General features: G+C 36.7%; 1 protein-coding gene across 4 annotated transcripts; it reads left to right on the top strand.

The window, feature by feature from the left end:
• Positions 1-56054: 56054 nt before the first annotated feature.
• Positions 56055-143601, top strand: CLVS2 (clavesin 2). Of its 4 annotated transcripts, none has more exons than XM_059177683.1 (7): positions 56055-56169; positions 56650-57573; positions 67912-68086; positions 110655-110765; positions 117266-117486; positions 124745-124869; positions 141434-143598. In XM_059177683.1, the coding sequence occupies exons 2-6, from the start codon at positions 57185-57187 to the stop codon at positions 124830-124832; spliced, it is 984 nt and encodes a 327-aa protein (XP_059033666.1). In that variant the 5' UTR covers positions 56055-56169; positions 56650-57184; the 3' UTR covers positions 124833-124869; positions 141434-143598. The 4 variants fall into 4 exon arrangements, with proteins under 4 accessions (XP_059033666.1, XP_059033668.1, XP_059033669.1 ...); XM_059177685.1 differs by lacking the exon at positions 141434-143598 and adding an exon at positions 130356-138547; XM_059177686.1 differs by lacking the exon at positions 124745-124869 and having other exon boundaries at positions 141434-143601.
• The last annotated feature ends 578 nt before the right edge of the window (positions 143602-144179 follow it).

The raw sequence follows: 144179 nt of genomic DNA, 5'->3' as shown, positions 1-144179 counted from the left end.
TATGCCAACTCACTTAGGGACAGAAACATCTGTAGTAAATTGTAGCCTTAAGTAATAATTGACCACCTTTTCCTCATCATCATTAAAATACTGTTTGCTAAATTACATTTCTTTTTGCTAAACATAAGCTCATAAATGCTACAGTGGGAAGAGGCTTTTGATATCACATAGTCTGAGGTCTTTTTTATAGACCAGTCGTTCTGGACTTGGTTGCACATTGAAATCATCTGGAAATTTTAACAATTACCAATGCCTGGGCATACCCCCAGATATTTAGATTAAATTAGTTTGGGTACAGTTTGGTCATTAAAATTTTTTTCTTTTAAGTTCCTAGGTGATTGTAGTGTTCTCCCAGGTTGAGAATCACTATTACAGATGCAGAAAAAGAAATCTGCACAAGGCCAAATTATTAGCGAGGGACAGAACTGGATTTAAATTCAACTTGATATTTAAGACTGAGTTCTATCATTTATTGTGTTATCTTGGATAAGTTTCTTTTTTTTTTTTTTTTAAGATTTTATTTACTTGTCAGAGTGTGAGAGAGAGAGAGAGAGAGAGAGAGAGAGTGCACAAACAGGGAGAGGGGCAGGCAGAGGAGAGAGAGAAGCAAGCTGAGCAAGGAGCGTGACACGGGACTAGATCCCAGGATGCTGGGATCAGGGCCCAAGCCACAGGCAGCAGCTTAATGGACTGATCCACTCAGGTGTCCCTTGGGTAAGTTTCTTAACAGTCTTCTGACTCAATATGTACACCACTTGTACTCTGGGTTTGGAGTTCAAAGTGGTGGGTGCTAACGTGGTAGAAACTATGGAGATACGTACAAGGACCAAAAAAGTCCCAGTTTTTATTGCTGTGTAATGAAATTACCAAATCAGTGGCTTAAAACAGCAGCCACTTGGGGCACCTGGGTGGGCTCAGTGGGTTAAGCCTCTGCCTTTAGCTCAGGTCATGATCCCAGGACTCTGGGATCGAGCCCTACATCGGGCTCTCTGCTTAGCAGGGAGCCTGTTTCCCCCTTCTCTCTGCTTGCCTCTCTGCCTACTTGTGATCTCTCTCTCTGTCAATCAAATAAATAAAATCTTAAAAAACAACAAACAAACAAACAAACAAAAAACAGCAGCCACTTATAACTCACAGTTTTGTAGTCTGCCAGGGCATGCTGGATCCCCCACTCAGGTTATCACAAGGCTGAAACCACAATGATGACCATATAGAAGTCTCACCTGAAGGTTCTGGGTAAAAGTCTTCTAAGGTCATTCTTAACCATTGGTAAAATTCAGTTCCGTTTAGCTATAGGACTCAGATTCTCATTTCCATGCTGGCTGTCGGCCAGGGACTGCTCTGAGCTCCTAAATGTCACCTACGTTCCTTGCTACATGGTCCCTTCAGTCTTCAAGCCAGTGACGATATGCTGGTCAATTCTGTCTTATGCTTTGAAGTTTTGTCTTCTTCTTTGCCACTTGTCAGGGAAAATGCCTTGTTTTTTTAAAAGGGCTCATGTGATTTGATAAGGCCCATTTGATAATCACCTTATCTTAAGGTTGACTGACTTGGGATCTTAATTACATCTACAAAATCCCTTCACATCAATACCTAGATTAATGCTTGATTGAAAAAGTGTGTGTACAACAGGGGTTAAGGATCTTGGGGGCATCTTAAAATTCTGTCACCACATCCTATTTAAGGTTCACACTCGATTTGGAAGCTTTTTATTCCATATTCCATCCTCAATTCTGAGAGCAGCATTGCATCTTTTCAAAGACTTTCATGATACACTGAATAAAGAGCAAATCTGTCAAATAAAATAAACTAACCAATTTAATTCTTAAAATATAAGAAATAATTGACCTTCATCTCTGACAAATGTTACCGTAAGGAATTGTTTTCTTTTTACCAAAAATTTCTTATGGATAGGGATGGGAAGAGTGTGGAGGCCGAGAAAAATTAAGGCCATCCTACCTCAGGTTTAGCCTTAGCAGAAGTACAGCCGTCTTAGCTCTGGCAGCCATCTCAGACTCTTGTGCCCAAGGGCTGAACTTTCCCCTACTTTACTTAAGTTCTAAGAACCCCCACCCTGCTTTGGTTCCAGAGATCCCCACCCTACTTTTGTAACAGGAATCCCCACCCTGCTTTAGTAACGGGAACCCATAAATACCCCTGCCTTAACTAAGCTCGGGGTCCAAGTCCCTACTCCGCTGTGTCGGGTATACTTGGGCCCAAGCTTAAGCTTGTCAAATAAACCCTCGTGTGATTGCATCAGTGTTGGCTTCTTGGTGGTCTCTTGGACGCAAAAACTCGGGTACAACAAAGAACATTCTGGAGACAGAGGAAACAACACACAAGAAGGCACAGAGGGTGAAACCAATTGCTGCTTTCTGGGAACTTGAAGTAGAGATATTACGTTATTGAGTGACTTGAGCAGATTTGTATTTTAAAAATATCACCCTGAGGCCAGAGAATGGGCTGGTTTAGGGGGGAACTTTGGCAGCTGGAAGGTTTGTCAGGAGGTTTCCAAATGGGAAATGATGAGGGCTGTCTGTGGTCGCAGGGGAGGGGACAGTATTAAGGATGAGAAATAAACAGGATTTACTGATAGATCAAAATTGTGAGTGAGAGAGGATGAGATTAGAACGCTCTCGTTTTCGTGGCAGCTTTCATTTGGCTGTCTCCAGAAGGGTTGTAAGGGGCCATTGGAAGTCTTGGTTGCTATGTTCTGGGGTAGGGGAAGTACAGGGGAAATAAGAAGGGAAAATGAACCTTAGACCAACCACTTGGAGGAATGAACACTTGCTTGCATTTCTACAAGACTGGAGCGAACTCTGAATGGGCCTAGGTAGGCCACGGTAGAAAGGTGGCTTGCTTTGGCATCAGGCTTGGTTTGGAGGGCTTCACTTACTTTCAAACACAAACTTTTTTTCCTTTCTTTTTTCTGCCTTCACTCATCTGCACACCTCAGCCACTTCCTTTTCTTGCGCTTAGAGGAACAGCACCTAATGAAAATTGGTTACTTATATTTTTACTCTATGAGGACATATTTAGTGCTACATGCACTTAAACAAAGTATGTTGTTATTTTTGTCTGGTCTCTGGAGTTGGGAGTCTTTCACTATTGTTCTAAGAAGAGGCTAGTAGAAGAAACCAGAAACAATAGGGCTGATCTATGGGAAATTCCAAGTTTCCTTGTGCTTCCTTCTATCTCTTCCTCATTCAGCAGGGTCCCTGAGGCCTCTCTGCTCAGGACACTGAGCTATCCTGGACTTCCCTCCAGGGTGCCACCCTCACATGAGCCCTAAGCTCTCCCAAGTACTGCTCCCTAAGTGACCTATGCATTAATCTCCCAATTCTCTTTACTTTCAATCAAAAGCAAGCTGATATATATATAATTAACAGCAAGGACAAATCCATACTTCTCACACATAAGGAGAATATGGTCTATTTTTTTAAAGTAGATTTTCCCCATGTTGACTTTATAATTACTATCACAATATTATTTGTAAAATCTATAAACATATTACCCAGTATAAATTTTTTATACTTACTGGTTTTAATACAACTATAAATTATAACCATAAAACATTTATAAATAAAATACAAAGCCAGAAAATTCAAATAACATTAATATTATATAATGAATGATCTTTGGCTGAAATTAAATAATTGATGTTGGGTTTAATAGTAGAAAAATGTTATCAATGTATTTTTTTATTTCACTTGTTATTAGCTCAATCCTTCAGATTTTTGAAGATGAGACCATTAATTCTGTCACTTATATTTTTATTAGTTTTCTTTTCCAAAAGGAACTAATTTTTTTTCTTAACCGTCAATCATTATTCTGAAGAGCCAATTCACTTAACAGTGTATCTCAAAATAAAACCCTGAAAAATATTTTTATGTTTTAGTGGTAATCAGCGGTTATTAGTTAACTTATTAATGGGCTATCCAAAGTTAGTACTTACAACAACAGAGTCTGCATGGTACATCTATTCTTCTTGGGAAGGAGGAAGGGCTGCTGTGAGGGAAGTTCTTTGGAATTTGATCATTCCATCCCACTATGAGTTATGCAATGACTCCATTCTCCCATCAGCTTTATTCTACTTGAGCAGTAGAGAAAGTCAGTTCAAATCCTTGTAGGGATTCCCATTTCACTCAGTAATTGTCAAGTACTTACAAGTATCCATGAGGCCATTCACAATTTACTCCCCTTCCTCCATGTGTTACCCTTCTGATCCTAAGTCCCAATTTTTTTTGAAGGCCTCTATCTTTCTTTTTTTCACTGTAGAATTTTATTGTCAGTCTTCTGCTATACTATGAGCTGCACAAAATCATGGATCATTGTCCATTTTGTTCACTGATATATTACAATAGAGTAGTGCCTGTAATATATGGATACTCACTTTGACCCAACCATTTACTTAATGATAGAATTTCCCCTACTTACAGTATTTCCTGGTGGATGACCTCCTCACCTCCGTATGAATACTTCTAATGAATAATTTTCTTGTAAATCACCTCATTCCACCACTAAAGGGCACTGTGTGAAAGTCTTCTCTAATATAAAACTAGATCTATTCCATCATAAGTTCTAATGATTAATTCTCGCAAATTCTCCTAGAGCTACTTCTAATAATTTGAAGACAGCTCACATTCCGAGATACAGAAGAGAAAATACCAGGAAATGAAACAAGAAGCTACCTTATATTAATGACTGGAAGGAAACAAAGGTACAGATTGACAGAACAATGAAAGGAAAGGAATGAGACTCAGAGCAAGACCAAAGGCATGAGATAATCTGATGAACTGGAACCAAAGAACATGTGGGAGTCCCGGAATTCACAGAATGACACTTTACCTTTAGGGGGTAAAGCTGAGTGGAGCTCTGCAGAGCTTTATTGGGATGTCTAAGGGGAAGCAGAATCAATCAGGTGGTTAGTGAGTAGAGTGACCATAGAAAGGGTGAGCTGATGCTTTGGTGACACAAGGTAGATTTGTCCAACAAAAAGAGATGTTCTGTGATGGTTATGGCACCCCACGGTCAAGGCAACTATATCATCACCTAGTGAGATTATCCAGAAATGTTTCTTCCTCTTCTTTAAGCAGGCATATGGGAAGAGAAAGTGTCCTTATATAAGTAAAGATAATGCATTTATATTAGGACTATAATATCCTATATTGATATTCTTGGCTATCAAATACACACACACACACACACACACACACACACACACACACACAGACAACCAACAGACTGAATAGAGTTTTCTTTACCAAGAACGTGTGGGCAAGCATATTTTGATGATGTACACTCTTTGAGTCATAACTGAGCGAGGCAGGCAATGACGCAGATCACACCACTATACGTCTGTATGTGTGGCTGTTTTCTCCTAAAGGTCTCTTCTCAAGAACACCTTCTGTTTCCTTGAATTTGGCAGCCAGCATCTTACAACCACTTGAGTATTCTTAATCCCTAGAAGTAGGCTGAAGGCTGGAGGACACTGAAGACTTCTAATATAAAAGGCTTCTAATATAAAGAAGATCAGAAGTCCCTCAAGGACCTGGGATTATTTAATTTAGGTTATACTTAGTAATAGGTGGTCTAGGTGTTTATGATAAACACTGGCTCCTGAGAAAGATCCACATCCTAATCCCTGAAACCTGTAAATGTTACTCTAGATGGCAAAAAGAACTTTGCTAATATGATTAAGAATTTTGAGATTGGGAGAGTATTCTGGATCATCATGATGGGCCCTAAACGTTAATTATTCCTTGTAAGAGTAATGCAGAAGATCAGGGCCAATACTAGAAAATGTAAAGAAGGAAGCAAGAAATTCAAATTGTGTGGCCAAAGGACAAGGAACGCAGGCAGCCTATAGAAGTTGGAAGTGTCACGAAACAGGTTTTCCCCTGGACACTGAAGGAGAAACAAGCCTTTTCAACACCTTGATTTTAGCCTTGAAAGACTTATTTTGGATTTCTGTCCTCTAGAACTATGAGAAAATAAATTAAAATTTTTTAAATCTCTAAGTTAATGGTAACTCGTTACAACAGCACTAAAGATAAATACCAACACAATATTTCATATGTTTTCTATGGACTTAACTTCTTTCTATGATTCTAGTAGAAGAGCATTTGTTTCTACATCAGATGTTCCCAGGGTGCTGTGAGAGGAAGTAGTTTGGAGGACTATGCATTCAATCATACAACAGTGCATGAAACTAAATTGTATCAGTCAAGGTCCATTAGCTGTAAAGGATCACAAAGCGAATCTGACAGATTTAAGCAGAAAATGAATTTACTGAGAGGATATTGGGAACATTATTGACTGTAGGATTTGAAAAATAAAAAGAACAAGGAATCCAGGCATCAACTAACACCTGAAAGTTTCCATTAGGCTTTTATTTTATTCATTTGCTTTCTGAACTCTATCTAACACACTTGGTTTTGAGATAGTGTTTATTTAAAATTTTAGCTTGGGTATTGAGACAATTACAATGATACAGTGAGATCAAATTACACTTGCACATTTAGGTGGAGGGTGGGGAGGGTGCTGCAAAGTCACTTAGTGAATTCCATGACTCTCGTCTAATGAATTAAATTGCCATTGAAGACTTTAGTACTTAAGAATATTTATAGTAGGTAAGGTATAACTCATTCTTTGCCCTTCCTCCTTTCTCCTATATTCTTTGTCAAAAAAAGCCAGGCTATGCTGGTTTTATTTCTTCAACTTGCTGTACCCTCCCAGCACATCTCTGAAAGTTCCTCAGACCTTGGGGTCTCAAGCTTCTGTGTGTGTGTGTGTGTGTGTGTGTGTGTGTGTACTGGGGGGAGAGTTTGAAATTTCTTTTTTTTTTTTAAACTTTGTAATTGGAAAATATAGCATACATGAACAATAGCATTGCTAAATATCTGTACCCTTATGACATAATCATCTCCCAAAGTCCCCACCTTCAAATACCATCACATTGAGGTTAGTATTTTAACATATAAATTTCATGAGAGCGGGACACAGACATTTAGGCTATAGCATACACACCCAGTTCATCAACAAAATATACTCAGCATCTACCCATTTCTCATCATTCCTGCTTTTACAACCCTGTAACTAACCACCGTTATCTTGTCTCTGGATTGATAGAATCATCTCCTAATTGGCTTCATTCATTCCCCATTCCTTCTTTATACAACACAGTATAGCCAGAGGATCTCATTAGAAAAAAATTCAAACCAATCCTTCATTGAAAACACTACAACAGTTCCCATCTCATGGAGGGTAAATGCCAAAGTCCTTGCTGTAGTCTAGGAGGTCCTATTCAGCATGCTACTCTATCTTTGACTTCATTTCTTGTTATCTTTTCTTTGTATTGCACCAGCCATCTTGGACTCTCTGTTGTTCCGTGAACAGGCCCTAAGTGCTCCCACCATAGGACTTTGTTATTGGAATTCTTGTCCTTAAGGCAGCCTCATAATCCATCTTCTCAACTCTTTTGGGTCTTTACACATTCCATCTTTCCAATGAGATTCTTTCTGGACTCCCTACTTAAAATTGTACCTCCGTTTCCTACTAGTCTCAAATTGTATTTACCAAACCTTCCTATAATCTTAATAAAATGTATGAACTCTTCTCCCCAAGTAACCACTTTTTGAAAAAAAAAAGCTATCATTTATATAGTCAGTAAACATCTACTGAATGCATACCATGTATTATGTACTATGTTAGGTTCTAGATAAACTGAATGTATAAAACTTACTTCTTATCCTCCATCTTCTGGCATCACAATTTTTGGCTCAAACATTAGCAATATTATCACTATCATTTCATGGATGAGAAATTAAAACTTGGAGATTTTAAGTAATATTTACCCAGATTCCCATGGTTATAAATACAGATGCAAGATTCAAATTCAGGCCTGAATCCTCAGCATCTACATCAAATTTTTATGGAAATCTTCAATGGTGTTACATTTCCTGCTTTTCTGCCCAGTGGAGAATTAGGTTCAATGGAGGATACTAAAACTTGTTTGTCTCCAAAAGTGATAAGAAATATTTTATCAGATTGGTATGTCTGACAATCACAATGTAAATGTAAAGTTATGGGTATTTTTTGTCTCAGATCTTGTATATAGGCAATTGAAAAAGAAGTTTCAAATATATATTGAGTACTGACAGCCTCCCTGGAATGAATATGTATATTATAGTTTTCCAAGGTGAAGTTTTCTTAGAAAAATAGCTTTCAATAATATGTGCAAGTTCTTTGGTTTCAAAAAGATATCTTATTACTATTTAGTTTTTAAAGGGGGGGGAGGAGAGGGGCAGAGGGAGGGGCAAGAGACAATCTAACACAGATTTCACACCCGGCATGGAGCGCAAAGTCTGTGGCCCAGTCTGTGGCTCAATCTCATGACATCATAAGCCAAAATCAAGAGTGAAGCTTAGTCAACTTAACCACCCAGATGCCCCAGAAAAGGTATCTTATTTTCTCACCATTAGTCCAGGAAGGATTTTAAGAAGAAATAACTGAACTCTATTATTCATCATTACCAACTTAGGCCAATTAGTTTATCATATTAATTTCTGTTACTTAGACAACCCAAGGAGAATGAAAGGACAGCAAGCTTTCAAACACTAAGCAAAAGACATTCTGAAATATAATAGATCTACCATAATTTTGACATAAATGTGTGTTTGTGTAATTGGGTAGTAAAAAGATTAGGATCTATAGCATCTCAAAAGATTTTTTTCTCAATATTTTGATTTGGGCTTTGGATTAGCCTTCTTGAGACTGTAGTGTTTTTAACAGAAAGAAAATGTGCTCTTTCTTTGTGCTTTTTTTCTTTTTAACACATAACATTTATTTATCTTCATTGTTTGCTCACCATGTCATTCTTAAGGTGGTTTTCTGTCCCTTCATATCTTTCTGGATCATCATTTCAAATATAATAAATAAGTGTCCCTTCATTCTTGTTCAGAAGCACAGACAAATACCATCTGTTCCTTGAACTGTTCCAGGTACAGTGACCACCTATTGGTCTCCATCTGTCAGTTGTACGTTTATCTATGGCATCTGTGCTCTTTGTTTGTTCTACACTTGAAGACACTAACAATAGTTTTCTGCATTTCATTTTATGTTTGGTAAAGTGCAGAATTTTCCTTTACAAATAAAATATGAAACTATAGGACAATGAATACAGTTTCCTAAGTTTCCTGGAAGGACAGTACAAAGGAGGATTTCCAAAAATGATGACAACCCAAGTGGCATATGTGTTTAGCATTTCAGAGTGAATTGTTTGGATGGTGACACTCACTGGATGTTTACTGTTCAGTAAGCCAAGCTTTAAAACAGTAAATCTTTCTGTTTTATTATCACTACTCATAGAAGTAAAAGATTTTTTTTTTTTTAATTTATTTGTCAGAGAGAGAGCGAGCGAGAGCAAGCATAGGCAGACAGAGTGGAAGGCAGAGTCAGAGGGAGAAGCAGGCTCCCTGCGGAGCAAGGAGCCCGATGTGGGACTCGATCCCAGGACGCTGGGATCATGACCTGAGCTGAAGGCAGTTGCTTAACCAACTGAGCCACCCAGGCGTCCCAGAAGTAAATACTATAATAGTAACTATATTAGACAAACTTAAATAAAGGTAAGCATTTAATAAACAAAAATTTAGGATTGTTCCCTCCCAATTTTAAGTAGCTCTTATTGTAACATTAAAACTGCTATTGAAGCAAAATTCAAATTTAAAATTTTGCCTCAAAATTTAAGTTAAATGAAGCTAAGGGTGAGTACAAATCATAGGGCAATTGACTACAGTGTTTAGGCTTTTAACAATCTATTAAATAACTCTATTTGTCCTTATAGTTGAATAAGTTAGAGATCTTTAAAAAGTTATAAAATGTATCTTTACAGAAGGAGTTCATGAAAAAAAGGGTCCCACAAAAATGGCAGAACACAAAGTCCCAGGCTTCATTGTCCACAGAAACACAATTTAACAATATTTATGAACCAAATAACTTTACAAGAAGCCCAGAATCCAGTTTAAAAGATTGCCATAATTCAGATGAGTACAAAACTGAGAACAGCTATGTTAAAATGAGTAAGAGTGATCATACTTTTCCTGCATCAGCCCCTCCCCAAGATGGCACATCTCTATACTTGGGATGGAGAGAAAGGAACATGCCTCCAAAAGCCCAGTCTGTGGTGCAATACCCTAGGGTCCAGTTTCTGTCTCATTTCACCTGGAGAACTGATGGAATTAACCTAGTACAGATGCCTCCATTCAGTTAATAACAAAGAAAAAAGAGCAAGTAGCTTTAATGGCTGGCACATATCTGTGAGTTTAAGAGAAGACATAGAACCTGGGGCGTCTTTCCCAAGAGGGAGTGTCTGGAGCACTTCCCCACTAAACTTAACCTTTCAGGGTTTTGCCTGAGGGCCTGGGTTTTTCCTGAGGGCCTGGTTTCTGTCTCATCTCACCCAGAGCTGGACAGAACCTGCACAGTTTGGTGGGAGCAGCTAGGAACAAAGGAAAAGAACCAGGGGACTTGTTGCACCCACCACAGCTGGGAGAAGGCACAGAACTTGAGGCTTCTCTCCACAGGGAAGGAAGGAGAGGAGTAGAGTAAGTATGCCTCCCACATCTCAGCCTAGCAGAGTGGTTAGACACTAGAGGGAACAAGAGATTATGGACTCCTGAGGAGGAAAAACAAAAAGGAACCCAGTAAAACCTTTAATTGGGAATCTACATACATAAGAGCCAAGAAGACAGTATCTATAGAAAAGATATGAGAATCCCAGAGTCTCTGGATTGGCTGATTGGTGAAAGTAATTTTCTGTAGAGACTAGTTCATAAAAACCAGGAGAGGTGACTGTGCTTCAAAATGCAGGCACTAAAAATAAATAAATAAATAAATAAAATAAAAATAAAAAAAAATGCAGGCACTAATGCCAAGCTATAGGGAATCAAAAGAAAATCAGAAAAACATAACAAAATCAAAAGAACAGAATACATCTCCAGTAAATGACCCCAGAGATTGAAGAGCTATTCATTGCCTGTCAATGAAAAATAATTGTCTTAAGGAAACTCAGTGAAATTATTAGAGAAAACCAGTAGGCCACAAAATGAAATCGGGAAAATGATACATGAACAAAAGAAGAATACCAACAAATATTTAAACTATAAAAAAGGAAACATACAGAAATTCTGGAGGTGAAAATGTAATAATTGAACTACAAAATAAACTAGAGGGCTTCAGTATTAAACTAGATTATTAGAAGAAAGAATTAGTAAACTCAAAAGTCATTTGATATCCAGCCAGAGAAGCAAAAAGAAAAAGAATGAAAAATGGTGAAGAAAGCATACAGAACTTTGAGATACCATCCAAAGAAACTGTATGTGCATTATAGAAGTCTCAGAAAGAAGAGAGAGAGAAAAGGGGGCAGAAAGCTTATTTGAAGAAATAATGGCAAAAAACTTCCCAAATCTTGGAAGGGAAATGGATATCCAGATATGTGAAGTCCCCCAGAAAAAACCTGGAACAGGATGATTTTAAATAAATATACCTAGATACAAATTATAATCAAACTGTTGAAAGTCAAAGATGAAGATTTTGAAAGCAACAAAAGAAAAGTGACTTATTACATAAAAGTGAGCTCCCATAAGACTCAGTGGATTCTCAGAAGAAACTTTGCATGCAAGAAGGCAGTGGGATGCTATATTCAAAGTGTGATAAGAAAAAAAAATACTGACAAGCAAGAATATTATATCTGGGAAAACCGACTTTGAAAAATAAAGGAAAGGTAAGTTTTACTGAGACAAACAAAAGCTGAAAAAATTTTTTACTACCAGAACTGTCATTCAAGAAATGCTAAAGAGAGCTCTTTAAGTTGAAACAGCAACGAAAATGTATATGAAAGTCTCTACCTCACTGATAAAGGTAGATGGAATGACAAATACAGAATACTAGGTGCACTGGAAAACTCTAAAGGTGGTATATAAATTACTTTTAATCTAGTATAAAAGTTAGAAGACAGAAGTATTAAGAATAACTATACACAAACTCATTAATAATTACACGATATAAAAAGATGTAAATGGTAACATCAAGAACAAAGTATTGGCTGAGAGAATTAAAAGTGTAGTTTTGGTATGCAATTGAAGTTAAATTGCTTCAGCTTAAAGCAGACTATTATAACTACAAAATATATTATGTAAACCATGATAATGACAAAAACATACTTATAAAAGATACACACAAAAATATAAAGGCATCAAAGGACATTATTTTAAAAAAAAAGTCAGTGAATCACAAAGGAAGACAGAAGAGGGGCAAAGAACAAAAGAACTACCAAACAGACAAAAAATATGAAAAAATAGCGATAGTAAGTCTTTAATCATGTCAAAAGTAAATAGATTAAACTCCCTAATAACAGCCATAGAGTGGCTGACTAGATTAAAAAAAAAGAGAGAAAAGGAAAAAAGATCCAACTAAATGTTGTCTACAAGAGACTCACCTAATTTAATTTTTTGAAGATATTATTTATTTATTTGAGAGAGGGAGAGAGAGACTGAGCATGAGTAGAGGGGAGGTGCACAAGGAGAGGGAGAAGCAGACTCTCCGCGGAGCAGGCAGCCTGCCTCCCATGGGCTCAGTCTCAGGACCCCAGGGCCATGAGCTGAGCCAAAATCAGAAGCTTAATTGACTGAGCCACCCTAGCATCTCTATAAGAGACTCCTTTAGATTTAAGGACACATACAGCCTGGAAAAAAGTGAATATATACATACATATATCAGACAAAATTACTCATAACTGTCAAAGGAGATAAAGAAGGTTATTACATGACAGAGTCAATGCCCGGGAAGATAAAGCATTATAAACATATATGCACCCAACATCAAAGCACCCAAATATATGAAGCAAACTTTGGCAACAGCTGAAGGGAGAAACAGACAACAATACAACAATAATAGGTTTCAATACCCAACTTTTAATAATAGGCAGAACATCCAGCTAGATCAGTCAGGACCCAGAGGACTTGAAGTCTACAGACCAAAGGAGCCAGTCTTTGACTGTTTTAATTTTATGGCTCTTTGTCTTAGATATGCCCTTAGTTTTGTTTCCTTTTCTCTAGTCTTTGTGAAGAAGAGGAAACCAATGTATAATTTATTCCAATTCATATATCAATTGGCACACACCAATTATGCCAATGCATAGATACATTTGAGAAAATGTTACTTACAAGAAGGGTGAAATAGTACTTACTTCATCATGTTGCTGGAAATAAAAGTTCCTAAAGCAGGGTTCTAAAAGGAATGAACTACTTTGTGTAGATTTTGCTGTCATTTTTGAAAGCTTAAATGATCTCATTTGTTTCTCCTTCATTTACTTTCATGTTCTACACTGCTCTCCATCTTTTACTGAAGAACTTGATTCACACTCATGGTGGAAGTAAAGGGTATTATTAGGCATGTCAACTCTGAGATACACAGTTCACCAGGGATTTTTGTTCCAAAGTCATTTACTCTATCAGAGTCAAATCAGAGAATTTACACCAAATGCTTCAATGTTTGGGCTTAAATTATTTGATAGGAAAGTCTGCTGACCACACAACAGCAGGTGTAACAACATAAAAGACATCAGGAGTAAATAGACAGTCAGATGGCACTGAGATATGTCTTAAGTCTGCCTGTGTTATGGAATTAAAAGGAAATTCTTTCTTTAATATTTTTTAGACCTATGAATACATTAGAACCCCAAGGTATTTATATTTGGTTTCAGTATCCTTCAAAAATTATCATTTTTTTAATTAAAAGTGTATTTTTTCTTCAGGCTTTCTTTATCTTTAATCAGTAAGTGAATCCTTGTTACTTCTCCCAGAAATATTAAGCTCAAATGAAAACACCTTTTTATTATGAAATCAGCAACAACCAAAAAACCCCTCATTATGAAAAGGTAAGAACATTGGCATACTTATAAATAAATGTCTTTTTCTTTAAATTTCCTGTTTTCTATAATAAATTTAAAGTCTAGATCAAGCTCTGAGTTGGCTGTGAAAGAGTAGGTCAACATGGCAGTAGATGAATCTGTTTCAGATTTATATTCTTAAGCCCTTGGAAAAAGTATTTCAAGGCAGAAAATACCAGTGAGGCATTCCCTGAAGGATAAGAATTCATCCAGTTATTGTATTTATTGTGTAAGAAATGAAATTGTGGCACCGTATTCCCCAGTTTATGATCTTTAATCTCAACATTAAAGAAGACAAGTTTAAGTGGTTAAAAAAGTGGATTGAGGGTAGTAAATGTCATCACAAAGAAAACACAGAAAATTGTAAATATAGTCTCAAAAACTATGTATAAAAAATCCATATTTGACTATTAATAATGCCTTGTTAAAAGGCAACTTAATGACTTTTAAGTCTTTGAACTGTTTCCTCTATGATTGTTTTTAATGTCTAAGGAATATCCAACTATTGATATGTTGTATGTTATCAATCTTGGGCCTCATATTCTGATTTCTTGCTATGTTGGCTTATTTACACCATTTCATCCCCCTCCTTCATTTATTCATTCAGGAAATATTCACTGAGGCATACTATGACCCAGGTTGTGGGGATACAACTAATGAGACACATCGGTTTCCTTCTCTGAAAGAGCGTATGGTCCAGTGAGGAGAGAAATTAACATGTAAGTGAATTAATGAGAAAATTCAGATGTTAGTGAGCGAAATGAAGACAACACAGCATGGTAATGTTCGGGGAAAAAAGTGGTTGAAACCACAGTACAGCTTTACATAGGCATGTCACTGAAGGCTTTCGTGGGAAGAGCTCTTGGGCTAGGGCCTGAGTGGAGACGGATTCCCCTTACAGAAGTCTGGACAGCACATTACAGACTGTAGGGGCAGCAATGGCAAAGACTCTGCGATGGGAATTTTCTATCAAGATTATAATTACCTAGTCCATAGATTTTAGTATATTTCTATACTTACTTTTTTTGGTACCAATTAAAGATAGCATATCTTCATTGCTCAGTATCTAGGGTAAGGATTTCAGTGTTTCCAAATTTCTTTTCCATCTTTTTCATTTAACGGTTTGTCATCTAAACTTTTAAATTGTTAGTAACAACTCTGGTATGCTCTGTAATCAAAATTAAGTCATTCAGTTCTTCCATGAGTTAATTCCAAGAATTCAAAAAGAAAAGCAGTGCTTACATTATTGTGAATCATAAGATCTTGTTCTTTACAGAACCAGGTGTTTTCCATGAGATGTTTTTCTTGCGTGTATAGTCTGCTTTCCAGCAAGTTTCTCTTGCCTTTTTCCCTTCATACCATTTGGTTTCTCATATTTTTATTTAATTTAACTTATTTATTTTGTTAAAGATATTTTGTTTATTTGAGAGAGAGAGAGAAAGAAAGAGAGAGAGAACGGACAGGAGGGGCAGAAGGAGAGAGAGAATCTCAAACAGACTCAAGGCTGAGCATGGAGCCTGACCTGGGGTTCCATCCCAAGACCCTGAGAGCATGACCTGAGGTAAACCAAGAATCAGATGTTTAACTGACTGCTCCACTCAGGTGCCCCTATTTTTTTTTTTTTTTAATTTCATTACCAAGTGCTTTTTTCTTCTATTTTAGTTTTCTTTTTTAATGTATTTAAATTCTAATTACCTAAAATACAATGTAGTATTAGCTTTAGGTGTACAATAGAGTGATTCAACACTTATGTGCATCACCCAGTGCTCATCACAAGTGCCCTCCTTAATTCTCATCACCTATTTAACACCCTTCCCCGCTCCCTTCTGGTAATCATCGGTTCGTTCTCTGTAGGTAAGAATCTGTTTCTGGTATTTTTATTTTTTGATCTCCCTAACAATCAAGAATTCTATTAACATCCCCTTTTCTGAATGCTTGCTGTCCTTGTTTGCTATCTAGACCTATTGCATAACTATCATTTTGAGATTTTCTTTATCTTCCATCTTTTATTTCACAGTTGCCTGAATCCCATACCTTTATCTTGTGTCAGTAGAATAATGTGAACAAGTAACAGGAAAACATACCCAGGTGACTTAAGTGATTACGGAAATAATCAGTTCACACAAAAGGAGGCCTGAGATTTGGTAATTCCAGGGTTGTCTACTTAAGCAACAAAATGAAACTAAGATCACAATTTTCTTTCCATCTTCCTGCTCTGCCGTCCTCAGCACATCATCTTTGTCCAACTCTTTTATTGGTGTCCATGTGAAAACCTGGTTGCCATAGTTCTAAGTATCACATGTAGGCCATGGACATACCCAGAGTTTCTCTTTTTATTCTCTATTTCAGGATTAACAAAACCTTCCCTAGAAGCCATTGTGCAGACTTCTGCTCATCTCGCTCCTAAGCCAATTATTGGCAAAGAAAATGGAATTGTTATGGTAGTTTAAATAATCAAAATCTACCCACAAGGTAGGAGCTAGAATCACCATTCCAAGATTATCTGGAAGAGAGAGAGAGAGAGAGCCTTCTGGTGACCTACCCCAACCCCACCCCGCCAAAAGCAGGGATAATAGAAAGATTGGCTTTTGAAATGTGACTGCTGCACTTTTCTGTAGCTGAGATCTTTGTTGATTGGACCACATTGCCTTAAATAACATCCTAAAGAAAAGTGTGTGGATGTGAAGTTTTTGCATTTCTGCATTTGTGAAAATGTCTCAATTTTATCACTAAAAGGATTGATAATTGTCTAATTTTGGACTCCTAGAATTAAGAAGTGTTTCCTCAGAACTTTGAAGGGATTGCTCTATGTCTACCATGCTCTAGTGATGAGAATTTACATACAGAACTTCGCAAGTGATCAACTTCATCCTCAGGAAGCTTTTATGAAGTGTTCTTTTTTCTTGGTGTGGTATGGTTTCATAATGAGGTGTCATGTTTTGTTTTTCTTTTCAGTGCTGTCCATCTTTGAATCTAGAGTCTTTTATCCTACTTCTACTCTGAGATATTTGTTTTTTATTGTTTAAATGATAACTTCCTCCCCCTTTTTTCTTCATTGTTTCTTTCTAGAATTTCTAATGACTGCATGTTTGTATACGAATTGATCTTTCTCATTTTTTTATCTTTCCACTCACATTTTCACTTTTTTCTAATTGTTCTGATTTCTGGGAGATAATCTCTGTTATCATTTAATTCCTAGTTGAATTTTTATTTCAGTCATCATATTTGTAATTTTTATGATCATTTTTAAAAATTTACTCTCATTTTTCCCTTTCTCATTGTACACAAAATTTATTCTAGTTATAGACACAGAATCTCCTCTAGTCTAAACTAGCCTAAAATGTATATTAAAGTCAACCCCTCTCATTATTTACTACTAACATACAGAGAGTCTGAAAGGAGACTTTAATGGCTCTCTTTCTATACAGAGATATTGCCTTTATAAAGCTAGTACTCCTTGGCAGATAAGACTAATTCAGGCAGAGTGAAGAATGTTGTATATGGGGATCAACGGTATATGCCGGATTTGTGCTGAGAGTTCTTTTGGTTCTCTTTTCCATTCTGTATTGGCATTTCCCCAATTTTCTTCTCAAACTGGTTACTGCTGTCAAATTGTTTACTCTGAGACCCAACATAGGCCTTTCTTTCCCCAAAGTCCACCTAGCTTATTATTCTATTCTTCTTTTATTAAATCTGCCAGTCTGTAGCAAGAAACATATCAAAATTAACTTATTAATTCATGCATAGATGTGAATGATTGATGGTCTAAAGAGAAGACTTGAAAACTTCATAATCTTTAATTGACATAACTGAGAAGGAAGAATATTTTTGAGAACCTTTCCAGAACCTCTTTTTTTTTTTTTTCTAGGCAGACTCTCAAAAGCTCTGTCCCAGACACATTAAAATAGTACTCAGCAACTTAATGTATTAATTCTGAAAGAGGTTTATATTATCACACGTGGTGTGTAAATTCATTCAGCTGCTGTAAATCCGTATATACATTAAATAGACAATCATAATCATCCTTTATTTTAAGTCAAAATAGTATATTTGCCTTTGCAAGTTTTTCAAGATCCAGGTAGAATTATAGCTGATCTTTATACAATAAAGTATGCAGAGAGAAAGAGTTAACAAGAAATTGTTATACCTGGTATCTTTCCTTCCCAAAAGTATTTAACACCAGGGCACCCGGGTGGTGTAGTCAGTTGGGTCTCCGACTCTTGGTTTCAGTTTGGGTCCTGGTCTCCAGGTGGGGGATGGAGCCCCCTGCATTGGCTCTGCTCTCAGTCAGAGTCGGCTTGGGATTTTCTCTCCTTCTGCCCCTCTCCCCTGCACACACTCTCTCTAAAAGTAAATAAATAAATCTTAAAAACAAAAATCTAACATCATTTTGATTACAACTTGCTGTCCTCTCTAATACTGAATAAAGGAATCGACTAGCTAGATGATAAATGGGAGTGCTGTACTTTGTCACGTACTGATTACTGACCTAGGAGTGCATTTGGAAACATAAACCTTGTTCAGTCTGTTTATTATAAACAACTTGCAATATAGGAACCACAGCTGCACTGATGAATAAATGTTAGTTATATAACCAGAACAGAGTTACATGAGTAACATGAAACTAAGGGGTTTCCTTTAGTTGAACTTGTCCTCAATTAACTAATTATCCTGGAACTTCAATATTTCACAGTGTGGGAAATGGACTCAGGAATCTGGATCCGACAGTTGGAAGCCTCTGTTATATTGATGCTGGACATGGTGCTTTAGTTGTCATATCTTTTGCTAATCGTCAGTGAAGCCTGGTTGCTGGTTAAGACTTAAGTTTTGGAACAGTCTATCTGATGTTCTCAGCCCTTGTGATTACACAGTCTGTGTATGTGCAGACATCTGCTATTTATGGTGTCTTTAGAAGAAAAATGTATTCAGGCAAATGCATACATCCCCAACTGTTTTTGAATATAAGCACAAAAGAGAGGAATTGTATAATTTAAAGAATAAGAACTTTGTAATTGGACTTAGGCTTGAAAATCACTTTTGTAATTAATGAGTGTGTACATTTTAGCAAGCCACTTACCTCTCTGGATGTCAGTTTCCTCATTAGCAAGAAGAGGACAAACTAGTAATCTTATGGCAATTAAACAGGATAATTTATTGATGGTACTTCAGTCTCATCAGATAGTAGATTCTTAAAATGCCTAATTTTCTCCTCTTTATTCCTCACAGGTTACACTTGGAAACCAGGCTTTTCTGGTATTGCTGTTATGCTGTTGCAGACTGGTATACATAAATACACCGAATTAGGCATATTCTGACATAAATGTATGCACTTATATTTATTGGAAGCATTTGATGACCGGCCATAAATAACGATAACAAAATAGGTAGAAAGCAAAGAAAAATTTCTTTAAAATACAAGGATCAATGATGTGCAGTAGACTCAATTGTCAAAAGCTGAATATTAAGTGAAGAATCAAGCTTTTCCATTACAATGCAGCTGTCACCAGATAAGAAATTTGAAAAGATAGATCTAGGTTTTCAGTTTGGAATTATTTTTAACCATGCACTCTATTCATTTCTATACCAACCCATTTGTAGTTCATATGCTCATGTCATGCCTCTGCCTATCACTGCATAACCTGGGACAACACAGGGCCTAGAATGGCCTTTTTGGTTCCTGTCATACAACTAGAGTGGGAAGTTTTAAAATGCAGAAATCTGTTGGTTGCTAGATAATTAGGAATTATTATAATTAGGAAGTGTCAGCAAAAGATAGATTATTTGTCATTGTGATTACTGAAAGAATATTAGTGTTATTGAGGGTTTTTGGAAGAGTTGACTTTTTGTTTCCCTTTCTCCAAATTTTCATTTAAATTCCAGTTATTTAACATACACTGTGGTATTAGTTTCAGGTGTACAAGATGGTGATTCAGCAATTCCATACAACACCTTGTGCTCATCCAGATAAGTGCTCTCCTTAATCCCCATCACCCATTTAACCCTTTCTCCTCCTGCTCCCCTCCTCTCTGGTAACCATCAGTTTGTTCTTTATAATTAAGAGTCTGTTTCTTGGTTTGCGTCTCTTTCCCTTCCTGACCTTGTTCATTTGCTTTGTTTCTTAAATTCCACACGCAAGTTTAATCATATGGTTTAAGCTATTTCTAAGTTATTTCACTTAGCATAATATTTCCTAGACCATCCACATCGTTGCAAATGATAAGAATTTCATTCTTTGAAAGTTTTGTCTTGACATCACTTCCAGAAAGATATAAACCTAAAAATCATAATTATATGGGGTATATAGTCTAGTGGTACAGGATACTTACAATTTCACATGAGTACATATTTTTAAATGCTTAATTGTTTCCAATTATAATTTTAGCTATAGTGTGCATTGAACTATTTCTGGTAACTCCTTTGCTAAGAAAACAAAACAACAGTTTACATAACTTGAGGTACTGATTTTGACTGATACAGTGGGAATTCCCACTTGAGTTCAAACTATATTCTTATCTGGGAATCAGACATATATGGACATTTCTGGAAAACTGGTGGAACAATCATATGAAAGTCCATTTTTAAAAAACTGTAATTCATTCTAAGAAGGGGAAACAATGCACAAAAGAATTGACTTAGTAAAAAAGCTTAAAGTAAGAGTGAATTTTTTTCTATGAAACATCAGATTCCTATGGAACTTTGGCATTTTGAAGACAGCAGTGGAGCTCCTTTGTGGAGAAAAAGTGAAGATTAGATATTTTGAGACTACAGGAAAGAATTTTTGGAGATCATGTCAACTTGGAAGCACTTGCAAAACAAAGACCTGTGTGGAACCCAGTGAGCACAGTCTGGAGAGCAAAGCTATGAATAATTCAGACCTTAAAGTGAATTTTAATTCGTTCTGTATGTGGAGGGAACTCAAGAGGGTACTGCTAGAAAGCAGAGGCTTTCCCCAACACATCCACTCAAACACACTCTCCAGGATCAATCTTTCCTATCACTTTTCAGCATTTGGAAATGATTTTACAGCTTTTCACTCATTTTCAGATACTAAAAAATAAAATTGAGTGTAAATCAAAATTCCAACCTTAGCTGCTATTTAATGTTTATCTCCTTTCCTTCGTTCAAGCCTACCCCAAGGCTTAAGAAAAAGGATAGGAAAGAGGTTGAGAAAGAGCGAGAGAGAGATTGAGAGAGAACATGTAGGCTGGTGCTTAAGGTGAGGTTACTATTTAAGAAAGAACCACACATGGATGCAGAAAACTTCCCTTTAGTACGGCAACAGAGTGGCATTTATAACACAGTTTGAAAAAAAAAAAAAATCTAGACATTTCTGCTTAGATCATTAAAATGTAACAACTGAAATCTGTTTTATTCATTCTCAAGCCATTTCTCCAGTGGCATTGTGCAAAATGATTTAAATGAGTGATAATGAGAGCAGAAGGTTTTCATAGTATCCCAAATGTTTAGAGTGTATATGTGAAAACATAAATAATACACCCTCATCCCTACAAAATTGAAGTGTGGAAAATGAAAGCCTGAAGTTGGTGGGTGGTGATATAGATTGAGGTTACCCTGGAGGGAAATAAGACAAGCTAATAAATATTTATGTTCTCAATAAATATGTGAAGAATTTCTACTATGGGTGTATGGTTAAAATTCCTATACTGAGCTAAAGTTAGAGGCAACAAGAAACAGAAACATTCGAATGTGAATGATATTCAATTGGCAATAGATATTTTACAAACATCTAATGAGCATTCCTTCCAGAAAATAAAAATTAATGTTAATGTCATGATGCATACATATTTAAGTTTTTTGCTTTCCCTATAAATGTTTGAATTAAGGTTATTTTTTCTGGTCTTAAAAATTATATGTAATAATGCCCATTATTTACAATTAGGAAAAAAAAATTTAACAAAAAATTTAGGGACACCTGAGTGGCTCGGTCAGTTGAGCAACAGACTCTCGATTTTGGTGCAGGTCACTATCTCAGGGTCATGGGATCCAGCCTCGTGTGGGGCTCCATGCTCTGCACAGAGTCAGCTTGGCCTTCTCCCTCTGCTCTTCCCCCAACTTCTCTCTCTCAAAAAAGAAAAAAAAAAAGAAATAAAATCTTCCAAAAAATTTAAAAATTAACATCACCTGGATTCTACCTTTGAGAAATAACAAATTTATAAATAGTGCTACAGTAAAAACTCTTGCACATAAATCTTGGGTGCTACTGCGGTCTGAATATTTGTATCCCTCCCTCTCTCAGTTCATGTGTTGAAATCCAGCACACCCAATGTGATAGTATAAGGAGCTGGCACCTTTGACTGGGACTTAGTCATGAAAGTGGATCCTCATGAATAGGATTAATATCCTTATAAAAATACTCTACAGCCCTTCCTACCTCCATCTGCCATCTGAAAATACACAGGAAGCCTTCAGCCTGGAAGAGGGCCTTTATCCAGCCATGTCGGGACCCTGATCTCAGACTTCCAGCCTCTGGACTGTGAGAAATAAATATTTGTTGTTTATAAGCCACCCAGTCTGTGGCATTTTTTATAGTAGCCTGTATAGACTTAAGACAGGTACATATGAGTTCATCATTGTTATATTTTTTGATGGAGTTGTACTTTTATTTTGATGTATCTTTTTATTTCTTCTAAGGGATTTTGTCTTAACTTTTATTTTGTTTAAAATCAACATGCTACTGGGGCACCTGGGTGGCTCAGTTAGTTAAGCGGCTGCCTTTGGCTCAGATCAGGATCCCAGGGTCTTGGGATCGAGCCTCATATTGGGCTCCCAGCTCAATGGAGAGCCTGCTTCTCCCTCTCCCTTTGCCTGCCACTCTGCCTGCTTGTGCTCTCTCTCTCTCTAAAAAAAAATAAATAAAATCTTAAAAAAAATTAACATGCTACTTTGACTTTCTTTTGGTTAGTTTTTGCAAAATATGTTTCCCCCATCATTTTATATTCCATTTTATATTCCATTTATATGTATACATGTATAGGTATACATGTATGTATATGTATATGTATATGTATGTATGTGTGTGAGTGTTCTGGATGTTTCTTTTGTCAGTAGCACAGAGGTGGATTTCTTTAAAAAAATCTAATCCAACAATCTGTTTTTGTTTTTGTTTTCCAACAGGTGGATTTAAGCCAATAGTATGTTTTGGAGCTAAAGATTATAATTACTGCCTAATTATATGGATTTAATTTTTGCAACTTATTTTGTATTTTCTGCTTTTTGTATTTTCTTTTTTTCCCCTGCTTCCCTGCTTTCTGTTGGTTATTTCTTTTTAATCCTCTATTATTTTAGAAATTTCATTCAGTTCAATATTAATTTGACATTTTATGTGTGTTACACTAACTATATATTAACTAATCATTTCAAAGAGCTCCATAAGTATATACTATTGGTATGCTCATTTTATGGTTAAGGGAACATGAGTTTTAAAGAGATTAAATAATTAGACTAAAGTCATGCAGTCAGTGGTAAAAGAACCAGAATTCAACTCAGACATTTTTGCTCCAGAATCTATCTATGCCCTTCCTAACCACCAAGATAAATAAATCAGTGTCATGGAGCGAAATACAAGGTTTTGGACAAGGTTGTGGGAAGGTCTCAATATCACATACCATAGTAGTAAATAACATGGTAAGAAAGGCCTGACTCAGAAGGTCTTATTTGAGCATAGATTTGAAGGAGGTGAGGAAGCAAGTCATAGAGATATCTGGGGAAATAGAAGTCTGGGTAGAAACAAGTACTAAACCTTGTGGTATAGCCACAAACAAGGGGTCTTGATGTTGGTGAGCAAGCAAGAATCCAATGATGATAGCGGGCAAATAGAGGCTAGGTCAGAGAGCCTTGTCGGTTACAGGAAAAACTTTAGTTGGAACACAGCCACGCCCATTCATTTGTGTACTGTAGATCTAAACAGAGACTATAGGGTCTCTTCAGACCTTAAAATATGTACTATCTGGCTCTTTACAGAAAAAAAAAAGGTCAACCTGTTTTCTTCTCCACAAATGGTTGTTGGGTGACTGAGTAAAACAACTAGATTTTGGTGCCTTATCACATATTATTATAGACGATAAATGTATATTACATAATAAATGTATATTAAATGTAAATAAGCAACATATACATATATACATACAGATATATATGTAACTATATACTACTTGTATATTAGACACATCAAAGTATGTTATATAATATATAAATAATATATAATTATGTAATGATATGTTACATAATTATCTATAACTATACAGTAATATATAATTATAGCTCTATAAAACTCTCTGTATAAAATATATACACATACACATATATATCCAAAAATTTTATCCTCCTTTCTCAACTAAATTCTAAAGGAAGACCTATGCCTTATAATTTATTACTGTCTTCCCAATTTAGTCTGGAGATACAGTATTTCTTTCTTTTTTTCTCTCTCTCTTTCTTTCTTAGATTTTATTTATTTCTTTGAGAGAGAAAGAAAGAGAAAGCACGTATGCACACAAGCAGGGGGAAGGGGCAGAGGGAGAAGCACACTCCCCATCGAGCGTGGAGCTCGATGCGGGGCTCAGTCCCAGGACCCTGAGATCATGACCTGAGCAGAAGGCAGAGGTTTAACCAACTGAGCCACCCAGGACCCTGGTGCTACAGAATTTAATAAATAGCTCAGTTGACATGAAATTGTTTAAGCTATATTAATTCTTAACCTATCGACCTATTATACCTTTTGCTCCTAAATTGAAGGCATCTACCAGAGATCTGGAAGACAGGTATGAACAACTATTTATGTGCAGGATAAGTACAAGATCCTTTGTAAATCATGAGTAAGCAGTCTCAGATTAATAAACTTAAAATGCCTTATTCGCAACAGTTATACATGAGGAGGATCCAGTTGATAGGCTCTGTCAGACCTTTCTAGGTTAGGTTTATATGCTTCCTTTCCACAGAGGTTTCGGTCCATTTTAAAAGGTGTGGACACTGATGGATTAAAAGATAATATGATCAATATTTGAAAGCATGCAGTCTCCAACTAGATGTTACATTAAAGCTGCTTAAGGAAGTGTAGCTCTTGTTTAAAAAGAAAATGTAGGTAGGAGAAATAAAAACAACTTTGTAGGAAGCTAAATCTGTAAGTGAAGGGCAGTGATGTGCATTAAGTTGGAAAAAAAATATCTTTGATAATGCGTTCTGAGAGCAAAAATCTATAGCAGAGTTATAGTAGAGCTAGCTGTCTCTTCAATTACAATTTGTCACTAGCTGTGTGGAAGTTTTAAAGTATCATAAACACAGCCTGACAACACACAAAATTAAGAATCTTCTCTATGTTACACAATGGGCACCATTTGTATCAATATCATTTATCCAATGACTCCACAAACCATATAAACGATACAGTTCATAAAGGCACTAATCTTTCATGAGGAGGCATGAAATATTAAACTTTAATTACATCAGCTTAAATCTGTTCTAGCTTATTACCTGGCATAGTGTCCATCTATTGTTGATGTTCCAAGGTCTCTATGAAAAAAGGTGAGAGTTTATATCAGGGTGAAAGTTACAGAACCAATTGATCCCTCATACTATAAATGGGAATCTGCAGGACCTCAAATCTCCCACTACTTTTGCATTTTTTGCTTTCTTGTGCATTATGCATATTTGGTTGTTAAAACCCAGGGTCTAGTCCAGTGTCTACCATCTTAGTACTTTTTCTTTTTTGCTCTTATGTAAAAACTACTGCCTAAATAGAATCTGTCGGGTTTGCTGGGAGAACATTCTTTCTTCCCTTAGACTTGGAACACAAACTGTCACCTTAGATGCTACACCCCAATTTTTATAACATAATGAACAACAATTCTTTTGCACATAGAGACTTAAAATCTTGTTAAAAAAAAAAAAAAAGAGTGAGTCTGAGGCATAGGGGTGGGAATTGACAAGGGATTTATACTAATCTTGTTCCTGGGAACAAAAGAGAAAAAAATATATACATTTTTTTCTGTCAGAGAAATTGTACTCCTTCCTTTTGGGAACCATGTGAGATTTGTTTTTTGTTTTTTGTTTTTTTTAAGACTTTATTTATTTGACAGAGAGAGATCACAAGTAGACAGAGAGGCAGGCAGAGAGAGAGAGAGGAGGAAGCAGGCTCCCTGCTGAGCAGAGATCCCAATGTGGGACTTGATCCCAGGACCCTGAGATCATGACCTGAGCCGAAGACAGCAGTTTAACCCACTGAGCCACCCAGGTGCCCCGTGAGATTTGTTTTTATCTTAGCAAACAAGAAACAGAAAGCACTTCCTTTGATAAGTCTAAAAGTATGTGGAGAAAGAAATACTGAGTTTCATTATACAAAAAAGAAGAGTGTACTAATACTTAATGAGAATTGAATGTGTGACACTGATAGAATCTTTGCAAATATTATCCCATTTAATCATGACAAGGACCTTACAGATCAGAGAACTGAGCTCTAGAGATATTGACATTCTCTGATTCATCCCATGCATATGCTTTGGTCTGCAGCAATCCGAATAGATGACTCAAACTTATACAAGAAGGTTCCACACTCCATGAAATCCAAAGCTAAGTGTGGGCTTTCGTGTTGATGGATTCAATAACTAAATATGTTATCAAGAACTCTGGTCCCTTGGTTTGTCTGTACAGTGATACACAGTTTGAGTTTTGACCCAAGTCCAGTTCTTTCATGGCCCCAAGATGCTTGCCAGTAGACACTGAGCTTTATGCTTCTTCATTCACACTCAGGAGGAGTGAGAGAGAGCATCACTTCTGGAGGCTCTCTCAGAAGTAGGCTGACTATCCTAGAACTTTCCAACAATAGTAGCCTTTTGTTTGAAATTCATTGGCCTAACCCAACTAACCTTATCACAGGCAAAAGAGATGAGATGACTCCTTTAGGAGTCAGATCCACTCCTGAGGATGGTGGGTGAAGTCTGTTCTCTTGAGAGTTGGGGACTGAATGGGTGGAATTGAAAAGTGAATAAAATTGAGTTCTGTTAGAGCAAGATGGTAGAATAGGAGGCCCCAAACCTACCTTCTCCTGCAGAGAGACTGAAAACCACAAAGACCAATTTCCTTTGTGAGAAATCTATAAACGAGTTAAGAAACTCCTGTGCTCCCGACAAGTATGGAAACTGCTGCATGGAAGCTGGTGCTCACTCACCATACTCCCACCTCCCTGGTACAGTGCAACATGATTGGGAGAGCACTCCCAGCTTCTGGCTTCTCCCTGGGGAGAAGCTGACAGGATCTGGCACACTCTAAAAGCCTTGGGGCCACTGAGAACACAAGAGGGTGGCTTGTGGTAGCTTTAGAGAACCTATAGTACTATATGCAGATAACAGAAGAAACAAGAGATTATAAACTGCTAAGAAAAATGGAAAATCCCTATAATTGGGAATTTACATACCCAAGTCCAGAGACAACACATCAACAGGAAAGGTTTTAGAAGCCCCTAAAATCTATAGTTGGACTGATTGATGAAAATATTTTCCTGTATGAAGCTAGTTTTTAAAGACTAGGAGACCTGGGTGTTTTTTCAAATGTATAAATTCCAACACAAAGGAGAAAAAAAAAAACTTTGAAAACTGACCCTAAAGGTATGGAGGCGTATGAATTACCTGACAGAGAATAACTATCATAAAGTTGCTAAACAAGCTCGAGATAATGATGTCTGCACCAAATGAAAATGTCGACCAAGAAAAAGAAAACATAACATGGAACAAAGCAGAAATTTTGGAGCTGAAGAATACGATAACTTCACTGAAAAATAAAAGAAAAAGCATGAAGACAGCCTATGGGACTTAATGAAATATCATCCAGTGAATCAATATATACTTTATAGGCATCCAGGAAGGAAAAGAGAGAGAAGAAAGGCAGAAAGATTATTTGAGGAAATAATGTTGAAAATCTCCAAATCTGGCAGAAGGAAATGGACATCCAGATTAAATAAGCTGAACAGATTCTAACTGGAATGATTCAAAGGTGTCTGTACTGAGGTACATTATAATCAAGTTGTCAAAAGTCAAAAACAAAGGTCTAATCTTAAAGGCAGCAAGAAAGGGGATTTGCCAAGTATAGGTAAACCCCCATAAGACTATCAGATTTCTCAAAAGAAACCTTGCTGGTCAGAAGGGACAGAAATGATATATTGAAAACTCTGAAGATAAAAGCTGCCAACTAAGAATATTATATCCACTAAAACTGTCCTTCAAAAATGGATAAATAAAGCCTTTCCCAGATACACAAAAGTAGATGGAATTCATTATCACTAGACCTGCCTTCTAAAAAGTGCTAAGGAGAGTCTTCAAGTTGAAATGAAAGGATACTAGGCAGCAACACAAAAATATGAAAGTATAAAGTTTTCTGATAAAGATACATATGTAGAAAAATACAGAATACTGTAATGCTATAGATGACATAAGTTATATAATGTATTTTTGAGACACATTTTGCTTAATATATCCTGTAAGAAGTACTAGCCATCAGGGAGATTCAAATTAAAACCACATTGAGATATCACCTTACACCAATTAGAATGGCCAAAATTAACAAGACAGGAAACAACATGTGTTGGAGGGGATGTGGAGAAAGGGGAACCCTCTTACACTGTTGGTGGGAATGCAAGTTGGTGCAGCCTCTTTGGAGAACAGTGTGGAGATTCCTCAAGAAATTAAAAATAGAACTTCCCTATGACCCTGCAATTGCACTCCTGGATATTTACCCCAAAGATACAGATGTAGTGAAAAGAAGGGCCATCTGTACCCCAATGTTTATAGCAGCAATGGCTCTTGTCGCCAAACTGTGGAAAGAACCAAGATGCCCTTCAACGGACAAATGGATAAGGAAGATGTGGTCCATATACACTATGGAGTATTATGCCTCCATCAGAAAGGATGAATACCCAACTTTTGTAGCAACATGGACGGGACTGGAAGAGATTATGCTGAATGAAATAAGCAGAGAGAGTCAATTATCATATGGTTTCACTTATTTGTGGAGTATAACAAATAGCATGGAGGACATGGGGAATTAGAGAGGAGAAGGGAGTTGGGGGAAGTTGGAAGGGAAGGTGAATCATGAGAGACTTTGGACTCTAAAAAACAGTCTGAATGGGTTTGAATTGACGGGTGGGTGGGAGGTTGGGGTACCAGGTGGTGGGTATTATAGGGGGCACGGATTGCATGGAGCACTGGGTGTGGTGAAAAAATAATGAATACTGTTATGCCGAAAATAAATAAAAAATAAATTAAAAAAAAGAATTATGTGTAAGCATTAAGGAATGGCCATGTTTTCAGTCACATGCTTATACATAATTTTTGAAGAACACTTCTTACAAGATGTATCTAAGCTGCATTTGAAAGACAAATTAAGATACATTAAGTGCAGTGTTATTGCATTGCGTTAAATACAAGGTATGGAATTTGAAATTCTAAAGTATAAAAAATAAATATAACTCAAAATATGTTAATGGATACAAAATTTTAAAAATGATATTTGTGATATCATTGAAACAAAATGTGTGATAAGGGAGTTAGAAGTAAAAGAGTAGAGTTTTTGTATGTGAATCAAACTGTTATCAGCTAAAAATGGATGATTATAAGATGCTTTATGTAAGCTCCATGATTATGCAAGAAAAGTTACTGTAAAAGATGTACAAAAGAAAATGAGAAAGAATTCAAAGCATGTCGCTATAAAGTATCACCAAATACTAAAAGAAAAGAATTGCATAGGAAAAAAAGAACAACAAATCTACAGGACAGAAAGACAATTAATAAAATGGCAAGAGTAAGTCCTTCCTTTTCTGTATTTTAAACATAAACAGATTAAACTCTCCAATCAAAAGACATGGAGTGGCTAAATGGATTTAAAAAAAAAAAGAGAGATCTAACTATATGTTATCTAGAAGATACTCACTTTGGATTTAAGGAGATACATAGGCTGAAAGTGAAGGGATAGAAAAGATATTCCAAGCTAATAATCACCAAATGAGAGTAAGAATTGCTGTATTTGTAACAGACAAAAAAAAAAAAAGTCAGAAACTATTGCAAGAAACAAAGAAGAATATTATGTGATGATAAATGGGTCAAGTCAACAGGAAAATATAACAGCAATAAATAAATATGCACCCAACATCAGAGCACCCAAAATATGAAGCAGTCATTGCCAGACCTACAGGCAGAGATAGACAGCAACATAAGAATAGAAGATTTTAATACTCAATTTTCAGTAATAGATAGAGCACCAGAGAGATCAAGAAGAAAATGAAGGACTTGAAAAACACTAGAGATTAAATGAATCTGACAGATATATACAAAATGTTCCACCTAACAGCAGAAGAATATACATTTTTCTTAAGTACACATGGATATTCTCCAGGGTAGATCACATATTCAGTAACGAAACAAATCTTGACAAATTAATGAAGATGGAAACTCATACTAAGTATCTTTCTGATGATACATGAATGAAACCAGAAATCGATAGCTAGAGGAAAAACAGAAGACATACAAATGTTTGGAATTTAGATAATACATCCTTGATCAACAAATAGATGAAATAAAAAAACTAAAAGGAAATTAAAAAATATTTTGAGACAAATGAAAATGAAAACATAAAATCTCAAAACTTATGGGATGTGGCAAAAATAGTACTAAGAGAAAAGCATATAGCAGAAAATGCCTCTTCAGTAAGAAGAAAGATTTTAAATAAACTAAATTTATATGGCAAGAAACTTCAAAAGAACAATAATCTAAGCCCAGAGTTAGCAGAACAGAAGACACAATAAAGATCAAAATGGAAATAAATGAAATGAAGAATAGAAAAACAATTGAAAAAATAAATGAAACTGAGTGGTATTAAAAAAAAAAAAAGAAAAACAACAAAGCTGACAAATCTTTAGCTAGATTTTTAAAAAAGAGAGAGAAAACCCAAGTAAATGAAATAAAAAATGAAAGAGGATCCATTACAGTAAATACCACAGAAATAAAAAAGCATTATACAAACTTCAATGAATAATTATAAATCAACATATTGGATAACCTAGAAGAAATGAATAAATATGACCTACAAATGCTGAATTATGAAGAAATAGAAAATTTAACAGAACTTTAACTACTAAAAGGATTGAATCAGTAATCAGAAACTTTCAACAAAAAAAAAGAGAAACTTTTTTTTTTTTAAGATTTTGTTTATTTATTTGACAGAGACAGATTAAGCAAGCACAAGCAGGGAGAGATGCAGTGGGAGAAAGAGAAGCAGGCTTCCCGCTGAGCAGGGAGCCCAAAGCGGGGCTACATCTCAGGACCCTGGGATCATGACTTGAGCCAAAGGCAGATGCTTAACCCACTGAGCCACCTAGGTACCCCCAAAGAAAGAAACTTTAAGTAAAGAGAAGCCCAAGACCAGATGGCTTCATTGGCAAATTCTACCAAAACCTTAAGGAAAAGTTAACCCCAGTTCTCCTCAAGCTCTTAAAAAAAAAAAAAAAAAAAAAAAAAATGGCAGAGGAGGCAACACTTCTCATTCTATGAGACCAACATTTCCCTGATATCAAAGCCAGACAAAAGTACTTCAAGAAAATAAAACTAAAGCCAACAACCCCACTGAATATAGATACAAAAATCCTCAGCAAAATACTAGCAAATGAAATTCAGCTGCATATTAAAAGGATCATAAACCATGACTTTTTGGGATTTATCCCTGGGAAGTAAGCATAGTCAAACCTATGAAAATGAATCAGTGTGATACACTACATTAACGGAACAAAGGATAAAAATCACATTATCAGTAGATGCCGAAAAAGTATTTGACAAAATTCAAACATGATTTCGTGATAAAAACACCCAAGAATCTAAGAATAGAAGGATATATGTCAGTTTTTAACACACACACACACACACACACACACACACACACACAACTAACTTTATCTCAGGTTAGAGATAAAGAGTTCATAGCTAGCATCATTTCAGTGGCAAAACCTGGAAACTTTTCTTTTAACATCAGGAATAAGGCAGTGATGCTCACTGTTAGAACTTCTACTCAACATAGTAAATAAAAATCCTAGTTAGAACACTTAAGCAAGAAAAAGAAATGAAAGTTATCAAAATTGGAAAGTAAGGGGACTTCTGGATGACTCAGTTGGTTAAGGATCTGCCTTCTGCTCAGGTTGTTGTCTCAGCATCCTAGGATTGAGCCCCATGTCAGGCTCCCTCCTAAGACGGGAGTCTGCTTCCTTCCTCTCTCTCTACACCTGCTCCTCTGCTTGTGCTCCCTCTCTCCTTCCTCTCGCTCAAATAAACTAACTAACTAAATAAAATCTTTTTAAAAATTGGAAAATAAGAAGAAAATTTCTTTCTGTCCACAAATGACATTATCTTTTATGTAGAAAACCCTAAAGACTAATAAAAAACCTGTTAAACTTAATAAATGCAGGCAAGTTTACAGTTACAGAATCAGTATATAAAAATCATTTGTGCTTCTATACAATGAAATGAATAATAATAATAATAATAATAATATCCTAAGAGGAAATTAAGGAAACAATCCCATTTACAATAACATCTAAAAGAATAAAGTAGGTAAGAATAAACTTAATTAAGAAGGTGAAATACTTGTACACTGAAAACTTTAAAACATTGCAAAAGAAATTAGACAAATAAATGGAACGACATTTATTTTCATGGATTAGAGGAGTTAGTATTGTTAAAATATCTACACAAGTGTGCCACGACTACACAATGGGGAAAAGGTCATCTTTTTAACAAATGGTGTTGGGAAAGCTGGATTTCTGCATATCTTTTGCATAGTATCCAAATGTGAAAGAATGAAATTGAACACTTATATCACATGTTAAAATCAACTCAAAATGAATTAAAGACCTAAAAACTAGTCCTGAAACTATACAACTCCTAGAAGAAAACATATGGGCCATGCTCATAACGTTACCTTGGCAATGATTTCTTGGACATTACACCAAAAACACAGTTAACTAAAGCAAAAAAACAAAAACTCGAAACCCCAAATAGGATTACTTCAAACAAAGTTTTGCATGGCAAAGGAAGTAATCAACAGGGTGATAACGCAGTCCATTGAGTGGGAGAAAGTATTTGCAAACTATATACCTGATAAGAGGTTAGTATCAAAAAAAAAAATTGGGACTTCCTACAACTCAATAATACAAAAACTAAGAAACCAATTAAAAAGTGGGCTAAGGACCTGGATAGACATTTCTCCAAAGAGGACATGCAAATGACCAAAATTTGTATTTAAAAAATGCTCAATAACACTAACCATCAGGGAAACGCAAATCAAAACCTCCTGCCATCTATTAGGATGGCCATTATAAATAAAAGGAAAATAACAAGCCAGTGTGAAGAAATTGGAACTTTTGTGTGCTATTAGTAGGAATGTAAAATGGTTGTAGCCACTATGGGAAACAGTAATAAGTTTCCTCAAAGAATTATGATCCAGTCATCCCATTTCTGGATATATATTCAAAAAAATTGAAAACAGGATCTAAAAGAAGTATTTGCCTTCCCATGTTCATTGCAGCATTATTCACAATGGCCATGATGTAGAAACAACCTAAACTTCCATCAATAGATGAAAATATTTTAAAAAGTGGTATGTATGTGTGTGTGTATGTGTACACACACATACATACACAATGGAATATTACTGATCTTTAAAAAAGGAGAAAAATTTGTCTTATGCTACAAAATAGACAAATCTTGAGGACAGTATGTGAAACAATGGGTCACAGAGGATCAATACTGTTATCCTTCTTATGAGAGGTATGTAAAGTAGGCCAACTTATAGAAGCAGGAAGTAGAATGGTGGTTGCTGTTGGAGGGAAGGGAAACGGAGAGCTGCATGTTAGCGGGAATAGTTTTAGTCATACCAGATGACAAAGTTGTAGAGATTTGCTGTACAACAATGTACATATAGCTAACAGTACTGTACTACATACATAAAAATTTAAACCAAAAAAAATTGAAAACAAAAAACAGCTGTTAGGAAGAATGAAGAGACTTTGGATAGATTCTAGGTAAGTAAACAATGATGTTGATTATACTCAATTAAAATAGGATCTTTGATTCCTGGAGAATCAAGACTGTATGTCAGCATTAGCAGTGAGATGTGTTGGTCTGTGACTAACCAGTTTTCATTTAAAATAGAAAGAAAACTTAATTTAGAAAAAAGGAATTCATGAGCTATTGAACAGAATATTAAGTACTACTGACTAAATACCAGCTTTGTGTCAAACTCTTTAGTAAGCTCTTTACTTGTGTTACCTAATTTAACCCTCCCAAAATGCCTATAAAAGTAGATACAATTATGTCCATTTTACCTGTACAAATATTAAGATCAGAGAGTTTAAGCAACATGCTCCCACTAAGTAAGGTGTGGAAGACTTCAATCCAGAGCAACACAACTGCAGAGTCCACTCCCTTAAAACACTAAAGAAGACTCTATTAGGAGAAAATCTACATTAGAGTTAGCCTACCTTAAATGACTGGCAAAATCACCGTAACAGCTTAAAAACAACAGAAATATTAACACTGATTCTCAGCATCTTGTGTGATCACTTGAAGGTAAAGGGGAGAACTAGGAACAATCCTAATGTTCATACTTTGTCTCTCCTAATGTCGCTCTAACTTGTATTCTCTTCTTCAGTGTTCAAGTATAGTATGCTCCTGACTTCCTGAAAAAAACTGAATTCTATTCGCCTTAGTTAATGCAGAAAAAATTAGAAACTATTAATGTTTCTATTTTCCTCTCTTAACTTCTGCCGAATTTGATAGACGTTGACTGCAGTTAGACGCTCAGTGTGGTGGCCATGAATCATCGAAGGTAGTTTAGCTGCTCTCCATAGAAAGTCTGTGTGTTTTCAGAAGAAATTAGAAAAATTGTCTTTTTCCCAGAGGATGTGTAATCTCTTGTGCCAAGTGTTACTCTTGGGTCACAATGGATGGGGACAGGCTTGATGTTTCACACCTCCATTTTTATTTTTCAATTCTTGCTTTACATTTCTTTCCCTTCATAGGTGGCATGCTGAGGGCTATCTTGCCTACTCTGTGGGATAACCATAAAGAATCCCTAGCCATTTTCCTGTATCATCCTTTCCTATGTTGCCATATAAGGGTCTCAGAATATTTGTCTGACATCATGATTTTCAAGGGCAAATTTTTCATTTTTCTTAATATATATTATATGTGCACATGTTCTTGGTTTTATTGTCAATCATTTAAAATATTCTTTAAGTTCTGTTAAAAAATCTTAGTGTGTCAAACAATAGTATATAGAATTTTAAAATGACATAGCCAAATGTTATTTTTTTAAGATTTTATTTATTTATTTGACAGGGAGAGATCACAAGTAGGCAGAGAGGCAGGCAGAGAGAGAGAGGGAAGCAGGCTCTCCACTGAGCAGAGAGCCCAATGAGGGACTCCACCCAGGACCCTGAGATCATGACCCAAGCCGAAAGCAGAGGCCCAACCCAATGAGCCACCCAGGCACACCAAGAGAAGGAATTTTAATATTTGTTTTTAATGCCTAATTTTACCTTGGACTGTTTGGTTAGATCACAGAATAATTTGAACACTTTGGAAAGTGAAAGCTTTATTTATTGAAAGGGAATGAATTTCACCAGAATATCCTGGTCTAAAATTCTAAGAGGTATAATCTTGGACCTTCTCCAAACTTAGTCTCCTGTCAGCATCAGAAAGAAACTTCTACTTGAATAATTTACCAAGTATGCTCTCAAGTGGCTGTTTCAAGATCCTCTTTATTTTCTTTAACTTTTTGTTATGGGGATTTTCAAACATGAACAACAATTGAGCATAACAAGAGTCACAAATATCCATAAACCAGCTTCAACAATTATCAACCTTTTTTCCATTGCTTTTAAAATATCCACGACTCTCAGTTTTTTCCCCAGCATATTTCAAAGTAAATCCCAGACATCATGTCATTTTACCTGTCAATAATTTTATCTGCATAGAGTCCTTGTTAAAAGGTAAGAATTATGCAAGAGAATATTCAAATGAATATGACAATCACAGTTATTCCTTTAGATATGCTCATGTCCTAGAGAGTAGAAAGGAGACTTTGCAAGCTTTTGGTTCCCTTGAGTGACCAGTCCTAACTCAGGCACATACTAACAATGGAGTTTCAGTCATGCACCTTGACCTCTGTGTCCTCAGTTCTCATTTGGAATGTGACAATTTAAAAATATCTTTTACCTCAGAGTCAAATACTGGGTTGTTACAAGGATGCAACATGTAAAGAATGCAAATTGGCTTTGTAAACCTCAAATACAAAGTCATGTTTTATCAAGGCTTGAGCGTGTAAGCACCAAATAAATATGTGTTAAATGGAAGAAAGAGCATGTAAAAAATGAATTAAAGACATAATCTGTACAAGGTTGTATGAAAAGTATAAAGTGAGTCACTTCAACTGACATCAAGTAGGTAGCTATTTAGAAATAGCAATTGAATATATGGTATATATAAAATATACCTTTTAGACCATTTGACATTTTAGTCCTTTGTCAGTAAAACACCATATAATTGGCAGACATTTTCATTTTTCACTTAGATGCTTATTATAACATAGTAATAGCAAGAAAAATGCCATGTTTTGGGCATTGCTGCTTACATTAAAACATCAGATTTTTACATTTAATTTACAAACTGTGTATTTTAGGTGCATTGCTGCCTAACATGGTGACTAAATGAATCTTCTCACAAGGACTCTTAAGAGATCACTGGGTGTTCATGGTGAATACAGTGTTTGACTGTTTGTAAGAAATAATGCTTTTTCCTAAATGATTTTTAAAAAGGAAGATTATTTTAGACTGGTTAAAGTACCTTTTTTTGTGTGTGTGGTTGTAAGGGATGAAAAAAGTTCTTAAAGGCAGTGCCCTTTAAGAGCTTGCAATCCTGTCATAGAGAAAAACATTTAAAAAAAAATGTTCTGCTGCTAGACAGAATAAAACGTGTACTTTAAGGAGGTACAGATACGTTCGGACAAAGTAAGGAACAATTAAATCCAGAGGAAGAGAAGAGTGTGAAAGAAAACTAATGGGTTGCCATTTGTATCCAGAACCTGAGAAAATAAAATATAAGGTAATATAATTTCTTGCCTTGCGAGACCATTAAAAAAAATAGTGTGAAGCAAGTGTGAGGTCTGAAGAAATATACATAGATTTTTTCTTTCTTCTTTTTATCCACAAATTGAAAGGTAATAGAAAACTTTTTTTTTTTAAACATTTTATTTATTTATTTGACAGATAGAGATCACAAGTAGGCAGAGAGGCAGGCAGAGAGAGAAGAGGAAGCAGGCTCCCTACAGAGCAGAGAGCCCGACATGGGACTCGATCCCAGGACGCTGGGATCATGACCCGAGCTGAAGACAGAGGCTTTTTTTAACCACTGAGCCACCCAGGTGCCCGAAAACTTTTTTTTTTAAAATAAAAATAAGAGAAGAGAGGATTGTAATCAGTAGTTTTTCTAAACATCCTATATAACATCGTATAATTAAACAGTTTCTGTGGGGGGGAAATGGCATAGAATTACAGTAAGCTTTTTAGTCAAAGCAGCTACTGTCTGGATTTTGCGTCAGGCTTCCTGAGGTCACAAGGCCCAGAGAGCTTTCGCAGGCACCGCGGCGCTCGCCCCTGTTTTCTCATACTGTGATACTCAATTGTCTATGTAAACCATGATAGGCTGAGAACATCTAATAAACGGAGTTGATGAGATTTAAAGCTCTTGTTTTTGCCATTCTGGTGCTATGGAGACCTCAAACTATGGAGACCTGAGAAATTTTTTTTTTAATGTTTTAATATTTTAATTTTTAAATAAATAATTTTTTTAATTTTTAATTTTTTATAAACATGTATTTTTATTCCCAGGGGTACAGGTCTGTGAATCACCAGGTTTACACACTTCACAGCACTCACCAAAGCACATACCCTCCCCAATGTCCATAATCCCACCCCCTTCTCCCAAACCCCCTCCCCCCCAGCAACCCTCAGTTTGTTTTGTGAGATTAAGAGTCACTTATGGTTTGTCTCCCTCCCAATCCCATCTTGTTTCATTTATTCTTCTCGAATTTTTTTTTTTCCATTTAAAAAATACATTTGGGCAAACTTTGAGTGACCGGTAGCAGCATTAGGAGGATGTGTTGCGCAGTCCTCATCGCTGCGAGGGATACCTCAATAGCCAACATTTCAGAAAGCATGTATTTCATGCTTTTGCCCTGAGGAGTGCACAGCACCTGGCTAAAATGGGAGACGGAGCCTCTTTTGCCCCTCACCCAAATGCTCCCTCCCTAGTGCCGTCTTCTTGCATGGAGAACATGGAGAAGCTGGGTGTCTCCCTGGGGGCCACCACAGCACGGAGTTCCCTCTACCATTCCCTCTTCAGACCAGCTGGCCCCTAAGTGGAGTGGAGCATGTATGCTGGCCTGTGTCTATTTTTAACTTGCCCACACATTCTTTGGACTGTCTTCGGCTTTCCCGAACTTCAGTACAGTGCTGCGTGACATACAGAGAACCTCTCCTTCCCTCAGCCATCTTCATAGCTCCATTCTCCTAGACAGTGAGGGGAGGATCAAGCTTATTATATGGATAGAGTCAATTGATTTCCATTCAGTGTGAGTCATGTTTGCTTTAATTGGTACATAATCAATGTCCATTCTACTAAAGCAGTCAGTATGCTCTCTTGATGAATTGCTTTTAATTTTGCTCTGACAGTTTGTGGATAGATTCTCAAAGGTGATATTACCTTGTTCATCTAAAACTGAAAGTTCTACATCTATAAGCCATATGGCAACGTTCTGACATTAAATCATACTCATTTGAAGAAGTATAATACTAACATCTTGAATTCCCCATGCCAGCTTCTGTATCGCTCTAATCAAAGAAGGTAATGCATGAAAAGGTACTAATAAAACACACAGCCAGACAACAGGTCATTCAATTGATAAGTAAATTTCTATCTAAAGTTGAATCATAGTTATTAGAATTGAATTAGAAGTGTAGATTTAAAAGTAGGTTTCAAGTCACCATTTATAGTTGAGACAAACTGTGCTCCACTTCAATTTTATTTCAAAATTACATTTTTCCATTCAGTAGCAAAAACACAAGACACAAAGCAATGTATAAAGAGAGTATGAAAGATATTTAGTCAAACCGTGATGACTTATAAAGATAAATATTTTTTCCATTACTCCCACTTTACACAACTGAATAGAAGTAAATAAAACATATTGTTAGTTAAGCAGTTTGGTAAGCATTTGTACTTAACATATTCTACTTACATTTTATGTTATTATCTGAGTAAAGTATTCTAAGTTTGAAAGAAATGTTAGAAATCATTTAACTGAACACTCTTACTTTACAAGTGAAGAAAAAGTGGTTAAGTGATCTTAAATAACATAGCCTAATAGCATAGCAAGTAAGAGAGACATAACTAATATCTGGTCTCTTGACTCTTACTAATAAAATTTCTACCATATAATTTAAAAAGCTATTTCTCATCTGTTTTAAATCACTGTTATTATATTTTATTTGATATACTTATTTGAGCTTTTGTATCCCCTGAGAAACATGGGATATTCCCTAAACCAGAAAACCAAATGATGTTATTCATTCATTCAATGTGCATTTATCATAACCCTACAAGACAAAGCCCTCGCTTTACAGAACTTACACGCACTAGAGAACAAGATAAAAAAGGAGAGGGGCACCTGGGTGGCTCAGTGGGTTAAAGCCTCTGCCTTCGGCTCAGGTCATGATCTCAGGGTGCTGGAATCAAGTCCCGCATTGGGCTCTCTGCTTAGCAGGGAGCCTGCTTCCCTTCTCTCTGTGCCTGCCTCTCTGCCTACTTGTGATCTCCCTCTGTGTGTGTGTGTGTCAAATAAATAAATAAAATCTTTTAAAAAAAAACCCAAGGAGAAAGTAGGCAATTGCACTACAACATGATAGGTGATACGAGTTTATCATACAGTGTTACGAGTACAGAACAGGAAGACAGATCAATCTTGGATAAAAGTGGGTAGGTCTTATAATGAGGTTGCTTTCAAGTTGAGTCCTGAATGATCAGTAGTTGTTACCATGACAGTGAAGAAGGGTGCAGGAAGTGTGTTCCAGGATTGGAGCGCAGACTGTGGACCAGAGTGTGCAAAGACTCAGGGGCAAGCAAGACTGTGCCATACTCTTGCTTTACTCTTGCTAGGAGATTGATTTTGTTGAAGCTGAGTCAATGACAAGAGAAATGAGCAGAGAAGTAAGTCAGGATCAGATAACAGCTGGACTTTAAGCTGAGGGAAATAGAGAACTATCGAAGGGTCTTCAAGAGGAGATAGAAAGTTCACTCTAATTGAAGGGCAGGGACTGGCACCGAGCAGCCAGTGCAACCATCTTACTATGTGACTTTCCTGCTTTCAATCATGCAGTGGCTCCCAGCCTCCACAGGACAGAGTCCAACTAATCTCCTCACAGGGATCTGCCTCTGTTTCTCTCACCCTCAGGCCAAATATTGGCCATACTGCAAAAGGGTGTTTCATGCTAAGACCAGATTCTGGGATATTGAAAATGGTGCTTCCTACTTGGAACATTTCTCACCTTCCTCTTTGTCCAGGCAGCACCTACTCATACTTTAGGCTTCAACTCAAGTGTCACTTCTTCCAGGAAACCCTCCCTGAAATCTCCCAGTACCATTTTAGCTGGTTTTTATCTACTCTATACTATATTATCCTTCTATATTATCACTGCCATATCACTGTCATGCTATAATATGATTGTGTTAAGATCCTTGTGTTCTTAAAAATATATAATGTGAATAATGTATATGTGATATTAAAATAATAAAGCTGACACTGATGGAAACAGAAGTTATAACTACAAATTTACTTATTTTTCTCCCCACTGGCTATAACCTAGGGTCTGTAAATGCTTGTTGAACAAATGAATTGGCATAAAGCTGAGACAATGAAACCAGTACAAGGTGGTTACAGATGTGATGGAGGGCCCGAGAAAGAGAATGGAAATGAGGTTGGTTGAAAGTGGAGGAGCTCTATAGCTGTGAAGGAGACAAAAGGAAGACCAGACTGACCAGAGATCAGTTGTGAAGGATGGTGGAGGAACAGTGGTTGATCTTCAGGTTTCTGGCTTGTGCAATGGCTTGACAATAGTACTTGTTCCTGAAGTAGGGGACCCAGAGGCAGAGTACTTATGGAGGCCAAGATGAAGACATTTATTTTATGAATGTTGCATTTTTAGCCCTGAAAGATCTACATACAGAAATATACTTAAGAGTCTGGTAAGGGAGTCTGGAACTTCTTAGGGTAATTTGGCTAGAAAGGTGTTAGTCTTTGGCATAGGAGTGGCAGGGTACGTGCATAGAGTAAGAAGGAAGGAGCTGACAATGCAACCTTAAGAAATCTAAACATTTTAGGATTGGAGGAAGAATACTACTACAAAGATTCAGTGAGTTAACAATGATAGTTTAAATTTGTCTTGGGCTTTCCGTAGACCATAGTGCTAAGCACTTTATCATTTAATCAATCTGACAACAATGATGTCTATTATATCCCTATTTCTCATTTTCTCTTCCATATTATATAGCTATCAAAGTAATGCATGCTTTCACAAAGTTCACAATGATATAAATACATAATTTAGAAGGTTCTTCTATATTCCATTCCATAAAAAAACTTTTGGTAAAGTTTAGTGCATATCCTTCTAAATTTTCCTATACTTTGCACATTTTTTTAATTATTGATCATTCTTTTAAAGGACTGTCTTCCTTTTGTGCAACTTAATTTAACCAGATGATTGCAGTTGATTTGTTTTATATTTTAAAATAGCTACTTGGTGTTCTATTGTATGGATACAATGAACAGTCCAAGTAATGCTACAGTGATCTTTACAGTGAAGAAAATATCACTTCACTGTAATCTTTGCAGTGAAGAAAAAAAACTTAGGGTAAAACCGTCAAGGGAAAATGGCTAATAAATGGTGGAAACAGGATTCAACAGAAAGAAGCTAAATAAATATGAGATCTGAGAAATCTAAAGAAGACTGTGAATATGAAAAGAAAGATGGGGGTATTAACAGTGCAAAAGCTATAAAGATTAAGTAATATTTAGCAAGAATTTGTTAGTGACAACCACTAATTCCTGGTGAATACATTTTTTTAGAGCAGGTCAGAGAGCATGGTCAAGGGCAGCTGGAAGATGACTAGGATGAGATGAGGACTTAAGCAGCTTTTCCAAAATGTTTAAAGAAGAGGAGAGGAAAAGGGGTAGGGGTTAGAGGGATTTGTGAGGTTGAAGAACTCTATCAGTGAGGCCAATTGTTAAAATCCAAGGCCATTTTGATAACTCATCAAAATGTTTTCTTTTGATTTGTAACTGGATGAACATAAAAACATAATAGAGGATGTGTGAAACAACAAAAGACACAATATTAAATAAAATACTAAATACTGTACAAAATACTAAATACTAAATAAATGTGTGTCACATACCTTGACTTATATATAAAGGTCACTGAAGTACGTGTATGATTATAGCAACTCTGATGGCTCCTTACTTAAAAGCTTATTGTTAAATATTTAAAACACAGAAATAGAAAAAAAAATACCATGAGGAAATCCTTACACCACTAACATATTAAGAAAATAAAATACTGCCAAATTATTTAAATGGTATCCCCTCTTTGATCTTATCTCTCTGTTTCTCTGTTTTCATCTGAACAGTTACTAGTATTATGAATTTGGTGATTTCTCTGCAGAAGGTAAAATTTTTTGTAAGAATACATTTTCATTATGTCATTTTCATGGAAGTATGATGACGGCTGATAGGTATTAGCATAATATTGATCTATTATTTGACATTATAAGAAATGGCCCATTTTGAAAAAGTTTAAAATGTATTTTTACATAAGTAGTAGAATGAACTTTAGATGGTGATGTAAACCACACCAGCTAAGTTAATTTTTTATGTAACCCAGACCATCTGGGCATTATAGTAAAAGATAAGGCTTATGAAATAAGCTAAATCTTTTGCTTTAACTGATGCTCCTAATTGTATTCCATTTTCTTATTCTCATAGTGCCTCACATAATATTTTATGCTCAAAATAATTTTGCTTCCAGGTTGAGCCTCTGGGGCTGAAGCACCGGTCTTCCTTGTGTATTTTGCAGTTCATTTAGTGGAAAGCACATTTCAAAGGCTGAGATCACACTCAAATACACATTTAGCTCATTCACTGCGTTTCTTTGAACTTCTTTCCAGTTCTCAGTTTCCTTTGCAGGAGATGGAGGCATGTCTTGGACTCTGCCCTGCTTCTGAGAGTCAAGGCATTCATGTAAGTTGGACCAGACAAATCAAGTAAGTGGTTTCCCAGGCTGCAGACACCTTATTGACTTTCTATACAAAGTTCCTCTCCAATCCACTGCTCATACTCTCCATCACACTCTTAGTCCTACAGACATTTGCTTACCTGACCACTGAGTGCAGGGTCATCTCCATGATCTTGCCCACCAGCTTCTTCCCCCATTTCTTCCCTGTTTCCATTTCCATTTCTTTTTTTTTTAAAAAATATTTTATTTATTTATTTGTCAGAGAGAGAGGGAGAGAGAGCAAGCACAGGCAGACAGAATGGCAGGCAGAGACAGAGGGAGAGGCAGGCTCCCTGCCGAGCAAGGAGCCCGATGTGGGACTCGATCCCAGGATGCTGGGATCATGACCTGAGCCGAAGGCAGCTGCTTAACCAACTGAGCCACCCAGGCGTCCCATCCATTTCCATTTCTTATATTGGTAAAATAGCCCCTAATTTTTTTAGTCTTAGAGTGTCTTTCTACAGTCAACAGATTTCTCAACTAGGTCTGCCAAATAAAAGATAGGATATTCAGTTAGATTTGAATTTAATTAAAAAATTTTTTGTATAAGTATGCCTCAAGTATTTCATGGGACATATTTATGCTAAAAAAAAAAAAAAACGTTTTATTTGCTGTTTATCTGCAATTTAAATTTATCTGAGCATCTTTTTCCCCCCTCTAAAATAAGCAACTCTGCTTTCAACTGGCATTAGTTAGATAGCCCAGACCCCAGGTGACCATCTCACCTTTGGCCCCTAGCTGTTACTCAAGCTCTAGCAAGTTTGCAGCTCCCTCTGCAGAATACATTCTGAAGCCAGAATACATCTGGCTGTAGCACCATTCTGAAGTAGGAAGCAGGGAGCAGGGGGTAAATGGGTTGTCCCAGGAGAAAGCATGTAATGCTTATAGGGGGTAATGAACAAATCCATATGTATGAAGCAAGGGCTATTTTGAAGAGTTGAGCTGAAAGGGGTATTCTGAAGAGTTGAGCTGCCTTCCCCCTCCTCAGTTCTTTTATATTTTGAGAGTTTTTATAGCCTTACAGACTTACTTATTCTTTGATTAATTTGAAATTGTGACATCAGTTTTTTATTTCTTCTGCTTCATAGTGGATATCCATCGAACTCTTCTGATATTCCCTAGTAACTTGGATCCCAGAAAACTTACATCTATCTTTGAAGCTCTGTTTTTGCAGCTTCTAGAGCATTACAGGATCAGAAGATAAAAGTAGGATATTATTTTCAGTGGTTAGTGTTCTGATTATACAGTTTGAAAACTCTAGCTGGATAAAATTGCTATTAACAGTTCTTTTCTTATTATGATATTATCGTCTTACTATGTTTTGCCTCAATGGGAAAGCTGTTCAAATGTTTTTCCATAGTAACATACTGCAACTTCACTGAGGTATGGGAAACATAAATATAAATATGTCTCTTAACCCTTGTAACCAAATAGTGTGAAAAAGAACAGCTAACAGTTTGAGCTCATTGCCACATTAAGGCTTATTCTGGGCTACTCAAGGTATATTCTCCCTTGAACTACAATTTTGATGGATTCCCAGTACAATGTTGGTTGAGTAAAGAAAGGAAGATGGAGCCCCCAAAATCTACTCTTTGAGATGTTACTGAGCCTCCAGCGCTTTTCTGGAGGATCTGTTATCTCCCACACAGTGTTGGAAGAGAAATAGGCTTTTTGACCATGATTCCAGAAGCAGTGGGTTCTGGGACTTAAGGTGTAGCCTGCAGTCTTTAGGTCGGAGAACATTCAGAAGTCAGAGAGTTCATGGTCACCTTCTGGAGACATGGCCTATTGATGGCTGGTGCCTGGTATCAGATAAAAGTCAATATTCTAACCACAAGAAGAGCAAACAGAATAAGCAAAGCCAGGACACCAGACAGCCAGTGAATACATAATGGTCTGTGACGTACTTCATGGCTCTCATTCCTGTGGACTGGGTCCAGGAGTGGATCAAATACAAGGCAGTTCTGAGGTCTGTGACCTGGGGAATACACAGATACTGGCTAAGGCCAGGTTCTGGCATCACATGACCCTGGGAGGTGAGTCACTAAAGCAACGGAGGTAGTGGAGGGAGGACAGTGAGCAGCACAACTTGAGTATGCAGAAGGTAGAGTGGTCGGAAACCTTAGGTCGGAAGTGCCATAGAGGAGGAGCTTGGGCAGAAAAATATTAGTTAATGTCAAAGGTTGCAAATGGGCAACTTGTTCTGGTGGCCCACATGGTGTGAAAAGAAATCAGTATGCTCTGAATTGGGCCATTTACCTACAGGCTCCGTGGCCCTACCCAACTGCTTCCCATTTTCAGATATCCTGCTGCTGCGTCCCTCATGCCATTTGAAATTGGAATGTCCTGTTGGCAACTTACTTTGGTTTTAATTGATCTGGGAAGCTGAAAAGAGCCAGAGTCTTCAGAAGCACCCTGTTGGGATTTGTGGCTGTGAGGAGCTGGGTCAAACAGAGGCAGAAACACCAAGGTAGCAGCTGATGTAACTAAAAACTGTCATCAGCAGTACTATTATCAAACAAAGATATCTAACCATTCAGACACAAAAACTAAGTACATTTCACTTCACGTGATGAGGCCAAGGCTAGCAGATCTTAGTTACAGAGAGCCAACAGACACATTTGGCAAAGATCAGGTGTGAGGTGTATCACATCTCATGGTTGCCAAGAAGACTTAGAGAACTGACATTTGGAAATTATTTCTCTTCACACATATAAACGGAGAGGAGAATTTTGGGTTGGGTTGTTATAACTCCATTTTCCTTTTGGACATACTATTTTTGAGAGGAAGAATACTGGATAAGACAAACTTTCCAGGGATTGCACAAAACCCAAAGGCCTATCTTATCTACGAGTTTGTGGGATGATATCTAAAACAGGCCAAGAAAACCTGTATGGAATGGCTATGACAAGTTGAGCTGCTTTTAAAGGATGCTAAAAGGGGAACTTTCTGGTTATATTGTCAATTTGAAAGACTAGAATATCACTGATAGGGTCATTATCCTGAAGGATTCTATTTAAATTTATAGAACTATGCCTATCTTAAACCAGAAAACATGATCTTAGCTATATGACCCTCAAAATGAGGCTTTGACAAAATAAGCCTCTAATAGTTCAAATAATTTATATGTAATATATCCTACCAAGCTGAAAATGAAGCAGAGTTGCCTCGCACAAGGCATACATCATAACTGGTTCTCAATAAATATTTGGTGAAAGAATAAATGAGTTAGTAAGGGACTGAAGATCCATTTGCATCTTTAAACAACCTTTTATTTCGAACTTCATGGGAGGATCATTCCATGACTTCCTAGAATGATTTTTTAAAGCATTCTTTGTATCACTAAGAATGTCATTTTAATAAGCCATCAACACATAACTGGCTAGACAGTTTCAAGGCTTTCTCCTACAGTATAATCCTCTTTAGTAAGCTAAAAGATAAAGAGTTTGGGAAAAGCACGTGGATGTCTGTACCTGCAGCTTGAGAGGAAGTGAGCCACTGAAAATCTAAGAGAAACACTTTCAAAGGATGATTTAAGTGAACTGCAAAAAAAGAAATCATAGAAAAATCCATTTATAACACATGGAGTCAAATGTCAAAGACAACTGCTTTTAAGAATCTAAAATGTGTTCCTTGTATATTTTGAGGACTACTTCCACTTAAAAAAATGACCTCCAGATGAAGCACGTAGGGATTTTTTTTTTTAAATTTTAACTTTACAAGTTTCATTTTTCTTCCACTTGTCATTAGTGGCCTTTTGAGTTTTAATGTGTGTTAAGCATTGGGGTTGTAAGGCAGGGCAAACATACATATGGTTTCTATGTGCTTGTTGTAGAAAACTTACTTCCAATGCTTGTGAAATTTAGCTGATTATATTCCATTAAAACAAACCTCAGTCTTATCAGATGATTATTAGTAGATTTGACACAGTCACAGATTATTAATATTTTTTAAAGATTATTTATTTTAGACAGAGAGAGAGAGTGTGTATGTGTGCAAGCAGAGGTGCATGCGAGAGTTGGAGGGAGAAAGAGATGCTCAGGTGGACTCAGCACTCAGCACTGAGCCTGGAGCCTGATTTTCGCTTCAATCTCAGAACCCTGAGATCATGACCTGAGCCAAAACCAAGAGCCCCCACTTAACCAAATGAGCCACCCACTTGCCCCAGACTGTCAATATTTTTAAGAACAAAATCATTCCTGAGAAAATGAAAGAGATTTAAGTTTGAACAGTTGGTATGAAAATGTGTTACAACTGAAATAATATGCCTCAAAACAAGAGCAATGAGGCAGAACTGAATTTGTTCTTATCTACTGACGAGACATCACCAAAAGGGTGACATTTAGTCGCTGGCATGTTCACTACGTCGACAAGCTTGGATACAACCGCATTCATTTAAGAAATGACAACTCTGGGAAAGCCAGCAAAATAGTAGTTTTCCACATATTTATCTTTTACAGTATCTTCACCCTGACAGACTCTTTAGTATCATAAATCGGGGAACTCATTTTAGAGGAGTTAGTATTGTTGATCCCAAACTGCTTCTCTGTGCTCCCAGAGAATGAGCACATTTCTGCTTATTATGATAAAAATAGCTGAGGCTTATATATATCCATTCAGAACTTCATTGCTCTTTTTAACCTGTGCACACACACACACACACACACACACCCATACACACACAGACACCTCTTAATCTTTTATAGAGTGTTTTTCCTTGAGGTGGTCCTTAATGATTATTGTAATCTAGTTTCACCTGGGCTATTATATTGGAACAATTGACAAATGGAGTTAAGTGACCTGGGCAAAGTATATCCATTTAGAAATATTTATTGAAATTAAAGAGAAAATTTGCAAAATAAAATCAAATAACTAAAAGATTAATTTAATACAGATCTATGATATGAAATGATATTAAAATAGCCATGTATATTATTTATTTTAATTTTTAATTAAACTTGTCAGATTAAGAAGATTTAATAGAATCATGTCCTTAACTACATTTACTTCTCAGAAATAAAGAAGAGCGATACAATCACCTCCATTGCATCTAATAGGGTTTCTAGGAAGCATTTGTATCATCAGGGGAATAGCTGGATCAATTTCCTATTACTGGTTTCTGTGAAGGTGTGATATCATTGCTAACACAACACTAGGAAATGAGAATTTGCCAACTACATCTGCAACACCTAGTCAATGTAATGCTTTTTAGAGGTAATACCTTTGTTTTAATTTTTAACTTACCTGTAGTATTACATAGATATGAGAAAATGTAGAAAAATAAAAATAAACCTCTGGAAAAAAGAATTTTGCTGTTAACTACCACAATGGAGATTGTGTACTATAATTGTGACAATGGAAATTGTCAAGATAGTACTTCAAAGTTCTCTTAATGCTCTCTTGTGCTAGGGAGACTACTAGTTATGAATCCTCTAATTGTGGAAGGAAGAAAATTCTAAAATCTTAGTACATTTAGATATATTAGGGACATGGCTTTTGGGGTCTGGGAGTTAAGCAGAGCTTATAGAAGTGGGTTGTGGCTATAAAAGGCTAAGAGAAGGGATCCTCATGGTGACTGAAATGTCTGTCTGTTGACTGTTATCAATGTCAGTATCCTGATTGTGATGTGTTACCATCGGGAGAAACTGTACTAAGGGTGCATGAGATCTAATGTTTAAATAAATTTTTATTCTTTTCATGAACATGTGAGCTCTTAGGAGTGATTTAATAATGCAGGCATTGTTCCTGCAGGTAAAATAGACTCATATATCTCTTAATTATACATTATTGATGTAGGTATAAAATTATGGTCTCCAACATTAAAAAAAGAGTCAGTATTAAGGAAATTTGGAAACTGGTTTAAATTATCCTACAGTGTTAAGAAAAAAGACTCTGGGTATTTTGGAGATTGATAGGAGTGCTAAGGACATCTAAAAATGACAATCAACAAAAATAAAACCTGCTTAAAGATATGAGAAAAACTGTAATAGGGGATCGGGGGAAGTAAGAGCAGGGATGTCCAGTATTGGGGGCTACTTTGTCTTGAGAGGCAGTTTATGATTAAAGAGAGAGCTTGAGAAGCTAAACAGTACTTCTGACAGCTTCAAAAGTCTGGAAGATAGGTGTTAGATTCCATGGTTCACCACAAGGAAGTAAAGTAGAAATGCACTTGCCCTTATAGAGCCTGCAGCTTAGTTGCAGATAATTTCATTCCCTGAAATAGGGTTAGGTTGATCTGTAGTTCTAGTGCCCAATTGTTCACATGTATGGACTTAAGGGCCCTGATAAAAGCCAGAGTAACAACTCTTTGGACTAATATAACATCATTCTAGATCTTAATTTATTACTATAAATACTTTGGTTAGTTCAGTGACCAGGATGTAATTTTTTAAAATAGGCAGAAACTCAAGGAGGTAATACAATAAAAAATGAAAACCAGCAGAAACAATGGAAAAAATAATTAATAATAGAGCAGATCCACCAGAAACCCAGATATTGGAGTTAACAAAAAATGTAAAATCACTATGTCTATTATATCTACAGAGATAAAAATTGAGATTGCTAGTTCCAACATAATTGACATACATCTGTGTATCTAAGTAATCTTAGAACTAGAAATACAGAATTAAGAACTAAATAAGAGACAGCTAAGACATAAAATGACAGACTAACAGGAGTTGAAGTAAACTGAAATCAGTTTGGACAGAAAATATCCAAAAGGAAAGACGAGGAGAAAATTGATGGAAAATGCAGAGATATATAAGGATATGCAGAGGAAACAGTAAAGAGATATAATAAATGTATAATTGGAATTCCAAAAGCGGAGGAGAAAGAAAATGGAATAGAAGCAACATATGAGGATATTATGACTTAGATCACTCCAAAAACACATAAAAGCCATCAAGATAGCATCAGGAAGTTCTCTAAATCTCAAGAAGGGTTTTTTAAGTGTATAAAGTAATACAAAAATAAAATAGTAGTAAAAGAGCAAAGTGGTCAAAAGAAACTGCTAAAAATGAAAGACAAGAAGAAAAAATAAAATCAGCTAGAGAAAAATAGAGACTGCTTTCAAAAGAATATTGAGAAGAGTGAGGGCTAACTTTGCAACAAAAATAATACAAGCCAGAAAAAATGGATTGCAATATTTAAAGTGCTGAAAGAACACAGCTGCAAATTCAGGCTCTCATACCTAGCAAAAATATTTTTCGACAGGGAAAGCAAGAGAAACTGGCTTTCAGGCAAACAAAACAAGTAATTTTTGGCACTCAGATCTGTACTGAGAGACATAGTAAAAGGTATGCTTCAGGTAAAAGAATAACATTTCTTTATGGAAACAGAGGTACAAAAAGGAAGAAAGAACAATAGAAAGGATAAATATATATATATATGTATATCTAGGGCAATGATTCTCAAACAATGAAAATTAGAGTCATGTGAAAAGTTGGCCAGCAACATCATGAAATCCCATACTGGGATTTTTGATTCGGGATGTCAGAGGTGGGAATTTACATTCTTAACAAGTTCCCAGGTGATGCTAATACTGCTGGCCTGAAGCTCACTCTTTGAGAACCACTGAGGAACACTAGTTTATAGAACAGTGACGTCTTGTGGGACTTAAAATTTACATTGAATTAAATCTATACTTATATGGACAATTATTTTGTGACAATGGTAACTCTTCTATTCACTTAGAAAAAGATTATCTTTTTGGGGTGCCTGGGTGGCTCAGTGGGTGAAAGCCTCTGCCTTTGGCTCAGGTCATGATCCCAGGGTCCTGGGATTGAGCCCTGCATCCAGCTCTCTGCTCAGCAGGGAGCCTGCTTCCCCCTCCCCCCTGGCATCGCCTGACTCTATGCCTAATTGTGATCTCTCTCTCTCTCTGTCAAATAAATAAATAAATAAGAAAAAGATTATCTTTTCATTAAACAGTCTCAATAAATGGTGGTGAGTCATATTCATATAAAAAAAATACTCCATTACTTTCTCATGCCACGCACTAAACTCAGTCTCAGAAGAATTGTAGGTTTAAATGAAAGGCAAAAACAAAACTTCTAGAAGGTAATATCAGGTGACCTTAGGTCAGGTGAAATTCTCTTAAATCAGACCCAGAATTAACTATTCATTAAAGAAGAATTGAACTATATTAAAATTTAAAATGATGCTAGTCAAGACATTATTAAGCAATGTCACTTCACACAAAAGTTTATACAAACAGCCAAAAAAATATGAAAACTTGCTCAACCTCATGAGCAATTGTGGAAATTACACCCAAATCACCATGTGATACACCTGTTCAGAATCAGAAGGGATAAGGTTAAAGCGATGGGTAAGAGTGAGATATGAGAGAATGTGGCATGGTGAGAACCCTTATATACTTCTGCAGGAAGGGTAGCACAAACATTAGCACAACAAATAGCACAACCATTTGGAAACTAGTTTGGCATCATTTAGTGAATTGAAGATGCTCAACCCATATGACCCAGCACTTTCATTCCAACATATGTCCATGTGCACCAAGAGATGTAGATCAGAATGTTTATACATCATGACTCATGAGAGCCCTAAATAGAAAAACAACTCAAATCTCCATCAGCAGTGGAACAGATAAGCATATTGTTTATAAAATGGAATTCCATGCGTCATCACTGAATATGGATGAACAAACTACATGCAACTTGAGGAAAAAGACTCTTATTTCACAAACATAATATTGAATGAAAGCAGCCAATCACAAAATTACAATGAATGATTACATTCATTTAAGTTAAAAAAAAAACACACAGGAAAACTAAATTATAGTGCATATTCATATAGCTTGTAAAATTTCAAAGAAAAACAAGGAAGTGGTTATTTTCAAAATGAAGATGGTGTGGCTTCCTTTGTTGGGAGGCAAGGCAAGTGGTTAGGAGGGAAGGAAGGAGGGGCTTTATGGGTACTAACAGTGTTCTATTCCCTAACCAGGGTGGGTATTTGCATAAGTGGTTGCTTTGTGATATGCCATAGAGCTATACATCTTCCTTCGTGCCCCTTTCCATATGTATAATTTATTTAATAATAGATGGGATAAAATATTTTAAAATGCATATTAATTATGACAGTAAACCAAACCATTTTCACCTACCTTGAAAATATCAGAGGTTCTTAATTTAACTAATTTTCCAACAATATTTTAATGAATCCTTTGTTTAGTTAATTTTCTCCTATTCTAGTTCCTACATTACTTTGCATTAATTTGGCAAAGTAAATTAATATTAATTGGGAATCAAGTGCTCTGAAGTCATCTGATAGACACCTTAATTCTTAGAATACTCTGTATATTTATTTTGGTTTCAGAACGATTTTATTTTTATTTATTTATTTATTTATTTTTTTAAAAGATTTTATTTATTCATTTGACAGAGAGAAATCGCAAGTAGATGGAGAGGCAGGCAGAGAGAGAGAGAGAGGGAAGCAGGCTCCCTGCCGAGCAGAGAGCCCGATGCGGGACTCAATCCCAGGACCCTGAGATCATGACCTGAGCCGAAGGCAGCGGCTCAACCCACTGAGCCACCCAGGCGCCCCTCAGAACGATTTTAAATGTTAAAGTGGAGAGAGAATAGTAGTAAAATTATTGGAGTAAGGACTTAGTAGTTTTTACATATAATGAAAAGATTCCTATATATACACACGTGACCTACTACAACAAACCTACTGCATGAGAGAAGTGATTTACATCATATATTGATAGAATTAAAATGAACCTTATTTAAAGCAAATCTGTCACTGATAAATAACAAAAACACCCTCACTAAATATAGGTCATACCATACCTTGGACCAACAAATTTTATCTAGTTCCTTTCTAAAAATATGGTTTACTGGTTCTCAGAGAACAAAATTAAGTTATTGGTTTTTAAGCCCCTGTAGGTTCTAAGATGTAATCCTACTTGCAAGTGAACAGCTTACCTGGCCAGAGTTTCATGTCTATGGTAGAAGTGGCAAAACCCTTGGATTAGACATAAACAACTTTATTACCCAGGCACAGAAGCAGTCTAAGCACCAGCATACTTTATGCTTGCTTCCTGAGCCCTGACACCCACAAGCCTAAGAGAAGAGGGTACATATAGTGAGGAACATCACAGGATAGTAGCTTGGAGATCAGGGAACCAAAATAAACCTGCCTGCCCTTTGCTCAGAAGGGAGATACTACCTCTACCTTCCAAAGCTCTAAGCAAACCTTTCATTCAGACGGAGGTACTATCTCTAGCTCCCAAGGCTCCTTCAAGGCTGTGCACTATATATACTGTGCACACAGCCTTGAACAGATAGTCTAAAAAAACCAGATAGTCTAAAAAAAAGACAGTTCATGCCTTCCTCCTAAGACCTTCAGAAACACAAGAGATCCATGGAGAACTCTCAATATTGGTGAAACCTCTTTATAAAACCTCTTAATAGGGGCACCTGGGTGGCTCAGTGGGTTAAGCCGCTGCCTTCGGCTCAGGTCATGATCTCAGGGTCCTGGGATCGAGTCCCACATCGGGCTCTCTGCTCAGCAGGGAGCCTGCTTCCTCCTCTCTCTCTGCCTGCCTCTCTGCCTACTTGTGTTCTGTCAAATAAATAAAAAAAAAAAATCTTTAAAAAAAAAAAAAAAAATAAATAAAACCTCTTAATATAGTTCACACCAGACATATTTTCTTCAAGTTCTAGAATATTGGCCAAAAATAAATTTTTCAAAATTTTTGAACTGTGAACTGAAATATTTTAATAGTTCATATTACATTCAAAATGCTTTTGAAGAGTCACAATTATATGAAGTCCTAGAAAGACCTTATATATGTGTGTATGAGTGTGTATAATTTTCTGCCTTCCTTATTTAAAGTGTAAATTCCTTGGGAATAATGACCCTGTGTGTGTGTGTGTGTGTGTGTGTGTGTGTGTGTGTGTTGTAATCCCTTTTTCTGGTTCTTACTGATTTGCACTTATTTATTTAATAAAACACAGAATTCTGGGCGCCTGGGTGACTCAGTGGGTTAAGCTGCTGCCTTCGGCTCAGGTCATGATCTCAGGGTCCTGGTATCTAGTCTCGAGTCCCACATCAGGCTCTCTGCTCAGCAGGGAGCCTGCTTCCTCCTCTCTCTCTGCCTGCCTCTCTGCCTATTTGTGATCTCTCTCTGTCAAATAAATAAATAAAATCTTAAAAAAAAAAAACACAGAATTCTGCCATCCCTCTTCTTTATTTTTCTTTTCCTTTTCGTGAACACCATTGGTAAAGAACAACAGCTATGCCTGTAATCTGAGTGTTCCAATGGTCATCAAGGATGACAAGGTTTTCTTTCTTCAAGTCCACCTATTCTATCCATAGAACCCAAGGCAATGCCCACCACACAGGGGAGCTCAGGAAATACTTGCTGCATTGTGTTGACTTGGAATTAGGATCCCATGCTAGTTGGTAAGCCAAAGTTGCTCTTAGTGACATGCTCAGTAATACATGCTGAGCTTTGAAAAGAGAAAACATTCCTTTTCTTCAAACCCTTAGACAGTCGTGTTAAGCTCAGAGAATCCTGTCCGTTTATGATGCTTCTAGTATACAGATGTATAAAACTAAAAGGAATGATGGCATGTGTCTCTGCAAATATTTGCTTTATCATGATGAGAAATGAGTCCAGGGGTGTCTATTTTTTTTCTTTCCTCTCGGACTGTTTGTGGGGTGTTGTTTTGTTGTTTGTTTGTTTGTTTTGTTTTGCCCCGGTGCTCATTTCCATTCTCTTCAACAATAATCCCACAGCCCGACTTCATGGCTGAAATACTCTCCATATAAGTTCCTCCGGAGGTTTAGTCATCCACACAATGCTTTGGAACCACTCTGGTCTTCTTTTCTAAATTAAACATTTCTGTCAACAACAAACGCAGCAAATAACAAAATATTTCCGTACCCTTTCCGGATCAAAATGATCTCCTCTGGGACCTAGAAAACGTGTGTTCATGTGAATTACCATCCACAACGGTCACTCGCCAGCCGCTCTGGGGTCTCGCGCACACAAAGGGGTGTGGGGAGGCTGCAAGGCGTCGCAGCCCCGCCTGGCCAGGTGATGCCCGCTCGAGGAGCCTGCGGGAGAGTGCGGACGAGGAGAAGAAGGCTAAAGTTGGGGCTCAGGACAGGTGAATGCCGCGGAAATTGTCGTCCTACCCAGCGAGGGGAGCGGGGTGCGTGCGCGAGCTGAGTGAGCGCTTACGTCGCAGCTAGATCTGTGCTGGGATAATTAGAGAGGAGTTGGGCTGAGCCGAGTCCTCTTTTAGCCGCGGCAGCCGGAGCCGCAGCAGCAGCAACAGCAGCAGCAGGAGCAGCTGCCCAGAGGGGCGCGCCTGACTCCCGCTGCCCGGCGCGCACCGGGAGAGGCCCGCGCCCGGCGGCAGCCGCCCCGCCGCGCCCACCACCCCGCCGCTGGGGCGCACAAAGGCGGCGGCCGCCCGCGTGGCCTTCTCCATCCAGGCATTCGAACCCCGCTCCCTCCCTTCTGCTCTCCTGGGGACGCGAATGGCAGGGCCAGGCGAGGACCTGGGACGCCGGTGGCCCTAGCTCTGCACCCCCACCCTCCTGCTGGGAGAGGCAGCGGGCTGCTGGCGGACGATGTGGTCACGGCTGCTCCCCAGTGCGTCTTGGGCCCGGGTCCCAGCTGCCGCCCCTCTTCTCTGCTCGCTCCATCCCACGGAGAGGAGTTGATGCTGCTGTCGCCGCCGCCGCCGCCGAAGCCGGGGCTGATGGATGCCAGGGAGTGCCGCATTGCTTAGCGTCCCCGCCTCCGGGTTTGCTGGTAGGAGCCCGCTGCTCTTCTCTCTTGCTTTGGGGTTTTATAGAAAAGGTAGAGACATTTTAATTTTATTCTTCACTCCTCTTCTCTACCTTCTCCCCTGCCCCCAACCTCGCATTTGAAATGTATATTGTGGGAGAGAACCCCCTCCTCCCTGCGCACTCCCCACCCCGGGATAATTCCGTTGAAATAAAAGGCTAGAGGAAGGCAGAAGTTGCGGGTGGGGCTGGGGAGGGGGAAGCCCACGCTGGTGCCAACGCCACCGAAAACCCTTCTGGTGCCTTCTGAGATCACGGTGTGTCTAGGAGGGGAGGAGGGAAGGTGCGCTATCTGCAGAGTCTCCACATAATTGGATCATAATCATTTTAAACAAAATCCTACAAATGTTTTTTTAAAAAATAACATCTTTGAATAAGCAGAAGGAAAAATAAGCTCCTTTCCCTACCCCCCCTTCCCCTTTCTCTCTTTTTCTTCCTGGCAAAGACGCTCTCTCCCCGCCCTGGAGCTCAGCGCTGAAGAGCCACCTTATTATTAATCAGAATTCCCATCGTTATCCCTGGCAGGCGCATCCTTCAGTAGGGCCTGCAGAAGCATCACAGAGCTGGGGCTGAGATGTGCGTGGGGGTTGTTTTTGTTACATCTTGGAAGAGAAGAGGACAGGACCAAGATCAGTGCCAAGCGAGCTGGGTGGGCTTGGGAGCGTTGTGTTAGGATTGAGGAGAGACAAGGAGTGTTGGGCCCGCCAGAGGTCCACATCTCTTTAAAGGAAAGGGAAGAGGGAACCAAAGTGAGGCATTGTTTTTTAGGGGTGGGAAAAGTTTATATCCCCCAGAAAAAAAGCTGCAGGAGAGCAGGAGCAACAGGGTACTAGTCTGGACACCAAGACAAATAATTTCCTGTACAGAAGAGGAAGCAGGCAGCAGTGAGGTCCAGAGGCCAGAGCCCGGTGGTGGCCAAGGCCAGGTTTGTTGTGGGACAGTCAGCAAGAGGAACGGAAGGTTCAGGAATAAGCAGAACAATGACTCATTTACAAGCTGGTCTCTCTCCGGAGACCCTGGAGAAAGCTCGCTTGGAGCTCAACGAGAACCCAGACACACTGCACCAGGACATCCAGGAGGTGAGGGATATGGTCATCACCAGGCCGGACATTGGCTTTCTGCGCACAGATGATGCCTTCATCTTACGCTTCTTGCGGGCCAGGAAGTTTCATCACTTTGAGGCCTTCCGCCTCCTGGCCCAGTACTTTGAATACCGGCAGCAGAACCTGGACATGTTCAAAAGCTTCAAGGCCACTGACCCGGGCATCAAGCAGGCACTGAAGGATGGCTTCCCTGGGGGCCTGGCCAATCTGGACCACTATGGCAGGAAGATTCTAGTCCTTTTTGCAGCCAACTGGGATCAGAGCAGGTAAATCTTAAATTCAAACTTGTACTAGGGATTCTTTTACTCTCCCATTTTCCAGAATTTACCCTGAGTAGTGTCATGGTTTTATAGCTTTGCTGTGTTTGTTTATTTGGCTGGGGGAAAAGAGAAACTGGAACAACAAAATGAGGTTTGGGTGGGCATCCTAGGGGTGGGAGAAAGGCTTTTCTTCCTACCTTTGAAACTCTTACTTCATGAGCACCTAGTTTCTACTGCAGCTTTAAGTGCTTCCTGAGCCCTATTTTTGTGCTGCAGTGTAAATCATTCAACTTCTAAATAAAGCTGCTAAATTTTCACCTCTTGAGTAAGTTTGCTGTTCTGTGGAGAAATGGGGATGAGAAGGGAGGCAACTTTTCCTCCTTCCCCCAATGAAATTCATAAACTAGGTTCATTATCCTCATCACCATTACCATTGCCATCATGGTCACCATCATCATCATCTGTCTCCTTAGCACTGAGGTTTTATTTTTAAAGACTAGCCTGACATTCAGCCGCGATCAAGTACTTCTGTTGCTTGGGAACTTTTCTGCTTGGTGATGTGTAGATGGAGGAATAATATGATGTATGTCACTTCAGTGAAAAGGAAGAGTTGTACCCTCTGTTGCGAGCATGCCTACTGACACCGAAAATAAAGGCTGACTGGTACGCTCGTTCTACACCTGTCACTAATCTAAAGAATGTGTTTCCTGTCTGATGTGATTTTTCATCTTTTGTAAGGAAGTGGAAAATGTTCAGGCATGTCAGTTAGTAGACTTTTTGAGTTCTATTGCCTTATAACGGAGCAGAAATTATATTCTTATTTCATCTACATTGTAACAGAAAAATGCAGAGAGGGACTATTCTACTTTCTCAATCAAAATTATTTTCTTGAACTGAAACACACAAAAAAATTATGAAAGGGTCTTGTGTAAGGTAGTTTCAATTAAGTTCAAAGCTAAATATATTCCATGGGATTTGAAAATGTTACCAGAACTATGAATCATGAAGAGCTGGTTGTTATAACATTGGTGTATTTTTAGTTCTGTGAATGGTGACTTTTGATGCATCTGGTTAGTTGAAAACATCTCTGGAACAATTGTAAAAGACTTTTACCGTTACTGAGAAGGCTTATTGATCTTACTGCTTTCTGTTGGAATCTTAGAATGTAAGTATTTTTAACAACTTTTTATTCTTTAGTTACCTGTTCCTTGTAATTCTAAGTTGAGAACTACTCTGATTTCTTTTAGGTAGATATAAAGACACATTACTATCTAAGGAATCATAAAGCTAAGAAACTTCTGGAGTTAGCTGTTGAGGGAGAATGAAGTCTATTTTTTATTTTGGTTACTTATAAAGATCTCATTCTATTTTTTATCAGGTGACAAAGTTTAAAGACACATGGAATGCCATCTTTTGACCACAATTTCTCTTTAAGAAGTTCTTCCCCACACCTGAGATGTTGATTGTAGAGTTATGCAAACCAATTATTGTGTATATCAAAATTGAAAAAAACAAAACTATTCAAGAAGGAACGTAATGCATATGTCAGTTAGACTGGCATTTTGTTTATTGAACTACAGGGAGTAGTTCAATGGGAGCTGTGGAAATTTTATATTTAAATATATCTCAGAGTCTGTCAAAAATACCATTAGAGAGGCAGATTGCATTCAGAGAGACATACATATAGAACAAAACTTTTTTCACTTATTTTTGTAAGTGAACTAATATTCATACTGATTTATAAGCCTAATTAAGATGAAAGCCACTTATAGTTTTCATGTGTATGGGAAGCTGATTACTCCAGAGCTACTAAAGAAACTGTTTTAGTTGTCTGTCTTATTCTTTCATATAAAAGATAGGTTACTAGTAATGAAAATCTATCTCCTTGGGAATCTACAATGGGAGATAATTTATTAATTAGTATGTAAATATTTTTATTAAACCTACACAAAAATCCTTAATGTTAGAATTTCATATATGTGAAGTTAAAATGAGAAGCTATGTTCTGTAAAAATACTCTATCGGGACCTATAGACTAAAAATTGTGAATTCTACTTCTGTGGTTGGAAATACTGTTTATACCTGTTGTATAATCAAAAAGTTATCCTATGTCAAGATCAGAAGGCATATGAGTTATTTAGAGCTTGTCTAAAATTCCTCCTGTGTTCTTAGAAAAAAAAAAAAAAAATCATTCTCTCCTTCTTCCTACCTGCCCCTCATCTCAGATCTGCATATATCCAGTAACAAGGACTAGTAGATAAACAGCTCTATCCTCTTGATATACTCTGTATATCAAGTATATATCTGTGTATATACTGTCATATATCTGTATGTATAACTTCCCTCATTGGGATATGTGCATAAGAACAGCTCTGAAGCCTCAGGATGGTCTCTGGCAGTTCCTTCCTGGCAGCATCAGGGGTCATCAGCCCCTTTCCTATCTTGGGACTGAATCCCTTTCCTTTCCACACTCCGCAGCTTCAATTCTTATCTGATTTGACTTAAAAAAAAGAATTTACTAACATATAATGCATTATTTGTTTCAGGGGTACAGGTCTGTGATTCATCAGTCTTACACAATTCACAGTGCTCACCATAGCACATACACTCCCCAATGTCTAACAACCAGCCACCGTATCCGCCCCCCCATCATCCCTCCTCTCCAGCAACCCTCAGTTTGTTTCCTGAGATTAAGAGTCTTTTATGGTTTATCTCCCTCTCTGGTTTCATACTGTTTCATTTTTCTCTCCCTATTCCTATGATCCTCTGTCTTGTTTCTCAAATTCCTTATATCAGTGAGATCATATGATAATTGTCTTTCACTGACTGACTTATTTCATTTAGCATAATACCCTCCGGGTATCTGACTTGACTTTTAATGGAGTCTGTGCCACCTTCCTCCATGTTTACCATACTGCTGTTCTGTTAGGTGGATCTGCCACATGCCAGATCTCCTGGTCCCCACGCCTCTCCTGTTCTGTGCGTTGGGTCCTATGGTCCTCCTACCAGACCAAACAACCTGGGTCTCAAAATTGATCAAAATTTGATCAAAATTCTGGCCACATTCCTTGAGTTGTTCAGTGAATTGCCTGGCTTTCAACAATTTTCTTTTTCTTCTTCCTCCTCCTCCTCTTCTTCTTCTTCTTCTTCTTTTTTAAAGTAGCATTGTTTTAAGAAAGTGAAATAGGATTCTTTTAAAAAGACAATTGGTGGTAATGTCCAGGATTACACAGGGAAACTCCAGAAATGAGGTAGAAGAAAATGTCCCCTTTATTTCAAAACCGCTTATTTCCAACTTCCCAAAGGGAAAAGCAAGATTTTTTTAAATCGAATTTTGAAAATTTCTGTAAAGACCTCAGAAATAACTAATCTGTATAACAAACAAACAAACAAAAAAAATCCCATCTTATGTTATTGTATTTATAATAGCATGTGAACTAGAGTTAATGTTAGTTGGTATTTTTTGAGTTGGTATGAGTTATGTATTGAAAAAAAGAGTCTAAGTAGGAAGTTTTCTGATGTATACTTTCTCTTACGTGAAATTTGTAGGGCAGTTTTCTGTGCTTTTCAGGAGACTAGCAACAGTAAATGTGTGTGAGATGGTGACTATAAATAAAATAGTGTCTCTTTATACTGCAGTGTGGTGCAGGTCAGTTTCAGGTTGTTACAAAGAACTGGATCATTTCCAAAGCTTTTATAGGAGACATGGAATCTTCAAGAAGACTAAGGTAAAATAATACTATTTAGAGTGTACCTGCCTTCTAACAACATATATAAAAAGTAATTGAAATACTGAAATGTCAGAATGACTTTCAATGTGGTCTGTAGTTTTTCTAACAAGGATAGAACAGGGTCAGATGATTTATTACTTTTGTTAAGAGTCATACAATTTTATGTCATTTCTTTCAGATTGTGTAACATAATTTCTGAAAACAAGAATAAATTCCAAAAAATTAAAAACAAGTGAATTTTACACTACATCACTAAGACTCAGTAGTCTTCCATGCTTATATACCGTTTCCTTCCTGAATGATTGTACCCTGCTCAGGACTCAGCAGATACCTTCAAACTGTCCACCTGATTTCAGCAGTAAAGTGTGAGGATAGTGTAACGTGAAACTGGGAGAGCTTATACTATCTTAAGAAAAGGAAGCTTGGAGTTAAAGTAGATCCTGGTTTAGACACTGGAGCATGGAATGAGGTATCTGAGAAGTTGAAATTCACTGGAACATACTTCTTGTGAGTATTCATGTAAATTGGGCTCCTGAAACAAAATGATGGCATGCATTCTGATAGTTGGCCTGTAGGTGGTAAGTAATATTTTACTTCATTAGAATTATAAAGTAGTTCTCTATTGTTTTGTACATCAAACAAGCATTTATTTAGAATATGGTTAATAGCCATTAGAAAACAATTAAATATAGCTAAACCAAAATGATTTCTAATATAGTGGCAATTCCAAAGCACTGACCATCTTGCACTGTCTGGCTTATCATGATGGACATTGGTGATCACTTATAGTATTGAAGCTCTGGAAGGAGTAAAGACCGGAGGGTCAAACATCATGCCATGATTCTCTAATTTATCAGAATTTGCCTGAAAAACATATTATTTTGGTTTATTTATTCCTGTTGTGTGGCTTTTTCATGAAAAAGAAAATATTGATATTTGCAAGTTCTGATTGACTTGGGAATATGTAAAATATTGTGGTCAGGGGTGCCTGGGTGTCTCAGTGGGTTAGGCATCTGCCTTCAGCTCAAGTCCTGATTCCAGGGTCCTGGGATTGAGCCCCGCATGGGGCTCCTTGCTCAGTGGGGAGCCTGCTTCTCCCCCTCCCTGCTGCTCTGCCTGCTTGCTCTTTCTCTCTGCCAAATAAATAAATAAAATCTTAAAAAAAATAATGTGGTCAGTCTCCAAATTCAAAGAAGGTTATGTTGATAACTGATTAACATTTTAAAACAGCCATAGACTATACAAATTTGTTTTAATCCTAGCCACAAAGTTGCATTCTTCTCTGGAAGTACACTAAAATAATTAAAACTAAATAAAGTAAAAATTACTAGGAATAGTCAAGGGCAGTTAACTAGGCAATTAGGGAGAAACACTCCTACTCAGTAATCTTAAAACAAACAAACAAACAAAAGAGTATAGGCTTAATTTTGAGGCCTGATTTTTGAAGATTTCTTGTCTCAGTTTATTAAAGTTTGTATTTGTTTATATTTATTTTTAATATGTTTCAACGTTTCTTTTTACAGTGTTATATATTGTGTCAAGTTCAGGAATCCTTACCCTTCAAATCCTGGAGGCTTCTTGTGCTGTGTTTTGGGTGGATTTTGAGATTTGGTCAAAACTGGAATTGGCAAGTGTGGCTTCCCTGGGACTTCTGTCCCGGCAGAGCTTCCATTCTGCTTCCATATAAGGAGGATCTTTTAACAAATATTCTGGAAACTACAGCTTATTCCAGACTATGCCCTTGGTTCATACCATGGAAATAGGAATAACAACAAAAAATTTGTCCTGAGAAATGTTAGTGTAATATTGGAACAAATCTCTGGAAAAAAAAAAATAGGACGGTCTCTAGAAACTGGGGCAATTATACAGTAATTAGTGAAATAATGATGAAATAACAGCAAAGACCAAGAGTGCCAACCTTAAAGTAGGATGTTGATGGGGTCTGGCTTGAACCGGGCTATTTTCATATTTTAGACATGCAACTTTAGAAAAAGTGAAGAGAAGCAAATGATTTGAGGTTACTACACTGCACTGAAAGGATGCCTCAAAAGAAATGTTCAAAGATATTTTAAAAACAGAAGCCAACGGTTAGTAAATTAATGGTATTCTTAGTGAATGAATAAAATTCATCCATTCTGGGGAAGATTGAGCTCTTTTACATCACTGAGAGCAAGTGCATATACTTTACTAACATATAAAACAACACTCCTGACTGGGGGGAGGGGGGAACGTTTCTGTCAGATCTTTATAACAACAAGTAACAAACTGAGCAAACAGTACTCAGTTCAAATAATTAGAAAAAAAAGTATGCATTTGTTACATACATAGAAATTAGAGGTGCCAGGGGCAACTAGAGGGCACATTCTTTGTACCAGCGGAGGGCATTTGACCCCCCAAGGAAGAAAAAAACACAAGGCCCTAAATAACTGTAAGTACTTAATGAGGGTACTGTTTGGCTTTGCTGAAGTTCAGAACCAAGGGGCACCTGTGGGTTCCTTAGTGCTGTGCAGAGAGAACATCGCCTTTTCATTAACTGAATTTAAACTTCTATTGTTTCATTTTAATTCATTAATTAATTACTTCATTTATTCATTTGTTTAACACATTTTTATAGCATGTGTGATGTGCCAGGCACTTTTCTAAGCCCTTCACAAACATTAATCTATTAAATCTTTTTTTTTTTTAAAGATCTTATTTATTTATTTGACAGAGAGAAAGAGATCACAAGTAGGCAGAGAGGCAGGCAGAGAGAGAGGAGGAAGCAGGATCCCTGAGGAGCAGAGAGCCCGATATGCAGGACTCGATCCCAGGACCCTGAGACCATGACCTGAGCGGAAGGCAGAGGCTTTAACCCACTGTGCCACCCAGGCGCCCTTAATCTATTAAATCTTGATCAAAATCCTACAAGGCAGGTTCTACCGACATCCACAGTTTGGTGCTGAGGAAGCTGAGGCCGTGGGCAGTTGAATGTCCTACCCATGCCCGCACAAGTAGTAAGTGAATTGGTCAAACTTTTTCTGTGCGTATAGACAATTACCCACAAGAATTGAGGAAAAAAAAAAAAAAAACAAATCTAGGGGAAAGAATTCCATCTATCCTTTAAAAAATGTTGACTGAACATCAGGATAGACAATTAGAAAGTTCAGTGGCTGGAATAAATCTCCAAAGACAAAGACTGCCCTTAGCCGACCTTTGTTTTGAGTGTTCTGCGCTAAAATGAGTTGCCAGTCTGACGTTTGCATTTTTTTCCAGCCCAGTTCTACTTTGTTTTGTTTTATTTTATTCTGGTGGTGGTAGGTGCACATTGTTTTACCTTTTTTTCCCCCAAAGAAAGACATTATTCCTGTAGATATTTCATTTTCGGTGATTCACTTGTTCTCACTCACCTATAGTCCACAGCAGTAAGACTAAATCAAGGCTCAGACAGTTAATCTTCTGTGCTCAGTGATACAAGCCAGACAGATGAATATTTCAGAGTTCTTGTTTTCTTTATGGTTTGTAGACCTTTCCTCTTGCCATCCATACTCATAGGGATGTGTTCTTGCCTTTCCTTCCCCAAAGCCTGCTGCTATGGCCGGGCTGGAGCAGATCATGGAACTCAGCATGGGGCCATGCTGGAATTGACTTCAGGTCTGTCTTCTGACACACATGCCAGGGAGACCTGAAAAAGCAGAGCAGCTCATGAGACTGCAGCACGGGGGGGGCAGAGAACTGAGGTGTCAGAGGACCTGGCTCTTCTCATCCAGGCTCCCTGCTTTACTGCCAGGGTGATCCTGGGTGAACCATTTGAATTCTCTGACACCCTGTGTCCTCATCTCCAAAATAACAGGAACAAAGCGAGCATAGAGACTTTGTGCTTGTTTTGAGATTAAGGTAATGCATTGAAATTGCCTTGGAAATCTTAAACGATTACACAGATAGAGGTATTATTATTATTACCACTTCGTAATATAAAACACCTAGATAGGTCCATCAGTTTTAGCACTAATGATACCCTGAGGCATTAATAGAGGCAATTCTTTCCCTTTGTCTTTCCCCTCAGCACCTTTCTAATAGGAAGTGCTTCAGATGTGAGAAACGTGGCTTAATGAAAACCGAGGGGCGGGGGCAGCCTTAATGAAGAATTTAATAACGGCTGATTGATTTAGTGACAAAGGGAAATTGCTCGCTGTTGGGCTGTCCAATGTGATGCCCAGATGCCAGTTTTTCCTTGTCAGGCTGAAAGAAAAGGGTGGGGAATGGGACGGATATGACCTGTTTGTGATTCAGGTTGCGCTTTGTACGGATTGCAAATTGCAGATGACGCCATGCTGTAAACCCCAGGACAGCCCAGGCCCATTGGCACCCCTGATCCTAGCATGGCCAGATGCAAGAGAACAAGCTTCCCCGCTCTTGATTGTATCGGTAGCAAAGAGGAGGTACAGGTGTCCTTCTTGTCTTCTCCATACAGTTTTTATGCATTATTGCAGCTCTGCTGTCTTTCGAGAGCAACGGTCTCTATAGTCTGGCATCCCAGTTGTAAAATCCCTTACTGGTGTTTTTATTTCTTCTTACTACATGCCATGCATCATCCTCTCCAAGTTGATTTCAAATGCAGGCTTTAGTTAATGCTGTTTTGGGAAGCACAATCAAGACTCGAGAGCTGCATTAATGTGCTAGTTTGTTATTTATGGCTTTCTTCCAGCATACAAGGGAAGAATAGCAATGGTAGAGCTCCTACCGTTGCAAGACAAGCCTCCAACACGAACACACTTACTGTAGTGGCCTCAGATTTGTAGATTCAAACAGTGAAAAATAACTTCAAAGAGAAGAATGAAGGCAGGATTCCTGAAGATATAAAATTCATAAAATCCTCCATCTCTTGGGAAGATGTTTGACAGACCTTGGCAAGATCTCATGTAACAATGTTCTGCCTATAAAGAGCCTGCTGGGCTGTTAATGGTGGTAATATGACATGTTTGACAACAGAGGACTGGAGTGTCAAGAGTTGTTTTGACCTGCCCTTTGAATGTGGTTAGCTAAGAGGTTTTAATGTGTCTTCTCTTCAATTTGGAGATCAAAATGATTTATATAAAGACCATTTGATTCTGCTTTTGAAGAAAGATAATTAAATTTTAAAACTCGATGGAATTTGCTCTTGAAAACTTTGCAAACCTGCTTGTCTTCATTGCTGATCATGGGATTTGCCTTATATTCCCCTGGGAATAATGATGCATCTGTAAATTTTTCTCTCGATTTGGCCTCGGTTTTGGAAAACCATACTTAAATTGTGTTATCTAAAACAAATTGCCTCTTGATGTCTGCTGTTGTTGGTACTAGGGTTTATTCTCACCATGGCATCACTGTCTTCCTGGTGAGCCCATCACTTCCACTCCATGCTATCGGTTTCTACCCCTAATCCACCAACCCTCCCCATCACCTGTTCCCTGAGGTCAGCATTTCTTTCTCTAACGTTCCTAGATGTCTCCGTCTGATTATCTGAGGGGAGAAAACTTGAAATGTTAACATTTTCATAAATTTGGTGATTCCTCTTGGAATGCTGGGATTCCCTTCCCTACTTCATTTTCTTCTCAGCTCTGACTACATAACCTCCTTTACTTACTTGAACTTAGGATCTGTGTGTTGTTGACTCTGGAATTTTCCCCCTTGAGCTTTCTTCTCAGTTTAGGATCTACTTTTTGAGATGTTTCCTTGATATATATTTCTGGGTGTACTACATACTTCTCACCGACGCTACAGTGAGCTTTATTCCAAATTCCACTTTTCCAGCCATCCTCCAACTGTATCCTCTTCTTGCATTATTGACTTCGATGAAAGATTTTACCATTGACCCAGGCTCTGAATCTAGAAAATCTTTGTGTCATCTTTTACTCTTCCTTCGATCTAGGTCTCTGTGCCCAGTTATCAGATTTTAACAAATTTACCCCCAAACGACTTCTCAGCTCTTCCTTCTGCTGCCTTGCTCTACAGTTAGTGTCTTTGCGCTCTAGGCTACTTCATTCTACAGGAACTAAGAGAGCATTCATTGGGTTCCTACAAGGTGCCAGGCACTGTACTAAGGTGGAAGGCTGAAAAAGATAAAGACTTTATCCCATATCCTTCTTTCTTTTATTGCATCTTTGTGATATAAACTCCATATGAGAAATTAAAATCTGCTGACATTTTTAACCATAGCCGTTTAACCCAGTGTTCTTGTTTATTGGTGAAACTCCTTCGAATCCCATTCTCAAAATTTCCGGATGTGAAGGTGTGAAATATCAGTATTACTGAGGGCATTCTTGCTGCTTCAAAAAGTTCCATCCCTACTTTTCAGGGTAGTTGAGGTGAGATTTTAGAAAATAATAGGAAGGACTAGAGGTAAAGGAAATCATTGTACAATATGAAACAAAGTACTTTCAAAAGCATTTTAGTTTGTTTTGGTAGAATACATGTTAAATTCTAATATGTCCCCGGAGTGCAGCAAATAAATTTCCTCTTGGAAGAAGATTTCTAAACAAAATGATTTTCAAACTCCTGAGGTATTTTAAAGGGAATTTTCAGTGTGCGGAACACTTTCTACAGTGTTGACCAAAGTTGTTGTTAGATTAATGCCGTCCATTTCTGTTGCTGATAGGTACACACTGGTGGATATTTTGCGTGCCATCTTACTTTCTTTAGAAGCCATGATTGAAGATCCTGAGCTTCAAGTGAATGGATTTGTTTTGATCATAGACTGGAGTAACTTCACCTTCAAGCAAGCCTCCAAACTTACACCAAGCATGCTGCGATTGGCTATTGAAGGCCTTCAGGTAAAGATTTACAAATTACCCGGTTTCTCATCTTTCCTGGTTGCCTTCTCTTATCTGATGTATTAAAATGACAAAATGTCTTACTGAAAGCATAATAAAAACATTTTTTAAAATAGTTCTTAAGTACCAGCACTAAAACACTAATTGAGGAAAGGTTTACGGAAGAAAAATGGAAAGATGTGGACCTTTTAATAGATGGGGTTTGTACTCCTGGGTACAAACCTCACTATATCTAAGTATGAATGTGGGTGAAGACCTGAGATTTTTATCTTGATAATCAGAACAAAGAGCACGTTTTGGATTTTAATTATTAGCTATTTAGACTTTTTTTTGTTTCTCTTTCTTTTTCTGTGCATATTAATTATTAGCTCAATATTTGCTTTACTATTCCATTTAACCTCCTGAAGTAGGGATATGATCATTAATATCTTCATGTTGCCCAAAAAACTGTTAGAAAGGCAGTCAATCAATATGTATTTTAATATTTAATATTTGGAATCACTGTTCTGAGTTACTTCCCTAGACTTAATTTGGGTTTTTGTTTCTGTTTTGGTGGAAGGGCGCTTCTTCCAGTGAATGACACTTACCTGGTTAGGAACTGTAAAATGGAAAATCAATTATTAATCAGTGACATGTCATAAACCTACTATTGACTATTTCTTTTTAAGTTTTCGGATGTCCTTCTGCTTTCTGTAGTTTGCTTTATGGTACTTTGCATACAATAGTTGTGGAGTAAATTTTAAATTCTTTTAAAAATTTGCAAGTTAACTCGAGCGATATTAGTTGCTATTTATTTTCTGTATATTCAACATGCATTTTAGAAGTTTGCAAGTCAACAGTGAATTTTTGTAACTTTCACTACTGAAAATATCACTTGTTTTAAAATGACTAATTATACCTTTGTCATTCATTAGACCAGAATCCTAGACTTTTTTTTTTTTATATTGAATAGCCAAAATTATGCAGATCTCTGTTCCATAGTAATTTCTGACTGTGTCTGTAAGCCCCTAAATTGATGGCTGAAGACTCACTAAAAATGGCCCACTTCTTCAGGCAGTAGGACATCTTAACCAAATTGAATTCACAGTTTGGATTTTACCTCTGAAGTGAATAAGGCACCCTGGTCCTTTTTCTCTGCATAGCTTTTTCCTGATGCAGGTTTCCTGACTTGCTCTGGGTGAGTCAGCCTTCCTCCTGTCTTATCTTAAACAGTATCTTTTTAAAAACTCAAAACTCCATAGAGCTAGTTAATATGGGCTGAGAGAGAACACAGGATAAGCATGTTTGGAAATGCATATATCATGTAGAATCAGTCCTAACTCTGCTCTGTTGTCAGAAGTGTGTAAAGTGAAGAAAAAAAAATTGCTACCACAACCACGTTACTTAGGACAGAATGGTAATCCAGCCTTTTACAATTGTGTGTGTGTGTGTGTGTATGTGTGTGTGTGTGTGTTTAATTTAACCTGCCAACTTTTTTCATGAGGGTTGGGCTAGCTTTCAGCTACAAAAGAACTGGAGAACTCATGTTATTTGTAAGAAATTGAAAAACAAACAAACAAACAAACAACAAAACCTATGTCAAGAATAGACTCAGGAGACGCCTGGATGGCTCAGTTGGTTAAGCGGTTGCCTTCTGCTCAGGTCATGATCTTAGTGTCCTGGGACCGAGTCCCGCATCGGGCTCCTTGCTCCGCAGGGAGCCTGCTTCTGCCTCTGCCACTCTGTCTGCCTGTGCACTCTCTCTCTCTCTGACAAATAAATAAATAAAATCTTAAAAAAAAAAAAAAAGAATAGACTCAGTATCAGGTGGGGGGTTGGGAGAGCCTGGTGGTGGCTATTATGGAGGGTACATATTGCATGGAGCACTGGGTGTGGTGCATAAACAATGAATTCTGGAACCCTGAAAAGAAATTAAAAAAAAAAAAAAAAAAGAATAGACTCAGTATCTTTCTCTTTGCCAACTTACATGCTTTAAGGAGTCATGTAATAGTAACGTTATAAGTCAGTCCAGGAGGTAGAACTGACAAGTGGGATGTGTTTGGGAGCTTCCCCATTAGCTATGGCCACAATCCGAATTTCTTTAAGTGCGATAGGAGCTACAGTCAATTTAAATCTCTGTGTTTGTGTTGGGGAGAGAAAGGATCCCCTCCTCAGGCAGCGACCTGTGCTGGCTGCCTTGTTTCTATTCCTTATGAATGTTTCAGTCCCCTTTCCTTTCTCCCAGGACCCAGATTGAGGAAACAGGGCTAATTTCCCCTGATTGCCAATTGGGAAGTCACCTAAAAGAAAGAAACTCTTTATGGGGAATAAATCGGACACGCTACTAACCTTTAACTCATTAAAAAAAAAAAGATTTTATTTATTTGAGAGAGAAAGAGACAAGAGACAGAGCATGAGCGGAGAGGACGATGGGAGAGGATGGTTGCGGAATGGGGAGGAGAAAGAGCGAAAGGCAGAGTCAGACTGCCTGCGGAGCAGGGAGCCCTACACAGGGGTCAATCCCCTGGGATCATGACCTGAGCTGAAGGCAGATGCTTAACCAACTGAGTCCTCCAGGCCCCTGTTACTAACCTTTAAACTTAGTTTTTCTCCAGTTTGGATTGATTTTTTAAATGCTCTGTATCTATGTGTCTCTCTTATGTCTATGTCTATATCTAGATTTTTAAAAATAGTAATTCCAAATAAGAATAGAGGATGCGCTTAAAATGTTCCATTCATTGAGACATGCATGATTTCCTAGCTTGTCTTCTACTGAAGGAACATTTTTTTTTTTTTTTTAAGATTTTATTTATTTATTTGACAGAGAGAGATCACAAGTAGGCAGAGAGGCAGGCAGAGAGTGAGAGAGGGAAGCAGGCTCCCCGCTGAGCCAGAGAGCCCGATGCGGGACTTGATCCCAGGACCCTGAGATCATGACCTGAGCCGAAGGCAGTGGCTTAACCCACTGAGCCACCCAGGTGCCCCTGAAGGAACATTTTGACTTTACTAATTATTCCTCTGTTTACAAAGGAAAAGAAAAGCCTTTCTACAAAGACTTTGCAAAGGCTCTGTGAGAAACATTGTTGCGTATTAATCCATGCTTCATGCAAATGTCAATAAACTCTTTTTTTTTTTTAATTAACGTAAGACCAAAAAACGTTTGAAGTAAGATATGTATGCAATTTTAGGTCGCCAGACACAACTACTACCATCACCAACACTCCCAGCACTACCAATGGTAAACACCTTCCAATGAGCCCAGTCAAGGGAATTAGGAGATGAGGACATTTTTAATAACTCAATGATAATTTATACCGTGCTGTAATCTAGCTATAATATGTTATATTTATTTAGGCAAAAATAAAAAAAATATTCTAAGGAGTTGAAATAAAAATAAGAAAGGTCCTCGCTGGATCCAGTGCCAGGAAGAAAACTTACTTTAATGGTGTGTATTATTAATGGGATGATGTAACTGTGCTTTCAAGAGGCTCCATTTTTTTCTTCTTTAAGTGGTTGTATAATCTGTCTAAACGCACACACCAACCCCCTTTTTCTCAAGCAAGAGGATTTTTGAGTGACCTGGCTAGAGATAGCACCTGAAACCTGGGAGACCATTGCTTTTAAGACCTACCTATGATCAAAGGGCAAGGTCAATAGAGAGAGAATTTGGAAGGGTGAAAACAGAATGGGCTTTAGAAGCAGATAGGGCTGAGTTTTGGTGACAAGCCTCCTGCATACTAAATACTTGGACAAATTACTTACCTTGTCTGAATCTCGGTGTATTCATTTCTACCAATTTTAAAGTATTAAATGAGAAATGATACATCTTGTACCTAACAGGTGATAGCAGTGCTCAAAGTAATTGATGTGGATGAGCTCATTTTTCAGGTGGCATTTTCTTTTGCACGTGTGCTGGTTTTCCAGGGGCTACTTAGACTACTCAGACTTAAAGCTGATCAACTTTGAGAATCTGAATAACATGATACTTTGCCTTTAGTGCTTAGGTTATCAGTACACAGATTGCATTTTTTAAAAAATAACTTCACTGTGTGGTTAAGTAACAACTAGATATTTTCATGTTAGGTGCCAAATAAAACATTTTTTTTTTTTTTCCTGTTGGAAGCCAAGTGAAAAATGAGATTGTTTCACCTGGTGCAGATTAATCTTTGTTTTCTTGGGGAGAAACTCCAGGCACAGTTGGGAAGGTAGCAATTGTGGGGATATCTTTGGCCTGGAAGAATGAGCGAGAGTTTGTTAAGTGGACAAGGATAGGAAGAAAATTTTGGACAGGAAAACCTCGGGGAGGTGCTTTGAACAAACATATAGCTGTAAGGCATTGGAGGTACATAACAAATCTGTTTTGAGGTAGCTAGACCAAGAAATGGATTGAGGCAAATGACCTCAAGAGGTGAGGCAAGCAAGGTTGGCTGAGAACTGTTCCAAAGGGGTGGAGGATGGCATTCTGTATGGTCTAGCCTGTGTCCTGCAGGCATGGGGAGGTTTGGGAAAGGCAAATGACTTGGTCACTCCTTTGTTTTGGAAAAATCTCTTGAGCAGAAGAAAGGACTTAGAAGAATGGAGAAGTTAGATTTAGAGAGCCCCCATACTACCATGAAGGTAACTATATTGATCTCATTTTGTAGGACAGGAAATGAAACTTCAGGGAGTTTAAGAGACTTAACCAAATTCTCTCAGATGACAAAGAGTTGAGTCCAGGTTGACTGGTCTGACTCCCAAGACCAGTGTCTCTCCAGAATCTTGTTTCTATTGTTTCCAGGGCTGTGTTTAAGAAAAAGCAGGTAGGCTCAGATTGAAGTAACTGTGCTCCCCCATGCCAAATCCTCATGCTATACTACAAGTGAAATTTGTTTTGGAGATAGGGAGTACAATTCTAACTAAAGAAGTCACAATGGCTGGCCTGTGGCAGAATGATTTTCCTCTTCCCAGTGAAAATCCTCCTTGAATGATTGCTAGCCTCTCTGTTCCTTGTAATAAAGGCCAAGCGAAAGGCACTTTTCCATAGCCAGAGAACTTTTATCAACACAACCCAGACAGATAAGGTCATGATATTGGTCCAAGACAATTCTGTATGCTTTCTCTGTGCAAAATCTCTAAACACGTTTTTAAATGAAAGGCCTCAAACATTTTTACCAACATAACGTAGTTCCTTGACAGATAAGAGGTAACAGATATTTTTGTGAAAATAAATTATTTAGACTTCACTGGAAAAAAAAACAAGAAAGAAAATTATCTTGCTACTTATAAGAAGTTAATTGATTGGGGTAGTCATAGTAACAGGAATCATCTTAGAAAATCAATACAAGATGAAGTGGATGTGACTTGTAGCCCTGGGAAGCCAATTAAAACATGAAATGTTTGGAAATACCTGGAACAACTTAGACATTTTAAATTTATGGTGAAGCAATGTTCTTTTTAATATTTCTTGTCCTTGTTGTTTTATTTTTATTTTTTTCTCATAAAATATGACCATTCTTTAAACTGCTCAGCAATGAAAAAAACTCTTATGAAACCAGAATCTCTTGTCATTTTTTTTTTTTTTTTGGACTTAATACTAATGCTACCTGTGTTATTCATTGTTCTTTGGACATATTTATCTGTTTTTCCCTCTTAGCTCTGTCCTGCTGTGTCTCAGTGCTTTTGTTTTGCAATTTCACAGGAATCCCCAAACTCCATCTGTTGAAAAGTACATAATGTAGTCAAGGCACAGCTCACTGTCAGGAGGCTGGACTGTAACAAGGAACTGAATAGCTCTTTGAGTTGCTACATAAAACTCAGATGTAAGGGCCATCCCTAAATGCCTAAATCAGTGCCAGATATTTTAAGAGCCCTTACTAAATAGGACTTGTGAAAGAATAAAGAATATGTAATCAATTCACACTACTTAATGCCAGTCCTTTCTTCCGTCTAAAGGGTCTAAAGGGTCTAGTGTTAAGAGCAGCCACCAATCTGCTAGCTCTCGGAGCGCTGGTCATTCATGTGGAAGGCAGAAAGTGCTGCTGCTACAAATTCTGGCTCTGACTGTTTAGAAGCCCAGTCCTACCAGGGGGAGCTGGCCAAAAACAGAGCACATGCTAATGACTTGGAACATCACTGTCCAAGGCTAGCGGGTGAGGAGCCCCATTAACTTCAGTCCAGCATTAGTTTGTGCAGTCCTCTAAATCCTGTCTGCAGTTTCTGGCAACTTCCAAATTGCCTGTGTGTGTGTGCGTGTGCGTGTGCGTGTGTGTGTGTGTGTGTGTGTGATGGTTAAGAGAGAATATCAAAAGAACTCAGTGAGGTATGGAGTGCATTAGGAATTTGTAACAAAACAAAAGGACTCTGTGCTTTGCAACAGTGTTCTTTGCAATGGTTGTTAACCTGCCAATAGTTTTCAGAGTTAAAATGCTTTGGACAGTAGCAGACACTTCTTGCATTCAAGCTACCTTGTAAACTTAAGGCAACATTATGGTGCATTGATGGGTAAAGGCTGAAACAATGCCCATCTTTTTAAAAATGAACTGTATTCATTCAGACAGCCTGAAGGTGGGAGCATTTATTTCCACATCTTGTATGCACAGGCAGAACCATATTGAGAAACAGTGACAAGGGCAGTGTGTAAAAAAAGTGACATTATGTTCATCACATGCATAGCTGTCTGAGCTAAGTGTGCTTCCTTTCAGTTGTTACTTAACCTAAAACAAATGAGTGAAACCCTTAAAGTTGCTTTATTTCATGGTGTGAGAATGTGGTGGTTTGGCTGAGAGGTTTAGTTCCCAGAAGTAGGACGTTGAAGTCCTTTTAAAAGCTGACAATAGGCATGTAAAAGCTATATATAATATTCAGTTCAGCAAGCAGGCTAAGGATTATATAACCTTTGATAGTGGGCTAGGATAATTCTGTGTATGTATATATGTAATATATATATATATATATATACATGTAAATGTGTGTATATATATAAATATATTACTATTTTTTCTTGTATTACAATTGCTATTTTTTAAAAGATTTTATTTATTTATTTGACAGACAGAGATCACAAGTAGGCAGAGAGGCAGTCAGAGAGAGAGAGGAGGAAGCAGGCTCCCTGCTGAGCAGAGATCCCAATGCGGGCTTGATCCCAGGTCCCTAGGATCATGACCTGAGCTGAAGGCAGAGGCTTTAAACCACTGAGCCACTCAGGCACCCCTACAATTGCTATTTTATAATTTGATTAACAGCTAAATTTGTTTAAAATGTCTAGTTGTAAGAAGTAGAGTCAACCTTGACAAAATATGAAGAGATGGGTGCTCTAGAGTTACTTAACACATATTTGCTGACTTAGAGTATTAGTAATTATCAATACAATTTAATACCTCTACATTACTGAAGAAGAGTGTATTTGCCTCAAATAACCAAACAATTGCAGCGACAAAAGGGAAAAAAGCAAATAGCAATCTTTTGGTCTGAGTCAGTGAGATTATGATAAATGGATAGAACGTAATTATCTATAATGAAAAACTGAACGAACCATATAAGCCGTTCTGCATTTCATTTTATTGGCTATGTTTAGATATGTCCTTAACGAGAGAACAAAAAAGATGAGTAAGTGCAAGTTCTCTTTTATTCTTTTTAGTAGCAATGCAAATGCATCTTGATATATTCTTCTCCCCCAATGGGACTTATTTCTTCATTCTCTTCAGTTCTAAACTACAAAATGTGAACAGCCACTTATCCTTTCGAAGAAATAGTTCTGATACAATGGAATACTACTCAACTTTATAAAAGTAGGAAATCCTGCCTTTTGCAGCATGAACCTGGAAATATTATGCTATGTGAAATAAGCCAGGCACAGAAAGACAAATGACTGCATGATCTTACTTGTATGTGGAATCTAAAAAAAAAAAAAAAAATCAAATTCATAGTAACAGGAGTAGAATGGTGGTTATTAGGGACTGGGAGGTGAGAGAGATGGAAGATGCTAGTCAAAGAGTACAAACTCTCAGTTATAACATGAATAAATCCAGGACCTAATGTATAGCTTAGTCTGACTATTGTTAGTAACAATTTACTGTATTCTTGAAATTAGCAAAGAAAGTCGATCTCAAAAGGTTTTGCCATACAACCCCCCACACACAGTCATTATGTGAGGTAGCAGATGTGTTAATTAGCTTGATTGTGGTAATGATTTTACAATATATGTGTATAACAAAACATGTTGTATATCTTAAATATATACAATTTGTATTTGTCAATCATATTTTTTTTAAGATTTTATTTATTTGACAGAGATTATAGGTAGGCAGAGAGGCAGGCAGAGAGAGAGGAGGAAGCAGGCTCCCTGCTGAGCAGAGAGCCCAATGAGGGGCTCGATCCAAGGACCCCAGGATCATGACCTGAGCTGAAGTCAGAGGCTTTAACCCACTGAGCCACCCAGGTGCCCCATATTTGTCAATCATATCTTAATAATGCTGGAAAAAGATTAGGACTTTAATGTCATCGGATTTTCCTACAGATGTTGATAAAGTTGATATGCTTATTTTTCAAATGTTTAGTCATTTTGCCTTCATAAATATAACCTCAGGTACATCTAAATCAAAAATTTTTGAAATCTCAAACTAAGGTGTCATTTTTGTTTTCATAAATTTTAAAATTCTGGTACCATATTTCCAGAATCATTCAGGTGACTGATTCTTCTGTCTCATCCATGGGTAGCACTCTTGTTATATTTTCTAAAGTTTGCTTTGGAAGGAAAATAATCTTCATCCTTCATTATAACTGTTCCAAAGATCTGTTTTTAATGGGCTTAGTTTTCTTCACATATGCAATTGGAGAAACTACAATAAACTTATAATAGGAGTGGCTCCTGGACAACTATTTCATGCACGATTAATAAAAGTGTGTTTTTTAAAAGGTTTTATATATTTATTTGAGAGAGAGAGAGGGAGCTGGAGCAGGGGGAGGTGCACAGAAATGGGGACAAGCAGGATCCCACTGAGCAGAAAGCCTGATGTGGGGCTTGATCCCCAGGACCCTGAGATCACAACCTGTGTTGAAGGCAGACGCTTATCAGACTGAACCAACCAGATGCCCCCACAGTGTGTGTTTCTAGAGCTTGACATCAACTGCATTTTTGCAGGGTCCCATTTAGTTTGAATTTTAAGATGTGGGTAAGTGTGAGGTAGTTACGTAAGGTAATAATAGCTGCCAAAACAAACAAACCAAAACATGTACTTTGACTCAGCCATCTTGCCATGAAGTCCAATAAAGTGCTGCTCCTGGTGAGTCAATGACCCATCTTTCTTCCACCTTGTTTTCAAGGTCACTTTGCTCAATTCCATTCCATTTTCCTATATGGTAAAAAAATATGGAGGGTCACACATGATGTATTTTTACACGTCACACCTGAAACAGTGCACATAGCTTTCTTTCAAATTTTGTTGGCTAGAAAACTCAGTAAAGTAGATACCCATAACTAAAAAGGAGGTGAAAACTATAGTCTAGCTGTGATCCCAGGAAGAAGTGGAATGATGGACATTGTGTATTCTCTTCCACAAAACTGATTCTCTAAAACAGCTTTTCTTTTTATGTTTGCTTATGTTTTCTGAAAGAAAGAGGTGAGAATTAGTGTTTCAGGGAAGTTTGTTACATTCAAGCACAATGGAATAAGTGCATCTTTCCTACAATTCGTTCTATGTACTGACTGCAGTCTCTGTACCTGACTAGTTTTGCCTAGATAAAGGTAACAAAGGTAACATGGCTGGGATTCAATCAGTTCAACTTCCCTAAGATGAGTATTTCCCAAACATGCTGGATTTAAAGGGATAAAAAGCTAAATAATTCCTACATAGTCTTAAGATTAGGTGTCCTAGACAACTATAGTGATATTGTTGCTTTAGCTTAAAGTTAGAAATTCTCTGAATTTGAGACTTAATTTTCATAAAATGAGAATGACTTTTTTGGAAAAGTGAGAAGGAGAATACTTTTTTAATGAGGTGACTTAACTTAAGGAACTCCCAGAAAATATTATTAGCTTCTAAAACACTGGAAGGATTCCTACTATGCAGTCTGGTTGTAAGGACAGAGAATAGAATCTCTGTAAGACTAGGATGTAGAGTCCACCAGCCTCCAATATTTATCAAGTGCTTTAAAAACCAGTTGGAGTTTTACTTATGGTTCAGTCACACAGGGAATGCATGCAGAAGTCAGTATAGTTTAGTCAGTACAGAAATTAATAAAGTAAAAGTTACATCATCACAGTTTTTCAATCTGTACTTTCAATGTCCAGCATTAGTTGTAAGTTAGGGAGCCACATTCCTCTTGAAGGTATTCTAGGAGCTCTTTATTTCATGTTATGATTTTTACCTATATCAAACTGTCATCTTAGAAAATTTTAAAAATTTTACTTGGGTTAACTGTTTCTTGGATTTCATTTCCTCAAGTCTTTGTATTTTTTCTAATTTTTGTTTGTTGTTGTTTGTTTTACCTGAAAGAGTACAGGGGAGTAAAATGTCAGAATATTTGAAATCTCTTAAATGTGTTTATTCCATTTTCATTTTAGTTGATAGTTTTGCTGGGTATAGAAATGCGAATTCAAATTCAAAATAATTTTCCCTTGGTACTTTGAAATCATTATTTCATAGTTATTAAACATCCATTATTTTTGTTAAGCCTGACTTAAGATAAATCCTTGTTGTTTTGAAGGCATTTATACTTTGTTAAAGATTTTAGTATCTTTCTTCATCTTTGGCATTTGCAAGCACATGCTTAGAAGCAGATCTTCTATGTGTCTACCAGACTATAATGAAACATTTTAATTATTCTTTCAGTTGGAAAAAGAAAATTTTTATTCATTATTCTGAAATTTTCTCTGATCCCTTTTCTCATATTCCTATAGCATGAACTTTGTATCTGTCATCTTAATCCTGTGTATATCATAATGTTTTATAATCACATGTATTTATTAAACTTTTAAATTTTATTTTGAGATCATCAAGGATTCATGTGCAGTTGTAAGAAGTAGTATAGAAAAATCTGTTTCCCTCATAGTAATGTCTTATAAAAATACTGTACAGTCTCACAACTGGGCATTAACGATGATATAGTAGAGAATAAAAGTCTTGACTGCTCCCTCACTCCTCTCTGACCACCACAGTGGGGGGTGGGGGCAGGGTGCCCCATACAAGGCTAGAAAAGGTGTCATTCTAGACTTCCCTCTCATCTTTGTTGGTGTGGGTTCTTGTCTTTTCTTTTTTCCCCCTCCCAATGTGGTGTATGGCTGCAGTAGAGTAGTTATTACCTAAAAATTTTGTATGTTGTGAGTATGCACCTTTCCTGGTCCTTTGCCCAATGAGAGCAAATTTTTGTTAGGGCTTTGTTTTGTTTAGTTTTGTTTATGCTCACTGAAATTTCCAGTTGTCAGTTTTCTGAGCTCTAAGTTTGAGATACATGAGGCAAAATCAAACCCAGGGTACTTGGTCATTCTTTGGATCCTAAGTTTTCTAGCTGGTGTGCTTTCAACTTTCCTAGTCTTCTTATGTTTGTTTTATATCTAATGCTCAGTTTTTAAAGTTATACCTAATGGGAAAAATAAGAGAAAGTATGAGTACCTCATCTTCTTAGATATGGAGGTCAAAACTACATGTATTTTTCATATTTTAAAATTTTATCAAATATATGATTTATTAATGCTACTTTGCTTCTTTCACAATGCTTTTGTAAATTTACTATAAATTTATTATTGTTTGTGCTGCTTACTGTCATTTAATTTGTAGAGGGAGGTGAGGACATTGAGCTACTGTATTGACTTGGAAGTTCCTTAATGCCTTAAAGCCAATCATTATAAAGTTTATGAACATATGGGTCTAGAGAGAAATTATTATTTTTTGTATGGTTATAGTTTTGTTATTATTATGTTTTTAATCTAAATTCCCAGGTATTTATTTTTCTGGGGTGAAATACTGAATATATTTATTTCCAAAATCAAAATTCTAAGGGATGGACTCACACTTTTACTTTTTTTTTTTTTTTGCAAATATGCAAATACGTATAGACTCACCCTACCTAAGACTCTGAAGCTCAGAAAACCACAAATAAGTATAGACCCACAGAACTTAAGACTCTAAAGCTCAGAAAATCAGATTTATTTGCTGCCCTATAGTGATTCAGGCAGATAGAAAACTTTATTAACTGGTTTCTAAAGAAGATCTCGAAGAGATGCCTCTGGACATCCCATTATCTCTGCTAATATGGATAAGAAAAGCACTTTATACTCCACATAGGACAACAATGGATTGCTACAGAGCTGGGAAAAACTACACTTAGTGGTAACTGAGGACTGCTGTCTCAAACCAGGTAGTCTAGTGAGTTACTGCTAGGTGCTAAACTGAGATATGTAATTAAGCTAGTAAAAGAAGAGTCAAAGCACTCTGTTTTGTGCCAATTATAAGAGGCTGTTTTCTAGTTTTATAAATATTTAGATCTGGAAAGGACCTTAGCCCAAAGTAGAGCTAAGGAGACAGCTGTGCTGCATGGAAACATCAGAGGAGGCTTAGGCTGACGTGAGCAGCACCACGGAGAGCTCCTAGAAATTCCGTTATGATTTGTAATTTTCTGCTTTCCAGTTTTGATTTTCTCTAGTCATCACTGCCTTTAAAGTAAGTCCATCTATTTTTAGAATAGGTCACAATCCCTGCTGAAGTAGAGTTTTGTGTTTTTTTTTTCCTTCATTATCCTGAATACCATAGTTTATTTGTTTGAGTTAAGGCTACATTTTTTATGCAGCTCAGGGTTCTCCTTGTAAGATGTTTCCTTTGTTATTTAGCTCCTGTTTGGGGATTTGTTTACTGGAAGCTCATGTATCAGCATTGCCTTCCCTTTCTTTCTTCTTGGAGTCTTCCCACATGTATTTATAACCTAATTTTAAGAATATGAGCCATTCTTAAGTTGGATTCAGGATAAGAGAAGTGACACTGTGAGTTATTTTTATCATGAGCCCAGGTAAGGAAGAAAGAGATCATTTTCTTTCACTCAAACAAACTGTTCAGAAAGTCATGTTTGATTATCTGCTCTCTTTATAGAGTTGTTTGGAGAGCAATTATAGAGTATATAGTTAAAAGCAAAATTGTCTCTCCTCCCGATACTTGCTAGAATAAGTCAGACTTTAGAATCAGGTATTCCTGGACTTAAATCTTGCCTCTGCCACATCCAGATTTCAATTTCAGATAGACTGCTTAGCTGATCTTAATATTTGTTATCACATCTTTTAAAATGGGATTAATACATTCCATCTGGTATGAGGATCAAGCAAGATATCATATACGAGAGAGATTGGCATGATACCTAGTCAGAGAAGGCACTTGGTTAAATCATTTCAGTCCATGAATTTCTTCCTTGCCCTGTGCTCCAGAAGAGAATCTAAGCAAAATTACATAAAAGGAAGATTACTCCTTTAGACTGAAGTATGATTTTTACATAGAGTAATTAAGCAGCCTACCTTGACAGATCATACAAAACTGACCAACTGAAGTCATGTGGGAAGAACTCCCCTACACACCATTTCTTGCAAAAGACATACCTTTTAACAGTTTTCTCGTAGAGGTTTATAGCCCCTGCCTTTGTCCTTCTTGGCTATAAACAGGTTATGATTGTGATAAGTCTTGGTGCTTTGGTGCTTTATGCACATGGATCTCAGTTTATTCTTAGGATGTAAGACTCTTGAGATTTTCACTCTTGGAAATATCACAAATATTTTCTGCTGAAACCACATGAAGAGACTTGTATAGATATGATTAATACACATGTCTCTCCTCACTGTTCTCAGCCATACAGTAAGCTCTTCAAAGGCAAGAGTGACATTTAGTTCAGTTAAATAACTCACAAGCTGGCTGGCAAGGAGGATCATATCACTGGTTTTGGGTGGACTAAAGGCATATTGTAGAGCTGCAGCTCTTGAAACTTTCACCTGTGGTGAAGTAGGTTAGGAGTACTTTTGGGAGAGCATACTTTGGAGGGTGTAACATCTCAGGCATTTAAGAGATTCAGGGGAAGTGGTAATCCAAAGAACTGTGGGGAGAAGAGAAATTAGAGAATTAGAGAAAGTCACTAAAAGGACTTTGTGACCAATAGGGATGGTAGGATTCAGAAATAATACTAGCCAGGTGATGGCATTGAAACATCAGAAGTGTACTGAGAGCAGTTATTACAATGAGTGGCAAGGCTAGAGCAGTAGTCATAAGGGCCTGCCCTTTGGAGATAGGGTGTTCTTATGGGAAAGATATATGAGAAGACAATAAGTGTTGCTTAAAATATTCAGCTAAAACAAATGAAAAGGTATGAAGACAGCTATCCCAATGTAAGGTTAGGATACCATGTCTAGTTTCCTGACCTGAGCCAGTTCTCGGGCTCAGAATCCATGACCAGAAGTAGAATATGGATCCTCATAAAGAAAGACACTGCAACACCAAGTTGTTTCTACCGTGGATGATTTATCAAGTCTTGAGAGTAATGTTTGCAAAGAGTTTGTAATAAAATGGGCAATAGTTATGTATAATGTTAAATAAAATATATATGATCTAAACAAATGTAAAATATGGTCACATTTATATTAATGTGTTAAAAAAGAAAAAATGTATTGGAATGTAGACAATTATTACATGAGAATGATAGGACTATAGTAAATTTTTCTTTTTTCTAATTTCTACATTTTATATATTTTACCATTGGGGACATAGTATTTTTATTATAAAATATTTATTTCAAGTAGCTGTGATATATAGTAGACAAAAAAAGCAAATTATTTAACAAATACATATACAATATGCCATCTTAAAAAAGATAGTTTCTATTTTAAAATAATATTAGCATAGGGTGATGAGTAAATTAATAGAACCAGGCAGCTACTGCTGCTCATCTTAAGAAAATTATGCAGTGTTAACACAGAAAGCTTTGATGGGTCACGTTTGGGGACAAAAAAATCTGCAGCAAGATTTCAGGGAAGCCGAGTAGTGGAAATGTAAATATGCTTTGTAGTAAAAGATCAGACATGTTTAAAAAACCATGTTTTATGAAGTTACTAGGCTGGTATGTAATGGGAAACATTATACTAATATACCTGGCATGTATTAACTAGTTTTTGATAGGAAGAAGGAAAGAAATTGAATTTCAACAGCTATCAATCAGACTTATTTAAAAAAAATTCATACAAATCTGAATAAGATAGAGATGAATTAAAAGACAAAAAAGTGGACAGAAATTACATCTTAAAAAGACAATTATGTTTTTTTTTAAGATTTTATTTATTTATTCGACAGAGAGAGATCACAAGCAGGCAGAGGCAGGCAGAGAGAGAGAGAGAGAGGAGGAAGCAGGCTCCCTGCTGAGCAGAGAGCCCGAAGCAGGGCTCCATCCCAGAACTCTGGAATCATGGCCTGAGTCAAAGGCAGACTTAACCCACTGAACCACCTAGGCACCCCGACACAATCATGTTTTTTAAAGAATACATGCTATTTGTGACTGTCATTTATATCCTTAAGTTATTAAAATCAATTAAATAAATGGCAAAATAAATTTTACAGACAGAAATTGTTTAACATTTTAGAGGATGGCATTAGTTATATGACTAAAAATGCTATAAAGATTTTAAGGAAGAGTTGAAAATTGAGCTAGATAGTCAAGGATGGCACAATATGGGTATGTAGGGAGACATAAGGAAAGAAACAGCAGAGCTAAGGTTTGGAGGTGAAAATGCTTAGATAGCATTTAGACTACGTAATAAGTCTAGGTAGTCTGATGTAAAGGGTTGATACAAGGTAGGCAAGAAAAGTAAGCTGAAGGAATCTGGTAGGTTAGGACCAAAATAGAAAGGACTTTGAATTTAAACTGTATTTTAAAAAGAATGGAGAATCAAGTATTATGAAAAAAACAAATCATGAAAACGGCCAATACAAAAATTAATGTGACATCATTCCATTTTTTCATGATTCCACTGTACAAATATCTGTTGTGTGGGGAGATTTTAAAGAAATTATTAGGAAAAGTGGGAATTTAGGAGACTCTTGTAGTAATCCAGCCCAGAGATGCTGGAAGTCCACTGTAGTACAGGCCAAGTAATAATGGAAAAGAAGGGCACGTACTTTCTGTCTATGTCCTTTCCTAGCCAGCTTTCCTTCCTGTCCTCATTGAAATCTTCTTTCTTGCCTTGGTTATCTCAAAAGACAAGTGAGTGGCCCTGAGTCCAACTTGCCCCTGTCCAGTCCCTCCTTGACATGATGATTACAGTTTTCTTCCTAAAACATGATCTTATACAGTCTGATGTATTATTTGTATGCTTTATATATATAAGGGTTACAGGTACGTAGTTGGATTTTTTTTTTTTCTTCCCTATAAACTCTCTAAAAAGTTAACTAAAAGTTAACTTTTAGTATTAACTCTCTAGGTTAATACTAAGTGCAGTTGAATGTACACCTGAGTCTTAAAATATCAGAGAGCTTCCTAATGTGATCTTTCTTATCTAACAGGGATGCTATTTCTTGCCATTTTATGTGATTCTTTATTGGGCTGTTAGCCATTCTACACATATCTAAATCAGTTTTAATAGGTGCACAACACAGGAGCAAATACTATGTCAGATGCTGTAATGAAAAGCTTAGCATGGACATGCTAGAATCTTAGAATCTTAACAATTTAAAGGAACTTAAAAATCACACAGGCCATCTTATATAAGAATTACTTTTGTGGTAGTCCTAAGAGATGATTATGCAATTTCTGTTTATATACATTCAAAGCCTGCTAGTGCAGCTTCTTATAAGACAGACCTTGTCATTTGCACCAAAGCTTTTTCTTAAATTCAGCTAAAACGTGCCTCTGAATCTTGCACTTTATGCCACCTCCTGTAACAACTCTTGAACACAGGATTAATCCCATTTTACCTAATACACTATCTTTTACATAAAAGTATTTCATAAGCATAGAATGTGTGTTCCTTTGAACATTAGAAATGATCTGGTATTTTATGTTTTATAATTTCCTTCTCCAAATACATATCACCTGTTCTTCCATCCTTTCATGATATAGTCTCTGAATTGACATTCTGGTTGACTACTAAACTTGAAAAATTTTGTTAGTTTATCCCTGAGTAAAAGTATAATTATTCCACATGTATTTTGATCAGTTGGGCAGATATTTCTCACTATTGGAAAGTGTTATATTTTATATTTTTATATTTTAATATATATTATTATATCATGTTATATCATTGTAGTATATATTATTTCTTTTACTTAGTATATTACTAAATAGGCAGTTGATTTGTAAAAGTGAAAAGAACAGGGCAATTATATCTTGCTTAGGGAAAAGATTGAGAAAAGAGATATCCACGAAAGGTCCTAGAAGGATTTTGAAGGAGGTAAATGCATTGTTAAAAATATTATAGGGGCACCGGGGAGGCTCAGTCGATTAAGTGTCCACTTTCAGTTCAGGTTGTGATTCTGGGGTCCTGGGATCAAGTCCCCTGCTCAGCAGGTAATCTGCTTCTGCCTCTGTCCCTCCACTCCCTGCCCCCTGTTTGTGCTCTCTCTCTCATTTGTCTGAAATAAATAAATAAGATCTTTAAAAAAAAAAAAAAAACACACATTATAGTCTGAGAACAGTTGGGGAAAAAACAGAGGTGACTATGTACACAATACATTTGGATATTAGCAAGTAGGTTAATTTAGTCAATCTCAACATTCCTGAAGAAGTAAAATAGGGAATAAGATTGTCAAAGTTAGTTTATACTTAATAGTAGAAGGTCACGAATGCCATTAAGTTTTTGAGTTTTTTCTGTAGGTGATCAGTCAACTTTCAACTTGACACGGTAAGTCTATTTTGATAGATAAACCTAGTGGTTCTGGATTAAACAGAAGGAAACATGTTGCAACATGCTGTTGGTTCACGCTAAGCATAGTGTCAACCGTAATTCTAAGCATGGTGTCAACTGTAATTCTAACAAATACTTACTGATGATGAATTCATAGGTAGCAAGGAAGCAGTGTATTAAAACACAAGATTGATGAGGCAGTTTTTGTCAAAAGCCCTGTGAGAATTATTCCCATGAGTCATCTTACATGGAGAATGCCATTCGACCTGAAGATAGATCACCCTCACTTAGAGAAATGCTCATAACCTCCGCACACTGGACAGGTAGCAAGCCATTCGGAGAGCATGGAGTTCTGTCAAAGCCCTGCAGATGCTCACTGTCTAAAAAGGCAGGAAGTTACATTTATCTCTATCACAGGGTTGTCTTATAATATCCCAATGTCTCCTTTTATATTATTTTTTCTTAGTTCTTTGAAACAGGTTTTTAAATAGGCTGTTAATAAAAGCGTGTAAATTTAGTTCTTTTCTTGTTCAATGCTATCTGTGCCTGATCTTTGATCTCATGGTCCTATGGAGCTTTAATAAGAGACAGGTGAGAGGTAGGATTCTTGAATCCATTGTGTAATGTTTAATCTTCAGTGGAGTCCCAGTTATCCAAGAATCTTGTCTCATACTCTGTTTGAATGTTCTCAAAGCTCTAGCAGTAAGTAGTAGGAATGAGTCACTTTGAAGTCAAGCTTTATGTCACCTGAAACTATGTGTTGTTCAGACTCCTATATGAATGCTGGAGATGGTTCACTTCCTGCTGGCTAAGCGTAAAGGTTGCCCCCTATCTTCAGTAACATTGGTACTTTATACTGTCTCTTTCCATAGCTCCAAACTGAACTTTGGTGTCCAGGTAATACTGGAGTGGAACCAAGCTGTGCAGATCCAAATGACAGCACAGACTTCCTCCTTCACGTTAGTATCTGAAACTCAAACTACTTCTGCCAAACCACATGGAATAAATCCTAAGGCCTCGCATGCTGCTTTATTTGCTACATGCTAGGATGAAGTGGAAGTAATTTTATAAGGAGCATCTTAATCCTGCCTGGAAGGTTATCGTTTAGTATATCACAGAGCAGAGGACGGATACTTTTCTGTTGCATTAGGTATCTCTGTTAAGTCACTTCTCTTTTCTCAAGCCAATGCCAGTTCTAACTCCAGCTCATATATTTGGTAAAGAATCTGATAATCTTTTAAGAGGCCATTTTCAGAAGATTGTCAGGGAGTACAACTCCAAATTCTGCTAAAACTCTTGGGGGTGTATTTGCGCATTTTTTATTGCATTAGTTTCATGATTCAGGCTCCTCGTCTTATTTTTCCTTCTTTTATACTTAACTTCACTCAAAAATTTTGTACCAGGGGACACCTGGCTGGCAGTTGGTTAAGTGTTCTACTCTTGATCTCAGTTCAGGTCTCGATCTCAGGGTTGTGAGTTCAAGCCTCACAGAAAAAAGAAAAAGAAAAAGAAAAATATATATATATATCAGGTAAGATATTTACTTCTTCATAAAAGAATAACAAACAAGAGCTTATAATTAAAAGTAAAAGAGTTTTACCCCCTATTCACTGCCAGTATCTTATGGTTTTCTTTTCATAGTATTTACTCATGAAATTTCTTCTGTTCCTTCAAAAACCATCCTCATTTAACCCTTTCTATTCTAATTTGTCTAATTGCTTTCTAGTTTTGCTGGAGGGCTGTCACTTTGGATCATTTTTCACTGGACTCCTGGTTTAAATCCCCACCATTTCTTGATGAATATCCCTATCTTGCCACCCCTGGTTTTCACACATATTGCTTCTGTTTTATTCATTAGACTTTTATCTCCTCCTCTTTTAAACATGCTTTGAAATAATTTATGCCATGATAGTTTTTCTCCACCTCTCTCACTATTGACAGTTCTCATTTCCTTTTAAAAATATTCACCTCAGAGGTAAGGGAGACACACACACACACATATATATATATATATACATATGCTTGGTCCTTTTAAATTGGAAAATTCTCATCTACTTTTTTTTTTTTCAAAGATTTTATTTTTAAATAATCTCTACACCCAACATGGGGCTCAAACCCACAACTCCAAGATCAAGAGTCACATGCTCCACTGACTGAGCCAGTTAGGTGCCTCAATACTCATCTACTTTTAAATAATTTTATGTGTCCTTATAAGCCACGGAAATCCTCCCTGGTAAAAGCGAGTGCAAAACTTTTATTTCAACTGAGTGACAAAATCCACAGGTGGCAGGGAAGGTGTCTTAATATCACTAAGGGAATGCCAAAAAATGGGGTTTAACGCATGTTATCTCATCAATAAAACTTGATCTTCTTCTTTGTCTCAACTAAGAACATGAAAAAGGTGGATGTTGGTTATAGAGTGATTAAAGCCATGTCACTATTGTAAGAGTGTGTGCCATATTTTCTTAGGATGATAGTTAGTGCTAGTTTAATATGTAAATGTTGATCTCATTTGCATTTACTAATGAATAAAAACAGCCGAGTGGACTAAAACGAAGATGTGAAACTGTGGTACAGTCCTTGCTCACCTTGAGCAGTACCAGCTCGATTAGAGCTTTATTCCTCTGAATCTTTAAGCTTCTTGTTCCCATTTCTCCCAGTTAAAAATGGTGCAGTGACAGTCTGGTCCAAGAGATTATGGGCATCTGTAAATCATAAACATTGAAAGTTTATTTGTTGTCTCTTGTTTCTTTATCTTTGTGAGATTTTTTTTTAAAGATTTTATTTATTTATTTGAAAGAGTGAGAGAGCGCAAGCCTGGCAGGGATGGGAGGCAGGCAGAGGGAGAGGGAGAAGCAAGCTCACCGCTGACTGGGAGCCGTATGCAGGGCTCAATCTTAGGACCCTGAACCAGAGCTGAAGGTAGATGCTTTACTGACTGAGTCACTCAGGTACTCCGATGTGAGACTTTTAAAAATTGATTATTCCTTAAAGCTGTGTTTTTTCCTACTAATTTTTTTCAATCTTTTGTTGTATAACTTTGACTTAAGATTGTGGTTTATCTTTTTTGTGTTGGCATACTAACCTTTTTTTTTTTTTTTAATTTTTTATTTTTTTATAAACATATATTTTTATCCCCAGGGGTACAGGTCTGTGAATCACCAGGTTTACACACTTCACAGCACTCACCAAATCACATACCCTCCCCAATGTCCATAATCCCACCCCCTTCTCCCAAACCCCCTCCCCCCCGGCAACCCTCAGTTTGTTTTGTGAGATTAAGAGTCACTTATGGTTTGTCTCCCTCCCAATCCCATCTTGTTTCATTTATTCTTCATCTACCCACTTAAGCCTCCATGTTGTATCACCACTTCCTCATATCAGGGAGATCATATGATAGTTGTCTTTCTCTGCTTGACTTATTTCGCTAAGCATGATACGCTCTAGTTCCATCCATGTTGTTGCAAATGGCAAGATTTCATTTCTTTTGATGGCTGCATAGTATTCCATTGTGTATATATACCACATCTTCTTGATCCATTCATCTGTTGATGGGCATCTAGGTTCTTTCCATAGTTTGGCTATTGTGGACATTGCTGCTATAAACATTCGGGTGCATGTGCCCCTTTGGATCACTACATTTGTATATTTAGGGTAAATACCCAATAGTGCAATTGCTGGGTCATAGGGCAGTTCTATTTTCAACATTTTGAGGAACCTCCATGCTGTTTTCCAGAGTGGCTGCACCAGCTTGCATTCCCACCAACAGTGTAGGAGGGTTCCCCTTTCTCCGCATCCTCGCCAGCATCTGTCATTTCCTGACTTGTTGATTTTAGCCATTCTGACTGGTGTGAGGTGATATCTCATTGTGGTTTTGATTTGTATTTCCCTGATGCCGAGTGATATGGAGCACTTTTTCATGTGTCTGTTCGCCATCTGGATGTCTTCTTTGCAGAAATGTCTGTTCATGGCCTTAAACGACACACTGGACCAGATGGACATCACAGATATATTCAGAATATTTCATCCCAAAGCAACAGAATACACATTCTTCTCTAGTGCACATGGAACATTCTCCAGAATAGATCACATCCTCGGTCCTAAATCAGGACTCAACCGGTATCAAAAGATTGGGATCATTCCCTGCATATTTTCAGACCACAATGCTCTAAAGCTAGAACTCAACCACAAAAGGAAGTTTGGAAAGAACCCAAATACATGGAGACTAAACAGTATCCTTCTAAAGAATGAATGGGTCAACCGGGAAATTAAAGAAGAATTGAAAAAAATCATGGAAACAAATGATAATGAAAATACAACGGTTCAAAATCTGTGGGACACAACAAAGGCAGTCCTGAGAGGAAAATATATAGCGGTACAAGCCTTTCTCAAGAAACAAGAAAGGTCTCAGGTACACAACCTAACCCTACACCTAAAGGAGCTGGAGAAAGAACAAGAAAGAAACCCTAAGCCCAGCAGGAGAAGAGAAATCATAAAGATCAGAGCAGAAATCAATGAAATAGAAACCAAAAAAACAATAGAACAAATCAACGAAACTAGGAGCTGGTTCTTTGAAAGAATTAATAAAATTGATAAACCCCTGGCCCGACTTATCAAAAAGAAAAGAGAAAGGACCCAAATAAATAAAATCATGAATGAAAGAGGAGAGATCACAACTAACACCAAAGAAATACAAACTATTATAAGAACATACTATGAGCAACTCTACGGCAATAAATTTGACAATCTGGAAGAAATGGATGCATTCCTAGAAACATATAAACTACCACAACTGAGCCAGGAAGAAATAGAAAGCCTGAACAGACCCATAAGCAGTAAGGAGATTGAAACAGTCATTAAAAATCTCCAAACAAACAAAAGCCCAGGGCCAGACGGCTTCCCGGGGGAATTCTACCAAACATTTAAAGAAGAACTAATTCCTATTCTCCTGAAACTGTTCCAAAAAATAGAAATGGAAGGAAAACTTCCAAACTCATTTTATGAGGCCAGCATCACCTTGATCCCAAAACCAGACAAGGATCCCACCAAAAAAGAGAGCTATAGACCGATATCCTTGATGAACACAGATGCGAAAATACTCAACAAAATACTAGCCAATAGGATTCAACAGTACATTAAAAGGATTATTCACCACGACCAAGTGGGATTTATTCCAGGGCTGCAAGGTTGGTTCAACATCCGCAAATCAGTCAATGTGATACAACACATCAATAAAAGAAAGAACAAGAACCATATGATACTCTCAATAGATGCTGAAAAAGCATTTGACAAAGTACAACATCCCTTCCTGATCAAAACTCTTCAAAGTGTAGGGATAGAGGGCACATACCTCAATATCATCAAAGCCATCTATGAAAAACCCACCGCAATTATCATTCTCAATGGAGAAAAACTGAAAGCTTTTCCGCTAAGGTCAGGAACACGGCAGGGATGTCCATTATCACCACTGCTTTTCAACATCGTACTAGAGGTCCTAGCCTCAGCAATCAGACAACAAAAGGAAATTAAAGGCATCCAAATCGGCAAAGAAGAAGTCAAATTATCACTCTTCGCAGATGATATGATACTATATGTGGAAAACCCAAAAGACTCCACTCCAAAACTGCTAGAACTTATACAGGAATTCAGTAAAGTGTCAGGATATAAAATCAATGCACAGAAATCAGTTGCATTTCTCTACACCAACAGCAAGACAGAAGAAAGAGATATTAAGGAGTCAATCCCATTTACAATTGCATCCAAAACCATAAGATACCTAGGAATAAACCTAACCAAAGAGACACAGAATCTATACTCAGAAAACTATAAAGTACTCAGGAAAGAAATTGAGGAAGACACCAAGAAATGGAAAAATGTTCCATGCTCCTGGATTGGAAGAATAAATATTGTGAAAATGTCTATGCTACCTAAAGCAATCTACACATTTAATGCAATTCCTATCAAAGTACCATCCATCTTTTTCAAAGAAATGGAACAAATAATGCTAAAATTTATATGGAACCAGAAAAGACCTCGAATAGCCAAAGGGATATTGAAAAAGAAAGCCAACGTTGGTGGCATCACAATTCCGGACTTCAGGCTCTATTACAAAGCTGTCATCATCAAGACAGCATGGTACTGGCACAAAAACAGACACATAGATCAATGGAACAGAATAGAGAGCCCAGAAATAGACCCTCAAATCTATGGTCAACTAATCTTCGACAAAGCAGGAAAGAATGTCCAATGGAAAAAAGACAGCCTTTTCAATAAATGGTGCTGGGAAAATTGGACAGCCACATGCAGAAAAATGAAATTGGACCATTCCCTTACACCACACACAAAAATAGACTCAAAATGGATGAAGGACCTCAATGTACGAAAGGAATCCATCAAAATCCTTGAGGAGAACACGGGCAGCAACCTCTTCGACCTCTGCCGCAGCAACATCTTCCTAGGAACAACGCAAAAGGCAAGGGAAGCAAGGGAAAAAATGAACTACTGGGATTTCATCAAGATCAAAAGCTTTTGCACAGCAAAGGAAACAGTTAACAAAATCAAAAGACAACTGACAGAATGGGAGAAGATATTTGCAAACGACATATCAGATAAAGGACTAGTGTCCAGAATCTATAAAGAACTTAGCAAACTCAACACCCAAAGAACAAATAATCCAATCAAGAAATGGGCAGAGGACATGAACAGACATTTCTGCAAAGAAGGCATACTAACCTTTTAAAAAAATTCTAAGATCTATTTATTAAGAGAGAGAGAGAGAAAGAGAGAGAGAATATACTCACAAGTGGGGGTAGGGGTAGGGGAGAGGAATATGATCTTAAGCAGACTCCCCCTGAGCACAGAACCTAATATGGGGCTAGGTCCCAGGACCCTGAGATCATGACCTGAGATGAAATCAAGTCAGACACTTAACTAACTGAGCCACCCAGGTTCCCCTCTTTTTTTTGTTTTAAAGGAAACATTTCAAACTAAAATTATTTTGCTCATGAAATTCAAAGATTTAAAATAAGCTAATTGTTTAGCATTTTCTTGGTAAGGCATTGTTTCCTTAAAAATCCACTTTTATTTAATGTTAAGAGAAGGACATACGTTTATATTTAGAAAATATTTTAAATTTACAAAACTGATTATCATCTAAATAGACTCTGTGGTTGTACCAATATCAAATTCCTGGATTCAATGGCATATTCTAGTAAAGCATTCCATTGAGGTAGGCCAGGTAGGGGTGCATGGGATCTCCCTGTTCAGTTTTACAACTTCTTTTGAGTCTATAAATATTTCAAAACTTAAAAAAAAATAGTGGACAGATATGGATACCTTGTGAATGGTGAAAAAAGTGACCTATTACAGAGTCTGGGTCCTATGACCAGCATTGTGCCAATATATAGTCGAAACGATAAATAATTGTTGAATGAGAATGAAGAGATAATGTCTATCATCTCTCTTTTGATGAACACCATAGGATAATATTTACACCAAAGAGCCAATTAAAGCAGAAAAGAAACACTATAACTATAGGATAATATTTAGAAAAGCATTTTTTATTTTGAATCGTTAAAAGAAGTTGGATTGTTTTCTGCTGTTTTATATTGACTTTGATTATATCTATATGACAGAAAGAATATTAGAGATAAAAGCGCAAGTCTTCAAAGTAAAATCCTCTGTTAACATTTATATGTAAAAGAATATTTTGATGGCTTTACCTAAATTTGGGGATTATTTCTTCAGAGTTATTACATGAATCTTCAAAGGAACTTTCCTTTGGACACACACACACACACACACACGCAATTACATGAATACAGATAAGACCTGTATTGAAGGAGTGGGAAGCAGATGATAGGAGGAAAGGATTATCATCAAGGTTTGATCTAATGGCAAACTATATAGATGGGATTGGGAGAGTATTGAAGATAAAGATTTTGGAGAAAAGAAGTAACTGTGTTTTATCTACAGAATTTCTAGAATCCACCTAAGTTGTAACTCAAAGGTGAGCCATGGTCTATTTTCAAAAGTAGAGTGACTTTTAAAAAAAAATTATATAAATCAATATAGCAGCCTAAATATGTCATATACTTGAATGTCTAAAATGACACGCATTGCCCTAGTCAGATTCACATGTTATATAAAGCAGATAATTTACCAACTTTGTCATAGTTCAGAATTATTGTGTTCACTTGAGTTTCAAGGGTGGGTGAAGGCAAGGCATGTAATCTCTTGCTTACACTCATGAACTGCAAGAAAGGTCAAAGCCAGGAAGCTCTCCTAAGCACACAAGTAAACATCCACACACAGCAATAGCTGGAAACATTTCTTTATCCAGAAAAATCTGTGTTTCCTTGAGATCTTATGCAACTTTATGGAGCTGGGCTGGAAATTATGTTTTTATTTTTATTTAGTTTTATTTTAGTTTTAATTTAGTTTTAATTTAGTTTTATTTTTTTATTCATATACCATTACTGAGATTATGGAAAGAAAGATTGCAGTTGTGTGTGATTGTTCTGATGTGAATACTTGATCAGATAGAGATACTCGCACAGCTTGTTTATACAGATTGGCAGACCAAGGACTAACATGAACTCTCTAATTACATTGCAAGTTTCCAGAAAGAATGCAGACCTTAAGTGCTCAGTACTGCTATGGGGAGATAGTAAAGCAAATCATTGACATTGCTATTCCAGTAAGATGCACCATGTCAAAGACTTGTTGAGTATTTCTTCCTAAGGTACTTTATTTATAGGAAGACTTTACAATAATGGGAAGGAAAACTTCTAAGGAATAGCTCTGGATGATTATTATTTGCCAATAAAGTAACAAGGGATAAAGCAAAAGCAAAAAATCTTTTGGAGGCCACATGAATTTCCAGGTGGCTGAATTAGAATATTCTCAAATTAACCAAATTGGTACATATCCATAGAATTTTGTGATCAACACAAGAAAAGCAAAGTGAAAACTTTGAGGCATTGACTTAAAAGTTCTTTTTGTAGTTAGAGATACATTCACTAAGTATTTTTGAATTTTGGAGAAGGGATAGTGATCCCAATCTGAACCCTTCCTTCCTTCCTGTTGTAAAACTAACAAGTAATAGAAGGCAAATATTCCAAGATTAGCTCAATTGAGGCATCATTTTCCTTATCCCCAGCCTTGCAGGAGTGTTCAGAGACTGAATGGGAATTCCTCATTAGCAGTCATGCAGAGGGGGACTGCCTACACTGTGCGTGAGCCCTAGTCGTGCTATTTTTCATGTGTGCTTCTTTGAAGGACACGTGCCTGAAACATCTTTAGACTCTCTCAAGCTGTCTTTATAATCCACTGCCTCACAACCCATATGGACATCACACAGTCTTGGAAGGCAGTGGTAGAGCTAAAAGTGTTCTGGCAAATGATTGGAAAACATCGTTCTGGCTTCAGTGACCTCTTCTCTCCAACTCCTTACTCAAGTCAGCTCCATGATATTGGTCAGGAACTTAAATTAGGGAGAAAATCTGTATTATTATTGTTTTAATAGTATACAGATTACTGTAGCCTTTCAATGTAGTCATAAATCTTAATTTTTTTGCTCTGTTTCTCCTTTCTATATCTTTACTTCAGTGTGAGCTATCCAAGCTTTTGGATATCTTCACATGGACTACTAATACTGAAATCTCAACATATCAGAATTCCTCTTAAATCCTTTCCTTTTCTTATATGAGTTTCTAGTACAATTAGTGGTGAACTAACCACGATTAAAAAATAACAACCTACTTTCAGCCATTCCGTGGTAGGTCCCCTCTGCATCCAACCATTTGTTATGCTGTATCTTCCCCATATTTTTAACATGTGTAACTTATTTTCCTTTTATGGTTTCAGATCTTGATAGGACTCAAATTCAGGCTCTAGTTACATGTATAGTGCTAATAGATTTGACTGCATGTCTCCATCTTCTTGTAATCAGGTGAAGTAGGACATTTTTGCAAGTGTTCCTCAAACAAACTGGGCAAGTCAAAGCATCAAGTCATCATTTTCTATTTGAAGAATTATGCATCAGAAACACCCATAACCCTTATTCCCTCCTTATCTCTAACTGTTCCCTAGTCTAACTCCAGCCCTCCCATCCCTAACCTTCACCACCTCATCCCTGCTGCCTCATCGTGGCTAGCCATGACAAAAGACCTGGAAGATGGTGGCTCATACCTTACTTGGTCATTTTTTAAAAATTAAGCTAAAATTCTAACTGGATTTTTTTTTTAACCTGAGATAAAATATCTCTACATTAGAGTTGTTGTACTAAAACATAAGTATAAAATATCAGATTTCTATGACAAACTACACACCCATGCTACACTAATGTTTCAACAATGCAACTATAATAGACAACTCTGTTCTCAAGAATGCCCAATACAACCCTTTGGCAAGATAACCTGGACGGTCCAGGTAGACTCTACAACTATCTTCTTAACCACACTGCCAACATTTCCTCACATTTATCCTCAACTCTTGACAAATACTCCCGGCAACTGTATCTTAAAGGGGGCCCAGTCTACCCATCTCTGGTCCTACTGCTCCTTCTCCCCAGGACACTCTTCCACTTGCTCCACTGCCTCATCCACAACTACCAGATTTTCACTGATAACCCAAAGTCTATTCCATAGTCTACTTTTGGGAGTACTTTCATCATGATTCTTATTTTTCTCTTTGGTCTCTGGCATCGTTTCTTTCCTTCAAACCTAACCACACCTTGTGGAAATTATTTTTTCTTGATTTATGTTACTTACTCTCTTTCCCAGTAGCACATAAATTCCTTCAAGGTAAGGTGTCTGTTTCATTCACATCCCCTTTACATTTCCCAGGTTAGAGTAATGCTCAGTAAATATTTGCTAAGTTTAATAGATACTTAGAGGGCTATTTTGTGGTTTTTATGTTGATTTTTTTAAGCATATGATGTTTTTACCATTAGACATATTTACAAGTTTGTGAGTATGTGTGTGCATGTTCTTGAGTGGTACATGGTCATATAAGAACATTTGAAAAATATAAAATATACGAAGCATAAAATAAAAGTCATCTATTATTCAATTACAGAGGATTAACCAGGTGAGTATTTTGATATGTTTCTAAATCTTTAATATTCCTTTTTAAAATAAATGATTTTTTTCCTGATTTATTGACAATATATTTTGATTATTTTCTTTCATTAAGAATTCTTTGAATACCATTTTAGTTGCTCTTGAACATTATATATTATAAACACATTATTCATTTATTCACTGTTTTGTTAAAGTAACTTTAAATTGATCCCAATGTTTTCCTCATTACAAAATATATATAAAACACTGTTATACATAAAATTTTACTCTAATTAATGATGATTTCCTCGTAATTGGTTTCTAGAACTGGCATTAGGGGACAAAAGCAGTATATTTTGAGGTTTCTTCCAGGAATGTTTTACCCATTTATATTCCCTCAACAGAATCTGACGGCTCCCGTCTTGCCAAACTCTTGCAGCATTGAGTTTCATCATTAAAAACAATTTGGTCTAGTTTCACATGCCTGATGTAGGCAGGAGTGTCCTGAAATATCCACTTAAGGATTTCTGCCTAATTCTTTTTATAATTTGCTCTTCTCAATTCCTCCAGCCCGACGTTCTGTGGCTTACCTCCCCTTTGGCAGTTTTGAATATGAGATTGTCAGCACTTCTGAACGTGTGCTACTGAGGTAGTTTAGAAGTCTCGTGAAAGACCTAATCCATTATTGATACACTAGCTGAGGTAATAGTAAGATCGTCTGCAGTTGACTTATAGATTGGAGGTCGAGGCCTCAAGATACAGGTCACAGAAAATTACTACATATTCTAATATTTGATTAGAAGTGGCGCAGTTGTTTGTTACCCTTGTTATGTATCACTTTTTTATTGTTTCTAATTTCTAATAACATTCAATTTCTAATAACAATGTTTAGATGATCAATATATTTTTTTATATTTTATTTTTTTAATTTTTAATTTTTTATAAACATATATTTTTATCCCCAGGGGTACAGGTCTGTGAATCGCCAGGTTTACACACTTCACAGCACTCACCAAAGCACATACCCTCCCCAATGTCCATAACCCCACCCCCCTTCTCCCAACCCCCCTCCCCCAGCAACCCTCAGTTTGTTTTGTGAGATTAAGAGTCACTTATGGTTTGTCTCCCTCCCAATCCCTTCTTGTTTCATTTATTCTTCTCCTACCCACTTAAGATTTGAGGAAGTGGTGATGCAATATGCATTCACTTTTAATAGAAGAGCCTGACTTGGGAACATGATGATGTAAACAATTTTATAAGTTGGTAATTTTTACTTTCGGTTCTCTCCTGCTGTTATACTTGACTGAAATTGTATTTCATGGATGGTGAAGAGGTGTGAGAATGGCCTTGTATCGTGTTCTGCAGGCCTTGTATTATGTGTCTTGCCTCCTGTGTGTTCAAGGCACACACCAGCAGCAACTAACTTAAGTAAGCCTTGTGTCTTTGTGTTAAGGCTCTGTGGCTATGATTTGCTTCAATATGTTATCAACCTTTTCTGACAGAAAAAGTAGCTGGGGAGAACACAATACTTATTTTGCTCACAAAAGAAGGATCTTCCTGCCTGTTATGTGATGACTAAACATGTTCCAATTAGTTTTCCGGGTTGGTTTTACTTTAAGAAATAGTTTTAGCTAGGAAGAGCTCTTTTGAGGAGGAATATTTTATATAATATCCCACTAAGCTGCGTCAACACACAGACATTCCTCTCTCCACGCAGAGTTGATGCCACTGAATCACCAGTGTAATTTAAGAGTTTTATCCAGGTGTAGGGATTTCTCTAAACTAATAAACCAGCATTTGTATTCCAAGGACCCTTGCCGGGTGAGGACGGTCGTGTTTGAGGCAAAGTTACCCAGCACCAACTGATTAAAGGTGGGCACAGGAAAAAAAAAATATGTATATAAAATGATTTTTCTAGAATTAGAGTATACTAGAGACTTTGAGATAGATCAGTTCTAGGCCACAGACTGCAGAATCCCTGACCATATAGTCATAGGGGACTCTAGGAAGCTTTCTCTCTATAGTATCCCTCTGTTGTATTTAGTAATTCTGTGTTTGTGGCAGGTATTCTTTTGTTGACAGGAATGCATTTATCTTATGAGTAAGTAGATTCATCACTGGAACCTAGAAGCCAAGTGTATGTATTACTTCAATACAAGTGTTCAAAACTAGCAGGAAAAGGAAAAAAAAAGAATAATTTTTTTTTTCATCCGTGGCATCCGTGTATAACAAGTTATTATGCTGTTATTTATATTTACATGTTATTTACAAGTGACTGTTATGTTTACTTATTATTTACAAATGATAAATTACTGGTCAAAAAGGAATTGGGGTTATTCTTTGTAGATTTAAACAAACCAACTATACTGTTATTTAAGATTTTTAAAACAAAATTAAAAATTTAGAAATTCTGGTCTATATTAAGATTACAGCAATGATAAGAAGATCACAAAACACTCATTTTCACTTGAGCAGATGATAATCATGTGTGTCTTGGATGAGGAAAGGGTAATTCCTTGCTTTTCTCTGGGTCCGTGGCGTTTTAAGCTGGAGAAGCCCTTGACCACCACTGTGTCCTGAGTGACCTGAGAAGATTCCCTCTAGTCTTCTTGAGTGAAAGTTAAGAGTGAATTCTGATTGTAGAATCATGAAAACAATGTAATAAAATCCTTGTATTCAAAATGTTGGTGTGAGACCCGATCTTCCCACAGCATATATCCACTCACAATTAAAGGTCCTGATTATTCAACACCTTAGAATCCTATGGCAGGTTTCCTAGTAATTTGCATTGAGAACGTACAGGTCTTTGGTAGGTCCCTCTATGCTTTCTTTCATGCACCCTATAAAGGAGACTATCAGGCAACTTCATTATACACAGGCATCATTTCTAATTAACTTAAAAATGAAACCAGAGGACACCCTCAGACAAAACTGAAAAAGAGCAAATCTAGCACATCTTTATAAAGGGAACTGAATTTCATACAAGGACAATGACAGAGCAAAAGAGAATTATTAGGAGTCACAGTGTCATGAAGCCTTCATTAGCTAAATATTGATGTATATAGGAGGATGGGGGGAAATGGCTACTTTTTAAATAGAAATGTCAAAAATGATATATATTTGCCTTTGGGTAGAACATACTCTGTTGACCGCTCCTAAGAGAAATACATGTTGACGCACTTATATTCATGATAGACAATTTAAACAATAGCTGACATTTTGCCAAAGGTCTTAGAACAAGCAGATATTGTAAAGTATGTCATGCAAATCTAGGGATATTAATTTTAAATTTAAAAATTTAATCTAAAAAGTTATCTATATTTTAGTACATATTTAGATTAGGATTTTAACATTTGGGAGGGCAAAATCATTTCAAAATATATTCATATCTTAAAAATTTTAAGATATGATATATGATATATGATATTTTAATTCTAAAAAGAATTTTTACCTACAATGCTACATATTAATGGGAAATTAATGTATACTGTTACTTTTTTAAATGATCTGTCATGATTAATCCATGTTTCTTAAAACCCTTATTAAAATTAAGATGTAGTTTTCTGAGGAATCATTACAGTTTAAGTCTGTAATTTATGTGCATTTTGTTTCAGAGATTGCTCATCAAATAGGAAATCTTGCTAAGTGCTTATTTTGAAATACAATGTGATATATCTTTGAAGGCTGACTTGTTTCCTCTAGTAAGAATTGATTACTCATTTTTTAACCATTTAATTATTTTTTTTTCTCTTTTCTCAAACTCCCACGTGTTCAGTAAACCTAGAAAATGTTAATAATTATTGTTTCTCTACATATCAGAGCAGTCACCTCTTTTGGTTAAATTTTGTTTCTACACAATTCTTTGCATCTAACCCAGTTCTTTTACTATCTGCTTACCTGGATAGCATGAAGTTTTACCAGGCAGTTAGAAGTTAAGAGGTTAGAGGTGAGGCACCCTCCTGCATTTGTACAATCCCAGTTGAAAAACTTAGCTCTGTGGGCACCTGCGTGGCTCAGGCAGTTAAGCATCTGCCTTGGACTCAACTCATGATCCCAGGGTCCTGGAATCAAGCCCCACATTGGGTATCATGCTCAGCAGAGAGCCTACTTCTTCCTCTCCCTCTGCAGGCTGCTGCTCCCCCTGCTTGTGCTCTGTCTCTGTCAAATTAAATAAATAAAATCTTGAAGGAAAAAGAAAAAAAACCCCACAAAACCTTAGCTGTGTACCAGGTCAAGAGCCTTTGTTTTCAATCTGTTATTTGCCTCCATTTACATACAGCTCGTTACCAGTTATGAGGCAGGCATAGAAAAAAACATTCCAATTAGCTGGTCATTAAATAGTTTACTGGCTGTTCTCTCTTAATTTGGCAAAATACACTAGTTAGAATATTTTGGTAAAAATCCTTGTTTCCCTCATGAAAGCAATGGAATGACTTGCCTAGGTCTGCCTGCCCAATATTAATGAGGCTACAAATATGGAGTTGCAGCTATAGCTCTATTCTCTTTAGGTCCAGATACTGCACAGAATACTAGAGGTGGGAAATGGAAGCAGAGCTTTGGAACTAAGACAGACATGATTTCCTTCAGGAATCTTAATCTTTAAGAAAATAGGTAGGATGGATATACACATAGCTTACCCAACATTCTAAAAGATAGATATGAGTATACAAATGCTATTATGCCCAAAAGTCATATTTAGGAAAATATGGTGTGGTTAGTATGTCAAGGCACATCAGTTTTTTTCTTTTTTTCCTTGCCTTTTCCTTTATTCCTTCCTTCCATGTGCTCATTTTCATTATTAGATCAGCTAAGAGAATTTTTATTAAAATTTTCTGAATTCTCTTAACTGAGATTTTCCTACAACTATCCAGAATGTTAAACCTGTGTTCTCCACATTGGCAAACTTTCACTGTGTACTCTTCCATTTCCACTCTATTCTCTTCAATATTCTGGGCTGCATTTTAGATCTGTCCTTCCCAGGGATGCCTTCCTCATCTTCCCCCTCTTCCTAACACTTCTCTATAAAGCAGACCAATCTTAAGTTTCAACATATCTGAAGGACGCTAATATTGGTGCAATCTAAGGAGCTAGTAGTACCGGCTGCTGTCATAGTCACCTTCTACTTTCTCTACCTAGGAACAATTTTAGAAAGTGTGATATTATTATATATGTTTTATACCTATGAAGCAATGTAAAAATTATTCTCATAATTCCCGACTTTTATATAGAATTTCATGTCATCTATATAAAACTTAACTGAAAAAAATTAGAAGCATACCTTAAGATTGCTTTTGTCTCTGGTTGGTAAGGTTATGAGTAACTTTTTTTATTATACTTTATTTGATATTCAGAATCAGAATCAGAATCAGAATCTACAATAATTATGTCCAATATCTATACTAAAATCAGCATAAAAGGATAGTGCAATATCTTTAATTTTAGTATAATTTTAGGGATAGAATTATGGAATTAAAAGTTTTATTTCTAGGTGTTGTATGCTATGATTTATCATTATATGCACTTTGGCATCATGCATATAATAGTTGAAATTATATGCTTCAAAGAAGTGCAATAAAAGTAGAAAAGAAAAACAAACATAAAAAAAAAACAAAAAACTAATGGGGATGCCAGTTTGGTGCAGTCCCTTAAGCATCTGACTCTTGGTTTTGGCTAAGGTTGTGATCTAGGGGTCATGATATTATGCCCCGCATTGAACTCTGAGCTCAGTGGGGAGTCTGCCTGGGACTCTCTCTCCCTCTCCCTCTGTAACCACCCTAAAATCAATCAGTCAATCAATCTATCTATCTTTAAAAAGGCTAATGAGTTTAATTTTGAATGAGTGAGTTGCACATACAATTTTTGCCTATGTTTACACTGAGGTCACTTCTTAACACTTTTGATCATTTCAGGAACCCTAGACAGTCTTGTGAAACAAGACCAAAATTGTATTTTTAATTCTTATAAAAAACCTTCATTTTGCTCATTTATGGCTGCAAACTGTACTTTGTACCAGAAATTATATTGATTTATATTGTTCTCAAATCTTACAATTTACTTGTAATAGTATTTTATAATTTTTTGGTATTTCATCAAAATCAATTAAAGAATTTAATAATATATTAATAATTCATTCTCCAGTTTTTCTTCTTGGATAGCTAGATTCCTGAGGCAAACATATTTTTGCTAAAAATATATCAATAACTTACCTATGTACATTTGATATAGATACATATATTTACCTCTCTATAGAGTGCCCACAGCACCAGTATCTATAGTGTCTATACAGTTTGTATGCCAATGAGAAGAAAGTAGAGGCTTTGCTTTGACTGATATCATTTTGTAATCGTTGGCAATAGCAATCAACTTTTAAGGAAACTCACGTATTATGTGAAGGAAATGCTTCCAAATCCATCTTCTCCCAAAGAAAGGTGTTTACTAGAGTGTATGGTCAACAGAGGCTTGGAGAGATGCTGAATTCCACTAGAGCTTTGGCAGACCAAGTTTCCATTAACCCAGTGTTTGGTCAAGAAAATCTGTACATACAGCAGAAAGTGTACCACTCAAGAAGAAAATGAACAGAAACAGGTGAATTGCCAGAAGTTTTTATAGGTAGAAATTCTGTTAACTTTCTTCCACCCATCTTGGCTGTACTCTCACTAATTACAAGGTGCTTCTTACTTCATAATCTCCAATGAAGAATATGTGACCAGCAGAGTCAGTGATCAGTGTATTGTATGTTCTATTCTATTCTATTCTATTCTATTCTATTCTATTTTATTCAAAATTTCATTTATTTTAGAAGAAGAGAGGAGATAGTGAGAGGGGGAGTTACAGGAGCAGGGGGGAGGGCAGAAGAAGAGGGAGAAGCAGATTCCTTGCTCAGCAGGGGAGCCTGATGCGGGACTTGATCCCAGGAGATGATGACCTGAGTCAAAGGCAGATGCTTATTTGACTGAGCCACACAGGCACTCCTGTAAGCTGTTATTTTAATTATTATTTTGTACTATGTAGTGTTTTAGGACCAAACAACGTCTCATTAAACCATTATAAAATTACTTTCATGGTCATTTCTATGTGTGAGGTGAAAACTGATATTTAATACGGTAGCCCAGTATTTGGAGGTATGCTTAATGATTAACTGCTATGATTGGCCATTAACAGTCCTAATAAATGTTTCCATTTTGCAGATAAGGAAATTGTGGCTCAGTTTACTTAAATAGTTTACTTAAGTGGTAAATTCCAGAATCTATTCTATTCAAAAAACATTCACCTAGCTCTGCTCTGGGATACACACACACACACACACACACACACACACACACACACGCTGAAGTTTTTAAAATGTTAGGAATGTAAAGAAGAATCACACACAGTCTGGATCTGAGTTCAGTGCACAAAACAGAAATCTCTCTCGATAGCTCAATGACAAATGGATTTACATTGGAAATGTGGGAGGAATTACATTGTCACTAGGGGACTGTGTCTGCTTTCTTCCTTCTGAGGTCCCAACCCTGCAGATGTGATCCAGAGGTCAAGAAACTGCTGTCTCCACCCTCTCAGTCTCCACCCTCTCACTACTGCCATCCCAGCAGCCTCTCACCTAGTGATACCGAGGTAGTGGAGGGTAGTATCCACATAGTGCCATGAACAGTTGTCCCACTGGACTTTGCCTAGCAGCTGCCACTGCAGCAAAAAAAAAAAAAAAAAAAAAAAAAAAAAAAATATGTTGCCTCCACTTGGTCCTTTAAATCTTGCTCACATGCTTCTAATCGACAGAACTCTCTTATTTAGAAGCCCAGCTGTCAGATTCTTTTGTTTTCGCCTTCCATCCCCTGCCCTATTGGTTGGGGCATGAAGTGAGTAAAGATGGATGCAGGTCCAGCACCAACAGACCGTATAAAACTCACAATCAAGCAGTTGAAGAGCTCCCAGTTTAATAGTTGAGGGGGACAAATGAAGAGACAGTTCCAGGGTCATGTGGGCAAGTGCAGTGAGAGACCTAGGCACTGTGCTCATGATGGCAGAGATGGACTTTCAAGGGAGGACAGGGCATGGAAAAGTGTGAGAAGGGATCGAAAAGAGCTTCCTGGAGACGCTGTCACCTGAAGTAGGTCTTAAAAGATCAACTTTAAAAGATAATAGGAAAAGGGAGGGAAAGCCATGCCAGGCACTTGGGAGAGAAGAGTCAACAAGCTATAAAACCACACATGAACATTAATAGACGTGACAAGGGTACAGGGAAGTGATGTGCCGAGCAGGGGAGAGGACACAGTGGATTTGGGGCTTTACTGTGATCATGAGGGTGAATGTGGAAATATGAAGCTATACAGAGCTAAGGATATAAATGTTGCAAGGCTTGAGGCACAATTAGAGGTGAGAAGATCAGACTTCTGGTTTCCAGTTCTGCTTGTAGGAAGCGTGGAAGATGCGACTTTGTCCCAACCACAAAAGCTGGGCAGCCTGAAAGAGCAACAACTCTTCTTAGATTCATAGAGAGGTGAGGTAGCACCTGTCACCGAGACTAGAGGGATAGACAGGTGAACGCAGGGAGTCTTGGCTTACTGGAGCAGAGGCTCATAAGGGTATACAGACCTTGGTGGGAACTAATGCTGGGATCGTGAAGGTTAAATGACAAATTGCTGGAGGCTCGTTGGGAATGGGGCTGAGAGTTAAAAATTCCAGGGGGCCCAGTCATAGGGGGCCCTCCACATTTTTCTGAAATTTACTTCCAGGAGCTGGCCAGGTTTTCAGTAAATATTAGGAAAAAATCCCCTGTGCTTCTGTCAGAGGGAAAGGAAAAGAAACCGTTTCAAAATATGTCAGAGCACTCTGTTGTTGTTGTTTTTCTCCAAGTTTTTATTTAAATTCCACTTAGCGCACATACAGTGTATTATGAGTTTCCCATATAGAATTCAGTAATTCAACACTTAAATACAACACCTGGTGCTCATCACAAGTGCCCTCCTCTGATCTTAACAGGGTCTGCCTGCAGGAGAAAGTTAACCAGAGCCTAATTTGCGGGGGTATTGTTAGAAACTGGCCTGGGGGTACGAAGGTACCCAATTCTAGCCTTCCACATGGGAAAAGAGAAATACCCAACTCTAGGCTACCTGTCCCACCTATGGGAAGAGAAAAAAACTGAGAAACTCTTGGGAGTTCACAGTCTAGAGGCACTGACTCACTAGCAGACTAAGACCTCATCACAGGACTGTGGAACACTTCCCTCCCCCCACGCCTCACCAATGCATTACAGTTGGCTGACTTACAGCAGTTCCTTTTATCTGGTACATCATGTCTGGCTATCAAGAAGCAAATTATAAAGCATACTAGAAAAAATTAAAAAAAAAAAAAAACACAACTTGAAGAGACAGAGCAAGCATCAGAACCAGACACGGCAGGAATGTTGGAATGATCAGATTGGGGACTTTAAACAATTTTGATCAATAGGCTAAATGCTCTAATGGGTAAAGTAGACAATATGCAAAAACAGATGGACAGTATAAGCAGAGAGATGGAAAGTCTAAGAAAGAAGAAAAAATATCTAGAGATCAGAAACAGTGTAACAGAAACGATACCTTTGGTGGACTTATTAGTAGACTGGGCTTGACTAAAGAAAGAATTTCTAAGCTTAGGAATATATCAATAAAAAGCTCCAGAACTGAAAAAAAGAAAGAACTCTGAACACAAAAGCTGGAACAGAGTATCCAAGGACCTCAATGGCTACAGAAGGCATAACGTGCGAGTCATTGTAGTGCTACAAAGAGACAGGAAAGGAAGGAAAGATAGGCAATCACAGTGAGGAGAAGGAGGGAATCAAGGGTTATATTGTCCTTGTTTTGGACTTCGATGCCTGAGAGGTGGCCCTGAATCCGAATTTTAACCTAGATGAATTTCACTGCAAAGTCAGGGATTTCCCTTCTCTTTTGTCCTCTCTCAACTGCTTTTTGGTGCTGATCACGTCCTTCCTTATATAAAGATATACCCAAGAAAGTCCATGAACTCATATGTAAGTTTTGTGTGTATGTGTGCATGTTCATTTTTCAATAAAGGTGCATGAGCTCCACGTGATTGTTGGTTTAAAAATACTGAGCTAAGACATTTAGCGTCACAACTTGATAGCTGATGTTTATTCACTTTTGTTCTAGAGATTAAATGCCCATTCGGGAGCGTATTTTAAAAAGCATTCCAAGTGGTTCTGCTTCAGGTAGTGCGGTAGGTTAAAAACTCTTGAAGATCTTCCTGCCATGAAACACAGAGGTGTTAGATACATCACAACAAAAATATTTTCACATCCTTTGCTGAACTCTAGGGAGCATGAGAGAAGTCACCACCCCTTACCCGCCCCTGAACTGTGAGGCAAGAACACTAAGTCTTCTGGAAAAACAAAACAAAACAAAAACCAGGAGAATTAAGTAAAGCCTAGGTGGTTCTGGAGGCAAGTGTTGACTTCGGGAACCTGCGGCTTTCGCGGGTAATGATTGCCTAAGGCCTTGGGTGGGCAGAAGCCAAGATGAGGCTTGCCTCAGCTGAGACCAAGGGCAAATGGGGACTAAATGTGAGACTCTGCATTCCTCTAGGGAAGATTGTGCTAGGAAAATCCCTGCTGGCTAGGAAACTTTAAATAAACCTCTCCTTCTCTCCCATAAGTGGGTAGAAAAATAATAGTAATAATAATATTGGTATTAATAATAATAATAGTCTTCTCTGATAATCTGAGACCATAATTTTCTCCTGTGAGTTTGAGATTTGAATATGCACTGTTCTATCAGAGGAATCCCAAAATGGGAAATTACATTAAAGCCAAACCAGGTTGATAGTTGGTAGGAGTAGGATTAGGAGCTCGTAGGAGCTGATACAGACCTTATCTGGAGCAAGGCATCTTCAAGCCACCTACTTCAGGATTCCCAATGATTAATATCAGCCACATATGAGTTCACCATAGACAAGATACTGTAAGCAAGATCAGCAGATACAGTAACCAAATTCAGGCCCTCAAGGACTAAGAAAATACCTATGTATTAAATAGTTATATTATTAAATAATGTTATTAATGATGGAATTAAAATAAGCAAAGACAAAGTAACTAGGGAATTAAAGTTACATGAAAATCTATCTCATAACCCATAAATTGGCAAAAATTTAACAGATTGACAATACCAAGTGCAGTATGTGGAAGAGCTGGAACCTTTCTTATTGTTGGGGGGAGGAGGGGTGGAAATTGATATAATCGCTGTTACCAATCATGTAAAGTTGAAGTATGTACACTCTATGACTCAACGTTAACACTTTAGAGATACACGCCACACAAACACTCGATATACCCGAGAGACATGCACAAGATGAAGTCTGCACAGCATCAGGGCTGGTGATGGCAAAGCAGACCAAATATAAACAAGAGAAAATAAATTATGATGTACTGTACAATAGTAGACTATATACAACCGTGACAATGAACTACGGTTGCGCATGTATAAAACTCAAATATGAGGAGCCTCAAAAGCAATGTAATGTGACAACAGAAGAATACATTCATTACGGTGATATATTTATAAAGTGTAAGTACTTAGAAAAACCTAACTATATTTTAGAGATGTTTGTATGTATACACAGAAAAAATTATAAAATATAAAAATAAATAAAATATACAAAATTATAAAAGAACAGGTAAAATATAAATTTATAATATTACCAAATTAAAACAAGAAAATAACAATAGGAAATTTTAAAATGTGGGAGAGGGTCAGAGAATATGAATACAGTGAACTTTAAGGTTACTAGCCATGTTCTAGTTCTTAAGCTGAATGGAGGGCACTTGCATGTTTATCTTAACATTCTCTAAATTGTATATACGTTATTCTCTCTTTATGTATAAAAATGTCATGACTTAAAAAATATTATGTCTGTATTTCTAGCTGATTCATTTCTATTATTCTAACAACTTCTTGAGGAATGAAAAGTACGTGTTTATTAAGGAAGTAAGGCACTGACATAAAAGGAGACATATTTTACCTTCAGTTATTCTAATGTATTTATTTATTTATTTATTTATTTATTTATTTATTTATTTAAGTACTGTTATCTTTTATGGTGTGTTACTCCCAGAGATAGAAATTGCTTTGCAAAAAGAAGCGTTTATTAGCTCTGAAAATGAACATAGAAAACCATGAATTAATTATTAATGCTCCTAAGTGTCCCCCCAAAACTAGAACACTTTAATGGGATTATACCGTGCATGTTTTTGACTAAACAATCTAATATAAGAAAAAATGTAGGGGCGCCTGGATGGCTTAGTCATTAAGCATCTGCCTTTGGCTCTTCAAGCTCCTTGCTCAGCAGGTAGCCTGCCTCTCCCTCTCCCACTTACCTCTCTGTGTCAAATACATAAAATCTTAAAAAAAAGAAAGAAAGAAAGAAGATAAAGTCTAAATTTAGAAAATGCATCTATGATTATTTCAGTTCCTTTGCTTTCCCTTTGTTCCCATTCATGCTCTGAATAGAATCCAAAAGAATTCCAGTTATTGTGATAACTTGAGGGATGCTTCTAGGGGTATAGTTTGTTTTTAATAAGACTTTTGTAGTCCGTTCAGTGTGGGGTTTTGAGCTAGTAGCAGGAATCAGTCCATTTATGTGGAATCCGTAGCATACTCAAGCGAGGTCAGATGTTGCAATTCATTCAGTTAAGGATTTCCTTCATATTACGGAGTGAAGTGGCATGTACCTGTTTAGTCGCACAGAAAGAAAACACCTCTCTAAATCACTTCACATGCACAACTTACACAAGTGAGCTCTTGCTGAAGAGGGGGGTGGCTTTACAATAGGCCCAATTTCTTCCTGTGGGGTGCGCTATGAGGGTGTTGACTTAATTTAACCTAGCAAAATGCATCCTCACACTTCTTACGCTACAACACTAAGCTTTAATTTTGTTTTTGCATATTTCCTGCCCTTTTTTAATGGCTGAAATAAGGGAAGGAGAATGTTTATAATGAAGTCGGTAAGATAGAATAAAGTGAGTTTTCTTTTTTAAAGATTTTATTTATTCATTTTGAGAGAGAGAAAGTCTGAGAGAGAGCATGAGCAGGGAGAGCAGCAGAATGAGAGAGGGAAGCAGACCCCCCACAGAGCCAGGAGCCCAACGTGGGACTCAGTCCCAGAATCTGGAACTCATAACCTGAGCTGAAGGCAGATGCTTAACCACCTGAGTCACCCAGGCCCCCCTGAAGTGAGTTTTGATCTATGACAGTGCTCACGTTGTAGATAACTATAGTGAAATTTTAAAAAATATTTTAATATAAATACATTTTAGAACAGAAATAATTTAAATGAAACACTTACCTAATGTAAATTCAGTATTTGTCAAATCCCTAATGTCTTTTATTTCTGTTTCTTGGCCTATAATGACTGTTAACACTTTGTAGGCTTTAATTATGGCACTTCCTAAAAATGTTGAAGTTCTTATCAACAAACTGTGCTGAAGAAGGATTTGCTCTATTACATATTGCTTCAGTTTAGGTCTGAAAGTTACAGGGTTTCATGCAGTAAGTTTCTTCCTTCTTTTTAATTCATTTTAACTGTACAAATTGTCTCATTTAGGCATGTGGAATAACAAATTTATATACCTTATGACCTTCCTCAAGCCTTCTCAATATACTGAAGCATGTGTTGATTTTCTCCCCACTCCGTGTCTCTTTAGGATAGTTTCCCAGCACGATTTGGAGGAATTCATTTTGTCAATCAGCCGTGGTATATCCATGCCCTGTACACCGTGATCCGGCCTTTCCTAAAGGAGAAGACTCGGAAAAGGGTATTTGTTTGTTTCTTTGTTTATATATTCTTTCTCCTCCCACATTCAATGAATTATGCTGTATAACGTGTACATAATATTGGCTGTGGTCACATGTGCCTCTATATTGCATATAAATATTCAACATACAAGATATTTAAAAATTCTCGAAGACCTTATGATTAATTCTGATCACTGTATATATGAAAGAAATATTTAAAAGTCTGCTTCTCTACTCTTCCACAAATTGGGAGAACATTTCAGTACATTCATTAGATCTTAAAGCGTAAGTTTAAAAGTAAAAAAAAAAAAAAAAGTTGTGTCATGTTTCTAGATTATTAGTATACTTAATTTCAAGTGAGACCTAGAGAAAAGTTGTAACTTTATAAGCTGATATATGAATGTTAGTTATTTCACAATATGTATCAAATTGAGTATAATGAATTTTGTAATCTCTAATGTAACTCTATAGTGATTGTCATGATCGCTCACACATTTCAGAAAGAATGCTGCTTTGTAGAAATATTAACATTTCTTTAAATGGCAAGTTACTTGAATTCCAAGACTGATTTTCATCTAACAATGAGGATATTCAAAGTACATACAACAAAATAATCATTTTTTTTTCTGTGAATAAGACAATTTATATAAAGTATTTAGCACAGTGCATGGTACATGGTAAATGCTGAGCACATTTATCATTATGATTAATAATATAGGTTTTAAGATGGATTTTAATACCCCTTATTTCATTTTATCCAAAAGATTGGGAAGAGTAAATGTAGGAAGCCTGAGCTCCTATTTCAGAGCTGGGAAAACTAAGTCTGCACATGGCTAAGTAACTTGTTTCCTCATTTACAGAACTGTAGTGTTGTGGAGCTAATATATGAATTGAAATATCTCCAGATTTAGTGCTATTTTTACCACTGTGCTGTGACCAATTCTCAAATGATTAGTTCCAAAATGAAATATTCTTTATGTAAATGTGTACTGAAGGTAATTTTTCATGTTTCTCAATGAATGAGAAGGCATTTCAGGTGTTTCTGAGTCTGTTCTAGAAACCTCATTGCGAGCATAGAGGAGAAATAATTGTTAAGTATGTGTTTTTATCAAACACTGAGCCAAAGGTCTTCTGAATATGAATTTGTTGAAATGTTCTGTAGTATAGGAGGAAGGCTTCTGTAAATAATTAGAGTTTATATCAGGAATTGTTTCTACTGGTGAGAATCATATCAATTTACATGTTAGACTTCAGAAAAATGTATATGATTTGCTTCACAAATAACACTTTCAAACTCTGTTTTATGAAGAGTTGATCAGGTGATCCAAAACACCTGCTGAGGCTTTTAGTACATATTATACTGGTGAATGCTTCTGTAGTAGTCACTCTATGCCACATGCTGTTCTAAGTACTTTACATATGGTAACTCATTTACTCCTTACAAGGAAGGCTCTAGGGGAAGCATTGTTATTTTTCTCCTTCTGTAGATGGGAAAATGAGGCACAAAAGGTTAAACAAATTGCTCTAAATCACAGCTAGGAGGTAGTAGAGCTGAAAATGTGGATTTGGGGAGAAGACAGTTTCAGACAGAGGGCATAGCAAAGACGAAGTTCCTCAGGTAGAAACATGCCTGGTATACTTGGCAAACAGCAAGAAGGCGCAGAAAGCTGGAGCAGAATGAACTACTCATGAGGGTAATAAATGATGTGATAGAAGGGAATATGGTGGGTCAGATCATAGCGGGGTCTTGTATTCCATTGCAAGGGCCTGGGCTTTCAGTCAGAGTGAAGTGAGAAATACTTGAAAGACTGAATACCGGGGTGATTTGTTCTGAGCACAGTGTACTGCTCTGTTGAAACAGACTAAGGAGGATCAAGTCTAACCCCAAGCTCCAGGTTTGGAGTTTATTTGATTGAATTAGATAATTTTGACAATGCCTAGAAAAATTCTTGAATAGCTTTATTCTAGATGGAAGTGAGGTATCTGAGCTTTGCCATTTTAATTAAGACTATATGACTTGTAGGACGCCTGGGTGGCTCAGTGGGTTAAGCCACTGCCTTCGGCTCAGGTCATGATCTCAGGGTCCTGGGAGCGAGTCCCACATCAGGCTCTCTGCTCGGCAGGGAGCCTGCTTCCCTCTCTCTCTCTCTCTCTGCCTGCCTCTCCATCTACTTGTGATTTCTCTCTGTCAAATAAATAAATAAAATCTTTAAAAAAAAAAAAGACTGCATGACTTGTAAATCTTCATAGGAGAAAATAGTTATAGATTAAAACACTTTTGATTTCCACTTACATATATAATCAATATAAAGTACAAAGTTATTATATTTCTTTACAGGTACTCCAAGTGATTCAGCATCATAATATTACTCAAACATTCTATACTTTAGATGCTACAAATCTGTGCTCTAAAAAACTGGCAAAGAAAAACCTAAGGAATAAGTGTGCATCTTTTGTCACAAAAAGGAAACACCTGGTTCTTCTTCTTCTTCCTCTTCTTCTTTTTAACTAAATGAAATCTTTGAGTCTTTACCATATTGGACTGCTGATGGGAATAGTAACCCTAGGTGGTAGAGGAATCCTTTCTCAAATTCTCATCAATATCTAGAATCTTTCTTTCTTTTTAAGATTTTATTTATTTATTTGAGAGAGCATGAGAGGGGAGAGGGTCAGAGGGAGAAGCAGGCTTCCTGCTGAGCAGGGAGCCCAATGTAGGACTCAATCCCAGACTCCAGGACCATGACCTGAGCCATTAGGCTCCCCTCTGGAACCTTTCATATGGAACGAAACTTCCATCCAGGACAGCTGCTTCTGACATCCTCACTATTCAAGTCAGTATTAGTTTCTTGAATTAAGGTCTCCTTCTGCTTCTGAGTTGTCTATGAAAAAGGAAAATAGCATCTTCACCAAAGCTGGAACCTAATGCCTAGGCTTCAACCTCCATGCACTCTTCAGTTATTCCTGGGTTGTGGTCTTGTCACTCCCAAGAGCTGACAGGAAACAGGCTTCCTCACTGATTGGTGCAACTTTCTACCTGTTCCTCAATATGGTAGACTCTCTCTCTGATTCCTTGCTCATTCCCAAATGTATTTCTCTTTTCTCCCTTCCACTCAGGTGACCTACCATAATCTCTTTAATGGCACAGTGTAGAGAAATTAAATGAAAGTATTATTTAGGCTAATTCTTAGAATAGTAAGTTAATCTGAGGCAAGGGAGCCCACATGGACAAGACTTCTTGCATGAAATGGTGACAGAGAAAAAATGTAAGGAGAAAAAACCAGCAAAGCTTTAAAAAATGAAATTCTTACAAGATATGGGAGGATAAGCCTTGGGAATAATTAAAGGCAAAAATCGACAGAAGAAACATCCTCTGCAAATGTCCTGAGACAAATGTGTGCATATTGTGTTTCAGCAGGGAGGAAGTAGTAGATGTGTTCAAAGAAGTTTATGGAAGGTCTTATAGGATATACTCTAAAGAGGAAGGAGAAGCCAGTGGGGAATTTTGAGAAGAATGACATGATCTGACTTACATTGTGACATGGTCATTCTGGCTGCTGTGTTGAGAACAGAGTGTAGGTAGCAAGAGTGGAAGTGGGGAGAGCAATTAGAAGGTTAGTGCAGTAATACAGTTTGTAGGATGACAGTAGCATGACTTAGGGTTGTAGGGGCCGAACTGGGCAGATGTTCAGATTCATGATATCTTTTGAATGAAGAATCAAAAGGATTTACTGACAACTTAAGACGAATTGAAGATTTTAGCCTGAGAAACCTGAAGCAGTCCTACCACTAACTGATGTTGAAAACAGGGAAGAGCTGATTTTTGGGAAGAAAGTTGTAGTTCAGCTTTGGATATTGTAAGTTTGAGATGGCCATTGACCTCTTAAGTGGAGATGTCGAGTAGAGAGTGGAAATAGCAATATGAAGTTCAGAGGAATGGTCTAGATATAAATTTTCAGTGTGCGAACAATATTTAGGGCCCTAGACAGAATGAGATCACCAAGGAGTAAGTATACTTAGAGAAGAGAATAAATCCAAGAACTGAAGTCTGGAGCTCTGTGATATTAAGATGTTGGGGTGATGAGGAATAATCAGCAAAAGAGACTAAAAAGAAGCATCTGTCAAAGTAGCAGAAAAATCAAGAGATGCTGGGAATAAATGTTGCAATGACAAGAGTCATTTATATCCATTGCTGCTGAGAGTTCAAGAAAAATAAGGGCTGAGAATTGGACACTGACTGTCCAATGACAAATGAGAATGTCCAAATGAGAAAGAGCTTCACAAGAACTATCTTCATGCTCTACTGGAAAGCAAGGCCTGCTTTAGACTGGACTCCGGAAAAATAGGACTAGAGTATTTGGACAGTGAAACAACTCTTTTGATGAGTTTTGTAATAAGTGGAAGGAGAGAAATAGTATAATAACTGGAAGTAGAAATCTGGTCAAGAGAGGTCTTGTGCATCTGTTTGAAGGGGGATGGGAGGAGAGGGATTGGCAAGTTTGCTCTGATGGGAAAGATCCCCCAGACAGAGGAAATTTGATGATATGAAAGAGACAGAAGAACATTTTGCTTGAGCAATATAACAGTAGGAGAGAGGATGGCTTCTAGGACACAGGTGGAGAGGTTGGCCTTTGTAGAATTTATCTTTCCATTGAACTAGGAGCAGAGGTACAGCATACAGACACAGATGCTGGTGAGTGGGCCTCATCTGGTTGCCCTATTTTTTCAGTGAGAGAGGAAATAAGGCCAAAGCTGAAAGTGATGTTGAGGGAGGATGTAGCAGAATGTTAGCAAGGAGAGAGGAAGTAGTGTGCTAGGATAAATCTCTAAAGATTTATTATGATAAGTCGTGCATGACTTGAAGAGGTTTCTTACATGAATAAACATATCTAATGAAATAAAGTTGTATAACTAATAAAACAAGAGTTTCAGTTGTTAGAACTTAACTACCCCCTCCCAAATTATTTTGATTTCTTATGAGAAGAAACTCTGTGTGTGCGGGGGGGGGGGGGGGCGGGGGTAGGGGTGGGTGGGTAGGGGGCACTCTTGTGCTATGCAAAGAGGAGCAGGAACGTGTAAAGTTTGCAATTAACCTAATGTGCTTTGGGGCAGGCAGCATCTTCCACCTCTGTAGGTGGAAATATTTCGGGTAGCTGACTACTCTGCCTATTGTGGCCAGTGACCTGCTGTCATCTGTTTTTAGTAGCCCATAATCTGTTGAAATTACTTGTTGATTTATAATTCCCATCCCTATTACTTTGTTGGGTGTTGTAGACTAGTTTTTCTTTGTTTTCCTATGTATTTATTTCAGTGGACTCTAAAATGACAGAAAACAAAGATAATTATGTTAGCCTGTTCATCATAAACTTCAAGTATGAGTCACTTAGAAACTATGACTGACTATTTCTAAGTGACTTATAAACTATAATCCTTAAATATTATATAAATTATATGAGATGACACAAGTGCTTTTTCAGGGAAGACTGATCCTACAGTTTTGAGATCGAAATGAAAGAAGAGAAAAGAGGTAAAATTTATGGAGAAACAAATCTTGAATATGTACCTTGAATAATTTTTCAGTTTAAAGATTATTTAGGAGAGAGAGAGAGAGTTGGGAGAGTGGCAGAAGGAGATTGAGAGGATGAATCCCAAGCGGAGTCCATGCTGAGTGAGGAGCCTGATGTGGGGCTTGATCACATGACTGTGAGATCACAACCTGAACCAAAACCAAGAGTCTGACACTCAACCAACTGAGCCACCCAGGTGTCCCAGTGATTTTTTAGTTTCAAAAAAAAAAGCTCTAGGTAATACCAATAATTAATGTATACATATAGCTTTACATTTTCACTCCATTATTCCATTTTTATTTAAGCAAGAAGCATGGAAACCTCTAGTAGAGAAGATGCTGGCAGCATTATAGAATGTAAGTCCTTTGGGATGTAAACCTTCACTCAACCTTACATTATGATAATGCTAATTTGCTTTTATTTACATCAAACATTTTGCATTACAAAGCAGTAACTTAGTGGTTACAGTATTCTTATTTTTATTGATGATAAAAGAGAAAGCCATACTGGTAACAGCTTTTGGGCTTAATAAGTTGGATGGGCTCTACAGTTGATGAGTCCCTTATGAGAACAGTCTATTTTAACAGCATTCATTATGCACCTCGTTAGCTTTGCATAACTAACGTCAAGATGATGTACAGATCAAAATGCCCATTGGATTCTGCTCATGTCTTCACTATAAAGTAGGAAACCAAATTTCAGGTTCCAGCTCTTTAACCCAACCACTATCTGACTTTCTAGGAACTACCTAAGATTCCTACGCCTCAGGATTTTTATATGACTTATTAGGATAACAGTACTATCCCTGTCTATTTCACAGAGTGAATGAAGGAACATTTTAACAGACATGGAAAAATTTTGTTTTTGCTTTTCCTAGCCTCACTTCCTCCTCTTATTATTTGGATGGTATTTATTCTCTTGTGTGTGTTTCTCTTCTCCCCTTCTTGCATTTGTAGATATTTTTGCATGGTAACAACCTGAACAGTCTACACCAACTAATTCATCCTGAGATCCTGCCTTCTGAGTTTGGAGGGATGCTGCCCCCTTATGACATGGGAACATGGGCAAGAACACTGCTAGACCACGAGTATGATGATGATAGTGAATACAATGTAGACTCCTACAGCATGCCCATGAAGGAGGTGGAAAAGGAACTCTCCCCCAAGTCCATGAAGAGGTATGCTGGAGGTGGCTGGGAAGTGAGCTGTAGCCAGTGTGGGGATGCCCCAAGTGAACTGCAGGGGAGTTCTCTTGGGGAGTATATATATTCAGTGGATTTTTAAATCATTTTATGCCACTATGATTAGACATCTAGGAATTTTGAGCCAAAGATAAAGTCATTCAAGGCAATGTCAACTCAGTTTTGTTCCATGTTCAGAGACAATCTGACAAGGCTGTTAGGGGGTCACCAAATCTAGTGGATTTTCAAACTGTACCTTTAGAATTCTGGAGGAGTACCTTAGGCCTAGCAGGTGGGTTGAGGACAGTGCCCATCTCCACAATGAGAAGAACTCTTCTATCTAAGCAATGTACTGGACTTTTGTGTAAAATTTCATTTGAAGAAAGGGATCCATAGCAAACACACACACACACACACACACACACACACACACACACACACACACATTTCAAACAGTGCATTTAAAACATATATTCTCTTCAAGTATCTCAGTCCTATTTATTTAAAACATATATTCTCTTCCAGTATCTCTGCCTTGTTTCTTATTTAAAGGTCTAGCCATTCCTGGGGCAAAACAGTCTATTTTCCTACAGCTTTACTCTTTTTTTGAGTGAGATTCTGATTCCTCGCTTTGACTCTCATGGTATTTTTATGCCTGTTTTCTTTTAGTCAATGCACGTTTATTGAACACATGCTCTGTAATGGATACTTCCCTAGGTGCTTTGGATTCCCTGTGAATATATACATATCCAGCCATAGCTCAGTGGCGATGGAGGATGGGGGAGTTGCTGAACATGCCCAAATGCACGACTGCCTCTGAATTTGCCCTCTGTAGCGAACCAAAAGATATCTAATTCCCAGGCTCCCCCAGGCCACAGCAACCTAGAGTCCTAGAGTTCACTTGGATAATAGCAATGAATATTATTTCTCTGTTCATTTCCCACCACAGAAATATAAGAACACTCCCTATAAGTCTCTTTTCACCTAGACCAGGGAGAATCCAGGCATCACCCCTATTATCCCTCACACTGTCTTGCATCTTTTTCTGATGAAAACCAATGGTCCTTTGGTCATACTTATGTTCATGCAGGGCCACCACTGTCCTCAGAGCAGGCCTTCTTGTGCTGCTGTTGCTGCTACTGTTGTTGGTGTGTGTGATGTTCTCCTCTCTCCAGGCTGCTCCATGATGCCTTGGAGAGAAAGGAAAGGCTGGAGACATCTCCTGCTTTAATTTTTCCATGAATCAACAAGCTTATGTGTAAGCCAAGTCTGGGCTTCTCAACTCCTTTCCTTTAAACAGGGCTTCTTACTGTGAGTTCTGTGCTCCCCTATCAAGTCAGTCCATGGATGGGCTCTCAGAGGAGTCTGCTAAGTGCTAAAATTTATATTAAAAATTGTATGTGTATGTGTGTGCAGGTGTAGGTATTTTGTGCATTTTTCTGGAGGAAAAGAATATATTTCATCAACTTCTTAAAAAAGGTTTCTAAAACAAAAATATTTAAAAGACAATTGCCTAAGAATAGCTTCCTTCCTTCCTTTTTTTTTTTTTTTTTTTGAGATTTTTATTTATTTATTTGAAAGAAAGAGAAAGCAAAGGGAGAGGCAGAGGAAGAAGCAGGCTCCCTAACAAGCAGGGAGCCCAGTGTGGAACTTGATTTTAGGATTCTGTGATAATAACCTGAGCCAAAAGTAGATGCTTAACCGACTGAGCCACCCAGGTGCCCCAGAATAACTTTCTTCTAATAAAAATAATAATCCTAATTGTTGTTACAATCTGTGGTTTACTATGTACTTATCATGAGTCTCAAGTCCTGTCTACGTATTTTTTTGTAACATTAATTTACTTTATCCGCACACCAACCCTGTTAAACAGATGTTGTATCCTCAGAGTCACATAGTCTATAATTAGTGGACCAAGGTTCCAATCCATGAGGTATAGAGTAAACCTTCCTTGTCTACCCTCTGAGACAGCACACTGTAAAGCTGTCACCCTGGAACTAAGCTACATAAGGATTTGAAAACAGCTGTCACAGGTGATCCCTGATCTTTGCCTTTACCAGCAAACAATGCTCAATGCTCATTTCCTTCAACCCCTTCTGCGACTTGTTCGATAACACGGTCCTTTCTGCAGAGCACATGTGTCTCCACATCTTCCACGTCCTGGGGGTACCCTATCACCTGCAGTCTGCACGGCTGCCCTCCTCCCAAACTTCTTACCTGGTGTCGTAGCCTCTACCCTTACCCTGCTCCCCTGGCTCCAACTTACTGCCCATATGGCAATCTAAAACATCTCTCAAATTTTAGTCAGATCACTTCACTTCTCTGCTTTAAATTTTTTAACGACTGCTGGTTATACAGTGAATGAAATCAGTTCTGTAACATGGCTTCCAAAGTGGTCTATGATCTGACCCCGCCCCCCACTCCTCTAAGTGTATCCCACTGTTTCTTTCCTCTCTGTCTTTCAGCCACAATCTCCTTCCTTCTGCTCTTGCAGCCTTCCTCTCCAGCTTGTTCCTCTCTAAAAGCCTTTCCACTTGTCCCTGCTGCATGGCACTCTTTTCCTGCATCTCCCATTCAAAGTCACCTCCCTGAGAGAGTGGTGAGGTCTTTATCAACCACTAGGTCTTAATCAACTCTACGTCCTCCTCGTGCTTGTCTCTCCCTATCAGTCGCTTCCTTTATTTTCTGCCTGCCAAATAATTCATTTTATTTAATGTGATGTCCCCTCCCCAGATTTAGGCTTCATGAAGACTTCAGTGACTTTGTCTATCCCATTCTCTGAATCTCCAGCACCTGGAGTAGGGCCTAAAACACAGAGGGTGCCCACTGGGGACTAGTGGAGTGAATGAAGGAGCACTCTGCTGTCTGTCAGTGGCCCCTTTTAAGTGAGAACAACTTGAATAGGTGACATATGATGCTATCACTACTTGCATTTAAGTTCCAGAACCCTAGCTTTGCCCACCCCAACCCCCATCCCCTCACCCCTGTTGGCTTCCTTTGGTTTCTGTTGACTCTGTTGCTGCGGTTCAGGTGGCCAAAGCACACTGCTGACTCATACTGAGCTCCCTAGCAACTAGAAGATTCTTTACTTATAGATCCGTACCCTCATAATTCTCTTTTTATGTTTAGCTTTTTTCTTCAAGCAGATAATTTTAATTGATTAACATCATCTTGTTAGATTTGGCTCAGTCTGTCCACCTTTTGAAGTCTTTTTGGATCCTGATTTTCTTCTCCAATTAATTAGACCATTCTGTCCTCTGCAGACTTGGCTTACAGCACGTTGACCTCCCCAACCCGGAGTTTCTTGCTTTTGACGTAGATTGATTAGAATTTCAGTCATCCTTTGTTTGGTGTACATTTTGTATCATATGAAGATTTTCAGGTTCTGTCTGAAAACTTGTGAAGAATGAGCTTAAGAAAGTTATTTCATTCAATTCTCACCTTCTGTGTGTCAGGGAGTGCCAGTTCCCCATCAAGGATGGAGAGAATTATTCCTAATTTTCCCCCTGCTCTCCTTTCCTCCATCCCCCCACCCCGTTTTGTAATATCATTAGATTGAGAGGGAGAAAAATGATTCCTTCACCAGAGACTTGTAGATATTTCCTCCTTCAGAATTAAGGAGGTGTGTGGGAAGAAGGGTTTGTTTTCCTGGGTCGATTTGTGGAGGAATAGCATGGTCACATGAAAAAAAAAAAAAAAAAACAAAGTTCAATAGATTGTGGGGGCCTTATACTAGGGGAACACCTTTTACCTTCTGTCTCACTACCTAGGGTAGTGCCTGGGATAGGCACATAACAGCTGCAGTGAGCAGCTATTGTACTAGATATTAACATTATATAGATATTAACATTGCTATTGTAATATGAACTCTGAGTTTATGGAATAATATTCAACATCTATTGTTACTACATGTCCAATTCCATCTAATGTTTTGTATATATTGACTTCTTTGCTTCTGTAAACAATGAATTAGGCAGTGCTCTTCCCCTTTCATTGGTGAGGAGACCCAGATACAGAGAGGGTAAGTATCTTCCACCTGGGACATAGCTGCAAAGTAACACTGCTAATATCTGAAAACAGGCCACAGGATTCCATAAGTCATCTCCCTAAGTGCTACTATTTGCTATCTGCCAGAATCTGTGCTGCAGTTTCTGAATGCATTATTGAATTTGATCCTCAGTACATCTGTATGATGTAGATTATTTTTCTCCCATCTTGTAGTTAAAAGAATAAAATTTAGGAAGTTTAAATAGCCTCCTCCTGGTCACAACTGCTAGCAAATAACAGAACTGGAATAGGAATCTCCTTCTGTCCAACATCTATCCTCTTAAACACGGAGGTATAGTGCCATATTGTGGATGCACAATAAATGAAAAAATGATATCTGAATAATTAAACTTAAGTGATTGGGTTCCATGAAAAAAAAAAACAAAACAAAAATACAAGTTATTCATTGCAAAGATAGCAGAGGCTTTGTGGAGACCGCTGAGATACGCTATGGGTTAATGATCAACAACTCCTTTTGTTGCAGTGGAAGCAGAACAATGCACTGACAAGTCCTGGTCCTGCACAAATAGCCCTGTTGTTTTGGATAAGACAGAAAAAAAAAATCTGGACTAAAATAACAGTACATCTGGGACAATTAAATACTAAAAAAAAAAAAAAAAAAAAAATCTTAATCAGAAATCATTTCTGCCTGGCTTGTTTTATTGAGGAATTATTCTACATATGGAGCCAGTATTCATCATCCAACAATTCTGATACTGGTCGTGCATGAGAAAAGCAAACTAGGAATTTAGTCGCAGGTGGATAGTGCACTATAATTTAAAATATTTCATTAAAATCACCATACCCTCTAATCATTTTTTTTTAATAGTCAAGGAACATAAGGATTTAAAAGATTGTGTGTGGGTGTGTGTGCCCATGTGTGTGCATGATATATGTTTTAATAGAACCTTATGACAAATGCCTAAATTCTGTACTTTGTGCTGTCTGAAGAGCTTTGGTGTGCACTGATTGATACTATTAGGATATGCCTTAACATTTACAGAATAAATCTAACTTTGTGAGAATTTTAAAACCCGTTTTCTATTAAGAATTTCTTTTTTGGGGGCACCTGGGTTGTGCAGTCGGTTAAGCATCTGCCTTCTGTTCAGGTGAGGTTGAGCCCACATCAGGCTCCCTGGTCTGCGAGGAGCCTACTTCCCGTTTCTCCCCCATGGGATGCTCTCTAGCTCTTTCTCTGTATCTCTCCAATAAATAAACAAAATCTTTAAAAAAAAAAAAAAGAATTTCTTTTTTTATAGGATAAATTGCTTTATCTTTATTACTCTTAGTTTTAAATGCCTAACACCAAACTTCTTTCAATATTGGAAACTATTTCTTGGATAAAATTGAAGATACTGAGATTCAGTTGTGTAACAGATTCTGTAATACATGTTGTGTTCACTGTAAGGAGAAAAACCGATGAAGTCCCTGCTCATGGAACTTGTAGTTGAGTGGGTACCAGTTGTCAAGTTAATATTTCAGTACAGAACATTCAATGAACTTTTTTGTGATTTAGCACAGATTTTTCTTGGGAAATAATTCTTTTTAGCTGAACCTAAGTAAAATAGTGGTTAAGATCTAATTCCTAAGTGTTTTGTACAATTGTCTGCTGTGTTAAAATGTACTTTATTCATGAGATAAAGGAATAAAGGATTTTTCCCAAGATAAATTATTATTGCACTTAAAAGTGATACAAAATCTTTTATTCCTCCTACTCTTCTTCCCCTCCTCCCTCTCCTTCTCTCTCTCGCTCACTTGCTCTCACGCATCTGCTGATTCAAATTTAATTGATCTCCTTTCTGATATAGACATATCTAACCTATTATTGAGATAAAATAGTGAAAATGACTTAGGAAATAAAGCATTCTTGTTTTAATGCTCTCACCTTCCTTTTTGTTCCCTCTTTGGAATCAAATGTAAGTTTATTTAAATGAATGAGTCAATTAATCAGTTAATCCTATAAGTATTTTTGCTTTGATAATTAGTTCCATTGCTGTTCTTTTTCATTAGCATGTGCAGTTGTATTTTAGCTTATAGTCTTTCTTTTTGAGAGTTAATGAGGTTTGCTAAGAGGCATATTGCCGCAGCAATAGCCAATTGGCTGGAATGCAGCAGCGGGGGGAAAATTCATTACTGAGGAGAGTTTTAAAAGGGCAGCTGCTTCTTTAATGCCATAGCTATTAAGAAAGCAGTTTCCTGCCATAACAGTAGCATGTTTCATTGACTTTTCTCCTTCCCAGTTTCATGTTGTTTTCTAATGATGAATTGAGATATAATTCCCACCTACTATCAAAAGTGGGTGTAAGGAGTTCAAATTATTTGTTCTCCTAATCAGAAAGTGTCTCTGCCTATATAAGAGGGTTTTTTTTTTTTAAAGGTCTTAAATAATTCCCTGAAACTTTCCAGAGTAAAACTGATTTTATTCAGGTGTTCTAGTGGGAAATTTAACAAAAACTCTCAAATTTTGATTGTTTTTTTCTAATGTGGTCATTAGAAATAAGAAATGATGGCTAAAAAAATGCACATTCATGTTGAATTTGTTTCACTGAGTTTTTTTTTTTTTAATATTTATTTATTTGTTTGAGAGAGATAGAGGTTGCATGCAAGCTGGGGGAGGGCAGAGGGCAAGGGAGAGAGAGAGAGAGAGAGAAAGAGAGAGAATCTCAAGCAGGCTCCATACCTAGCATGGAACCCAGAACAGGGCTCTATCTCATCACCCTGCAATCATGACCTGAGCCAAAATCAAGAGTCCTGGCTTAACCAGCCTCAGATCATAGAATTCTTTAAGACAGGAATCAAGACTCCTATCATTTCTATTTCATTTCTCATAGAAGTAGTTTCACTGTAATAATTTCCCACTTAGAGATGTTCTATCATCATCCATCTGTCCTATACTATAAATTCTTACTTTCAAAGAGAAGACTCTTGATCAGTGTGAAGAGGAGAACTTAAGCTCATTATCATTCATTTAGAAAACTTTCCTGCTCATTATTCTATTTAGAGCTCAAAGGGGATTGTTTTCTCCCTCTGATAAAAAACCCACTGTAAATATATCCCTCCCAAAAACATGCAGCATTCTCAGTTCATAAATCTCTTGTTGAAGGGAAGATAATCCTCATCCATGAGAGAAGTAATAATGGAGAAAAGGCAGAGAAGGGAATGTGATTATTTGGTAATAACTCACTGACATTGGCCCTATCATTTCCAGATCCCAATCGGTAGTGGATCCTACAGTATTAAAACGCATGGATAAAAATGAGGAAGAAAACATGCAGCCTTTGCTCTCCCTGGACTGATAACTTCTCTGCACTCCCCATGGATTAGGAATGGAAGGTACTTGTTTTCAGCAACAGGGACAGCACTATGGAGGAATGACCTGCTGGAAACTTATTTATTCATGTTAATGTAGCATAATATAAAATAAGGCATTGGGCTTTCCCATTCGCTTGAACCATGGGTGCCCTGGTCTGGAGTTAAAGAAAAAAGTCAATAATTTATTCTGTAAGTGCCAAGTTCTCTGTAAATATAATGTAATCTTCACATCAAGTTTGTAAACTTTGGTAGTAACTGAAATTGGAAAAGATTGGCTCATGAATCCATGCCAGTGATATGAACTATAACAAAAAACAGAAAGACGCATATACAATGGAAGCTAATTAAATGTAGCTCTGTTTCCTATGAAGCCATATTTCAGCTCTCATAGTGATTGTTTCAATGTTTTTCTCTGAAACTGTCATATTCCAATGTACTTTTAATGGACACAGGTAACTAGATGATTCTAGGAAATTAGTATGATAATTGTCTAGTGATTTCCTGTCTAGTGATCTTCATTTCACAGAAAATGTGTCCTAGTGACTATCACTGGCCTTGAATTTTGGAGACAAGGAATGGCAGAGGACTGGTAAACTAAACACTTGAACTCTTCTATGTTGCTTAATTTCCGGAGTCTTGTGAAAAGATATGTTTCCCAAATTAAGATGTGGAATTCTGAAAACGAGTGGATTTTTTTTAAATTGACGTCTTCACAGTGTGTCTTTTATTTGAGATCCTATTGTATCCATATCTGATGTACTTTAAGGACATTTTCCAAAAAAAACTCTTCAACAAAGAAAAAGAGAACTCATTCGTGAATAGTGTTTTGACAACTAACTTTGGACATAAAAGTTGCCATGTACAGATAAGGGGCTAATTTCTAATTCTTGTGCACTGGTTGGAAATATATATATAGATATATATATTCACATGCACATATATATTTTTATTGAACTCTAATAAATCCTTGATGTGACAGGCTTATAAAATAAATCATACATATTCAATGGTCTTAGAGATTATAAATGATTATGTGAGATACTAACTCTGGATAACTGCTTCCACTAAAGTTAATGAAAATGAGGTATACTGAAACAGACTTTCAGTGAACCTGTTTTAAGGGAATTCTAATTTGATTTGTAATGCAATCTTGAGTCTGTGCCATTTTAGTGAAATGTATTTTTCCTTCACAAAACAACAGTTCTCAACATAATGTAGGCAGTACCAGGTGACCAAGAGTAATATAATTTCTCTCAAATTCAAGTTAATTATTTTAATGGTCCTATAAGTACAGATTTTCTTTTCAGAAAAGATTGAAAGAACATACTGCATCCATAAGACATAATGAAAGCATCTGAGGGAATCTGAGATAGCATATTATAGTTTAAATCTAGAGGTGGAATCCTTATGTTAGTTTTTATTTCATAAAAATTTTACAATTATAGAACATTTAAAAAATCTTACTTTAAATTTCAAATTCCAGTGTGAAAAAGCAAGATTTTTACCACCTTTTCAGAGTGCTAATTTTTGAGATTGAAAATTTACCACTGAAATATTCTTTTGAAAGAAAAATATCTCAAGGAACTCTTGGAAACCAACAGAAATAAAGGCATGTAGCAGCCTTTATATACTCTTTAGCCAAAAGCTTCAAAAATTCCACTTACAATTCTATACCAAAAATCTTAAAATCAAGATCAGTATACCAACTTGCAGTATCACGAATGGACTATCCAGTGTTGGTAAAAATACATAAACATATGTAAATAATAGGATTAAAATATACCTTAAAAATGCCAACCTTAAATCAAGTCTGGAAGAATAACAAGTGTCAGGCCCTCTGCTCTACCCACAAATATTATATAGAGATCAGAATGAATTGGAGATAAAAAGCCACAGCAACTCTTATCTTTGTAAGTACCCTAACCACAGGATTCTTATATTTTGGCCTACCTGACATACATTTTATAGTCTTGGACTTTATATATGATAGAAGCAAGTGTTAGGCAATATGATGTATTAGGATAAAATAGAAACAAAGTACAGAAAGATGGTCAACTTTTCATTCTCCTGTGTTTCTATTGATATACATTGTTTATTGCCAATTTTTAGAATTCTACCAGCTTCAGATGTCAACTAGCATAGCCAGCTTCTTTCCCCTCTCATAAGGGTAGTGTCGTAAGGTATAAAAATAACCAGAAGGGCATATTGTACGTGTATACCTGTCTAACTATGATTCCAATCATCTCCCTTACCCAACATTTGGAAATTTTACATCCCATTGCTACGTGTCTGCTCTTCTTCAAATGAGCAACTGAGAATTGGTTGCATTGTGTAGAATATTTTTAAATGAATGAACAAATTGCAACAATGATGCCTTTTGAAATTGCTTTATCTAATTCAATCTGTGAGTAAACTCATTGTCCAGGAATGTTTTTGGACCTGCTTTTAGTCAAGGGATATTTGATCAACTTTATAAATTTACCTTTCAGAATCAGCTAACTAGCAGCATTTAGGGATATTTTCCACTAGTATTTCCTGTTATGTAGCTATGTCTGTTGTCACATAACTTAGTAAATAAGCACCACTTTATGTCATTTTAATTGTGATAGTGCTCTCTCTGTTTTGTGCATGCCTAAGCGTGCGCACATGGCTGTTTGCCCTAATGAATTTGCCTAGTTTGAAATCTATGCTTTCCTTCATAGCTGTCTTGTTAAAAGGATTACCACATTTGATTTGAAACGGACCAGTAGTTCTGCTTCTCTCACCCTGCCTGTTCCGCCTGCTCTTTCTTATATCCTTTCTTTCTTCCATTGTTTCAGGGGCTGCTGCTTCCAAAGCTGGTTTAAAAATAAATCACTTTCCTTTTATGGTCAGTGATATTTGCACACATTTTGCCTGATATCTTCAAAGAAAGAGATTATCGTGAAAATACACTCTAAGAAATATGAAGAAGTGCCTCTTTAAAAAATGAGATAAAGCAGTGATACTAGAATATGAATTCTATTTGTAGTCTTCTCCTAAAAGTAAATTCATACATCTAAATCATAAGTGTGAAACTTGAACATTCCCAGACAGCTTTAAGTCTTTATTGCATCAGTTCAATACCATTATTTGAAGACATTATTTACAAATCTGGTGTTACACTAGAACAATATACAAGTCCTTGCAAGGAAGTTTTTAAAGTGGGCATGCATGACTTCTTTTATTTCAGTAATAGTTTGCATAGTGTAGGCAGACATTCCTTAAGTCTTGTCCCATAAAATGCTTGTTTATTTTACAGGACTGAAAATTCATACATTCCTAAGCAGGAAAGCCAGGGAGCTAGGTTCTCTTTAATATTGTTAATTGGGTCACATTGTTAAACATTTGAAGTTTCTGTAATATTCCTGAGGGAGTAGAGGTCCCTTTAATGCATCAAAAAAAATGAAGCATTGTTTTAGGCCTTGGGGAGCATGTTTATCACTCACACACACACAAAAACCCTTAGAGCCATGGCAGTGTATCTCCAGAAACCAACTTCCTTTCCTTCTCCAAACAACCTAAAGGTTTATGGATATGTTTATGGTCCTTGAGAGAAATTGTATCAAGAAAACCTGCTGTGAGGCTACGTACACTTCCATTGCTTTATCTAAATGTCTAACTGGTCTGGTTAATACCTTTTTTGATTATTTCGTGTATATTTATTAATGGTTGCTATCAGCCATGAGGACTTTTTAGAATGATTTTCAAGCCATAAAATAAAAGGAGCAGAGCTCTGGCATGATATTTGAATTTTTCAGATATAGTATCGTCAAAAAGCTCATAGGCATATATTCCATTTAAATATGCTATATAGTTATATAGCCTAAAAATAGTGGTACATTTTAAATTTATGAAGCTTTTAGATCATGTAAGAATCAGCAAGTTGTATAAAATATATTTGGCACAAACGTAGAAGATTGGTTAATTATTCAGGATGCATAATTATCTTCAGTATTAAAAAGGATTTTTTTCTTTGTTTTAGTTGAAAAAACTTATTTTCAATATGCGATTGGAACTATTTAGCACTACCTACTATTTGAAAGGTGACAAGTAAGAATACAAAAGGAAGCTTGACTTTGAAACATTATTATATCATGATCTTCATGGCTTAGAGACATAATTTTTCACAAATTCACGTTTGGATTTGATAAACATCCATAGGTTAACCCCACACATGGAGATGCTATTAGGAAGTCTATTCTGTGATGAGTGTGGAAATGTATTTTTTTGGACTGTGGGGAAAAAAATGTATAACAGCAATTCTATGGATTGAAATAACCAAATTGTACTATTTTTCAAAGATGGAGGATACAAATGATACTGTTGAAATTAAAACAAAAAAAAGTATAGATTATGCACTTTTATAATAGAGAGTAAACATTGTTACAATGAAGAAGGTGTTTGGTCAGTATTGGACTAGTTTCAAGTTTCAATACAAATATTTGTGTCCTTAATGATATCAATATCATTTGTTTTGTCAAAACTATTTTTGTGGTGAATGAGAGGGACCTAGATGAAAAATCGAAATAAATGTTAATGGAACTTTTAAGAGTGAACTAATTCTCAATAATTTTAAAAAATTGCAGTGGATGATAACTGGTTTACATATAGCAGAGATTTCAAGCACTGTCTTTGTTCTAATCCAGTTTTCAGTTTTCAACTTATTTAAAAGATAAATAAAATTCTAAAACCAAATAGTTTTTGTTTTCAAAACTGTTCATAAAAAAAAAAGATGTCTAAAAAGTAATTAAACAAGTCCTTGATAAGGATATAAGCACACTGTTTACTATTTGAGGGAGCTATTTATTACAATACAATAGTATAACTGGTATAATAAAATTTTTGAATAAATATACATTTCTGCTTTTAAAAAAGCATTCATTTTGCATATGGTGAACATTGAATTTGATAGTATTGGATCTGTTGCACCTGTGAAATGTAAATTTCTAAAATGTCATCTAAAAATGAACAATAACTATTTCTTAAAGAAATTTTATTTAGCTATTTAGGTTAGAATATCTGAGATTTTTCTGACACTTCTATGTTTGGAGCTTAAAGGAGAAACAAAATTCATTCAATCAAAATGTCATTTTTTTAGTATTCTATAACTTTTAGACAAGATTTCAAGGGATAGTATGAATGAAGAAGTAAATCACCATTTAAGTTGCATATAGCAATGGGAATGACCAGTAAATATTTCACTCTTTGTGTGAAGAGTGGCATTAAAAAAATAAAATAAAGTTATGGCATTAGACATAAATTCAAAATTATAAAAAAGCATTGATTTCAATAAATTCTATTAAAATACCCCATTTCAAAATATAAAATAAAGTTATTCAGCCTGACTTGAAAAAAAACACTCAATAAATACACATTTGTATCTTCTGCGAGTTTCCCTCATTTAACCTATCTGTAGATGAAAAGTTATCTAACGAGGGAAAAGAGAATTTTTTTTTTTCAAAAGATTTTCTTTCTTTATTTGGCAGAGAGAGAGTGTGTGTACAAGCAGGGGGTGGGGCAGAGGAAGAGGGAGAAGCAGGCTCCCCACTGAGCAGGGAGCCCGTCTTTGGAACTTGATCCCAGGACCCTGGGATCATGACCTGTGCTGAAGGCAGTCATTTAACCAACTGAGCCACCCAGGTGCCCTAATGAGGGAAAAGAGACTTTTACCTAGAATACTCTTTGATACATTTTATGACTTTCTCTGGCTCGAAGCAGATGACTTCCCTGTAATCAGCTTTTGAAGTTATCAAGAATCATTATTGCCGCCTCTTTGTGAAGCCATATCAGTAGAAGGCTATGTTTCTAGTAGCTACTGAAGAAGCATCTTGAGTGGGAGTAAACCTAAGGCAACCAGAGCATGCATAAAAAGCCAGAGATAATGGAATTCACTCCTCACTAAAAAGTGCATTAAAGTGTATTGAAGTATACTAAAGTGTACATGCAGAACATGACTTCAAAATGTCAAGGGTTTCTGTTATCAAGAGTTAAATACTTGGCCAATAAAAAGAGTCTATGAGGACACGATGGTCAGGGATCTGATGTGTTTTCTGTCTTCACACAGCAATAACATCAGAAACCCTGTCTCTGAACATCACTTCTCTCTGAAAATGAAAATGACTTTGCTCTCTTCTTCCCCCTTTTTTTTGTAACTGGAATCATAAAATTATCGGACAGAAACCACAAACACTCTGTTGTCTTTTAAGAAAAAATGTGACATTATATACATATAAACATAATTCACTCAGTTGCATAGTATTGAATGCTTGCTTGTTGATTTATAAATTTTTATCTGGAGGTTTTTCAAAAATATGTAAGATTCTAGTGCTAGAAAATTATGAAACATTTTTTTGGATCTGCCATTCATGGAGAAGACCAGTAATAGCTTTCCTTTGAAATCAGGTGTCTAAACATTTCTCTGTAGATGTCTAATGAACATCTCACATTTAACATTTACAAAAAACCAAACTTCTCTTCTTTCTTCCTGAACCTGCTTCTCCTTTAACCTTTCCATCTCCCTAAGTGTCAGCTCAACCTTTCAGGCTCCAGGGTTGAAAACTTTTCAATCATCCTCTTTCTCCTGTCTTTCTCTCTCTTTCAACCACATCTAAAATCAGCTAGCTCATACTGTGGTCTCTCCTACAAAAAGTAATATCCACACTCTGACCACTTCTCTAACCATGAAATCATTACCTTGTTGCAAGACTTCAGCATTTTCCATCTAGAATATTTTAATAATCTGAAAACTAGTCTCTTTGCTTCTGCCCTTGGCCTCTAGAGTGGATTTGTAACACTTTAGCAAGAGTGAGCTCAGATCATTTCGCTCTTCTGAAAGCCTGCAAGAATAAAAACCAATGTCCTTATAGTGGAGATTGAGGAGAATTGGTAGGGAAGTCTGTAAGCACCAGCAGAGCAGAATGGTGTATTTTCTGACTGAGTTGGGCTTTCACCTGTATCATGCAAAAGTAATTGTTAAATACTTTAATTTCTTGCTTTTAAAGTTCTACATAATACACCTTCTCACCCCTGACCTGGACTTTTCTTAAGACTATTTCTTCTACTCTATTCTCTTGCCAAATTGTCATCCTTGCTGTGCCAAGAGTTTGCTAATCATCCTTCCAGCTCAGAACCTTTGTACTTTTGTTCCTACTGCCTCTTTCCAACCTCCCCCATATGCAGATAGTTCATTCCCCCATGTCCTTCATCTTTGTTAAAATGTCACCTTCTTAGAGAGAATGCTCTAAATTTTCATACTTAAAATTACATGGCCCTATGGTTCTTCACACTTCCCTTTTCTACTCTTTTTCTTCCTCATAGCTTTTATCATCTTCTAATATTCCACATAGCATATATTTTTGTTTATTTTACACTTTTTCTTAATAGAATATGAACACACAAGCAGGGATTTTTTTCTGTCTTGTTTAGTGTTGCATTACTGGTGCCTTAATAGTGCCTGGAATTTAGTAGCAAATCCAAAACCATTTCATGAAGATCTTCATTAGTTTCAACATGTAATGTTATGTAGTAGCCAGTAGTATGCATTTAAGGAGAAGTGTTTTGTTTTTTTTGTTTTTGTTTTTGTTTTTTTTTTAATAAGATACATCTTTTTGTTATTCATCTTCAAAGGGAAAGTTTTCCCCTCTGATGATGGTGGAAACATGAACCAAAAATTATGTTCCATTCTGCCTCAAGTCTGATGTCTACCCCAGGGCCCAAGTTTTATATTAGTGTTTGAGCTTGGTCTTTGGAAGTTACTCTAAGATCATTGGACCTTTTATCTATAATATGCATGGCTTACCCTTACTTTTGGAGAGACTACAAGACAACGCTGATGAAAAGCTATTTTGAGCTCAAAATCATCGTAAATTTTTCTTTGTTGATTATCCTAGTTAGTTCCAATTTAAAATTTGCAAGAAGTTGAAAGACCATAATTCTTCCAATATTGGAAACCAGAGTAAGGGAAAATGCCAAGACAGTTACCTTAGGTGGAAAGAAGAAAGAAGGAGGTGGGGGAAAATTTATGATCACTCCTTCTCTGAATATAAGTGAAGCTTTTTGGTGTTTCTAAAATCTTCCCAGGATCTTAGAAATATATATTACTACCATTTAGTCTGGTTGGTTTAATAGAAGTCCTATCAGTTGACTTGTATGTTTGATATCTTTGTATATTTTTTTACTTTGAAGGTTATAGTTCTGATACCACATGACAGGAACTGCTCTTGTTGGTATATCCTGACTGGTTCTTCCCCTTCTCTGCATTTCAATAGTAGCTATTATTTTCTAAACCTTACAATCACATTATTATCCTTGACTATCCTCATAATTTTGTCCCCTACAATTTGGACTGACTTCATCATAATTTTAGTAACTAAATATCTTAGATTTTCATCCTTGGCAGTTTATTTTCTCATTCTTATCAAACCTACACTATTTCCTTCCCTTCACGACCCTGTGTGCCTTTCTCTACATTGTAATAATTCAAGCTTCCGGTTTTACCACCTCCAATCAGGTCTTCTATTAAGAAGACACTGAAAAGAAGTGTGGCGTCGAAGTGAAATTGAAGAAGGAATTGTAACCTGAAGAATAAGAATAGATGTTTGAAAATGTTTTCAGAAGACAATCAATCTTTTAGTGGCTTTATAATGAGTATTTTGTAGCATATTGGTAATCAATTCAGATTATGTTTCTTGCCAGTTACACAAATACATGCAGTCAGGGTTAATGTGTAATTTGGAAAAACTTCTATAGAGAAGAAACTAAAAGGCCCATGCTTGGGAAAAAGGTAGACTTTTCTTCGTTTCTTACTTTTTTATCTTTAGCCATCTGGACAGTCGAAGGCATTTGCCTCTGTGACACCCTTTTTTTCCAGTCTTCAAGAATGTGTGTAGCATCACTTCAGAAATAGAGTTCAAGTACACACACACACACAGAGTGCATGGAAGATACTGTAGTTTGTGTCATCTTCTACCAAATTTTGTTGTTTTTTTTAATGCATTATTTTTATGATTGAATCTTAGGAATATATTCATTGGTAAATTTTATTAATTCTATCCACCTTTAAATGGATTTAGAAATTTTACAAGTCCTCTATTATATTCTTAAAACCATAGTATTAACGTTTCACTGTATGTCAAGGTTATTTCATATCCCTCTTGATCTCTGAGGATGAATGGAATTCTGCTAAATGTTACTAAATGAAATTTTGGATTCAGAAATGTGAATGTGCATATGTCCCTTTTGAACTTTTTATCATAAACTAAATTTCTGTAAATTTGGAAAATATATCATATTAAATAGCTATGAATAAATTTGTCATTAAAATATGGAGATATGACATTGGTGTTAGTATTTGGGAGTTTACAATGCTTTCAAACAGCTTTTAAATGTGTGTGGGCATATTATAATGCTATTTTGATTTATTGTTGACTTGATCCAATGTATTTGATAAAACTGGTGTAACTCCAAATCACTATCAAGTCACTTCCTGACTTCTAGAATGACAGAATGAACATACAAGCCAGTGTCAGTTACAAAGTTTACCCCTTGAAGCAATGGAGTGGATTGAATGATGATTTCAGTTTATTTCATTTCAACATTAACAAATATTTATTTAGCACTTGTTCCACCCCAGATACTGTTCTAAATTCCAGGGATATGGCAGGAAAACAAAGCCCCTGTTCTGAAAGTCACATTCTAGGGAGAAGACATACAAACAGTTATGTACTGTTATGTACTGTCATGTGGTGTTTTCAATGTGATGAAAAGTTGCCTAGTTTAATTTTGTGATACTGCTGGCACTCTGTTTCCTCATCTATGAAATGGGGCAATGATTGTATCCACAGTGTGAGCTAATTTTTGATAACTGGCCCATTCCGTCTCATGGAAAAGTGCAATATCCTCTTCTCATATTTGTGCTGTTGGGGGATGACTATTAGGGTTTTTTGGTTCCTTCCTTTCTGCTGGGGGTGGGGGTAGTTGCAGGAGCTGTTGACCCTCAGGGATAATGCTGCTCACAATCTGCCTTTCAGGGTGGTCCAGAGGTGCCGCTTCTCTGCTATTTTGTCCCTTTTCAGGTAGATACCTTACCACTCTGACTCATTAAAATTGAAAAGCAAACATTGATTTTCATCAGAAAAGAAGACAAAGAGGAACCAAAGATAAGCAAATTCTGACAGACTATATGATTTAATCTTTCCATTTAATCTGTTAGTTTCCTTTATCCACAGAGAACCACAAACCCATTGTTTTCCTGGACAGGTTTGGGTATATTCTATGTACCACAGTTAAAGGAAGCTCTGACCATTGTAGTTCCAGAGGTACTAACTTAGGTAGTATTAAAAGGGTTATTTCCTACTGGTATGTGAAGTTTAGTGAGAAGTTTTGCTTCTTAAAAAGCAAAGTCACATTATAAAATACCTAGAGAAACTCATTAGGGGAAAGCTTCAAAATATAGGTAGACTAGAATATACCATGAATACTGATTATAATTCATCTAGGAGGAGCCATGAGTAAATAAAAGTTTCTCTTATGAAATATAGGGAAAAATAATCCCAGCAAATGACTTCTATCTTAAGGAAATGTGGAGCTTCTCTATTTCTGTTCATATAGAAAAACATTAAAGGAATGTGTCTGTGTTAGGGCAGACTAGATGGCATGTTCATCGATACACAGAAAAACTGAGTTATTTCACATACTGACTTTTATAAAAAAATTTAAGAACATTAAGAAGTGACTCATTATGTTTATGAAGAAAAAACATAATTTATTGTGGCCGTAATAAAACATCTTGATTCTAGAAGGAAGAAGGTATAGACACCCTTCAGATGGCCTACTTTTTGAAACTTGCTTATGAAGTCTCTATAAATTTATTTTCCTCATTGATTATATACTGAAGATTTTAGTTGATCTTAGAAAAAAACAGTGATTTTTACACAACTTATTTACTAAAGGGTAATTGAAAGCATTTTTCTAGAGCAAAGTATTTTAAACCATATTTTGCCACAATTGATCTTTTGTCATTTAATGGACATCATAAACATGTTTTAGCAAACTTTTCTCAAGAGTAGTAGAACAAACAGTATACTTAAAGACTTAAACAAAAAACTGTAAATATTTTAACTTGGAATAATTATGAGACTATTTACTAATTATAAATATATGTGATTAATGGAGACTGACATTATCATTAACACTTCAGTAAAAAAAAAAAATAAAAGAAATTTTATTATTATCCCTCAGGTATGGCCCTCTTACCTCAAACAAAAACTACCTCTGTTCTTACATTCCTTGAGAATAATAGATGCTACTACTGGAAGATTGTTTAGATATTAAATAATCCAAATTGCTTATTTTGTTAGTACATAAATGGAGACCTATAAATAGTCTGTCTTGTTAGAAGTCATACAAAAAATTAAGGGTAGAAAAGGCTCAACCAGTCCAGTGATATTGTTATTGCTTTTAAGAACTTTCCCCTTATTCTCCTAACCCTTTTTCTATTTAACTCTCTTCTGCCTGCATATGAACGTATTTCATTTTCTCTATTTCTTGGGATTCTTCACCATTATTACATTAGATAAAATACATTCATTCAAAGAGGGCAACACTCACGGACTTCACATTAGATACAGACTCTATATATCCACTATTCCCAAACTTTCAGAATCTTAGCAATCAATAGCTTCAGGATAAGCCCGGTTCTACAGGAAGATGAAACTTTATCAGCTTATCTCTAAATGAAATAGTCATTTAATAAAACCAACTATAGTGTTTAGAAGCATGTGTTCCTTGATATTAAGAAGAAAGTGGGATGTGGAGCATCTCAGCCCAGCTACTCCATTTAGCTCTTGACCATCTTCTCTACATTTGTCAGTGCATTAAGGCAAGTAGGACAGGATGTTACTTCCAAAATGGCTCCCAAACCACCATTCAGATATATGGGAGAACTAGGGTCCTGTTGGGGAGAGTTTCCCATGAGTCAGGTCAGGTGTTTCCTCTACTCTATTTATTGATGTTGTGCAGTTCTCATAAGACCTACTATAGGAATTTTGTGGACTGGAGTATTTAGCAGATTGGATTTTCTGAAATCCTTAAAAAAAATGGAGAGATGTGTGGATCTTAGAAAATTGGCTAATCTAAGCATAAACATATTTAAGTCCGTTCACTAAAAGGGAGTAAAAGGGCCGAGCATCAGATTTTACTTGAGATTATTTCAGCCTTGCTATTGTTGAGTTTGGAAAGGCTGACTTTGGAATTACTTGGCCGCTATTATTTAATGTTACTTTTTAACTGCTTTTTTTTCGCTTTTAAAACAATATGTAAAGACATTGTATTAGGGGCACACTGAGAATATAAATGATACACAGAGTCATGCTCTCTTAAAGCATTTTAAAAAGATGTACCTATGATACTATTGTATTCCAAGTTATCTAGTTATCTAGTTTAGATATGATTGCTCTTTGGGAAAAGAAATTATGATTAAAAACAGTATAGCGTCATATATAATATTATATGAGTGTCATACATAATATTATATGTTATGATAAATTTCAAATATATTAAAAATTTTTAAAAGAAAAAGGGAACCACAGAAGTATTGGTAGAAAGCAAGAAAGAATGCCTTGATGATCTTGGAATAAAGGCCTTTAAACTATGACTCAAATTTCAGAAAGTTAAAAAAAGGTTACATTTGATTCAATGAAAAAATGAAATTCAAATATTTTTGCATGGAAAAAAATCATAAGCAAAGTCAAAAGGCAAATGAGAAACTGGGAAAATTTTCAACTTATATCACAGACACAGTCAGGCTTTCCAACATAGTAAGAGGTTTCTAGAAATTGATAAGAAAAGGAAAAACCCTATAGAAAAAAGGGCAGTTGATATGAACAGATGGTTTACAGAAAAGAAAATATAGTATCTTTAAAAATATGAAAAAAACGCTATGCCATACTCAAAATGAGAGAAATAGAAATTCAAACGATGGAGTAGTCTGATAATATACTCTTTCTCAAGGAAGCTATGAAGAAATAACCTCTCCTCATATTCCTTTTAGAAAGGATGGTAGATAGATATTTGGCAATATCTATCAAAATTATAAATGGGAGTTACTCTGATCCAGCTACTCTTTTGGGAATTTATCCTTCAGACATGCCCACATGAGAAATATTTCAGAAGATATATCCAAATATTTTCCCAAATATAAATATTTCCAAAGATATTTATAGAGTAATTGTTTGCAGGAACAAAAATTTGGGAAGAAAAACGTAAAAATATATGATATATCCACAGAAAGGATACTATGCAAATTTGATATAATCTGTGTAAATAAACAAGAACTCTATACAAATCTAAAAGAAAACGAGAAAACACTTTATGTGCTGAAATAGATCTCTAAATATATTATTGAGAAAAATAGCCAGGACAGAATATTGTACAGAATATGTTATGGTTAATGTAAAAAAGTGGGTTGGAAAAAAATACTCATATTTGCTTATATAGTGAGGAAATGCAGATGAACCTAAGGGATTAATAACATCTATTGTGTGTTGGGAGAATTGGAAATTGCGTGGATTAAGACAGGGCAAGAAAGAAATTTTCATTTTTCAGCTTTCTACATTTTTTATTGTTGAATTTTGTGAATGTATTATTTATTGAAAAATCAAATAAAAAAACTTAAGAATTTTTTATTGTCTTAAAGCGTTTTGACATTACTGATGGTTGAAAAGTTTGTAGTATAGTATATGTACAGAATATCAGAAAGAGCACCCATGTGCCAAATACTTAGCTTAAGATAAAGACCATTACCAATAGTTTAAATCTTCCTTTAGGTCTGTACATGACACCCTCTGATTTCTGCTTAAAGGTAGCCATCTCAAATTATGTTGACTATTAACTTTACTTTCTCTGTAGTTTACCATTTAAGTGTGTATCTCTGAAAAACATCCTTTTGTAAATGGTTCCTGTTAGATTGGGGTATCTCTTATGTGAATGTCTGGCAGAATTAGTCAAAATGATTTGGATTTGGGACTGGTATTTTCCTCATGTAAATATTTAAACTCTTAATCCTATATCCTGAATGATTTGGTGACTATTGAAGTTTCCAGTTTATAGTTAAGTCAGTTTTAGTTACTCTATTCCTTTTTCTAGAAATGTGTTAATTTTCAATGAAGTTTTCAAATTGATTTGCATAGATTTATAGTAATCTTCACTTTTTAACATACCTACATAGTGTTTGTATTCATCTCCCCTTTCTACTCCTCAGATTATTCATATATGTCTCATATATGTCATAAACCTTCTTTATATAGCTTTTTGAGTTTATGTACTTCAGTTGAAACTATTGTACCTCTGTTTCCTATTTCATTAATTTCACTATGTTCTTTTTTTTATTTGCCTGTCCTTTGTGTTAATTTTTGTGAATCTTGTCTTTTTAATATAAATTTCCTATTTGCATTTTAAACTATTGATCTTTCCTATTTTCTAATAAAAATTGTTAAAGCTATGGATTTTTCCTATAGGAAATTATTTTTTCCTCTCTTTTTTTTTTCCAAAATGTTATACATGTTTGCCTTTGATATTTAATCCTTGACCTCAGTGGAATTGATGTTTCCATGTAGAGAATGATGGAGATCAAATATTGTTTCCCCTATCAGGTGTCTAACAGTCTTATATAGTCCTGCCTTCGTTCATTGTTCTGTGTTTCAAATGCTTGAGCCTTGTAAGTGTCCCCTTATTTATCTCCTATACATTCAGTAACTATTCAAACCAAAAATAGGTTTTGGTGAAATAGGATTTGTAAAAGATCCCAGGTCAATGGTTTTCATCAATCTTTGAAAGATATTTTAATTTTTAAGTAATCTCTGTCATTAATCCTTGATATCCTTCCTTGGAGTCTCACATTGTCTTAGAGTTATCATCGGGGATTTCCCTTATTTTATTGCCAGTTTAGCATTATTTAAATAGTATTTTTTAATATAGCTTTTCTATTTGTTCTCTAGAGGGAGGGACTGCAAGAGTACTTACATACCAATAGTGCAAAGAGTCAAATTTTAATTTGATTGTTAATTTATGAACTTTGAACTCTAACAGAATAAGATCATTAGAATAAAAGCCTAATTTAGGTTTTTATAAGAAATGTACATTGAAGGAAATTTGCTATTTCCTTTGTGATATGTTTTTTTTATCACTAACACTTTTGACATGTGCTTCAATGCAATGTGCTCCAATATTACAAATTAAAGAAAGAAAAGAAAATAATATGGGCATAGGAAGCTAAGTACCTACTAATTTGATAATAAATGTAATAATAAATAAATGAAATCAATAATAAATAAATAAAAGAGTCATCATTTGTGAACCAACATGAAAACGGAAGTTTCTGAAGTTACTCAGAACCTAAGTGACTTTCATTCCTAAATAACGCTCTACAAAGATCTGAAGAAAAAAAGTTGAAAATAACCGTATAGATTAGAACAACACATACATATTGAGAAATTGGGAACAAAGAAAAACAACCATGTAAGCCATACTACTCTAGAGTAGTGGTTAGCACTGTGATCTCTCAGGTCAGACCCTCTGAGTTTAAGTTCTTTTTATTAGTTTACTAAGGCTGCCTTAACAAAATGCCATAGATTGGGTAGCTTAAACAACACATTTATTTTCTTGTCATTCTGGAGGCAGAAGTCCAAGATCAAGATGTTGGCCTGTTTTGTTTCTTTAAGAGGCCTCTATCCTTGACTTGCAGACGGTTGCCTTCTTGCTGTGTCCTCACATAGTCTCTGCTTTGTGCACACAAGCCTCTGGTGTTTCTCCATGTCCCAATTTTCTCCTCTTATAAAACAGGAGTCAGACTGGATTAAAACTCACCCTAAGAACCGCATTGTTTACTTAATTACCACTTTAAAGGCACTATCTTCAAATGCTGTCACATTCTTTGGTACTAGGTATTAGGGTTTCAATATAAGAATTTGGGATGGGGGGGACATAATTCACACTATAACATCCTTGCTTATCATTCATCAGCTGTGCAACATCAGGATAATTTTTTAAATCTTTTTGTACTTATTAGGGTTGTTGTGACTATTTAAAATAAGAAACATACTAAACACTTAGGATAGTACCTGGTGTATAAATAGCAAATGTTAATTATTAGTGTTAACAATGGAAACTTCCCATTTTTACATTTAGGTAAAACATTATAAAATATGAAGTGTTCTGAAGATGTCAGTTAAGTATACTGGGTCTCTAGTGTTCATGTATTCCATTTCCTGATTGATCTTTTGTTAGGCTGTTTTATCCATTATTGAAACTATAATAGTAATTACTAATGAATAATCTATTCTATTATTTCCTTTAATTCTGTCAGTTTTTACTTCATGTATTTGAGCACTCGTAGGTACTTGAAGTTATATAATTTGCATGTCTTCTTGAGAGACTGACCCTTTTATCGTTGTAAACTGATCTTAATATAAAGAACATCTATAATAGGAAATCATAAACTCAGTGCCTCTTTTGATCCAAACACTTTTTTTTATCTTTTATATTTCTATATATGGTAACCCTTTTCCAGGCCTCCAGACCCCAGTTGAAGAAAGAGGAAACTACAACAGTGCTTTTGACCAATGTTTCCTGAGTTATAGACCAACCATCCTTACGTGTTCTTACCACTATCCATTGCCCTATCAATGGAGAATGCAACTTACCAAGGAGGAATGGGGAGTTGGGAAACAGCAACAATGTCATGAAACTGAACTAGAAATCAAAGAACCTCAAGGCCCTTCTGTTTGAGATGAGATGAGTATTATTAAGCAACATTGAAAATTCTGACAAAGTCTGCAAATACAAATGAATGTTAAATTATCTTTTGTTAATGCATTCACTATCAATATTATTTTTGTTGATTCTATTTAGTTAACATACAGTGTAATATTAGTTTTGGGTGTACAATATAGTGATTCAGAACTTCCATACATCCCCTGGTGCTCATCGCAAGTGCCCTCCTTAATACATCCCCCAACTCATCTCCCTTCTGATAACCATCAGTTTGTTCTTTACAGTTAAGAGTCTATTTTTTCATGTATCTGTCTCATTCTTTTTTCCCTTTTGCTCATTTTATTTCTTAAATTCCGTATGTGAGTGAAATCATATGGTATTTCTTTCTCTGACTAATTTCAGTTAGCATAATACTAACTCCATCCATGTTATTGCAAATGGCTAGATTTCATTCTTTCTTAAGCCTAAGTAATATTCCATTGTGTATATATATCACTTCTTTTTTCTCCATTCATCAGTTGATGGATACTGGGCAATTTCCCCAATTTGGCTATCGTAGGTAATGCTACTATAAATATCAGGATGCATATATCCCTTTGAAATAGTATTTTTTTTTCCCCTTTGGGTAAATACCTAGTAGTGTGATTGCTGGATCGTAGTTCTATTTTAAACTTTTTGATGAACTTCCATACTGTTTTTCAGAGTGGCAGCTCTAGTTTGCATTCCCACCAGCAGTGCAAGAAGGTTCCCCTTTCTCCACACACTTGCCAACACCTGTTATTTCTTTTGTTGTTGATTTTAGCCACTCTTACAGGTGTGAGGTGATATCTCATTGTAGTTTTGATTTGCATTTCTCTGATGACAAGTGATATTGAACGTGTTTTCATGTGTGTGTTGGCCACTTGTATGCCTTCTTTGGAAAAAAAAATGTCTATTCATGTTTTCTGCCCATTTTTAATTATATTATTTGTTTTTTGGGTGTTGAGTTTTATGAGTTCTTTATGTATTTTGGATACTAATACTTTATCAGATATGTCATTTGCAAATATCCTCTCCCATTCTGTAGGTTGTCTTTTAGTTTTGTTGATTGTTTCCTTCACTGTGCAGAAGCCTTTTGTTTTGATATAGGCCCAATAGTTTATTTTTGCTTTCAATATTATCAGTAACACAGATAATGCTATTGGACTAAAGAGACAGAATCGTATTACTTTACCTTAAGTATTATTTAATACATAGCTTATTCTACTTTTTAAAGGTCCCTAATAAACACAGAAGAAGAGAACATATTATGTGTCAAGTAGATTTTTAGTTGAAATAAGGTATTTTTAACTCATGCTTCACTTTGATGAAAGTAAAGATTTTTTGTGAAGATGAGTTCAGAGTAGTAAGTGGAAGGAGCAGGATTCTAAAACATGGTTATCTAGTAATTAAGTTATTTCTACTATAATTTTCTGCTACTTAAAGATATCTTGAAATTATCAGAAATTAATCAGGGTACTTTGCTTTTTAAAGAGTTCTAATTAATAGAAATTTTGTAACATAATATATGTTATAATGTGCAGTTTATTAAGCATGTCATATCTAACATGTACTGTATATTATAAACAAGAAGATGAATTGTTTAATGGCTATTAAAATCGTTTTTTGTCATTTTATAGTAATAAAAAATGCATCTCTTATGTTTTATCCATTGTGGTTTTCACTAGTGATATATTTGCAAAATGTGTCAATAAAAAGAAGATCTAAGATATCAAGAAGATCTTATAAAACAATATCATCTATATATATTGAAGTACTTCCCATGAAATGTAGTGACTGATGATGTGAAAGTTCAGGAGGACAAATGTCGCTATTTCTGTGTTAAAGAAAAAAAAATAAAAGAAAAATATAAGTTGAAAATAAGAATGGATGTTCTCAAAAAAATTCACATTGGAAACATATATTATCTAAAGCTACTTGGAAATGATCATCGGAAGTGGCTTCCAAAGTTCCTGACAACTGAGAAAAAATTTAGCATGTATTACATGTGTTTAGAGACTTATTTTTAATCAAAAGAATTTATAAAAGAAGAAAAATGTGAGAAATTTACTTTCTGATGACTTACTCTTCATGAACAAGTGCATCTGCTTAAGATACATTATGATCTCCATTGAGAAGAAAATGGGCCTTTTCTCTATTCCTTCACAGGACAACTTTGGAAGGGCTTTTGCTCTCTTCCTTCACAGGACAACTTTGTTCAATGAATATGAGAAGCACTTAGCTTACTCTTAACATTTTTTAATTTTGGAAAATCTGTTATATTGACTCTATTAGTCTGATCCTACCATATTAATTCTTAAAATGACATAGACAAAAGAAAAGATGTTGAACAGATTTCTGGGAATACTAATAATTGAAACAGACCTTTATTTTGTTAATTATATTAACCATATGGTATCTACCAGTCTTCCAAGAGCAAACAAGAATAGGAGTTTTGAAAAGAAAAAGCAGGAAAAATAGATGAGATGAGTAAAATAATTTTGGTTCATTTTTTATTTTTTCCT

This window comes from Mustela lutreola, chromosome 6 (assembly GCF_030435805.1).
Source record: "Mustela lutreola isolate mMusLut2 chromosome 6, mMusLut2.pri, whole genome shotgun sequence".
Taxonomy (NCBI): Eukaryota; Metazoa; Chordata; class Mammalia; order Carnivora; family Mustelidae; genus Mustela; species Mustela lutreola.
Note: the sequence above shows the minus strand (reverse complement) of the source record. Positions and strands in the feature narration are given on the sequence as shown.

Bases quoted from the DNA above. Each gene is read 5' to 3' on its own strand.
- CLVS2 (XM_059177683.1), top strand. From the start codon at position 57,185: ATGACTCATTTACAAGCTGGTCTCTCTCCGGAGACCCTGGAGAAAGCT. The intron at 68,087-110,654 runs GTAAAGATTTAC...GTGTCTCTTTAG, and splicing joins TGGCTATTGAAGGCCTTCAG to GATAGTTTCCCAGCACGATT. The intron at 110,766-117,265 runs GTATTTGTTTGT...TTGCATTTGTAG, and splicing joins AGGAGAAGACTCGGAAAAGG to ATATTTTTGCATGGTAACAA.